Here is a 142,262-nt window from a genome sequence, read left to right as displayed (position 1 = left end):
ACAAGAACTTCGGTTGTTTTTGACAGTTGAAAGGAACTTCTATGCTGTGCTCTGTTTCCCGTGGTTTTGTATGTGTTTGAGTGTGTGCCTGAGCGATTGTGTGGATGATTTTGGTTCACATGCAATTTATTTCTTTTAAGCACCTCCACTTTCCTTTGTTTTTTTTTTTCTCTCCTCTCGAGTTAAGGACTCTTGATTTTGACTTTTTGTTAGACTTGGCCATGTTCCCGGGAGAGGGAAGATAAGGCATTTGTTTAAATTTTATCACATATCTAATTTTTAAATTCGATGCGATCGAAAAAATTTCACACCCACGAACTTATGATCTCAAACCAATTTATTTAATAAAATGAATAGAACCATTTATATTTATGTATAAAAAAGAAAAATGTGATTTGAGAGAAAATTATCGATATTGCATATAAAAAAGTATATGAATGAGGTAAAGTCTTGAGGGTCATGACTAGAAATTTTACTTATTGAAATACCAACAATCGAATTACACGCATTGTGTGTGTTATAAAATTTTATATAGTAATAATAATATTTTGTATATGGAACTGCAACCGGAGCTTTCGCGTTATGTGTATGATAAAATTCTAAATATTATAATTTTATACAGTGATATAATTTTATATAGTAAATCAAACCAAATTGAAGAAGGGGCAAGAGTTTAGGAGGAGGAGAAACTGAATAAATAGAGTATATTTTGCAACTTGAATTTGAATTTATGGGTGTAGCCGAAGAGATGGGAGTCGGGAGATGAGAACACGGATATGAGATTTTAGTGGATATAGTAGATGAAATTTTGTCGGTTTTGTCCAATAATCATATGAAGCAAATAGTATTATTCAAGGATAAATATATATAATGATATTTGTGTAATGTAATGAAATCGGACCAACGAAGTTTGTATATAGTGCACTATTTTTATGAGATAACATAGATGTTTATGTTACGAGTAGATGTCTTGTGAGATGATCTCACGAATCTTTATCTGTGAGACGAGTCAACTCTAACGATATTCACAATAAAAAGTAATAATTTTTTTATGGATGACCCAAATAAGTTGGTGTCCCTAGGTGGTTACTATCATATCTTCACCTTTAATAAAATATAATATATATAATATATATTTACTCACTATGCACTAAGGCTACGTTTGGTTGGAATGATAGGATAAACTAATGATTATTATGTAAATGATGAAGAAAATGATTGTGGTAGTATTGTAATATATGGTGTAAAATAATATTATATTTGGTAAGATTTTTAAGTGTAGGATAATTTTGAATTTTTTGATGAAAAGACAAAATTGCCCTTCCCTTTCGCGGCGGCGGCGACGGCGACAGTGGCGGCGGGGGCCGGCGGCCGGAAATGGTCGGCCGGAAACGGCCAGCCGGAAAAATCGGCCGGCGCCGGCGATCGGCCGTGGTAGGCCGGCGGCGCGCGGCGGCGGTCGGTGGCGGGAAGTGGTGGTGAGTTTGAATATAATAGAGGGGTAAAATTGAAAAAATATGAGGTATTAAGAGTTGGATAAATAATCCTAGGGGGTGAGGAGGTATTATTTTAACCTACCTAATATAACCTAATCATTCATAAGAGAGATTGACTTGGTTAAATAATCACGCGTACCAAACAGCTGACTAGGCAGGATAAAAAAAATAATACCGTCTAATCCTGACAACCAAACTCTCCCTGAGTGAATATAGTTCAAGAATATGGAGCAAAATCCGCTTGGCGGGGGTGTACCTGAATTACACCGCGGAAAATAGGAGAGCGAGCGTGTAGCATATATGTGCGCTACAGGCGTACGCTAGTACACCGTACTATACATAATAACTATTTTAAGACAAGGGCTAGCCTAGGCCCATTATATCGTAAACACGTGGGACCTGCCAGCTCCCTTTTTGCTTTTTATCTTTACTTTGGTTGCACGGGCCCAGCCCATTTACTCTCTTAACAAATAACAACTCTATTGTTCTTTTTTTCTTTTTCTTTTTTTCTGTTTTCATTTTCATTTTATGAATTTAAACATAAATAATATATACATGTATAATTTCTTAAAGGATTCCGACTAATAAGACTAAACGTTTGTCGATTAAAAAAAAAATTCTGTAACTGATAATAATAGTGCAACTCAAGTATTTTAGCATGCGTAACCATTTAAACACCAAATTTTAATTGGTCTACCTTATAAGGATTATTATTGCTTACCAACAATATTTCTCCAAATATTTTCACTCTTTGTAATAAATGAGAATCGAACTCGTGACATTGTTTTTGTTACTAATTATATGACCGACCGTTTTTTATTTACCAAGAGTTATAATTGGTGATAACTGTGTAACTCACATATTTTAAATCATATCATAGCTCAAACACCATAATTCGTGGAAGGGAAATTATTAAGGTTTTTAAAATGAAAAATCTAACAAAATTTTAGCATCTGTCACTGTTAAATCTACCTTCTTGTATTGGGTTCAATTGTTTTTCTAAAAAAAAAAATAAATTCTAAGCGTTTAGCCATCTTGGATTTTTCATTACAACCAGGAAGCCAAGATGATGGGGACACGAGCACAACATATTTATTATGCGTATGAATCTGACTAAAGTAAAAGTACAAATTGTTCTCTCATTTCAACAAAAGCAAATTATGCTGTTTATTACACTTGGAGAAGATGAGTCCTAGCCAATTTAAACGAACAAATTTCTTTTAAAGGTGCTACTTTGGATTGGGCTAATTGAAGGAGTTTACTTTGGATTGGGTTGATTGATAAAAAAAAAATAATAATAATAATAAAAAAAAAACTTACTGAAAATTTGGATGTTTCGACCATATTTTTATGGCTTATCCTTCTAAAAAAAGAATTTCAGATATCATTTAATATCAAAATAATAATAAAAAAAAATAAATGCGAGTATTCACAGGTAGAAGGAACGACCACAAACTTATGGACCAAAATTAATTCGGGTCCAGTGTCTTGTTTTCTTCCTACCACGCCCTCATTTGACATTTGTCAAAACCAAGAGAGTGAATTTTTTTTCAATGTCTTTTTCAAACATATATGATATGATTCTATAATATAATCATGACTAGGTAATATTAATTAAACAACAATAACAATGTTTAATTTCTATTAACATTGTTTTTTTTTTTTTTCCAGTATTCATCTCGTCAATTAAAATATATTAAATCTCGATATATAATTTATTGAGCATATGGGTTTTGTGTACATTTATTCATATATGTTTTAAATTTCTTAAATAAAAGTATTTGTTATCATATACATTTAATTAGTTAACACCAGCACATTTGAACGAACAGGGATGATATACCGTACTGTATTGTACTGAAAATTATATACCGTATATCGTACCGAAAATAACGTTATAAGAAAATTCATAACGATATCGTATTATCGTATCGAAATTTTTGGTATATCGAAAATTTCATTACGTATAACTAGCATACCGATTATACTGAAATTGTACGGTATACCGAAAATTTCGATACGGTATTGACATATACCGTTTTATACCGAAAAAACCTTATATTTTTAAAATTTTATAAATTTATTGTTTTAAAATATTATATATTTTAAATGTTTTATATATTTTTCGGTATTTTGACATTTCGGTATATATCGAAATTTTCAAATTGTATATCATTACCGTACCAAAAAATTCGATATTGTTAACGTACCGTACCGAAATCTTCGGTATATTAAAAATTCGATAAATTCGTTATTTTTCGATTCGATAATTTCGGTACATGGAAAAATCAAAATTTTTTTTTCTGATACATGTTCACTGATCAATGGAAAGTTATTGAAGTACACGAATGCCGCGTGAGTATTTTATAGCCACAATTTTTGTTCACTAAAAAGAAAAAACTTTGCACTCAAAATTCTTTGTACGAACATGCCGAGATATTAAAAATCCCAGCATTTTCCACGTGGCAGGGCCTCACACCGTGTCACCTTCTCAATAAAATCAATATAATCATCATGATGATGATGATGATTATTATTATTATATCATTTTTTTGTTATTGATGTTTTTGTTAAGACAAAAGAAATTAATTTCAGATAAATAATATTTTTTTCTGACGTGAAAGATAACATCCGATAAACAAGAACTGAATAAGAGCATAGGGTGTGTCGGGGAATTGGTTAATTTGAATTTATAAGTTTCAATCTCTAAAGTCTGCTGAATTCTAATAAAAAAATTATTATGAAGAATATAAAAATTATTGAACATAAAAAAATTGTTAAATCCAATAATTTATATATTTATATTTAAAATAATTGAAGTGTGCATTTAACAGAGGACTGAATTATTTAGATTGGTAAGCCGACATCAACTCTCTAATTGTCGGCTTTCTCAGGATTCCCACCAACAAATGTTGTATTCTTTTTCTGCCCCAATCAACGGCTGAGATCACTCCCACAGATTCAAATCCTCATCGAACCGTCTCGATAGTCAACGTGTCCCCACAAGTCAAAAGTATGAGGTGGTGCGCGTGCAGTGGAGCAGCCTCGCACGTGAGTTTGTGTGGGCGTGAGTTGAAAAAGCCAATGTGTGGACCCCATCCCTGTCAAGTAAGGGTAGATTGGACATTTGGCCGAGTAAGAAATCTAAGTTTTTTTTTTTAATAAAAAAAATAAGAAATTTGCAACCCTTTTGAATAAATATTTTTTAATAATTCACAGCAAATGTTGGATGCAAACGAGGGGATAAGGTTGGATGATTTGTTTTCAAGCTCATGTTTTCTCCAACTTTAGTTAACATACCAAGTGGTTAGTAGGCCTATTTACAATTTATTATTATTATTATTATTATTATTATTATTATTAAATGAAGTATTTTTTTAAAAAAATATTATTACTATTATTATTATTAAATGAAGTAGTTTTTTTTTAAAAAAAATTTATTTCAGATATTTAAAATATATAAAATGATCTCATACCCCGTGTCTCCAAATCATTTAATATTAGTTCCCATCATGACCTTTTTCATTCCAAGCATTTTTTTAATAAATTCATGCACTTTTTGAATGTATTGATATTGAATATTAAATTTACAACAGAAAACTGTATTTTATTAAATAAATTACATGGCATCAAAATTGTTGTTAGTTTGTTAGCAAAGAAAATTTTATTGTTTTTCCCATCAATCTTCACGATAATTATGCAAAATGTGATTTTTCATTTTAAATTTTATAATTGGAAAAATGGGTTTCGTCTATATTTGATCTACTTAAAAATTACTTGGATATATGTTATAAAAAATTTAAACTAGCGGGCCCAAAATCGATTAATTGGATAAATTATTATCGGTATATTGTACATATTTGTAGGGAATAAATATCTCGCGGCTAATGATTTGAAATTTAGTATGAGATCAATTGCGTTAGATTAAAATTTGAAATTTAGGATTATATATAATGTATTTTAAAGGGCATTACGATATGTAATAAACAAATGGTGACCGAAATGTGATCATTATCAAGTAATTTCAACTTTAAAAATATAATAATAATAATATTTTTTATTATTATTTAATCTATCAACGAAAATAATTCTTCCACCGACCTTTTGACTTAATTATACATTTAGAATCAATTACGATTTAGAATTTTTTAGGTATTTGTTTAAAAAACGATTACTATAAATTTTGTGTCCACTTGACTAATATCTACTACTTTCTCTTCTTTCGATGAAGCATCAAATCAAACGTTGGATTATTGGACTCTGGGACCTCACTACTGCTTCGGTTTGGGCTCACTAATTCGGGTTACGTGTAAATCAAAATTTTAGTTGAAAAAGGAGAAAACATTGTGAACTTGCTACATTGGCTAAATAGGAAGTAAATTTTCACCTAGTCAGAGACAGATCAAAGAAAAATCGATATACTTATAATCTATATCATTACAAAAAATTATAAAGACTTTTTTTTATAAATAAAATCAGAAGAAAAAAGTGAAATAAAGGGATTCACGAGTGAAGAGATCAACACTGATTGCTGATCGATTAGTGTTTTAAATGTTTTGAGAATTTTTTTTCAAGAGCTATAGGTGTTTTCAAATATGACTAAGTTAATCTGGTATTTAGATTGACTAAATAATCTAATATTCGTATATATGTCAAATTGATGTCATTAATATAAGATCAAATACTTTCACTTTACTAAAATCTAAAGTTGATGTCAACAATGAACTTTAATATTTTAAATATTACAACTCAAAGATCACACTTTGTTTTCCCAACAAAGCATATGTATATTTCAACAGTCTTCTTATCAATAATTACATTATTTACAACTCAACAGAATCAAACATGTGACAATGATTTTGATAAAAATTGTATGACCAAATTCTTACCACTTTAATGAAAATTGTTGTTGAGGAAGTCACAATGCAACATTAACATTTTAAAACGTACAACAACACAAACATCATGTTTCGATTACTCTCCCAACAAAGACAATTGTTACCACTCCACAATTAGATTAATCAAGTTTTCATCAAAGAAACAATATTAGTGGGCGGGGTAATAGTTAGGGTAGGATTTTATTCTCAACTTGGAAGCAACATCATTATTGATGCCGATAAATCATTCCAAGGACCAAACACGACATAATCATAGTTTGGATAGATTTAATCCTCCCTATTTTGGACAAGTATCCCCGTTTCTTGCATATGGTACATAAAACATTTATTTATTTTTCATATCAATGAAGATGAAACATTTAAGTCAAAATAAACCCTTTTATGCTACGTCATTGAACTGATCTTAAGAGATTTTATAATAATAAAGTCTCGATAATTAAGGTAAAATCAACTGATAATGAATATTTGTAGATTAAATATGAAATCTAACATTCTCAAAAACATAAACTCACTTTTGAAGAGCCCATGAGTCAAGAATATGAAATATAGTCCGATAATAATAAGCCCTATACTATACTATGCTACTGAACATATTTTATTAGTTATCATGAATATTACAACACATTAACCAAGATCTTCTAAATCTCATTTCAACCTTATAAAAGATCTAGGAATCAAAGCATGCCATTAAGTTCTAAGACATTGGCTTTCAAAGAGAGACGAGATATGGAATTCCATTCCCAGATTAGCTTTCTATTAAAAAAAATAGGACAAAGAACCCGAGTTAGCAAGGCTAGTAAAGTCCATTAATGCTCACATTTAGTTTTTCACTCCGTTCGAACTTACAGAAACGAGCTATGCCCACCACCCAAGGGTACCCTCGGATAGTATACAGCAGCAACCTTCATACGGGGACAACGTGCGAAGCCAAGGCTCTGGAAAAGACGGTTAAAAAGCTTTTAAATCCTCTGTAAAACCATGTTAATCACGTGAAGTTAAATCAATTATTAGACCAGTCAGGGGTGAACCCAATGAGAGATGATGGTCACCCCCTCAGTGGAGCACTGTAAATATCCTTATGAACTTGAACACCTCAAGAGCCGAAGAAAACATATCCTTTCACCACCAGAAGGAAAGAAAGACAGGTAACATATAGCTGCCTTAAAGATAACATGTCTATGCAAGAAAAAGAGTAATGAAAGTACATGACAATTTGAAACATTCAGTTTGACATGCTCTTTGGCCGTCAAGTAGCTGAAAATTATTAAATGATGTAAATTTGAAAGTAAAGATCGTGGCCCGGAATGCAGCATTCAATCACCATTTAACTCGCTTCAGACATTAAACAAAGTTAGCAAGTAGAAAGGACAAGTGACGTACCGGAATGCTTAGTAATACTCCTTGAGGACTGACTAGGACAGGAAGAGCTCTTCTTGCAGCAACAGGGATAGACTTTAAGGACACGAGAGCTCTTTGTGCTGATAATTTAGCATGATTCAGACACAAATTTGTTTTCCCTGCCATTTGCTTGCTGGAGTTTGAAGTTGATTGATTTTGTGGTCCGGTATCCCCAACATATGTCAGCTTGGACAAGTCAGAAAGATATATCCAATCAGCATCGATCATGTGACGCACATCAGCCACCATCTCATAATCAATTAAGCAAGAAGTGCAACAACATTGTTCTACATCCATATCCTCCTGGAAGAAAACCTCATCCGCATATGAAACTTCAGATGGAATTACATTGCCAATTCTCCAACTCAATATAAATCTATTCATGTAATACCCTACTTGCCCAGGAGAAAGAGACCGGCTTGGAGCCGCAACTGAAGATTCCACATCATCTAACTCAAAGTCAGAGATAATATCAGATTTGGATCTAAAATTTTCACTTTCTTTCTTCTGCAAGGAAGCAATGATCTCATGGGCAGAGTCGCTGAGAATACCAAGCCTTTTGGCTTCCAATAGAACAGAATCAGAGGAGTTTGCGTCTAAAAAAGGAACAGCCAGAGTGTCTGGGATAAATTTATATGAATATGTTTCATCTTTTTTCAAAATCTGCTCTATGTGGTTGGCAGGAAAGCTATTTTGTCCTTCATAAGTGTGTGTTGAAAACAACTTCAAGTCCAGAGGAAAAGGAGACATAATAGAACAGCATACCAGGACCTTAGTTCCTTTGGATCCTGGAGCTGGACAAAGGTAACAACCAGCCACAGTTAGACATGCCTGAAAAAAATGCAGAATGTAACATATTAGATAGCTAGAGCAAAGAGCAAAACTTTCTACAATATGTTCTGAACTCTCTCTCGCAACAAAATTCAATTCTTTGTATTAACCTGGCATGGGAAAGTACGAAGGTAGTTCGATAGCAATCTCAATGCTTTGCCCCGAACTGGCTTATGTCTTTGTGAAATGAACTGAAAAACATTCAAGACAAGCTTTAGTAATCCGATAATGCCAATGTAAAACCAGCTTAAGGGGACACCAACATGAGATAACAATATTAAAATAACATTACCTGCACCACCAAGGCAATAAACTTTGCAATGCACAAGTCCTTTACTTCAGTTGAATGGAGAGTTTGTAGATCAATAATAGCATATCCATGCTGGAAAAGAAGTTTCCAAATGAAGTCAGAGGTGGGAGAATCAAATCATGAAGATACGTAATGTTACTAATCATTACATTAATGTATTGACAATGAGTATGTCTCAGGATTGTAAAGCAGTAAACCTGTATCAAAACCAATTGCATCTCAAGTAATGAAGGAAACATACAGGCATGATGGTCACAGCCTGATTCAACAACCATCGACAAAGTTTGTCGACATATATTCGTGTTTTCCGACATGCTGATATGACTTCTAATAACTCAGCCTTGAATATAGCTGCAGCAAATCAGAGTGAAGTCTTTAAATGTGGCGATTTACTAATTCTAAATTCAGAAATATGGCAAAATTGTGTCAACCAAACTTAAAAAATATTATGATTATGAACAGGAGTATTTGTTATGACTCTCAAAATTAATATGCTAACTAATAACTGAATTCAACTCATCATGTCATTTATATTATCTGACTTAAAATGATTGAATCCACTCACTCGATTCAATTTAAGTAAGATTCTGCACCATCAACATATGGCAAACAATTCAGCCTCGAGAAAGATCATGCATTTTTACGTATGTCTTCGTGTAAACAGCTATATAGTCTTATAATTGAAAATTCTAGGACTTGTCATTCAAAAGAATTAGACCCGCTTAATACTAGTACTCATTACAGTTCTTTTAATCAGGCACGCTGGTCAACATATCAACTTACATGCTGGCAAGCCATTCAAGGACATTCTGATCCTATTTCGAGCATACAACGAACTCTGATTTGTTGGGTCCTCCACCCATAATCGATTAGCACCTCGACATATCTGAAATACTAACAAATATAACTGTACCTAGCTCTTAAGAAACTAGTAAGCAGAGGAAAATATCTAGCATCACTGAAAGTCAACGAAGACTAACATTATACATGTCTTCTTTTGAGAACTCCAGAAGTGGTCGAACTAATAAAATACCACGAGCTTTCAATGCTTCACCACTAAAATCAGGAAACACTGGGAACATTTGAGATGTAAATGCCATCCCAGCAAGCCCAAGCACACCGCTATTCCTAGATAATCTGAGAATGAATAGCTCTGCCTGCAATTTTCGCTGTCTTAGCAATCACAATTTGTTGTCTAATTTATAACTATAAATTTTATGTTAGAATTCATTCTTAACAATGATATTCAAATTATTCACAAAAAGCATCTTTACCAGCTAACATTCAAACTTTGTGAGCCAAAAAAAATATCAGTACAAAAAAAGAAAAAGCAGAGCGGGTATTGGAAAGCTGGACTTGGAAATTTTCCTAACAATTCAGCAGACACAAAACAGTCATTAGTTTCAGAGGCATCATACACCAATGAGAGCGGGCAGGGTAGCTCCACACAACAGGAGAAGCATACAAATTAAGTTTGTCAACGGAAGAAATAAAATAAACACAAAAGAGATTAACTGAAACAAAAAGGAGATGGAAACTAAACATGCTAAAAACCTGGTCATCCTCATGATGTGCAACCAACAATATACCAATCTGCTGCTGTACACAGATATTTTGTAAGATATCGTACCTGAAAATTTAGAGGTTCAGAGGTCGGAAATAACAAATTTATCAGGTATTTTTTCACTTCGAAGGTAGTATGGAAGGGTCGAGGAAGAAGATTTCAAACACAAGACAAATCACCTCTTATTGCGAGCTGCTTCTTGCAAGTTACCAGGCTTGGGCCTTCCATCCAACCATTCACAACGAGCAACTTCACATTTGATTCCTACAGAATGCCTACATTATATATATCCAACATCCAGTGAAATCCATAAAAGATTCAAGATGAAACTTCGTCCAAACCACCCAACAAAAGTAGCAAATATATGTACCCATATCGGTAATTCTATTGTAAACTAGTTTTGCTTCATCTGTACTTTCTGTTCGCAATCCATGATCCACGACGATGGCCAAAAGCCCATCAATCGACTTGCTTCTTTTGTCGATAGCAGCATCACATGTTTCAGTTTTCCAAGCAGCAGTTAATACACAGAGGGCCATGCTATCTGGGCCACCAGAAACGGCAATTGCTGAAGAAAACATCATCAGTTACAATTACATCATTGACAAGATGACAAACTATGAAACTAATTAAAGATAGCATAGGATTAAAACAGAAGAAAGACAAACGGAAGTTTAATTGTCAGATTTTTTTATTTCAAACCATATCATCACAAAAAGAACAAAACGAAAGTAAGTAGCCAGCAAAAGCAACCAACCAATTAACTATACAAAAGTTCAATGGCCAGCAAAAACAACAAGTCAGAACTTGTTGAGCTAACTTAGTTGCTTATAAACACTCCAGCATCACATAACAAAACAAAGGTTCAACTTTATACAACTAGAAAATCACATCATGTAAGAACAGTAGCCCAGAAATTCAGCCAAGATAATTTTCTCATCCCATCTACTTGCCTCTGACGCACAGAAGACAAAGCAGCAGGAGATAACAAGCTAAAATACACGTGTAGAGTACATTACGATTACTAACCAATGCGGTGATGGGGCTTTAGTCCAGCCATCTCCATTCTTTTAGTGAATCCGTCCATGTAAAGGGCCATGTCAATGGGGTGCTCCTGCTGGCAGCAGAAAATTCGAACGCCACCAGACCGATCAACGCTACATGATCGGTGGACTGCTGAGATTCGCGAAAGGGAGGGGAACCTGAATGTTGTCGTTTTTGCCTGGATGCAGAAAGGTAGACGAAGGCCTCGCGCCATGTATTGATTGAAAATCAATGGCGTGGTTCTATTTCACCCACACGACAAAAAAAAATGACAAGAGACTGAAGTCTATTAATAACTAGCAACCGAAGGACACACATTGTGTGTGTGATACAATACATAAATATACGCAAATTTTAAAAACATAATATTTGTGAATTACTACTAAATAATGCATTCAAACATAATATTTTAGAATTATGGAATAAACACATTATTTAGTAGTTGAAAATTGATATCTAATAAGAAAATACGAAATTCATAAGCCAAAATAAAGAACATGATATATATATATATATATAAATATAACATAAATAACAATATGGAAAACGTTTTGAATCTCTCCATTAATGACCAAATTGCAACATCTATTCACATATACAATTTCCCCAAAAAAAAAACCTTTGGTACAATTAGTATCAAAATTAAACTCGAATTATCTTCCAGAACCTAACATAGACATGACTATTAAATCCAATTATTTGGATCTGTCCAATAAGCACCCCGAGAAGTAACCATCAAGCCTCTCCTAATTTGTATGATCAAATAGTATAACATGTGTAGCCACAACCGCTAATCTGTAAATCAATGACATGCCCACATGAAAAATTTATCAAGAGATCTAAACAGTCAAATACACAATAAAAGTAACCACTTTTACTAAAACGTTCCTTACGCTTATGTGTTTCAAACAAGAAATATTCCATGAAAATCAAGCAAGGAAAAGAAAGAGGTAATTGCTAGCAAATAAAACATTGTAGAAATGGAGCAACTGTGTATACCCAATCGAAGCATATTATTAGCACAAAACACCTTTGTGTCAACATAAAATGCAGTCAATGAGAAGCAGTGGATTACATTCATAATTTTGATGTTTCCTATGAAATGTGCTATCAAACATTAAGAGACCATCTTGTAACATAGATAAATACTAGCCATCGGGGCATAAGCGATGTGTGTCTCCAAAGTATAGAATAGATACAAATGTAAAACAATAATAACCAAGACATATTCAAACCAAGTGACAACATGAACATAAATTTTAATGTAAAACAATAGCTTCAACATTTCTGCCATCGCCTTGTAGCTCAGTCACATGAAAAGAGATCCAGATTTGCATAGATTGTATTACTTTTGCCGTTGGTAACCATTGAGTGATTGAACGACTTGATCAGACATGATAGCTTTGACTAAATGAATAGTGATTGTAAATCCAAAATTCAGGGGGGAAAAGAAGAAAAAATAAAAAGAAATTTTAGTATGCAAATAAAATTACATAGATGAATTTATTAGCTTAAAAGTTTTTATACTTTAAAATCATGTAAATATGAAAGCATTCAGCTTAAAAGAGAGAAACTCGACATTTCATACTCAAAACATGAAAGGCGCTGGATTCTAAAGCTTATAAATCAATTGACCAAACACATTTTGTTTTCCACGCTATAATATAGGTTTTAATATCATAAAAAAAGAATCATTTGAAGCATATAATATCAAAAGTGGTAAATCCCTTGTAAAAAAGCGAACCAAAGACTTCAATGTGAAAGAAGTAAACTCTGTTGACCATAAAAACCTCAAATTTGTCTTCTAAATTCAGTCAATAACTTGATCAGAAAGCAATTAAAAAATATTTATCTGTAGGCATTTTTATCAAGCATGTTACATAAGCTAAATCATCGAATCTGCTCTAGCAATTAGCATAATGAGAAAAGTATTCATATTACCAGAGCACAACATCAAACATACAAAAAATAAAAAGATCAATCTATGAAGGCGTGGTATAAATAACGGATGTGTCCGAATAAAAGGTGAACCCACTGCAAGGATTTTACTAGATACATGGCAAATGTAGTAGGAATTGGCAATTTCTTCTTCGCAAAAGATCACTTTCTGAAGATAAAGCCTACAAATTCTACCTGTGGCAGATATAAAGTGACGACATTATGAAATTAACTTCATTAGATTTAAACTATTTCCGGAACACAGACTATATTTTGTTTTAATCCAAATAGAAATTATAAAAACTATTCCACATGTTTGTACTAATCTTTCAACATTTAGAACAATGAAAATAAAAAATTCGTAAATCCACGAACTTCTTATAAGCCCCGAAATCCACGAACTTCTTCCATAATCGTTCGATAAAAACATAAGAAATTACAGTAGAAGAATATGAAAAGGGATTGATTAAGCATAAATAGTTAAAACTTGGTTAATTTGAAAATAATTTATCTACATCAACTCTGAATTTATAACAAAGATAATTTGGCAAGATGTCATTACTCTTAGCCATGACGATGGAGGGAAAATATTTATGGAGCAATTACCAGAAATGCTTTTGATTGATCGAAGAACATGAAATAGAGATTCAAAAACACAAAGGTGGTTCTTTTATCACAACCTCAAGAGAGTAACACTGGACTATCGACGAACGAACGAACAAACAAACAAAATCGGGGCCTCTACGAAGATTGTTCTCCAAAAGAAAACTAGTGCAGAGTACTCCACTTTTTAAATAAAAATTGTACCTGAATAGGAGACAGTTTGTTCGTAAAACTACTTCTTATCCAACCTCAGTGCTTTGTGTCGGCAATTAATTGTTAGAAGGAGGTTGGCAGTTGATTGGTGATGGGTGATTGGCAGGCCATCATATTTGTGAGTTGTTCATCACAAAATATTATAGTGGAAATCTTTTCATCTTGCCTGTGGTTTTTACCCTAATAATTTTTAGGGATTTTCCACGTAAATCTCGGTGTCCAATTTATTCTTTATTTTCGGGTTTTATTATCTCAAATTCCGCATGTGGGACCAACAAGTGGTATCAAGCCTTGGTTTAAAATTTCTTAAAATTCTAAGTATGCTCTGTGGTTGCAGCCTAGACTGATCTTCCACATCAGAAAAGATTTTTTGAGATTTTTTATTTAAGGCGGGATTATTTTGTCCGGTCAACTAAAATTGTTGTAGAAATAATGGTGGGAATGTATGAGATAGCAAAGTTCAATGGAAGCAATTTTATGCTGTGGAAAATAAAGATACAAGCAGTTTTAAGAAATGAGAATTGCTTGGCGGCTATTAGAGATAGACCGGTGGAGATTACAGATGATCGAAAGTTGAACGAGATGAATGATAATGTTGTTGCCAATTTACACTTGGCTATAGCTGATGAAGTTTTGTCAAGTACCTATGAGATAAAAACAGCCAAAGTTATTTGGGATACTCTGACAAAGATGTACGAGGTCAAGTCGCTACACAACATGATTTTCCTAAAGAGAAGGCTTTATACTCTTCGGATGGCGGAATCCTCATCGATGACCGACCATATCAATACACTAAATACTCTATTTGCCCAACTTACTTCCATGAGGCATAAAATAGGGGAAAACTGAACGTGCGGAGCTTCTACTTCAAAGTCTATCAGATTCATATGATCAACTTATCATCAACATAACCAACAATATTCTGATGGGCTTTCTAAGATTCGACGATGTCTTAACAGCGGTTCTCGGAGAAGAAAGCCGACGCAAGAATAAGGAAGACAAATTGGTAACTTCGAAGCAGGCAGAGGCTTTGCCGATGATAAGAGGAAGATTTATGGACCGTGACTCCAGTGGGAGCCAAAGACGAGGTAGATCAAAGTCCAGAAGTAAGAAGAAAAATATTTACTGCTTCAAATGTGGCAGGTAAAGGGCACTTCAAGAAAGATTGTACGAGTATCGAGAAGAGTTCTCAAGGAAATGTGGCCAGTACTTCAGGCGGTGGTGAAATATTATTCAGCGAAGCGGCAACTGTTGCGGAAGGCAGGACACAAATTTTGTGACACATGGATTATGGATTCAGGTGCGACGTGGCACATGACGTCTCGGAGAGAATGGTTTGATCATTATGAACCAGTCTCGGGAGGATCTGTATTCATGGAAATGATCATGCCTTGGAAATCGCTGGGGTCGGTACTATCAAAATTAAAATGTTTGATGGCACCATTCACACCATACAGGAGGTACGACATGTGAAAGGACTGACGAAAAATCTTTTGTCCTTGGGGCAATTTGATGACATCGGATGCAAAACTCGTATCGAGAACGGGATCATGAAAATTGTGAAGGGCGCGCTTACGATTATGAAGGCGGAAAGGTTGCTGCAAATCTGTATGTACTTTTGGGAAAAACACACAAAGAGGCAGAACTAGCTGTTGCATCAATTGGTTCAGGAGAAAAATTAACAGTGTTATGGCATAGAAAGCTCGGGCATATGTCAGAACGAGGGTTAAAAATTCTCTCAGAACGGAAGCTGCTGCCAGGATCTTACAAAAGTGTCGACTACACTTTTGTGAGCACTGTGTTACCAGTAAACAACACAGATTAAAGTTTGGCACTTCTACTACCAGGAGCAAAAGCATATTGGAGCTGATTTATTCGGATGTTTGGCAAGCACCGGTTGTATCCCTAGGAGGAGCGAGATACTTTGTCTCGTTCATTGACGATTTCTCTAGGAGATGTTGGATGTATCCAATCAAGAAGAAATCAGACAGTTTTCCAAGTTTTCAAAGATTTCAAAGCGCGGGTTGAACTTGATTCTGAAAAGAAAATCAAGTGTCTGAGGACTGACAATGGAGGAGAATATACCAGTGACGAGTTTGATGTATTTTGTCAACATGAGGGCATCAAGAGACAGTTCACGACGGCTTACACACCTCAACAGGATGGAGTGGCGGAGCGGATGAATAGGACCTTGTTGGACAGAACAAGAGCTATGTTGAGGACTGCGGGTGTAGAAAAATCATTTTGGACGGAATTCAGTCAAAACCGCTTGTTATATTATCAATCGTTCTCCTTCAGTGGCGATTGATCTGAAGACTCCGATGGAGATGTGGATCGGGAAGCCGACATATTATTCTCATTTGCATACATTTGGAAGTCCTGTGTACGTTCTGTACAATGAGCAAGAAAGATCGACGTTGGATTCAAAATCCAGAAAATGTATCTTCTTGGGTTATGCTGATGGAGTAAAGGAGTTTCGCTTGTGGGATCCTATTGTTCACAAGCTTGTCATCAGCAGGGATGTTATCTTCGAGGAAGATAAAATAAAGGAAGACAAAGGCACATCGAATTCAGAAACTACTATTTTTCAGGTGGAAAATAAGACGGACGAAGGTCAAGTTTCTTGTGAAGCAGTACCAGAGCACGAAGAACAAGAACATGTTGAGTCTGAGGTTTCCAATGTGAGGCAGTCAACTCGAGACAGAAGACCACCAGGTTGGCTTTCAGATTATGTCACTGAAAGCAACATTGCATATTGTCTATTATCAGAGGATGGTGAGCCATCGAGTTTCCACGAAGCTACTCAAAGCTCGGATGTATCCTTGTGGATGATAGCAATGCAAGAAGAGTTGGAGGCATTAGACAGAAATAAAACTTGGGATCTTGTTACACTACCACAAGGGAGGAAAGCCATTGGAAACAGATGGGTCTATAAGATCAAGCGTGATGGCAATAACCAAGTGGAGCGGTATCGTGCTAGATTGGTGGTAAAAGGGTATGCTCAGAAAGAAGACATTGACTTCAATGAGATATTTTCTCCTGTGGTTCGGCTTACAACAGTCAGAGTGGTGCTGGAATTGTGTGCGGTGTTTGACCTACATCTAGAACAGCTAGATGTGAAAACAGCATTTCTTCATGGAGATCTTGAAGAAGAAATCTATATGCTCCAGCCAGAAGGTTTTGCAGAAATAGGCAAAGAGAACTTGGTTTGCAGGTTGAAGAAATCTCTGTACGGTCTCAAATAGGCGCCGAGGCGTTGGTACAAGAGATTTGATTCCTATATCATGAGCCTTGGATATAACAGACTGAGTGCAGACCCTTGCACGTATTTCAAGAGGTCTGGTGATGATTATATCATTTTGCTGTTGTATGTGGACGACATGTTGGTAGCAGGCCCCAACAAAAATCATGTCCAAGGATTGAAGGTACAGTTGGCTAGGGAATTTGATATGAAGGACTTGGGACCAGCAAACAAGATTCTAGGGATGCAAGTTCACCGAGACAGAAGTAACATAAAGATTTGGCTTTCCCAGAAAAATTATTTGAAGAAAGTCTTGCAACGCTTCAACATGCAAGATAGCAAGCCAATATCGACCCCACTTCCTGTTAACTTCAAGTTATCCTCTGAGATGTGTCCTAGCAGTGAAGCAGAGAGGATGGAGATGTCTCGAGTACCATATGCATCAGCAGTGGAAGTTTGATGTTCGCCATGATCTGTACAAAACCGAAAATTGCTCAAGCAGTGGGAGCAGTTAGTCGGTATATGGCGAATCCTGGACGAGAGCATTGGAGCACTGTTAAGAGGATCCTTAGATACATTAAGAGTACCTCGAATACTGCATTATGTTATGGAGGATCGGATTTTACACTCAGGGGTTATGTCGATTCAGATTATGCAGGTGATCCTGATAAGAGGAAATCTACTACTGGTTATGTATTTACACTTGCAGGGGGAGCTGTAAGCTGGGTTTCAAAACTGCAGACAGTTGTGGCGTTATCTACAACGGAGGCAGAATATATGGCAGCTACTCAAGCTTGTAAGGAGGCAATATGGATTAAAAGGTTATTGGAGGAGATCGGGCACAAACAAGAAAATGTTTCTTTGTTTTGTGACAGTCATAGTGCCTTGCACATCGCTAGGAATCCAGCCTTTCATTCCAGGACGAAACACATTGGAGTACAATTTCACTTTGTACGAGAAGTAGTAGAAGAAGGAAGCAGTGGATATGTAGAAGATCCATACAAATGACAACATAGCTGATTTTCTGACCAAGCCAGTGAACACTGATAAGTTTGATTGGTGTAGATCCTCAAGTGGTCTAGCAGAAACGTAAGCAAGCAGGGAATGGCAAGATTGAAAGGATGTGTGGAGATGTGTTTGATTCTCTATCAAATCTCCAAGTAGGAGAAAATGTCGGCAATTAATTGTTAGAAGGAGGTTGGCAGTTGATTGGTGATGGGTGATTGGTGATTGGTGGCTGTCTTTATGACAACCACGATACGCGTATGGAGGGAGCTCTATAAATAGAGCTCCTCTCCCCCTCATTCTATCATCCCAAAGTTCCTTCAGCTCTTTTCTTGAGCATCTCTTCTTCTTTGAGTGTATAATTCTATAATATTTGTGAGGTGTTTTGTTCTCCTGTATTAAGAGAGTGTGTGTTCTCTTTGGAAACACAGTGAGTGATTTGTACACCACAAAATATTATAGTGGAAATCTTTTCATCTTGCCCGTGGTTTTTACCTTAATAATTTTCAGGGGTTTTCCACGTAAATCTCGGTGTCCAGTTTATTCTTTATTTTTCGGATTTTATTATCTCAAATTCCGCACGTAGGACCAACACTTTGGCCCAATTGGTCACGGGGAAAAAAAGAATTTCAATTGAAGAAAAGAAAACAGAAGCGTCAGTGGGAGGAAGAAGAGGGGAAAATTGATGCACGTGAAATAGAGAAATTGGTGAAACCGCTGGAATGCGAGTTTGTGGCCGAAGCAATTGAAAACGAAATGGAACCGTGATAATAGAGAATGAGGTAAGCCCCGACCAAATATAAAGAAGATTTATATAGAATTACATTTATTAAGCATGTGCTTCAATTACTCGTTACTAATAAGTGACAAAAACCCGTGTGAGATGATCTAACGGGTCGTATTCTGTGAGATGAATATCTTATTTGGATCATCCATGAAAAAATATTATTTTTTATGCTAAAAATATTATTTTTATTGTGGATATCGGTAGAGTTGACTCGTCTCACATATAAAAATTCGTGAGACCGTTCCACAAGAGATATACTCATAATAAGTATATAAATAAAGTGAAAAATAACACTTATTACATACATGTAACAAATATACTCCGATCATTATTTTGATATTTAAAACCTAAATATAATGTAAATTATTAAAATATTTTATAATGTAAAAATAATTTTACAGAATAACGTTTATGAAGCACAACAAACAATGTGTGTTCGATTATTAAGTACATACAACAGAAAATAACACTTACTGTATACACATAACAAATATACTCCGATCACTAGTGTATATAATAAGAGAAGTAAGAAATACATTTGTATTTAAATTATCATTCTAAGTGAAAAAACTTGATTTTGTGAAAGTCGATTAGGAGAAACCATGAATTGAGATAATCTATTATACATTAAGATGAAAAAATTAGGATCATAATTAGAAGTACGTTTCTACATAAATTATGTATTCTTACTCTTGTAAATACTAACCAACCATACCACATAAATTTAGGGAAAACAACATGTACGTTATTTATCTGTTATAGATTTCATAAAATCATAAAAATTTAGAATTTTTTTTGTGAAAAGATTAATCTCTAAAAACCCGTGTTAACGTATCTATTGATGAATGGGCGTACTGAAGTTTGTTCCGAAATTTTGAGTTAAAGTCGCAATTATAACAATTTTATAGGTTAAATGTGGAGGGAAGAAATACCGTCACATTTCGCCATATGCAATCTCCGTACATCAACCTAATATATATGCAACAAAATAAAAACTAACAATGTAGGAAGGCTCGGGGGGCACTCTAAAACATATCGGGATGGTGTAACATTTATTGCGAGGGAATGGGCTCCCAAATTTGGAGAACAAATTTTACATGATTGTGGTATAACCAAATTTGGGATTTTCTTGAGCTCTAACAGTTTAAACGTGTGTGTATATATATATATTTGCGCAAATTTTTGAGAACACATACATGTCTGGTACTACAAATATCAACTTAGGTGATAATTTTATATATTAAAAATTGTATGTTATTGTTATTTTAATATAAGCTCCTAAAGAAATGGAAATAAAATATTTTTATGTGCTTTCATCTTTTAAAATAATATATTTTGGTACAGACCGTAAAGTAAATACCCAAGAGTTTTCGTGCCAGCTAGGTGTTTATTCCATAGACACTTTCCTAATCTTTTCACCCCTTTTTCTAAATGGAAACAAACGACGCGGCTTACTTTTAGCACGTACCCCTATGCTTTTTAAATTTGAATAATAAATAATAAGAACGCAGAGAATAGTCAGAATTAAACTTCGATCCCAGAATAGCCTGATCCAGTTTTTAACCGACGCCCCCACGTTTCAGTGCACCTTCCGTGTTCCTTGTAAATCTCGCAAAATTCTTGGAACTCTCAACTGAATTTCTGGCTGATATTCTGATTCTTGTTATTTTTCGTTATCGATAATTTTGCGTTGTCGGCGTATTCGTCTTGTGTAAAGGGGAGTTTCGTGGAAAATTAGGTTTGCTTAATCGATGGGGGGGAACTGATTGAGATGATGATGGCGAAAGCCGATGAGGGATCTTCGATGATAATGGACGGATTATTCTCCACGGACGATGTATGTGATGACGTTCTCATCGATCTCGATTCTCTTTGGGAAGTAATGGAAGGAGAACCGCCTGATCCTGAGCAGGTTGTTTTTTTTTTTTTGTTTGCTTTCAAGCTTTTGATTTATTTGGTTGTGAAATTTTGATCTTGTAGTTAGTATATCTAGCACCGAGTATATTCGCTAGTTTTTTCTCTATCTTTTTAGTTTTGTTGATCAGTAAATTAGTTTTATTCTCTTTCGATTTTCAGGGTAGGTTGGAAGATTTTTCTTTTAACAACTGTAATCAAGGTTGGTGAGAAGATTTTGGTTTGTATTTTTTTACTAATTGTTGTTTTGTGGTTCTCTTGTTCTCCTTACTATTCTCAAGTTACCATGACGCGTTACCAGATAATAATCAGTGGGTACTGATTTCATTATATTCACTTGAGTTGATTTATGTTATTATTTACTGTCATCACGATGCTAGAAATTAGCGATTTCTGTCAAGTTTGCCACCTTTTTTCCGCTTCATATCATCAGATATTTTTTTTTTCGTAGGATCACAGAATTCAATAGCCACCACTACCAGTTCAATGAGAGCTGAGTTTCCCGAAGTTGGTGTCCTGTCTCATTCTAACTATTCCGAGGCTTTGGATCATAGGAATGCGAGTTTAGATGGTTTATCAGAATCTGGTTGGACTTCTATAGCTCCAAACAATGAAAGGGTCCAACCTACATCACAGCTTAGTTCTGAAGAGAACATGTGCTCCAGAAGCATTAATGATCGTATACCTTTTCAGGGAAATGACCTTTTGTATACTTATTCTGATGGTGGTCATGGTTCTCAGATTGCAGCATCTTATTTCCAAAACGACGGTGAGAAAACTCCTACTAGAGAAACCCTGCTACAGTGGGATATTTAGTTTTCATATGCTGATAATGTTATATTTGAGTTCCTTAGATTAATGATACCTGAAACATGATCTGTTTGGGTGCTTGAGAGCTGATGGCTGTTTTTAAATAAATCTTGATCACGGGACTTGATTTTAGTGCTTTTGTCACATTCTATGATTTAACTATTGTTCATTGCACTTGATACTTATTATTTGGTTTGCAGATTTATACGACAAGAAATCAATGGAAGAAAGTGATATTGGGATTTCTTTTGCGCAAAAGCAAGATTTATCTATTATCGATAGGGAGATGTCTTCATATGACACATCTCACACCGACTCTAGTTCTTGTGAAGTTACTGGAGCGGATGTTCAAGATATTTTATCTGAAAATGGCGAATTGTGCTTTTTGAGCCCAGATAATCCATCATATTTTTCTCCAACAAATCAACACCTTCCGTACATCTCTGAAATCACCACAATAGCTAATGATGATGGTCGGATGGTGCACATGATGGATGAAGGAGATAACACAATGAAAGAACTCATTAGCTTGACTCCCTTTATGGATAACGTTGGAGGTGAGCTTGGGCAGCACCTTGCCAATTGTGGAAGTGTTAGCTCGATTTCTTTAAATAGGGGAATTCAGTTGAATGAATTTGGTGAGAATCTTGTGTTGGAGAATGAGTTGAGACAGCATTCTCCCAATAATTTGCCAAATGTACGAACGAAAATACAAGATCACATTAGGTTCGAAAAGCATATTGGAGCATTTACTTCTAGTGACAAATTTTCCAGAGGTTCTGAAGTAATTGATGTTTTCAGTAGGAAATACTATGGGAGTGCGGGTGAGCTGTCTGCTACTGAAGTTATGAAGAAGCCTTCATCAAACTCTTTGTCTTCTGTTTCTTTTGAGAACCATGTTTCACGTGCAAATAATGAAAAAGAAGACACACTTGTCAGATCAAAGAGAAAACCCCTTACTTGTAGCTCTATAAGTGAAACTCGCATAAACAACCCTACTAATGTTGCTCATGAATGGCTACAAGTTCTGCAGGAGTCAGAACAACATGCCACGCTGCAAAATCGTTCTATCAAGAGAGAGTTCAATTGCCTAAAGGTGGAAAATAGTGTAGCCAACTGCAATGGTTCTTATCTTCCAAAAACCCCTGACCAAAGATTGCAGAATAACTTGTATGAGCAAAACAATGCTGTCGACGACTGTGATTTGTATATTATCGAGGATATAAGTGCTCCAGCACGATCAAGTCCTGTTACCATGAATGCTAATTTGGTTGTTTCTTCACAATCTTTGACATCTAGGATCCCCATTAACCAGATCGTAACTGCGCATTCCAGGCTGAAACCAAATGCTGAACAAGTTATTTTTCGTGTTGCCCTGCAGGTGAACTTTTAAATCCGTCTTCCTTTTCCTGTTGGCTTTTAGTATATTTATTCACTGCTACTGTATAATCTAGCTACTTCAAAAAATACTTGATATTTTTTCGAAATTGTTAAAACTGGTGTAAAATTTTTGGTAGTTCCAATGTTCAGCCAAGCTCTTGTTCTTCTTATTTTTGTCTATTTTCTTCTCATTTTTGTTGAAAAATGATATTTAGGGATTTTCGAAGAATAATGAAATCACAAATGCTTAACAAAATTTTATTTGAGAAACATTCTGTTTAGTGTTGGTCTGAGTCTAGCAGTTTATGTCTAATTACTAGATGCTATGCTCATTTGTCCCCTCACTTGAAATTTCGATACTGATTTTAAAGATTGTTTGTCGAGACTCGAATGTTGATGTTGAAAATTTGTATCGCAACATGAATCTGTTAAAATTTCTTGTAGTGTCTTTAAGTCTTGCATTGCATGTTGATCATGTCCACTTTCCTTGAATGGAGAAGTCTATTGTATCACAGGTTTTCAATTCTTGCTTGTTTAGTTCTCTAAGTGAACCAGGGTCACTGTAGTTTAGCTTCTGTGATGCAAATTGTTTGAAAATGTAAATGATGATTTGAATACTTTGCAGAAAAATAAGTTTTGCTGCATGTTTCCTCCTTTCTGATTTTAATTATACTTACAGTGTTTGATTCACATGATCTTCTAGTATCATGTTTTCTAGTGCAGGTGAATGAATGGTTGGGCAATGTACTATTTAGACCATTAAGAACGCTTATTACTTGGGGAGCGAATATATTATATCAATTTATGGTGTCATTTTACTATGGTGTGAAGAATTATTGTCGCTGTGATAAATTTGTGACTACATGAGTATTTCTGAGAGTTTTAAAGTTTTCTTGTTCATTGATTGGAGAACTGTTTTACAAGAAGCGTTGTGTGATTGTCAGGATCTTTCACAGGCAAAATCAGAAGCCACTCCACCAGACGGTTTTTTGGCCGTGTCTCTACTGAAACACCAGGTACATTATTGTTTCTTTGAGAAGTACACATTTGTTATTGTTATAAGTTATAACTTATTTCCTTGATTCTTTAGTTTTCTGGTTTTTTTATGGGGCTTTATAAAAGATAGACTCAAGGTCACCATTTTATTCTTGAAATACAGTAGGATATTTTTTTATGTTCATTTACTGTTTCCTCTCTATATTCATTATTTATTTTTAAGTAATGTACATCTACACGCTTCTTTTAATTTGAATGATTAAAATTTTACGACGACCTGGGTTTTTGCTATCCTTACGACGTCAGATTTCCTGCATTGATTTGTTTTATCGATTTCTTGGATTATGGTAAAAAGTTCAATTGGCTTTTACAACCATTTGAATTATTTACCAAGTGTGACATGTGAAATAATACCAGATATGTGAAGAGTTCCATCATAACCTTTGATTACTATCACTGCATTTTGTCCCAAAAATGAGAGTGAGTGGGAGCTTTATTTTTCTGGAGCATCTCCCAATTAATATTGGCCGAGTTTGTGAACAGAGAATTGCTTTATCCTGGATGGTTAACAAGGAGACTAAAAGTGCATGCTGTTCTGGTGGGATTCTTGCGGATGATCAGGTAACAAGGGGGTTTCCTTGACCTTTTGAGAGTATACACACCGATAATTTCCGTGAAGCAATTCTCTTATGTTTTCGATATTCATTACTTCTGGCAGGGACTTGGGAAGACTATATCAACTATTGCTCTGATTCTAAAAGAAAGGTCTTCATCTTCTAAAGAACCTAAGACTATTGAAGAACAAAGTGAGGCAGAGACTTTAAATTTAGATGATGACGATGATAGAGAAGATGCCAAATCTCCTCAAGTTTATGGAAGCCACGTCAATAGGGGACAGGCACATTTGCAATCTAAGGGCAGGCCTGCTGCTGGCACCCTTATTGTATGTCCAACAAGTGTTCTCCGGCAGTGGTCTGATGAATTGCACAATAGAGTTACAACTGAAGCTGATCTATCTGTTCTAGTATATCATGGAAGTAACCGCACTAAGGATCCTCTTGAGGTGGCCAAGTATGATGTTGTTTTGACAACTTATGCTATTGTGAGCATGGAGGTGCCAAAGCAGCCTGTTGTTAATGAAAATGATGATCAGACAGGTGCCCCATTTAAAGGATTTTCATCTGGTAAAAAAAGGAAACTTCTCGAAACCATGTCTGACAAAAAACCCTCAAGAAGTAAGAAGAGAAATAGAGGAATTGACGAAGAATTATATGAAAGTATATCTGGCCCTCTTGCCAAGGTTGGATGGTTTAGAGTTGTGTTGGACGAGGCTCAGAGTATAAAGAACCACAGAACTCAAGTAGCTAGGGCTTGTTGGGGCCTTCGCGCGAAACGAAGATGGTGCTTATCTGGGACTCCAATGCAGAATGCGGTTGACGATCTATATAGTTATTTTAGATTTCTCAGGCACGATCCATATGCTGTTTTTAAGACCTTCTGCGAGCATCTAAAGACACCCATTCATAAGAATCCAAAGGATGGTTACAAAAAATTACAGGCTGTGCTGAAGACTATTATGTTACGTCGAACAAAAGGTCAGAAATTTGTTATCCTCATGTTTGCTGTTACTCAAAGTATTCATTAGTTTCTTGAAATCTTTTTGCCCATGAATTGGTCTTGGATCTTCTTCAACTTCTTTTCCCGTAGCCGCCAATGTTGTACCTTCAGTGTCAATTTGTGAACAACAGCTACTTTGATGCTATGTACCTCTTATAAATGTTAGAAGCAAGTGTTTTTTCCTCCATAAATCCCTTATGATTTTTCAAGACGTACATGACAGTAGATTATCCATGGCTGATTGGCCTTTAAGAGTGTCATTGAATATCTGTTGTATTGAAGTTTGGACATAAAAGAATCCAGGAGCTTGTGATTGTATATCTAGTCAGTCTTCAGCTGGACACCAACATGAGCATGTTTGCCTTATCAATGCTCGTAACTTGTCTTGTAAACCTGTTAGGTCTGTTTTGTGATCCAGGAATATGTACATGCATAGCATTAAGTATCTCATATGGACTATTGAATTGAAATAATTCTGTTCTTTTGTGGTCAATAATTTTTTTAATAAATTGGAAGTTAATTAACTGCTGTTACTTAACTTTAGTTTTTAATCACCACATGTAGTTATACAGATGTCATTGCCTTTTTAGTAGCTCGCAATTGAACCACCACTTTGATGTCATGTAAACCCTGTTGTAAATGTTAGCAGCAAGTATAGCTGTTCCCTATGAAAGTTGGGTGATGTCTCTTTAAATGTGTTGGGAGGTTTCAGTTGCTTGTTAGCCTTCAAGGATCATAAAATAATTGTGGTGTTGAAATTTGGATTTAGTCAAGGAGCAGATTTTGGAGTCTCTGATTTTGTATATCTCACTCAGTCTTCAGGGGAATATTAACATGGCCATGGTGGCCTATCCATTGGCTATATGTGTTTGTGAAGCTGTTAGACCTGTTTTGTGGTGTGGAGACATGCACATAACTAGCATGAGTAATCTATTCTGGTTTGTTGAACTCTAGAAAATATGATTCTGCTCTGGTCAATAAATTGCTTTGTCCATCATAAATTTGAAGTTCGTTCACTTTGTTGAGCTTTCCATGTTCCCTCCGCATTTTATTTTGCGCTTGTCACCACTCACGACGACGTTATAAACTAAAAGAATTCAGGAGATTTAATAATATCATCGTGGTTTGGTGATATAGGTACTCTTCTTGATGGAGAACCCATCATCGATCTCCCACCCAAAACAATAGAGATGAAAAAAGTTGATTTTTCCCACGAGGAGCGGGATTTTTACTGCAGGCTTGAGGCAGAGTCGCGTGCTCAGTTTGCTGTATGGTTTCTTTTGTTCACTCTTGATATCATTATATCTTTCATCGCTCTTCTGGTCTCAGGGTTATATATATATATATATATATATCTTTTAAATATATATATATCTTGACAGGTATATGCTGCAGCAGGAACTGTGAAACAAAATTATGTGAACATATTGTTAATGCTTCTGCGACTTCGGCAAGCTTGTGATCATCCTCTTCTTGTTAAGGGATTCGATTCTAATTCAAAAATGAATTCATCCATTGAGGTGGCTAAGAAACTTCCTCGGGAGAAACAGATTTTTCTTCTCAATTGTTTGGAAGCGTCTTTAGCTATATGTGGGATTTGTAAAGTAAGTAGTTATTTATGGACTATCTCATGATTGCTGACACTTATTTAGTGTTTTCAATCGTTAAATTAATTAATGTTTTTTTCTGTGTATTATGTCAATTGGTTTTTTAATTGGCTTTTGAGTTTCTCATATTGGTGTTAATGTTCTCGTTGAAGATATTTGTTTGTCCTCATCACCATTTGTGATCACGTAATTCTAAAGTGGATATAAGAAACACCAACAAAACGTAAAAAACATGCCAAAAGAAAATTTTGTTTCATAGATGCTCATGAACTTGTTTTAAATGTGCTTATGGTTATACATGTCACTTGTGTTTCATCTGTTTGATGGGTAAAAGCATTTTGGTGCGTAAGTTTTTACTTTTTTGTAATTACTATTTGTGCTCCCATTGATGATTCAAATTTGTTTTCAGTTTCTGTAGAATTACTGATATATACCTGAATGCTAATTTCCTTGTCAATGCTGTGAATCAATTGCCAAGGATACCCTGATGTATCAAATGAAAAAATTACACAAATTGAGGGTACACAGAAATACTCACTTTTCAACATCGTGTCTGCGCTGTTGACATATTTTTCATTTCGACTGGGACAACTGGTGTGTAACTATACAATTTGCATATGTTAAATATGTGGATGTTCGGTAAATATGCCATGGTGAATGCTTCAAGTTTAACTCCAGCTGCTCTGCTGATGTAAATCTGTCAATATTATTCCACAAAACCATGGGATTACATTTGTCTATGTTTGTCAAACAATGCCTTACAAGCTAGCTTTTACGTTTTAGGACCCACCTGATGATGCTGTTGTAACTGTCTGTGGACATGTTTATTGCAATCAGTGCATATGCCAGCATATAATAGGTGATGACGCTCTGTGTGTCTCCAAGAATTGCAAAACCCATCTTTCCTTATCCAATATATTCTCGATAACCTCTCTGCGCATTTCACTATCTGATCAGCTCGATATGGAAAATACTCCCATGTGTTCTGATTCTGTACTTGCTGAGGTTAACGAGCCTTGTTCTCTTAGTCGTCCAGAGGGTTCTTCCAAAATCAAGGCTGCCCTTGAGCTGTTGTCGTCTTTGTCTAAACCCTATGGGTGTCCCTCAAGAATACTTTCCTCGGATCCTTTGGAACAAGGTTGTGGTTCAGAAAAGTTACATGCTCGTGATTCAGGAGAAGATAACCAAAATTCAGACATAAATAGAAATTCAAACTTGGCAAAGTTTGTAGGAGAGAAAGCAATTGTGTTCTCCCAGTGGACTAGGATGCTGGACTTGCTCGAAGCTTGTTTGAAGAAGTCTTCCATTCAGTATCGTAGACTTGATGGAACAATGCCAGTTGTTGCCAGAGACAGAGCTGTGAAAGATTTTAATTCTCTTCCAGAGGTTTGTCTGACCTCTAGCTTTTGTTAAAAAATATCAACATTTCTTGTCTTAAAAAATGAAGTATGGAAGCTTTCTACCAGGTTTCTGTTATGATCATGTCTCTGAAAGCTGCAAGTCTTGGATTAAACATGGTGGCAGCATGTCATGTTCTCCTCCTTGATCTGTGGTGGAACCCAACAACTGAAGATCAGGCTATTGACAGAGCTCACCGCATTGGGCAGACGCGTCCCGTGTCAGTTTTTCGGCTGACTGTGAAGGATACCGTAGAAGATCGCATTTTGGCCCTACAGGTACCTTTGCTTTTACTGAATTTTTATTTTCGATCCCATGTATTCTTCCTCCCCAACCAAAATAAGTAGAATTGCAAGGTAAGAAAGTCATTTAAAGTTTTAAGAAATAAATTCAAAGCATGCATTTAACGTAGTTTGTATTTCTTTTGGTTTCATTGTGTTTCTCCTTGTTCAGCAAAGGAAGAGAGAAATGGTTGCAGCAGCGTTCGGAGAGGATGAGACCGGTGGCAGACAAACACGGCTTACCGTGGAAGATTTGAAGTATCTCTTTCGGGTTAATTAATTGTTTTCTATGATATCCGTGGTCATTCTTTTCATATTCTTCCAGAGCTATCAGGGGCAGCTGATTCTTTTACAAGGCAGATCTTTAGGGTTAACAGGAATTAGTAAAAAGCTTTAGCATACAGCATTATGGTTCTCCATGAAGAATCACCCGATCCATTTTTGGATAAAGTTATTCTTTCTTCTCACTTTCTGTATAGCATTAGAGACTCAACGCTGCGAAAGATAGAAACCTTGAGGTAACACTAGAAATTCTTTTGATTATATTGTATATGTTCCTCTGACCCTCACCCGACAGTTCTTGTCTTTATGAAGATAATTTCTAAGCAGTTTGTCTGGTTTGATTTATACTGTATATTTTTTTCCTGAGTATTGGCCAAAGATTTCTTTTTTATTCGTAAATTTGGTCTTTTGACTTCTGTAACACAGCAGCAGATAAATGTAGGGACAAAAAACGTGTTATTCGATTTTGTGTACAGATCTCTATAATGCATTTAGGCTCGACTTTCTTACCTTTTTTCCATGAGTTCTGAGTTTTTGTATTGGCAAGGTATTCTTTTTATTGAACAATTATGTTGTATAGACACTGCATCAAGATACATCTGTGGCCGTGCATTGTCAAAAGTAAATTAATATGTTGATCCAAACATATGGAGTGACTTTGAGCTTTTTGGTACTATCATTTGTTTGTGTGGTGTTACCACATCAAATTATATTGTTGATCTGTAATGCAGGTTTCTTATCAATCAACATAAGTGAACAATGCTTTGCACTTTTTGACTAAGAGCTTAAATTCATCGAAAATGATCTTATCTTTTAGTCGATTGATAAGAAAACTAATATAAATTTGTGTTTTAAAATGTGAGGATTATAAGAAAGAGGTGACAAGTTTGCTGCCTAAAAAGGTTTATTCACATGGTTCCAATATGCTTTTATTGAGTGGGAATATATTATCTTGGTTTTATCCACCATTGGTGGAAGTTTGATTAGAAATTTTCAATAATGGTCCTGGATGGATGGTATCCTCTATCTTGCAACCATAAATTCTTCATATCAGAACTATGAAATGATAGCTTAGGGCTGTCAATCAAATCCTGAGAATCCTTTGGCACATCGATGAAGGTAAAGTTTGATTAGAAATTTTCAATAATGGTCCTGGATGGGTGGTATCCTCTATCTTGCACCCATAAATTCTTCATATCAGAACTATGAAATGATAGCTTAGGGCTGTCAGTCAAATCCTGAGAATCCTTTAGCACATCGATGAAGGTAAATACGAACAAGAATTTCAAGGGTTTCGGATATGTCAGTGGAGCAGGTATAATTTTTTCTTCCAATTTTGGGTATCGGTTATTCGTCTTAGAACTACGAATTAGTTGAATGTGAGCTGTTCCAAAGTTGATAATTGGACAGGCTTATCTGAGACTTCCCCTATTAGGGGTCCCTGTGTTTGCACTCCAAATCTTTGTTAGAGAACGAGGCAATGTTGGTTTTTTCTTCTCTCTCAACTAGTTTTAGATTTCACTAGGAGAGAGTACTGAGCTATACTCGAGGTGCACCTGCTTTCCCTAGCTAATATTTTCCCGATTGTGTCATCGTACACGTATTTAGAGGATAAATTCTGTACGAAAATAATATGTTGGAGGGCTAATTTCTTTTCGACATTGAACAGTTGCACGTTATCCAGTACCGTTGAATATCAATATGATCCTAATTGGATTAAGACGGTATTAGTCACGGTCAGATTTCTGGTTCTGTATTGTGTTCTGAGCAAATGGCCACTCTTATCTTTGGATTTATCTTTATCTTATACATGATTTCCTTCTCATTTCTCAACTATATTAAAGTTGGATTCCATGTCATGTCTCACAAACTAGTTGCCTCTTACACGCCATAAGCCATAACACACCTTTTGTCATTATTCCTATACAGATACTGTACCCCAGTGGTGGAGCTAAGAGAGACTTGGAAACACGAAACTACAACACCAAAAGTATATTTATATTTATATTTATATTTATATAATATTTATAAAAATGCATTTTCGGTTACCAAAAATCCAAAATTTAAAGAGAACTACCATTTATCTGAAAAGTGTGTCCTAGCAAGTCGTGGCCACAACACGTTAGGTTCGCTACAAATCTTTTCTTTTCTTTTCTTTTCTTTTCTGTTCTTCCATTGGATGATGATTCCAAAAGAGTAGGTCAACTTCTTAGTAGCCACCACCATAGTGGAATCTGTACTCGTTGATGCTGGGGTAGTCGATGTCATTAACACGTTATCTCATGCAAGAGCTGCGGGTGTCTTAACTGGGAGGGGTTGGTCTCAATTTCTCCTCACACGACACCCCGAGAGTGGTTTTTTTTCGAGGATGATCTGAGTTTCAGAGGATCCCTTTTAGCATAAAACATATTCTGAAAATCAAGTGATTAGTAGATGGAGCACACTACTCATTCACGGTAATCTGATCTCTAGAGTATAAATCAAGAATAAAATCAAGAATAAAATGAAGAAATAGAGGAAAATCTAATGAATTAAGAAAAACACACTCGTATCTATCATCGATTTTATCATAAAAAAATGTTTTTTTTCCGTTTATACACACACACATGTTTTCATGCATACGCACACTCCTTTCCAAGCTAGGTCCTTGAGCAGCATCCTATCGGAAATGGCAAGATTTTCGCAGCGTTACTACCGTTGATAATTTTGCCACTGATCATTTTACGTGATGAAATTATTGTTTCTACCTTACCATCATAATCGATTATATAATCACACAAAATAGTTTTTAACACAAAAATAACATTACAATTTTCATTCCATCGAATTCTGGTAACACACAAGTCAATGCGGTAAAGTGAGAGATGATGCAAAAAAAGTGATTCCTGGATTCAAATCTCAGCGTAGGTCGATCGACGTCACGGCAAAGTCAGCACCTTGGATTTGAATGGTGATGTCACGGTCCAATGACATGAAACCTTTCTTTTGATTCTTTACCATTTCATCACGTTGGAAAGTAACCAAATGATGCGACCTACTATTACTTTGGCGACGATGGACCCAAATTAAGATGTGGTTATGTGTATTATTAAAACTTCAAAGAGGCGAGATCGGGTTTGTAGCCCAGTGGTCTCAACCGCCAGATTTGCTGGCTCCCCTCCCCGGATTCGATCCCCTCCCCGCGTGTGTTGAAATTAAAAAAAAAAAAACTTAAAAGAAGCCATAATGAGAATATGGTAAGATTATGTATGTTAAGATAGATTATGCATATGATAGACAATGTAAGAGGACAAGATCCATAAAATGTCATACAATTTGATGACAATCTTGAAAATATGTTACTCTAATTTATAAATATTCCCGCGAGGTTTTGATTGAACAACCCGCATAGAAAATCAATGCTCCGTTCTGAATCACGCTTGTTTATCTTGTCTCTATAATATTCTTAACTTTTACAACGTGCCATGCAGTTGCCAAACATCCACCAAAATAAACGCCAATTTTCTGTTGGATCTCGGTTTTCTCGTGCCCAAAACGCAGCGGAAGTTTAAAAATTTTATTTCATTTTGACAATCAAAATAATTATTTTGAACACTCGTATGATTTTAATATAAATAAACATACATAGGTTGTTTAAAACTTTTACCTTCGTGAATAATTTTCACTTGACACCAACTAATCTGGTATTAGCAGACGTAGCTCTTATTGTAAATTCCTACGAACATTCTTCGATCTACTTCTTTAATCTTCGAATCAGGTCTACGACCAGATTACTTGTTCATCTTCTAACTGACAATATAAAATTAGAAGATATTTTGCGTAGAGATGGAACATGAAAAATCGACTTAATAGCATAAGACGAATTTTTTCTTGCAAGATAAATAAGGATTGCGAGAGCATCACCCAAAAATTGGGAAGAGCCGAAAAGAATGAATTCACTGAATCTCTCGAAAATTCATTCTATGCAATAAGAATAAAGAATTCTAATTATTTATTTAATTCATCATTTACTTAATTAATGTAATTAATTAAGTAGAGTATATATTCCAAAACCTATGCCCTTGTGTCCACCGAATAATCTTGCATTATAATAATAAAATCGTTATTATATTTTCTAATCTTTTCTTTACTTAATCAATCTTATTAATTAAGTCAACAAAAGATTCTAAAATGCATGTCAACTATAGTCAATCTCGATTTCTTTTAATGCATATATTTATGAGAATATCATGCATTAATTTTCTTTGCGTGCAAAGATTTTAAAATCATGGTATCATGAATATTTTCATATTACATAAATCAATACCATATTTTATAAAAATTTAATGAGCTATATTTTAACTCAATTAAAATATAGTTAATTATTAAAGCTCATTTGAACTCTAATAAATTTGCATGATGAGCTTATACTCTTACAAGCCCATGATTCATGCTCTTATTACATTATTCTCATCATAATCCCGATCGACGATCCAACATCATCGATGTGACAATTTCAACTTATTGTTATTATGATGCACACTTTAATTTCGAGATCACCAATGTCTATATAAGGCGGGTGCTTTCCATTTGACTGCTTTAACAGTCGTGCTCTCAAAATTTCTATAAGCTTTAAAATTTTATAAACTTTATTTACAAGTTTATCGATTGATCATATCAAACTTATTTCTTATAAATTCAACTCATTGAATTTATTATCTCAACGGGAACAAGCAAACCAGTGTTTATGTGACCCTCAATGGTTCAGGGATACAGCTAGCCGTGGGTTCACAACTCTTTGTGATTCATGACATAATCTTTTATTCGGGCTTACTCTAATTTGCCTCATTCCATGCACCAACATTTGATCATGAGAATGTCAAAAACTATTTTCTGATTAAACCCATCGAATCATGGTAAGAGCGTCTAGTAGCATCGCCCCATGATTTCCTAGGTATCACTGATAGTGCCTGCAAGAACCAGTCGATTACAATTAGCGTACATTACGGTCCCTTCATCTCATATATCCTAATCGAATCTGCAACCATTGGTTCATCGAGGGTTGCATAATAATTCGATAACTATATGATACATATAATAGTGGCATCGCATGTACCATTTGAGAACTCCTTCTCCAACGTACAAATTATATTCTTGCCAGAGATTTCACGCACTATTATTTCATCAGATCACATAGGATATCCACACCCATAGGTGAGCGGTGAATCCCCGACTACAATGCACTAGCTCCTATATGTGTTGCAACTGTACCCAATCTCGCCACCTGATGACTCTCCTGGAGTCGGTAAACGAGTCAAAGCACAGCCCTAGCATATAGAGCCTCAGTGTTGTCCTGGGTCGTAAGGACTAATGGTGTACAATCATAACCACGGACTTATCCTCTCGATGAATGATAACCACTTGAAAAGTCCGAGGAAGGGTACTTCGGTATAATCATCATATGACTACTCATCGGTATGTTTGGACATCTCTATGCCCTTACCAAGAAACGCGGTACACAACATCACATATGCTAGTCTCGAGCTCAAGCGACCTTTATCAATGTTTTACGCGGCTGAATCGACTAGGAACAAATTTAGATTATACAGTGTTAACAAATGAGTTTCAGCATCGAATTACGATTCATTTGTATTAAAGTATAATCAAGGACTTTATCTATGCTGATTGCATGGGTATACAGATAAAATAAAACAAAACCATGAAAAATTAAATTATATTAAAATAAAGATTGTTTATTGCATTTGAGTCAATAAATTCCCTAACCAACCGTTGGCTTGCAGCTGTCCACAAGTATAAATAGAGATGTTGGTCTTAGCATATTTTCACCTTCAGCAACCGTATTCGGAATTTCAATGAGTCTTGTACTAATACAAGTGTTTTCCCTTTTACTGCTCATGGTTTCTCTTGAACCATTTGCAGATTGTAGACAGTGGCACTGGTATAATGAAACAAAACCCAATCTTGAGGCCGTTGAGGATCGTGTGACGACACTTCTGGGGCAACCTAGTGTAAACTTTCGACATTATGCCGGTTATGTCACGGTTAATGAAACCAATGGAAGAGCACTCTTCTATTGGTTTTATGAGGCCGCGGCCCTTTCTAACGAAAAACCTTTAGTCCTCTGGCTTAACGGAGGTAAGACTGATAAAAGGTTGTGTATGCATGCTATCCTGACAAGTTATTGTTATTGTTTTCAGTTGGTTGTTCTTATTTGATGGGGGCAACCTTTTCTCTTGCCGTCCTCTTCACCAAGACATTCAAAATGCGATATCTGGATTTCTGCATAGCGTACAAGATTTTAACAGCGTGGTTACCTGTTCCCGAAAGAGACGAATATTTAGTTCTACATCTTTTTAAGCAGTTCTGGGTGGCTCTTAATTCTTTTATTCTTTATACAATTTCATTGTCAAACAGCATCGAGTACTTTTACACTTTTGGTGAAGTGTAAACATAACTTTCCATTTTCCAACTCAACCCCGTTGCACCATTTTTATAGGACCTGCTTAATTTATTTGGCTGCTTTGTTTCCTGTATTCCTGTAAGGTGACAAGCTATTCTGTCTTCTAGGTCCTGGTTGTTCTTCGGTAGGCTATGGTGCAACACAAGAGATAGGACCTTTCCTAGTCAATGCAGATGGAAGTGGCTTAAAATTAAACTCTTTTGCATGGAACACAGGTTTGATTTTGGGTTATACCAGATGCCTTGTGAAACATAAGAAGTAATTGAAGGGAATTTGAAATATGATACCCTTTTTTATGCTACAGAAGCAAACTTATTGTTCCTAGAATCTCCAATTGGTGTCGGGTTTTCGTACTCGAACACAAGTGCCGATTATGATAATCTTGGAGATGACTTTACGGGTAACTCATACATCGATCACCTAACACTAATCTTGTACCATGGGTTTCATTAAAATATCACGTGACTTCTATGCATACCCTTTTACCAGCAAATGATGCTTATGCTTTCCTGCACAAGTGGTTCGTCAAGTTTCCCTCATATCGAAACCAAATATTTTATATTGCTGGAGAGAGCTACGCAGGTATATTTTTCACCCTTTCACCGGTGTTCTTTGTACAGTTTCACTTGCTAATATATCTTTGTCATGTTTAATTAGGGAAATACATCCCCGAATTGGCTGAACTCATTCATGACAAAAATAAAATAGATCGCTCCTCATTCATAGATCTTAGAGGCATACTGGTATTTTACTTCTCCCTCAAGCTTATGCAAGCAACTAATGATTGTTGGTAACTCTTTCAATAAAACCAAGAATTTTTTCGAGAAGAAGTAACTATTACAATCATCATAGCTAGGTAATCCGGAAACTTCTGATGCCGAGGACTGGAAAGGCATGGTGGATTATGCCTGGAGCCATGCCGTTATCTCCGATGAAACCCACAAAACGATTGTGAAATCTTGCAACTTTTACAGTGATAACCCGTGGAATGACACGGAATGTGCTGATGCCGTGGACGAATTGCTTAACCAATATAGAGCCATAGATATCTATAGCCTTTACACATCAGTCTGCATCGGCAACAAATCACCTCTAGTCACAGCCAGGAGCTCACTGAAGATGGTAAAAATTCATCTAAGATAATCGTGGAACGATTAAATTCGTTCCTTGTTTTTACATAAAAAAAACTGACCCTTTTTCTGATTAGATGCCAAGGGTGATGGGTGGTTACGACCCTTGCCTGGATGACTACGCGAAATCATACTACAACCGTCCTGAAGTTCAGAGAGCTCTCCATGTTTACGACGGAAGTAACCTCAAGAACTGGAGCATCTGCAAGTAATTCAAATTCGAACTTCTCTGCTTTGAATTCGCAGTTCATGTCGATGGATACATTATTATTTTTTTCCTGAATACTATATTTTATGCAGTATGACAGTTTTTGACAGTTGGTCGGATTCAAAAGGATCCGTTCTCCCCGTATATAGGAAGCTTATAGCCGCCGGACTCAGAATATGGGTGTACAGGTGAACGCTGCTAGAACTTATAAATGGCCGCATGCTTTTATATTTGTCTTAGTTTACATTGAACTTTGATGGCAGTGGAGATACTGATGGCAGAGTTCCTGTTCTGTCGACGAGGTACAGTTTAAGCATGTTGGGTCTTCCGATCAAGAATCCGTGGAGGCCTTGGTACCATCAGAAACAGGTTAAACTCCGTTTTATCTTAACCTGGTTATCCATCACATCAGGGCCTGGCTTGCAAACTCTGTTCAACTTTCTGTGAAAAGAAGAAGCAAAAATTATATTGAAAATGTACAAGAAAGAGAGATCAATTTGATTATTTTTGTACCCACTTAAGATAAAGACCCAACCTGAATAAATAAAGAGAATGCTTGGAGCAAACATGCCAGACAAGACACTTTTAGGTTATCAAAATTTTCAAGTTTCAACTCGTAGTCATAGACTTGGAGTGGATCGACTTAGCGCCAAACAGGGTGGCTCGAAGCTAGCTAGACCCTTTTTTCAATTGACATGACCTGGCTGAAATTAAACAGTTTGATTTTCATGATCTTCAAAGTAATTTAGTATAGATTTGAATCAAACAAATTGAAGTTGGTGCAGGTTGGTGGGTGGATTCAAGAGTATCATGGGCTAACATTTGCAACTTTCAGAGGAGCAGGCCATGCAGTGCCCATATTCAAACCTAGCGAGTCCCTTGCCTTATTTTCGTCATTTCTTTACGGGGAATCCCTACCTTCCCACAGATGAAGGAATTCAACCTGCCCACCCAACAATTATACCGACATTACACCCATTAATATACCGGAATGTATGTCTGTGAAACTAAGTATGATTGATAGACAATGTAATACTAACTGTACTGTATTATATATATAAAGAAATTATAAATGTTATATATTATTATTTTAAAAGAAATAACCCACAGAGAATAATATCATAACTTATTAATGTTCATACATATTCATTACATCGTTAAAACATGTCTCATGTTGATGTCAACGTTGATAACTTCATTGTATGTTACTACAATAAAGATGATGTCACAGAGTTGTATTTATAGACAATTATTTAATAAAATATAGTAGTTGGATTAAAAATATTTTTAAAGCTAGATGACATTATTTTTCTCTCCGCGTGTGGAGCGATCTCTATGTCACTCACTCGCTTGCCTCTTTCCTGAGAATAAGACCAAGAATGAAGTCTAATACTAGGAATAAACAGAAATTTGGGGCTAGTAGAAGTTGGTCTTACATTATTCCACGATTTTGTTGTTGTTTCAAGAAACTTTAGTTAATGTTTTAAAAAACTGTAGTTATTATCATTTAACTTATTCTTATTTGTAGGTTTCTTTCCGATGTTGTACTCACTTTTGAGTTGTAACAAAACATTTGGATTTGGTAAAAGATTGGTTATAATAAATTTTTTACCTCTGAGGATGTTGCTGATGCGGTGTCTTGGGTTCGGGCCATGACAATGGGTCTCTTGATATTTAGCCCACTTTCTTACAACTTCTTGGGCCCTTGTATTATTAATTGATAGGTTCAATAGACTATCAAATATTTATTCACAAAAATACAACTATACAAGCACGTAAAACGTGTACAACGATATTTCTTTATATTACGGGAAACATGTACTCTAATGTGACCTATTTTTTTTATCTTTACAAACCACGTATTAAAGTTGAATCACTTATTGATATGTTAAGTCTTCCATAAATTAAATTTCCCTATAAATTTTTCATTTTTTTTATTTTTGTCTAAGATAAAACAACTTGCAACACTAAAATTGTAATTTTTCCGCAAAGGTCGGATTTTGGTTCGGACTTGGGCTCCAGCTTTGTTTCTGGTTCACGAATGAACCGAGTGGGTAGGTAAATGGCTTTCTTGATGTCGTTAACAAGTGCAGTCTCGCTATCAAATTGGTTGGCCGAGTTGAAAAACACACGAAACACATTCAAAAAATTTAATTTATTAACGAAAATAATCTGATAAATTGAAAAGAACTGTCGGTTTTTTTGAAGAATAAAGGACAGTCGTCGGTATTAGATTCTCGAAAGTGAGTCCATTATTAATTCCAAAAATAAAAAAGAAGAAGTTGAAGGAGTTTGGAATATGTCTACAGTATAATATATTCTAATAATAGAGAAAGAAATGTAATAAATGTCAAATCTGGCTGCTTCGACGACCCGATGAATTAGGTGAGAACACCGGCTGGTAGTTCATCTTTAATATAAATTTATATATCCATTGAAGGTTCAGTGGATATACTACACTCAAAAATTTAAGACCAATGCAAACCTTTGATGAAATATTATTACTAAATTTGATTTCTTCTATTTTCTGTTAAACATATTATATTATAAAGTTTAAGATAATAATTAGAATAACTACATTTGTACGACTTATCGTAAAAAAAATATTTTCAATTTTACCTCATCAAAATAGATATTTTATTTTATGTACTTATTATTACCTTTAACAGATATCACCGATCTTTTCTACATTTCTCTCAATTAATTTCTGAAGATTTAGTAACGTGTAGCATTGATTATACTCGGTTGGTCGGTGTGTCAATAGTTCTGAAAGAATCCAAATCGTAGTGTGTATACTCGAGTTAATCTTACAGGAAGAAGATTTATTTAAAGAAATTTCAGTCTTCTCTATTTACAATTTTTTCACACGTCATAACAGATTTCATTTTTAGTACGTCATCTTTGATTATTTTTTTTCAATTTTAGTATTTTTAACGTGACGTTTATATTGTGCCGACATACTGACGTATATAGTGTCATGTCAGCGCTCGTGCTTTAAAAAAAATGATAATATTGTCTTTACAATAAAACTACTTCAACAGAAACTACAAAATACATGACACACGTGTGAGTTTATTACAAATTGGAATTGCAAACTAACAACATTTCTCTATTCATTCCTTCCATCGTAGATATATCAGCCCCAAAATCAACCAATTATTGCTCCTCTAATTCGTTCTGATTCTTAATGGGTAATTGGAATGGGTGAGTTACTGGGCAATCACTCAATAAGCAGGTGATAATCCTCCTAGTTCTTTAAACACTTTTCAAATAGAAATGCATAAATCCCACAGCCGGGGATCCGTTCCCATGTTTTCATACATACACGGTTGGTGCCGTGGATACATAAATTTTGAGTAAGTTGTTAAAGAAATAAGGAGTATGTCTTTTGTGAGACGGTCAACCCTACCGATATTCACAATAAAAAGTAATACTCTTAGCATAAAAAGTATTAATTTTTCATGGATGACCCAAATAAGATATTCGTCTCACAAAATACGACATGTGAGACCATATCACACAATTTTTTGTCAAAAGTAAGTGTTATAAAGAAATTTTAAAGTTTATTATCATGTGATGAATGTTTTTTAAATTAATAAATAAATTTGTTGAAAGTAGTTAATGTCTTTAATGATAAAAGTTAATAGGTAAAATAATATTAAATATAAAAAATAGACCATACAAAAAATATGTGGCTTTTGTATTTGGAATTGAGCGACTATACGTGTGAAGTGGATAAGTATTGACCATGTGATATTTGCAAGATTTCTTCAATTATCGAATCTCGGAAAATAACGTTCCTCGTCTTTTTAGCTGACCCAACATGCGATCTGTACAAGCTGCTTTAAAGAAATATTAATGTATTAGACCCACATGCAGAAGATAAGTAAATATATGAAATAAAAAGAAAGGTGTAGACTGACACGAGTTGAATTATTATTTATTCTTTCGGGAAATACATACCTAGGATGAATTTATGAGTCACCACATCACACGTGTTTTTATTCAATTCATCACTTAGCACTGAAAAATTATTTAAAGTCTAAATATCTTTTTGTTTTTGTTTTTGGAAAGATTAAATGAAGAACAAACACTCGAAATAAATCGGGAGCGACCAACGATATGATCAAATCGTTGAAAAAGAGCTCGAATCATCAGTCGAATTCGATCTTCATGCTGTGAATGGTCATAGATTCACCGGAACTCGTCGGAACCAAAGTCACCAAAACATGATCATCATCCTCCGCATCCAAATCCTCCAAGATATCGGTGATTGACAACTTTAATTGTGTCTTAATCTTCTTCGACTCCTTGTGTTTATGCGGTACATTCACAAAACTCCCCGCGAATTCTGTATTTTCAGGCGTGGTCACAACGTCGTCTTCATCATTGATGTAAACATCGAATTTGGCATAAACATCTCTGTCCAATTCGATCCCTTTTATGACCAGAATCTCTTCCTGCTCATCCTTGTCTTTTCTGCTTCTTCTTTTCTTCGGCCTTTTCACCAGGACTTTCAAAACTTTGTCAAGTTTTGCGGGTAATACTTCTTTCGGTCCTGGCGCATCTGCGGCCTTTGCTTTGGCGAGTTTCTTCAGTTTCCTTAAAACAGAAGAGACCCTAGGTTTTGGCCGAGATTCCAGCCATGGAATCTCCACGTCCTGATAAACGTACCCGAGTTTCGTGGAATCCAAACAGTCCCGGACCTTGACCCGAACCATTTGCGCATTTTCATCGTAAAACAAAAGCGAAGCATCAAGATAATCAGGGTCTTTTATATCCTGGCGCCTCCCTCCAAGGGTTTTCCATATACTCCACATCCTGTCGATATTGGAATGATGAGCGAAGAAAATAGGGTCCCGACCAGCGGAGTAGAAGTTTCCCATGTCCTCAAAATTTGGTTGCGTCGAATCACCGGTCCATAGATGAACCGGGCCGTGGGGGACATTTTCGATCGAGCCCACTTCCTGGATTCGGGTCATCACCAGCTTTATAACTGCTGCCGAAGAAAAGCTGCGGGTTTTTTGCGTTTGACACCATTTGCCTGTACATGACCGTCAGGTTCCTTGAAGTTTGCTGATTAGGATTGATGGGGGAACCCGACCCGCTAAAATTCAGATCAACTACAGTTGGTGGCTGGTGACTTTTGTCCCGCAAACTGTCGAATGGTGCAGAATTCGGATTCGTGTAAATGGCAGGAATAGTCATTCCTCCGGGAGCATCCCAGTTCCAATATGGCATTACAAAAGTGGGATCGTCGATCATTTTTCCCAAGATTCTTTCAAAGAAATAGAGGTAGTATCTATGGAATGGAAAGAACAACCAAGAGCCGTGGACTTGAAGCTCCAGATTTGGAAATCCGGCTTGATCATACGCGCCGTCGCAGTAAGCACAGTGGACGTTAGCTTGCTGCTTGAAGCTGCGAGGATCATCTTCGGGGAGGGCTCTCATTGCCTCCACAGCTTTGTTGAATTTAGCTATGTACGCTTCATCGGCTAGATGAGCAGCGGGGCGGACACGCAAGGTGGATGGCGGTGGAGGGAGCTGGAAATCGATTATTTTTCCTGTAAGTGGGGGGCAGCAGTTTGTGGGGGCTGCGCCTGGTGGGAGGTCTGCGGGGCCACATTTTGTGATATCCGGGCCAGGGACAGGAGCAGCAAAGGCCAGCGGAGAGGCAGTGAGAGCCGTAGCCCCATACAGTCCTCCTAGTCCGATTAGCACGTCCCGCCTTTCAAACTTGGTAGGTGATGAAGATTCTTGGTCATTGATGTCTTTGGATCTGCAGGAAATTTTATGCCTCTGTTTGAATTTTTGGACAGGGGAACATCGTGTTGGTTTGGTGAAGGGAAGAGCGTAGGGGAATGTGGTGGTGGTGGAGGAGCCGCCACGAATCTTGGCGGCGTAAAGGGTGGTGGCAGGATGTGGAGTGATGGATGACATGTTTCTTGGCTATGACATATTGAAGGTTCTTGGTACATTTTATAGGAGAATGATGCTTGTTGCGATGATAAAATTTAAAAAAATCGTACTATTCATAGCAAGTAGATTAAGTAAAATATTAAAGTGTTAGTCCCACATGCGGAATTTGAGATAATAAAACCCGAAAATAAAGAATAAAATAGACACCGAGATTTACGTGGAAAACCCCTAAAAATTATTAGGTTAAAAAACCACGGGCAAGATGAAAAGAATTCCACTATAATATTTTGTGGTGTACAACTCACTCACTGTGTTTCCAAAGAGAACACACACTCTCTTAATACAGGAGAACAAAACACCTCACAAATATTATAGAACCAAGCACTCAAATGCTTATAAGATGAGAGAAAAACTCGAAGAAGGGATGATTTCAGAATGAAGGGGGGAGCTCTATTTATAGAGCCTTCTGTCAGTGTGAAGACGCGTTAAAAACGCGTCTTCTGAAAACAAAACGAAATTTCCTTCTGCATCACCCTCGTTTTTTTTTTCATTCTTTTAATTGGTCCCCCCAACTTAAATGATTGCCGACATTTCTCACACTTGGAGATTTGATTGAAAATCAAACACATCTCCACACATCCTATCAATCTTGCCATTCCCTGCTGCTTACGTTTCCGCTAGACCACTTGAGGATCTACACCACTCAAACTTATCAGTGTTCACTGGCTTGGTCAGAAATCCTCTCTGCTTCACTGCTAGGACACATCTCGGAGGATAACTTGAAGTTAACAGGAAGAGGGGTCGATATTGGCTTACTATCTTGCATGTTGAAGCGTTGCAAGACTTTCTTCAAATAATTTTTCTGGGAAAGCCAAATCTTTCTGTTACTTCTGTCTCGGTGAACTTGCATCCCTAGAATCTTGTTTGCTGGTCCCAAGTCCTTCATATCAAATTCCCTAGCCAACTGTGCCTTCAATCATTGGACCTGATCTTTGTTGGGGCCTGCCACCAACATGTCGTCCACATACAACAGCAAAATAATATAATCATCACCAGACCTCTTGAAATATGTACAATGGTCTGCACTCAGTCTGTTGTATCCAAGGCTCATGATATAGGAATCAAATCTCTTGTACCAACACCTCGGCTCCTGTTTGAGACCGTACAGAGATTTGTTCAACCTGCAAACCAAGTTCTCTTTGCCTTTTTCCGCAAAACCTTCTGGCTGGAGGATATAGATTTCTTCTTCAAGATCTCCATGAAGAAACGCCGTTTTCACATCTAGCTGTTCTAGATGTAGGTCAAACATCGCACACAATGCCAGCACCACTCTGACTGTTGTAAGCCGAACCACAGGAGAAAATATCTCATTGAAGTCAATGCCTTCTTTCTGAGCATACCCTTTTACCACCAATCTAGCACGATACCGCTCCACTTGGTTATTGCCATCACGCTTGATCTTATAGACCCATCTGTTTCCAATGGCTTTCCTTCCTCGTGGTAGTGTAACAAGATCCCAAGTTTTATTCCTGTCTAATGCCTCCAACTCTTCTTGCATTGCTATCATCCACAGGGATACATCCGAGCTTTGAGGAGCCTCGTGGAAACTCGATGGCTCACCATCCTCTAATAATAGACAATATGCAATATTGCTTTCAGTGACATAATCTGAAAGCCAACCTGGTGGTCTTCTGTCTCGAGTTGACTGCCTTACATTGGAAACCTCAGACTCAACATGTTCTTGTTCTTCGTGCTCTGGTACTGTTTCACAAGAAACTTGACCTTCGTCCGTCTTATTTTCCACCTGAAAAATAGTAGTTTCTGAATTCAGTGTGCCTTTGTCTCCCTTTACTTTATCTTCCTCGAAGATAACATCCCTGCTGATGACAAGCTTGTGAACAGTAGGATCCCACAAGCGAAACCCCTTTACTCCATCAGCATAACCCAAGAAGATACATTTTCTGGATTTTGAATCCAACGTCGATATTTCTTGCTCATTGTACAGAACGTACACATGACTTCCAAATGTATGCAAATGAGAATAATCTGTCGGCTTATCGGTCCACATCTCCATCGGAGTCTTCAGATCAATCGCCACTGAAGGAGAACGATTGATAATATAACAAGTGGTTTTGACTGCTTCTGCCCAAAATGACTTTTCTAGACCTGCAGTCCTCAACATAGCTCTTGTTCTGTCTAACAAGGTTCTGTTCATCCGCTCCGCCACTCCATTCTGTTGAGGTGTGTAAGCCGTCGTGAATTGTCTCTTGATGCCCTCATGTTGACAATATGCATCAAACTCGTCACTGGTATATTCTCCTCCATTGTCAGTCCTCAGACACTTGATTTTCTTTTCAGAATCAAGTTCAACCCGCGCTTTGAAATCTTTGAAGATCTGGAAAACATTTGATTTCTTCTTGATTGGATACACCCAACATCTCCTAGAGAAATCATCAATGAACGAGACAAAGTATCTCGCTCTTCCTATGGATACAACCGGTGCTTGCCAAACATCCGAATGAATCAGCTCCAATATGCTTTTGCTCCTGGCAGTAGAAGTGTCAAACTTTAATCTGTGTTGTTTACTGGTAGCACAGTGCTCACAAAAGGGTAGTGACACTTTTGTAAGTCCCGGCAGCAGCTTCCATTCTGAGAGAATTTTCAACCCTCGTTCTGACATATGCCCGAGCTTTCTATGCCATAACACTGTTAATTCTTCTCCTGAACCAATTGATGCAACAGCTAGTTCTGCCTCTTTGTGTGTTTCTCCCAAAAGTACATACAGATTTGCAGCAACCCTTTCCGCCTTCATAACCACAAGCGCTCCCTTCACAATTTTCATGATCCCGTTCTCGATCCGAGTTTTGCACCCGATATCATCCAATTGCCCCAAGGACAAAAGATTTTTTGTCAGTCCCTTCACATGTCGTACCTCCTGTATGGTGCGAATGGTGCCATCAAACATTTTAATTTTGATAGTACCGACCCCAGCGATTTCCAAGGCATGATCATTTCCCATGAATACAGATCCTCCTGAGACTGGTTCATAATGATCAAACCATTCTCTCCGAGACGTCATGTGCCACGTCGCTCCTGAATCCATAATCCATGTGTCACAAAATTTGTGCATGCCTTCTGCAACAGTTGTTGCTTCGCTGAATAATATTTCACCACTGCCTGAAGTACTGGCCACATTTCCTTGAGAGCTTTTATCGATACTCGTACACTCTTTCTTGAAGTGTCATTTACCGTCACATTTAAAGCAATAAATATTTTTCTTCTTACTTCTCGACTTTGATCCACCTCGCCTTTGGCTCCCACTGGAGTCACGGTCCATAAATCTTCCTCTTATCATCGGCAAAGCCTCTGCCTGCTTCGATGTTATCAATCTATCTTCCTTATTCTTGCGCCGGCTTTCTTCTCCGAGAACCGCAGTTAAGACATCGTCGAATCTTAGAAAGCCCATAAGAATATTGTTGGTAATGTTGATGATAAATTGATCATATGAATCTGGTAGACTTTGAAGTAGAAGCTCCGCACGTTCATTTTCCCCTATTTTATGCCCCATGGAAGTGAGTTGGGCAAATAGAGTATTTAGTGTGTTGATATGGTCGGTCATCGATGAAGATTCCGCCATCCGAAGAGTATAAAGCGTTCTCTTTAGGAAAATCATGTTGTGTAGCGACTTGACCTCGTACATCTTTGTCAGAGTATCCCAGATAACTTTGCTGTTTTTATCTCAGAGATACTTGACAAAACTTCGTCTGCTATAGCAAAGTGTAAATTGGCAACATCATTATCATTCATCTCATTCCACTTTCCATCATCTGTAATCTCCACCGGTATATCTCCAATAGCCGCCAAGCAATTTTCCTTTCTTAAAACTGCTTGTATCTTTATTTTCCACAGCATAAAATTGCTTCCATTGAACTTTGCTATCTCGTACCTTCCCACCATTATGTCTACAACAATTTAGTAAACTAGACAAAATAATCCCGCCTTAATAAAAAATTTTCAAAAAATCTTTTCTGATGTGGAAGATCAGTCTAGGCTGCAACCACAGAGCATACTCAGAATTTAAACAAATTTTAAACCAAGGCTCTGATACCACTTGTTGGTCCCACGTGCGGAATTTGAGATAATAAAATTCCGAAAATAAAGAATAAACTAGACACCGAGATTTACGTGGAAAACCCCGAAAAATTATTAGGGTAAAAAAACCACGGGCAAGATGAAAAAAATTCCACTATAATATTTTGTGGTGTACAACTCACTCACTGTGTTTCCAAAGCACCTCAAAAATATTATAGAACTAAGCACTCAGTGCTTATAAGATGAGAGAAAAACTCGAAGAAGGGATGATTTCAGAATGAAGGGGGAGCTCTATTTATAGAGCCTTCTGTCAGTGTGAAGACGCGTTTTTACGCGTCTTCTGAAAACAAAACGAAATTTCCTTCTTCATCACCCACGTTTTTTTTTCATTCTTTTAATTGGTCCCCCAACTTAAATGATTGCCGACATAAAGAACATGTTGGAATAGATCGAAAGAAGAAATTTCACGACTTCCAAAAGAATTGAGTTTGAAATTTATATAATAATTTAAATGAGTCTAGTCCAGGCATTCACTTAAAAACATTTTAAAAAACCTCACTCGAAAAATCTGGCATTCTATACACAAATTCAATTTGCATGTGTCTGGTTATAAATTTGGGCTTGAATCGTGATTTGCAATTTAATTATGTTGATGTTTGTATGTCCATTCCTTGTAAATATTCTTTTTTAGAGTAGGTCTTATGTGAGACTCTCTCACGAATCTTTATTTGTGAGACAGATCAACCTTACCGATATTCACAATAAAAAGTAATATTCTTAGCATAAAAAGTAACATTTTTTCATGGAATGACTTAAATAAGAGATCTGTCTCACAAAATACGATCCATAAGACGACTCACACAAGTTTTTGCCTCTCTTTTATTATATATTTGTGTATATTGTAACATCTATCTATATACGTATAATATAGTTGATCACATATATATATATATATATATATATATATATATATATATATATATATATGCTAATGAAAATAAACCACTTTAATCTATTTATATGATTAAAAGTTTCGAGGGGCAGGTAAGATGCTTAGAAAATTAGTTCGATGACAGCAAAGATTGGCGCATTTATTTAAATATTAAAAAATTATATATGCAGGTTGGTTGATAACCCCGCACGATCTTATATCGTGGAAAAATGAAAGTTCACTGTAATTTTTTTGTAAAATGAGAAGTAATTGATTCTATAATTGATATTAGAGTCAATGTCATTAGGTTGATGTACGATTTAAAATATTAGAATTATATTGTTATCATCAATTATAGCTTTTTGAAAAAATGACAAGCGTTCGATATTTAATAGGTATTAAATTCAAATTCATATATTCAATTATCATATATTGCAAGGTTTCTTGTGAGACGGTCTCACGAATCTTTATCTGTGAGATGGTCTCACGAATCTTTATCTGTGAGACGGGTCAATCCTACCGATATTCACAATAAAAAGTAATACTCTTAGCATAAAAAGTAATATTTTTCATGGATGACCCAAATAAAAGATCTGTCTCACAAAATACGACCCGTAAGACTATCTCGCACAAGTTTTTGCCGGAATATAATTATTGAGTTGGAAGATTGTTATAGTACAATAATTCATTGTTTTTATAACCTGATTGGACTGATCGGTTCGACCAATAATTGGTTACGGGTCCGGTCGAAACCGATCCTATAAATTGTTTTAGCAGTCGAAACAGATCAAGAACCCGTTGACTGATCTTGAACGGTGAACCTATTAAAAAACGGTCCGATCGATTCGTCTTCTCTTAAAAATTTCTTTAATTTTTATAAAAAAATCGATTATTTCTTATATTCCTTAGAAAAAAATTATTTTTTTATTTAAAATATTATTTTTATTATATATATATATATTTGGAATTTGAACTTTGTTAAAAATATTATTTTGATAGTATTATAGCTTATTTTGATTTATTGTTTTGTTTAAAAATATATAATTATATTTGATTATATATAAAATATATATGTTTTATATATATATATATATATTAAATTTTGTACATTATATATATATATATATATATATAATTTATATACATATTTAAAAAAATTAAAATTTAAAATATATTATTTTATATAATATAAAAAAATTAAATTCAAAAAATTTAATTCCGAACGGTTGAACCATTTTTGAGAAGTATGCAGAGCAGTTCGATTACCGATCCGGTCATGACAATATTGTAATAATGGATATACTGATAGAACAATCAAAATTTTTAATATAATTAATTGTTGGGAATAATAATCACAATGGAGAGGAATGATCAAAATATAATATTTAGATATTGGTGAGATATAAAATATTTAATTTATATCTTTCAATAAAACTAAAAGTGTTTCATCTTGCATAGTTAAAATCATGTTTCGGATTGTGATGAGTTACAGGTAGTGCAATTGTTTGGACTGAGGTTATTATAAACAATAATTATATTACTAAGAGAGCGGAATGACATCTAAACTACAATACAAATTAAATAATTTGAGTTTTATGTCATGCAACCGTATGTTGTTTTTCTAAAAACAACACATGATCGATCATATATTTAATTTGAAAATTTTCATGGAAAAACGACAATCTTTTTATCTCAAAATTGACATTAAAATCAGGTTCATATGTTCGATTCTTATGAATTGCAAGAAGTGCAATTATTGAGTGAATTATTGTAGGGGTTCAATAATTGCTATATTGAAAGATCAATTGAAACTTAATATTCGAGCTATTGTGCGGTTTAAAAAACATTTACCAGCAACTATAACTTTTGATAAGTCGACAAAATATCTATGTTTATAAATATTTTTTAAAACAAATGGTCAAAATATTTATCACGAAAAACATGTGTATTTATAAATACTTTTAAAACAGATTCTCAAGATATTTACTGCACTCACATAATGTGGCATGAAATATAGATATAATTTGGTTACGATATTAAATGGTTTGATTGCTGAGCTTCAACAATTTGCGAAAGACATAGTTTACAAATTCTAGGTGTGGGAAAGAACTTTGCGTCCTCCGACGGAGTTCTTTGCTGCATTAATATTTCATTTGGTATGCATTCTCTCGCAATAAATGGTCCAGTCCTTTGAATATTGGTTTTGAATATTGGTTTCAATATAGGATAAATCTTTTAAAATAACCCTGACGTGGAAAAGTTCGAAGATACAAAGTCTTACAATTAATTAAAGAGTGAAAACAAAAATTTGTGTTTTAGCTATACTAACCGTTTGTGATGCTCCTAAAATTGTCACATCTAGGCAGACCCAAGCTCATATCTAAAATTGGTCTAGCCTGCTAAGAGCCAGACCTCCTTGTTAACCAGGGTCGGAAAGACCGAGCCCACGATCTCTTCCAAAAAAGACCGAGTCCACGGATTATTTCATAATAGCAAAGCCTATTAGCGTGCTGAGAAATCCGAGCCTAATGACATATAATGAATGTGAAGATATCTTAGTTAGTAGATAAAAACCCCGACAAACATGAGATCTAATAGAATCTCATTGAGATAAGGAGAAAGTCCTAGCTGTCATTAAGAGTCATAGCCGCCATGATTATGGAGTATTTTTCGCATGATGTTTCATATCTCAAGTATGATTATACCCTAGCAAGAACCATATTACAACAAGGTAAATAGCATATTTTGTTTTTATAAATATCAGATATTGGTCACGATTTTACAATATGTTGGTAGATGGGATAATTAAAAAGAAGTATAAAAAAAGAAATTAAGGATAATAAATAATGATGTGAGAAAATGTACGATGGAATGGTCCACAGACCACAAATTCCATAAACATGAAGAAAACAACATATTAACTAACCTACTTGCCCTGTATTTCCTTCAGTATTAATCTTCTATAGCTGAAATGCATTGAAAAGGACTGAAAGAACGAAAATGAAGTAAATGAGCGGTAGTTTTTCAATGAAGTGGTGGCAGAGAGCAATGACCAAAGAAATTTAGTTTTTCGAGATTAATTCAGGGCACATCAGTAAACAACAAGAATCAAAATGGAAGACATGATTAATTTATATTTGTTGAGTATAACAATTATTCGTGTTGGATACATAGTCAAAACATGACACTTGAGCTCCTATAGAATTTAAGATATTTGAGTTTTATTTTTAACACAAGTTATAAGTGTGGATAAAACGACAAATATTCGATCTTACAATTGGTATCAATGTCACGAGTTCGATTTAATTTCACTGCAAGAAATAAAATTATTGAGAAGAATAATTGGGGTGCAATAATTAACCATGTTGAGGGCAAAAATATAAATATGGCACTTCGACTATTATACAATTTAAATTATTTGAGTTACACCGTCACCACATATGATAATATTTTATAAAACGATAATCGCTCGATCTTGCAATATCTCTATGAATTAATAAAATTTCATGGATCCAACATTATTTAAGTTATATAGATTATACTGTGTATAAACATAATATAAAATTCTTTCTTCAAAATAAACTATCATTAACCTGTGCTATCGCAAATTGGCAAATTCTAACTAAGCTGGACAATTTATTTCAGTAATTTTTCATACAAAGTTAAAAACCAGCCTGTGTTTCTTAGTTTTTTTTCCCTTTCTAGTCCACGTGGCCAAGTTTTCCAATTAAAATTATTATTGTTTTAAATAAATTTTACCAATTAAGAGTACAATAACGCACCACAATAATCCTTAAAAATTTCACAACAAAATTCAAAAACCAAATTTAAAGTGATGGCCCTCACATCTTTGGGTGAGGTGGGATGATGGTCTTGATTCCTTCCAATACTAGGTTCGCAAATTTAAATCCGAACAAGATTCAGCTGGAATGTTTCCTCGTATTCTTCGACAATGTTATGAACAAGTATAATTAAGAACAGGTCTCCTCTGACTTATCTAAATTTGTGCGATGAACCGATCTGATCTACATTTAAATGAAAGGCAATATTTTTGACAAAAAAATGATATTTTTCATAGATCGAGTCGGACAAGAGACTCATTTTATAAAATTGAAATGAGACAGTTTCATATGCGTTTTGTGTATAATTATAACTAGTACGATTGACACGCAATGTGTGAATGCACATAAAATATTATTGTATAAAAATTTAATTAAAATAAAAATCTTATAGATTATTTTTATATAATTTTAATATTTTATGTCATTCAACTCTCATAATTTTGGTTTTTAAGATGCTAATAAAGAATTTTGATATGCTCGTAGATCTGAGTACAATATCCTATCTGTTGATATTGACAGAAGAGTTTTCTAGCTAGAGGAGGTTGTTATATTTCAATTTATAAATTATTTAAAATATTTAGCCATCAATCAATTGAATTAATTGGTGGAAGGTTCTCTTTTTGAATTATTTATCTTTATTTTCAAATTCTCATATACAATAATAAAAAAAAAAAATTGCCCAAAAAAATCACCAAGACTCACTTGTGATTGAAATAAAAACCAAATTTTTTTCTTTTGTCGATCTTAGTATTATACAACTTAATAGGACTATTAAAATGAGATATCGTAACTATTTGTCATCTTTCGTATAAGACGATGAAAAATTATATATAAAACAAGGAGAACGATATTTAGTTATTTACACTCCAAAAAAGAAGAAGTTAAATACACTTCATTTCAATTTGATCAATTTTTCTGGACAATATTTCCCTTAATTGTCTTTGTTTATATTTTAAAATTTATATTTAAAACGTATATATCAACGGTTAGATCGTAATAATATTGTACAAATTTTTTGTTGAAGTTTTGAATATTAATATGATCGTATTTATAATAAAACTAATTAAAAATTACAAAATATAATTCATATATGAATTAATAATAAAAATAAATATATCATCTCATATTTAACCTATTTTTATAATTGAAATAATTAAAAATTATAAAATATAATCGATATGTGAGTTAATAATAAAATAAAATCTACCATCTCATATTTAACCTATTTTTTATAGTTCATCCAGACTTTTCAAACAAGATTAGTTTTGATCCCGATATTCATAATCTATAATGTATTTAAAAATACAATTTTAATAAAAATAATTGTCAATAATGTACTATGTTATTTTTATTATTTATAATATTATATTTCCTATATAACCTTAGAGAAACTATATTTAATAATAAAATTGCAAAAAAAAGATAGTCCACTTAAAAACTTCCAACATTCTTTTTCCACCATCCCATTATCCTAATTATCACTATTTCCCACAATCTCACTAATCTTTTCCAATTATATTTTTTCCCTAAAATTGAAATTGATTATCATAAATTGCTTTGCTGACGATTAGGCGTATTGAGTTTAAAAATTAATTTAGAGATTTTGATTTTTGGTAGGAAGTAGTCTATGTATCTTTTTTATATATATAAAAAAATTTACATAAGAAAATGAAATAAAAAGGAAAAGCCAAAGTCCACCGAGAAGATGATGTATTTTAAGCTTTGGTTATTGAATGTAAATATTTTTATTATTTGTTTGTTATTTTATTTAGAAGATGGTGGATTTTAAACTTGTCAAAAATTTGTGTTTGACGGTCCTACATGTCATATTTTGTGAGACAGATTTCTTATTTGGGTCATCAATGAAAAATATTATTTTTTATGCTAAGAGTATTACTTTTTATTGTGAATATCGGTAGGGTTGACTGTCTCACAGATAAAGATTCGTGAGATCGTCTCACAAGAGAGATACTCTTTAAACTTTGATTACTTAATGTGAATGTTTTTATTATTTGTTTGTTAATTTTATTTTTAATATCGCACGGACTTTGGTTTTTTATTTTATTTGTTTAGGTGATTTATTTTAAAAAAAAATCACATGGGCTATTTTCTTACCAAAAACCAAAATTTAATTCTCAACTCAGCATATCCGAGATTGTCAATTGAGAAATTTGTGATCGCTAATTTCAATTTTTGGAAAAAAGGCCGAAATTAAAACTATAACTTAGCTCATAACAAAAACAAATTTTTTAAAAATATAAATGATTACTTTATAAAAATATAAATGATTTTCCGAACATATTTTGAAATTCAAATGCTTTTTTTAAACATGAATTGGTGCTGTCACCAACTTCTAAAAGGAAAAACAACGGACATTAATAATTTTCTCCCATCCTATATAAGACCGTTCGATCTACTTAAGTTTCATCAACAATAACGATCGATGGTTCACAGCACATAAAAGTTTACACCCATCTCACACAGGAATGTTTCTTACTCGCGTTGGGCCTGACCTCTCTTCAAATTACACCGCTCAACAGTAACGGTGAATACACTCATCCACGCGCTTTCCGAAGCTCTATTTGTACGCCGCTGTGCAATAGGCTTAGTGCTTCGGTGAACTTCACGCGCTGATGGTCTCTCTTTATTTTCAAAACGTAAAAAGAATAAATAAAATGCGCTCCTGTTCTCTCTCTCATTTCGAAATCATACCGCTCCCCTCTTTATACACCTCCACACCCGACCTCATCCGAGAAATTGCCGGCGCACGGCGGAGTAAGGGAGGTATTTATCGGCGTAATTCGATTAGTAGGATTTTCTGTGGATTAACATCTCAGGGTGTATCTAAAAAGTAGGAAATGTCGGAGGATGAGAAGTTGTTGAAGGAGGCAAAGAAATTGCCATGGGAGGATAGATTAACCCACAAGAATTGGAAAGTGAGGAACGATGCGAATATCGATTTAGCCGCTGTTTGCGACTCCATCTCGGATCCCAAGGACCCGCGCCTTCGTGAATTTGGTGAGGATATCGATTGATTCTTGCTATAGATCTGATTTTGTGATGTTTAGTCTACATATGACTGCTCTTTCCAATGAACGGGTGAATGTGGAGGTTTAATGCCAGGGATCCCGGTGTTTAAATATTTTTAAAAAATTTCGACTTCCCTTTTTTTTGTTTAGGGCCATTTTTCAAGAAGTTGTTGGCGGATTCTAATGCTCCGGTGCAGGAGAAGGCTCTCGATGCACTCATTGCTTTTTTGAGAGCAGCGGATGCCGACGTTGGAAGGTGGTTTTGTCAGAAATTATTGCCGCGTTCTTTTATGTGTTGAATTTACTTGTTTTAAAATTGGGGTTTTGGAATGTTGACGTTGCTGAGTTTGTTAACTTTTCTCATTGGGCCAAGGTATGCGAAAGAGGTATGCGATGCAATTGTGGCCAAATGTCTAACAGGAAGACCGAAAACAGTGGAGAAGTCACAAATGGCGTTTATGCTATGGGTTGAGTTGGAGGCTGTAGACACTTTCCTTGTATGTCTCAAATTTACAGTGACAACTGCTTGGGGGTTTTTGGGACTAGATTTTAGTTTAATGTTTCAAACTCTCTGCAATATTGTCTTGTGGTTATATAATTAAAGTGGAAATCTTAGTGTCTTCGTTTATTCCGTAATCTATTCAAATTTGCTTGTTGTAAAAGGGTTCAGAACGTCAGATGAAGGTGAGTGCATGTAATATGCATGTAAATGTAAGAGGTAAGAACAAAATGGATTAGTTGCTGAAAGAGTTGATATGTGTTAGTTTACGGGTATTAGTTTTCCGTTTGATGTTTAGGACAAGCAATTCAGCTATTACAATATGATTGAGTATTGTTAAGGACTACAATACGCAGGGAAGAACTGATATTGACCATTAGTATTTTTTAGAAAAATCAGGAGCTTGGCTGGAGATTTTCCACATGTCTCTAGTTGCTTATGATTGCTTTTAGATAAAAGAATGGCCTATTAAGCTTGGTTCTTATCTTCCATGAGGTTTCTATGTTTGTATTGCAATCGAACTATGTTGTCTCTCGTATGTATATACTTTTACACATTCATTGTCTGAGTCATGAATCGAATCTTATTATAAGGAAACCAGGTTTTGAACGAGGTCAAATCTATTTAATAGAGCGGTATGTGTGATCCTATCAGAATCCTTCCTTAGTTAACCTTGAACACTTGATTTGCTTGACCTTTAGCAAGCGTCTACGACTCTACGATCAACCTACCTTTAACTTTTTTTTTCCTGTGGCTTCGTTAAGAGTTAGTTGTTATTTTTAGAAAGTATAGTTGGTAACAGGGTATTTTAATTGGATGAACTTGGTGTATTTGTAGGATGCCATGGAGAAAGCGATAAAAAATAAAGTTGCGAAGGCAGTTGTGCCTGCAATAGATGTAATGTTTCAAGCTTTAAGGTGTGCACGTGATATCTGTTGTCATGTTTTTTTAAATATTTCATGTGTTTGGTTTTCTTCATTACATTGACACATGGTTGGGTGAATCAGTGAATTTGGGACAAAGATAGTGCCACCCAAAAAATTATTGAAAATGCTTCCCGAACTTTTTGATCACCAAGATCAGAATGTTCGTGCTTCTTCCAAGGGGCTAACACTAGAGCTTTGTCGTTGGATTGGAAAGGAACCTGTCAAATCGATATTGTTTGAAAAGATGCGAGATACTATGGTATGCTTTTGTAAAGTTGGTTTAGATTATTCTCTCGTATTTATCCCTTGTTTAAGAGAAATACTCATATCTTTATATTCTCTTGTAATATTAAGAAAAAAGAGTTGGAGGCTGAGCTTGCTAATGTACTTGGAACTGCAAAACCGACGCGTAAGATAAGGTGATATTTGTTTTCCTCTCCATGACAATGAAATTTATGTCATTTCACTTGTATTGGAATTTCTCCTCTTTTAAGTCTGTTATTGTTTGGTGGTCGTTCTTGTTGTCTTTTTTTCTGCGAATATTTATTTATATTTGCAAAGTCTGTCATGCTAATTCTACATAAAAGCAAATGGATCTTAGATTAATCTGGAACATCATGTGGCACCTCGTGGTTTCTGGTATAAGTATGTGTTTGTTTATGAATTGGATGTTGTTTATGGGTCAGCTAAGATCCCCCTTGTTTGATCTTGGTTCTCATGTCTTTGGTTCTTTTCTACTTTTTCATTTTTGTTCCTCGCTTCCTCTCAGCTGAATTAGTTATGGCTATTATAGTGTTATTTTCTTGTATTTTGTGACAGGCATATCCAACTTGTGTCTGCTTTCTATTTTCTTATCTCTCACTTGGTTAGATTAAAGTTGACTGTTAGATTGGAGTATTTTTTTTATTTATAACTGTAATTATTCTTTGCTCTCGGCTTGATTTTAGGACTTTGAGGTGTAGAACGTTCTTTGATTTTTTCTTCAAAGTATTTTATTCTTCATTTCTTTGTTATTTATCAGATCTGAGCAAGACAAGGAGCCAGAAGTAGAAACTGCTTCTGAGGTTGTGGGAGCTGGCCCTGCTGAAGGAACCGTAGATGATAGTATGTGCACATCAAGCTGAATTATGAAACCCTTTTGCTGTGCTTGATCTGATGTATGTGTTTTCTGTTAGCTCCTCTGGAGATAGATGAATATGAACTTATTGATCCAGTTGAAATACTGACACCTTTGGATAAGTCTGGATTCTGGGAAGGAGTGGTAAGTGGCCCACTTGTAAATCATTTGTTATTGAGCAACATATCTTGTCACTGGTTCTGTTTTTGCCATTTTTTTATTTAAATGTACTGGTTGCTATTTATTTTTCAGAAAGCTGCCAAATGGTCTGAGAGAAAAGAGGCTGTTGCTGAATTGACCAAACTTGCATCCACGAAACGGATTGCCCCTGGAGATTTTTCGGAAGTTTGTCGAACATTAAAAAAGGTCGTTACCCCACTTTGTTCAAGTATTTTTCTGGAAATTTTTTATATTCATTTTTTTCAGATATAATTTTTTTGGTGATGATGTGTCAAGCAATTGGGTCTTTGTTGTTTGTTGCTGATTTGTGCTTCAAAAGATGTGAACCAGATTCAAAATCTTCTAAGTAACACTTTGTGTTCAAACCTTCCAAAATCATTCTGTCTTCCAATTTTCATATTGTGTTATAACTAACTGCAACAGCTAAAAATTTTCTCTGATATTGTGTGGTGGATAAGCGGTGATTACGTAATGGATCATGTAGGTTTTCTAGAAGACAATAAACTTCCTCTTTCTAAGTTTATTTTCTTAATGTAGGTTCTGAGAAAACCACAGCTGTTGTAAACATAATTGGTTGTTGAGGATGTCTACAATAATTAAGAAGTTGATGCTGAAGGGAGAGCATAAGATATTTCTGATTGAGTCTTGCCTCTCATTGTGTTGGCTTTTCGATAAAAAGAAATGTGAAATGGAGGCCACCTCAGATAAAAAACGCATTGCATTAGTATAGTGGCACATTTTGCTCACCTTGTGTCAAATTGTCCCTGAAATTGGTTTGTTTATACAAAATGGGTGAAAATTAATTTATGAGATCGTGTCTAAACCAAAACGTTTGGGAAAATGATTTTGAACCATCTGCCATCAAGTTAGTTTTATTTAGGTGCAGTGGCATGTATTATCATTGATCCAAATATTCAGCTATGGGGTCAACAGAAGCACCTTTAATGATGGCAAGGGTATGAATCTTTCCCATTGGTAATGCGATCTCACCTCTACCAATTCTTAAGTTCCGGGATCGGTCTTTTCTGTTTCATATGAACCATATAAGATCTCTATGTTTTCTGAAAACACTTTATATCAAGTCATTTTAGTATTTTGACATGCTTTATCTCTCTTTTTCACTGCAACATTCTTTTGCTGTAACATATTTTTTTGGACTGGCCATCCAAGGATGTTTGATGTGTCTATTGAATAAAAAACTTTTTGGACTTTGCAGATTATTACGGATGTAAATATTGCTGTTGCAGTCGAAGCAGTACAAGCACTTGGAAATCTTTCAAGGGGTCTAAGAACCCATTTCTCAAGCAATTCTCGTGTCTTATTGCCCATATTGCTGGTTAGAATTATTCCTCTGCGTTTATTTGATTTCAAAGTTATGTAGTGCAATGATGGACATGGGTAGAGGGATGTCACAGAAAGTATTACTCAAAATGCTGCCAATGAACTTTTAATTTGCTATTTAGTCATGAGAGGTGAATGATTGTATTATGGAGAAAATAATTCTGAATTGCCCAGCAATGATTGTCGTCGTTGATTTACCCAACTCCATGTGTCCTTGACATGCATTCTCTGAGCAGCAATCCTTTTTTTTTTAAAATGATATAGAAGTAAAAATTTATAAATCTGCATTTGAGTGCCAACATCAGAACTTTCTTAGGTGAGGGTACTTGTGCCTTTAGACTGCAAGCAAAATTCTGAAACACTCATTCAATGATGAAATTATGATTCTATAACTGTTGTGCTGGTTTAGTCGAGCTTTGCTTTTGTTTATGTATAGGAAAAACTGAAGGAGAAGAAACCAACTTTGGTGGAGGCACTTACACTAACTCTTCAAGCAATGCACCAGTCTGGATGCTTAAATCTTACGGACATTGTTGAAGGCATGCCTTATGTTTTTAATATGTTCTTACACTAAATGTTTTCTGTAAAATTTTCATGACGCTTCCGTATTTTGCATTTTACATCACCTTTGTTAGATTGGTTGACCTTGCTTTGCTTTTATGAGCACTAATAATGTCAGTTTTCTTTCTTTTCACTCTTTTCCTTGTTTCTGCTATTTATAGTGTTCCCATATTTCTCACATCATTGTGGGGCTGTTGTTTTCCATCTTTGTCACATCTTTTTGTAGTCCTTTCTGAAAATTCCATTTTTTTCATTTGTTGTGAAACATGGTTTTATTGATTTCATGTCAAATTGTGTTTCTTATTTCTAACCGAGCCTTTAGTGAGTCTGATTTGGCAACTTAAAATTGGTTCTTTAGACAAGTTTTTGATTTTTATCTTGAATATAAGAGCCTCAGAAGTTTCGGTAGCTGCTTCTAAAGATAGTAGCATTGCAGAGAGTTACTGCCAAGAAAATGCTGGCAAGGATGAAGGGAGATATTTTAAGAGCGAGGGAATAAAGCCTTCCAACTCCTGTTGAAATTTGTACTTTTTGTAGCTTTTCCATATCACTCATTTGTCACAGTAATAAAGGACCTTGATCCATCTATCAAGTGGGTCTTGGAGAATGAGCCATCCTATTCTATCTACTCTCATTATGCCAGTTTCATTCTTGGGTACCCTACATACCAACCTTTGACCATTTTGTAGATGGTTTTTAAAGTGAATTGATTTTGGGAAAAAACACATCTTACCTAAAAATAGTGCAAAACTGATTCTCGTTTAAGGTCACTCTGTACTCTGTAGTTACGTGTTCAAATATTTCTCACATTTTTGTCTGGATGTTCCGTAAATTAAGTATTGTCTTGGTGAAAGTGTGGTTTTCATGTTGATAGTCGATGTAATTTTATGGACTTTTCAATTGATTGGCGTGAAATCCATTGTGAGTTACTCTTTCTTGTACATTCTTAACTTTTCTGTTCTTTTAATTTGCTCAGCATGACATTTTATCTTGGGTTAGCATTAAAACAAAGACTGGTGTGAGTTTTGGATGTCTGGTTCTTAAATGTTTTTAGAAATTGAGAAGGCGCTGACCACAACTTGTTTTATTACAGATGTTAAGACAGCAGTTAAAAATAAAGTTCCTCATGTTAGATCATTGACGTTGAACTGGGTTACCTATTGTATCGAAACAAGTAACAGGGCTGCTATTCTTAAAGCGCACAAGGAATATGTTCCAATCTGCATGGAGGTTAGTAAATAGCAGCACAACTTGACTGCAACACATGCTGACTAATCTGTTTTAAATTGGGTTCTATTATTGCTTTGCTCTTGCTCAATTTGAAATCGAGTTGTCTTACAAGCATGGGTGTGAAATTTGTTTGCCTAAATAATGGTCTGTAGACCTATTATCATATTACTGCTCATGAACTTGATTTTTGACATCCATGAAGCTGCACACCTACATATTATGAAGAATGGTCTCAATATTCAAATTTCATAATTTCGATATTGTGAAAATGATTTCTAACTGCAGTGCCTAAATGATGGAACACCTGAAGTGAGGGATGCAGCATTCTCTGCTTTGGCATCTATTGCTAAGGTATTTCTTCAGGGTTTCTATCTCGATCTATCAATTTGTTTAATCTCACATGCTCAGTTTCTTTTCTTTAGATGGTTGGTATGAGACCTTTAGAAAAGTCGCTGGAAAAGCTCGATGATGTTAGGAAAAAGAAATTAGCTGAAATGATTGGAGGATCGACGGCGGACCCATCCACTGTTTCAAGCTCAGGTTTAGAATTTAATGTTTGTTATCTGCATGAGTGGGATAATAGTTCCTTTTTTTATTTGATTGCATTTTCTTAACATTTATATGGATTCAAAAATAATTCCAGCTGCCAACCTATCTTCTGGGAGAAGTTTGTCTTCCACCGAGGTTAGTATATGTTGTACTTACTGGAGATTTCAGTGTGGTTTTTAGATTAGTTCCATAACTGATACATCTGAAATACTTGCAATTTTACTTGTTTCCTTACATATTTATTGCTGCTCACAAATTGCTCATCAGTTATTTGCTCTATGGTATACATTTTCATGAATGCTGGAAAGTCAAATGGACTCCCGTGTTATAAAACAATAGCATGTATAAAAGATAAATTGAGGTGGCATTTGAGTTGTGCATCTTTTCGCTTATCACAGAACAGCCTATGGCCTTGTCTATTCTGTCGTATGTGCTTTTAATAATTGTGGGTTCATGATGTTTGTTACTAAGGTGGTTGTTGGATCCTACATCGTGTCTATTTTATGGTCACAGGCTTCTGATGTATCATTTGTTAGAAGATCAGCGGCCAGTATGCTTAGTGGGAAGAAACCTATTCATACAGCTGTAAGTTTTTTCTTAACCAGATTTTCACTTCCTATTGACTGTTTTTAGTGGGTTATCAATAAAAATTGCAAAAGGAAATTAGGGAGCGCAGGACCTCACTGTCTTTCTTCATTCTGTACTTGGTTGATGATTCTTTGATCTCCCTTTTCATTGCCATGGTTCTGAGATTTCAGCCTGTTGCTTAATTATTGATTGTTTGCTCTTCCTTTTCGTTGCATCGCTTCCAAATTTTCAGCCAGTTATCAAGAAAGGTTCCTCCAGTAAATCGGTTTCCACCAAGAAAGGTGATGGAGGAGGACAATCAAAAGTTTCAAAACCTGCAGAACCTGACGATGTAGAGGTAATTAATGGACATGTCCTGATCTGATTATAGATTTTTTGTAATGCTAGCCGGTATATGATAATACAAGTTCATTTATTTGATGTGTGGCTCTCTTGATTTACAGCCAGCTGAAATGAGTTTGGAAGAGATTGAAAGCAGATTAGGATCCCTTATACAGTCAGATACAATTTCTCAGTTGAAGAGTGCTGTTTGGAAAGAGAGACTTGAAGGTCTGTATCATTGAGTTACTGTTTCGACATTTCTCTTTACAACTTTATCTCTCTAAGTTTGCAGGAATTTCTTCTATAGTTATGTCATTGGCTTTGGCAGTTAATGCTGAAGGTTTCTGGGCAATTTTTTGTTAATTTTGCTTCCAATGTTTTCCCATTTGTATTTGTAGTGCTCTTTTCTTTTTTGAGAAACTCTGTTTTTGTGTTTCAATCAATTTACATTTGAACGTCGACAAAAGAAGCTCTCTAAATGACAAGTTTTTACCTCTTTTTAAGTACTGCGGTGACTTCTTGAATGTTGAATCATATTTATGTGCATTAGGCATTAGTTTTGTTAAAAAAGTTTTCCATTGTAATTTCCAATGCCTAGATTATTCCGTATTGTGATTGATTGTTTAAGACAACTTTGGTTTCTCTGAGAAATGATCCCACCCTTAACTGTATACTAAACATGCTGATTTTTAATGATTTTTTTTTGCTGTGTTTTAGTGTTTGGTTGCTGTTCTATGTTGGGGTATTCTTTTATGCTAATGTAATTCTATTTGTCAAAATCTATATTTTAACTGCTTAGCTAATGTGGTGGTTGATTTGATTTCTGATAGTTAGTGTTTTTCAACTCCTGGTCTCGTGAGCATCATATAGCTTTGTTGAGTTTATGTGAATCCTTGTCCAATACATGTAATTTCTTAAAAAATGGTGAATTTTTTAAGCTCGGAGAGTTACTAACATCGAACTCGGTGTATTTGTCTTTTCTTTGAGATTCACAGTTTTGACTATCATGATATCTTGAAGTGATTAACCAAGTAGATTGCTTCATTGTCTAAGTAAAGCATGGTATTGATATTTACTTTATAAATTGTTGCTTGCAGCTATTGTGTCTTTCAAAGAGCAGACGGAAGCAATAATCGACATCAACCCATCAGTTGAGGTTTTGATCCGTTTACTTTGTGTAGTTCCTGGTTGGAATGAGAAAAATGTTCAGGTATGTCTGGATCCTTACGCTAATGTTCTTAATATAGCTGCAATATTGTCACTTGAATGAATGAGCTTATCTCTGGTGGGATGTTGATGAGCAGGTTCAGCAACAGATTGTCGATATCATCACTCACATTGCCTCAACTGCATCAAAGTTTCCAAAAAAATGTGTTGTTCTTTGCCTTTTAGGTCAGCTATTTTTTAATCCTTTATCCTACTGATGTTGTTACCTTGCCACTATAGTTCCTTTGCCTTTCCCTCGATATCAATCTTTATTGCTGTCACTTGTGTAGTTCGATCTTCTTTTTCATCCCATTGACAGCTACTAGAATTGGTTTTCCTGTGTTATTTACAGAATCAAACATTCTTATTTTCTTTGTTATCAAATGATTGACTCTGTTCTTTGCTCATATATAAGTTGAAATAACTGTAGGCTTTCACCAATTTCTGAATTTTGCAGTGGATTTAACTTGTTGATAGGTATCAGTGAAAGAGTTGCTGACATCAAGACTCGTGCTCAGGCCATGAAGTGTCTTACTACATTTTGTGAAGCTGTAGGTCCTGGTTTCATATTTGAGAGGGTACGTTCTTCGAAATGCTGCTGTTTAGGATGTTTTGGCCTAATCCCTCTCTCTCTCTCTCGTTTATTGTTTTATATTTAATCTGTGTTACTGTTGAGGATCCTCGCTAAAATTCTACTTTGGTACTGGACTACTGGTGGTGTTCTTTGTTCATCTAGTGAGAAGATTGTTGGGGTGTGTTTCGACTATTAATATTTAAACACTATAACAAGAATGAACTGGAAATAACTCAACCCTCAACCGCACACTGCAAAAAATAGATAAGCTTCATATTTAACTTTGTTGAATCTCCTGAAATTGCAGTAATTTCAAAGGGTAAAAGGAAAATCAAGAACTTTCGCCCCCGGATAACTAACTATTTGCTACCCTGACTTAGGCCTTGGATCTTATTCATTAACCTTGCAACGTGGACTTACTTCTTGGGTTGTTGGGGTTGCCCCAGCTGTGTGATTATTTGGGCTTGCCTCTGACCCTCTTCTTCTAACAGAGTGCATCAGTACACAGATTGCGCCTCCCTATTCTGTGGAACGTCTTGCGATACGAGGACTATTATTGCAGTAATTTAGTAATTAGTTGCCTGCACTTTTAAGAAGAAAAACCTAATGCACTGTTATATTCATATTTCTTGAATCTTCTCTTCTTGTCACTCTTCAGAAGCACAGAGACAACCACCGCTGATAACAGCCTTAGACTTTGACACCTCTGCTAGCTGACCAGCTACACCTTTTGTTTCCTGCTATTCACCAGAGGAAAGAAAGCGTTAAAAACTCCTGTATTTCTTAATTACTGTTTTGTAGCTCATTCAGTGACTTTCTCGTAATGACGCAACCACTACTGATACCAACCTTTTACTTTGTCTCTGGCCTTCTACTAGCTGACCAGTTTTAAATTTTTGCTATTCGCCAAAATAAAGTGGTAAAAACTCCTTATCCTTATTATTGTTTTCTAGCTCATCAATGACTTTCTGGTCACAATTATAGGAATCAATGAAGTTAGCACCAGTTTTATAGGGTGTAATACACTGAGTGGTAAAACTGAGAGGTGTTGAAGTTTGAATATTTAGATGGATACGATAAATCAATATTTGTATCTTAAAGTTTATTTTGATTAGGTCTCTAGTAGGATAAGACTACTTGTTCAAGTGATCTAGGAATATAGAACTCTATAAATAAGTGCTTCGTATCCTTTATTTTTATCCTGATAAAATCGGCTCTTCCCAGCCCATATGTTTTCTTCTTTAATTACAAAAGGTAATATGAATATAGGTACCCAAGTATTTAATACCCCTGGATGATATACGTTGACCCTTGGTTGATTATAGCTTCTATCTTTTTATTCTGGGGGCTGAGGGTAGAAACTCAACAAAGGTGATGATAATTGTTCTTAAGGTGAAATACCAGAAATAGTTTATCCGAACATCTCAATTCAAAAATAGATTTTTGTGGAAGATACATAAAGAAGAGTTGACAATGAAAGAAAAATGAAGCTTATTTGCTTCATTTTATAAATGATATCGAGACCTTGATAATTTCTGTACTCAATTTTCTTAAGTGAGATGGTAGAACTGTTGATTCATTTTTGAATAATGCATGTACGGCAGTTATTTGTTGCAATTTGATTGTTTTAGTTCCTTTAACAACAACTCTTCTGGACATTTTTCTTTTGTGTCAGCTTTATAAAATTATGAAAGAGCACAAGAATCCCAAGGTTCTGAGTGAAGGACTATTGTGGTTGGTTTCTGCCGTTGAGGATTTTGGTATTTCATGCATTAAACTGAAGGTTCGTCAATCTCTTATACACTAATTATTACTTCTGATTTTATTTTCTTCAGATTTGTGCACAAGACATGTTTAATATCTGGTGTTATTTGTTTTTACAGGATTTAATCGACTTCTGCAAGGATATTGGTTTGCAATCTAGTGCTGCTGCCACTAGAAATGCTACTATCAAACTTATTGGTGTTTTACACAAGTTTGTTGGTCCAGGTGATACATGATTTTTCTGATCTTATTCATGGTATTGAAATGTTTACAGGACTGACCGGATACTTTCCTTGCAGACATTAAGGGATTTCTCTCAGATGTAAAACCTGCTCTTTTAAGCGCGCTTGATGCTGAGTGTGAAAAAAATCCTTATGAGGCAATATTTAGTTGCTGAATGATCTTCCTTACCTCCCTTGAATCAATCTACTTTATGCTTCACATTTTTTATTTTGTTAGCTGCAGGGGACATCAGCAGTTCCGAAGAAGACTGTGAAAGTAACCGATGCTGCATCATCCTTGGCTTCTGGTGGGCTAGATGGCCTACCACGCGAAGACATAAGCGAAAAGATTACCCCTACCTTGTTGAAAGGCCTTGAATGTTCTGACTGGAAGGTATAATGTTGTGAAGATGTGATTGCTGTGAAGTTTGTAAGCCATTTAAAGTGCCATATAGTTACTGATTGTAGTTTGCCCTAGATCCGTTTCGAGTCAATTGAAAGTGTTAACAAAATTGTAGAAGAGGCCAACAGACGTATTCAACCTACTGGAACTGGTATAACTAATGGTTATATTAAATAAACTATCACATGTCCTTTGTATAATGTGTTGAATTGTTCTTCTTTCAGGGGAGCTTTTTGGAGCTCTAAGAAGCCGTCTGCATGACAGCAATAAAAACTTGATCATGACAACTTTGTCCACTATTGGTGTTCTTGCATCTGCCATGGGACAGGCAATCGAGAAGTCCAGCAAGGTTCATTTCTCTGAATTCTGCTGTCATCTGTTATCAATTTTCTCAGAACAATTTTGTTTTGATTCTCATTCTATTTTAATGTGGTCACTAGCAGGGTATTCTATCAGATATTTTGAAATGCCTTGGTGACAATAAGAAACAAATGAGAGAGTGCACTCTGAGCACCTTAGACGCTTGGCTTGCTGCTGTTCATCTTGATAAAATGGTTGACACTAAAGAACTTCTCTCGTTTCCTTCTCGCCTCTCGCTTTTTCTAATATTTATAATGTGGAAGTTTTTTCTTTAGGTCCCTTATGTTTCAGCTGCTCTTACTGACACTAAGCTTGGTGCGGAAGGGCGCAAGGATCTCTTTGACTGGTTATCTAGACAACTTAGTGAATCGACTAATTTTCCTGATGCTATACATATGCTAAAACCTTCTGCGACTTCTATGACAGTATTTATTTCTTCATCAATTTTTTTTTTGTTTTTTTTGAAAGTTTTCATTGTTAGCATTTGTCTGTTTCAGTTTTACTTGACATATTACTTGGTTAATCGCCAGGATAAATCAGCAGATGTTCGTAAAGCTGCTGAAACATTGTTTGGTGAAATATTGAGAATTTGTGGACAAGAAATGGTATGTGGATTGCAACTGCTTTACTGGAAGATCTTTGATTTCCCACAGAGATAATTGTTTGGTCCCATCTATTCTTCTCGCAGGTGACCAAAAATTTGAGAGATATTCAAGGGTCTGCTTTAGCTATTGTCATTGAGCGATTAAAGCCACACGGGGCTTTTCAAGGTATATCGTTTATCTTCTTGAGAAGGAAAAAGTTGTTTTGTATCTTGTAGTTGCTTTTTCAGTGCTTAGCTTTTTGCTGGCATGCAGAAAGTTTTGAGCCTGGCCGGGCAGCTTCTTCTGGCTTGACATCCAAAAACAGCTCGAAAGTCGGAAAAGCCAATGTTCATGGCGATCGTGCATCACGACATGGAAACAAGGCCGCTCCTACAGTATGTTTTGAATTTAAGTGCTATTTTTTGAACTATTAACATGCTGTTTGAGCCCAATTTGGTCGTTGTAGAGAACTCTTTCTACGAAGGGCTCAAGACAAGAGTTAATTATGTCCGTTCAAGATATCAACTTGCAGTCACAGGCTTTGCTTAATGTTAAAGATTCAAATAAGGTATAAGTGGTGAAAATTGATTCACAGGAGCTTTGGTGCTCTGTGTGCATGCTACATATATGAATTGTCTGATTCTCGTGCAGGATGATAGAGAGAGAATGGTTGTTCGCAGATTTAAGTTTGAAGAATTACGTTTAGAGCAAATTCAAGATCTCGAGGTAATTTTTTTCTTTATGTTTATTTATTGCTTGGTTTTGGTTCTTTATGCTGTAAACTTTCTGAAGTTTGATTTTATTTTTCGACCAATAATCATTGTGAACCAAAAATTCCAAACTAATTGCTAATAGCATGATTACTGAAGTGAAATAAAATATATTGCTTTCAAAACCTAAGTTTTGATCCGCAATCTTTAAGTTTGCAACTCCTTGTAGTCTCAGTGGACGAGACAGCTTGTGATCATGTCTTTCATGGAGGGATAGGATATCACTGCCTAATGAAATTTGTTACTAGTTGTCATATTATATTTCTACTGAAATGATCATTAACTTCTTCTTATGTTTCATTAGAGTGATGTCACGAAGTACTTCCGAGAGGATTTGCATAGGCGGTTGTTAAGCGCGGACTTTAAGAAGCAAGTTGATGGAATTGAGATGCTGCAGAAGGTATTTTTAGTGTCAGTTTGTGGTTTTGCTTACATTTCTACTTATTGGGCCACTTGACATTGTATTCTTTCTGCGTTGCAGCCCCTTCCGGCCATGAGAATGGAGGTAATTGAAGTCTTGGATATACTCTTGAAGTGGTTTGTGATGAGGTTCTGTGAATCCAATACATCATGCCTATTAAAGGTAAAACCTAGTTACAGAAAAAGCTATCAGTAATGATTAGGGCATCAACATGACTGGTGGTCTGTGCATTAAGTTTTATTTATGTTGTTCTGGGTAATGTACCAGCTGGACTACGAGCCATAAAAAAAAACAGTTTATTTGTTTTTTAAATTTACTAAATTATAATAAGAGGAAATCTGTCCAAAAAATTAGAAATTTTAATCAAAGAAGATAAGTCAAAACATAATTTTGTTTTTGAAAGGGTCAAATTTAATTACTATCAGGATTTTAAATTTTTAGCTCTCCAGTTTTGTCGCACACCAATAATTTTTACGAATTCTAACTTCTCTCTCTCACATGGCACACTGATGTGTGGAGAATTTGATTTACTTAGATCGACGAATTGTTGTTTTTAGTATTGATAAAAGTAAATCTTATTTAACTTTTCTGTTAGGAATAAAATTGTTCATGCCTAGTTTTTAGAAGTTTGAATATTTTGAATTATTAATGAGTGATCAAATCCTTGTGTCGTTGAACATACTAATATATAGATCAAATGCTAGAGTATCTTTAACTATTCTGATTTTTCATTCCCTTTTGGAACTGATTGGATGTCACTCACGTTCATTGAAAATGTTGACAAGGTTCTGGAATTTCTACCTGAACTTCTGGACATGTTGAAGAATGAGGGCTACACAATGACTGAAGCAGAGGCAGCCATTTTTCTTCCTTGCTTGGTTGAGAAGGTAGCAATTATTTTGGTTGTCTGTGGAAGATGCTTTCATTAGGCATTATCTTCAATACTTTATTTTCAGGGCTGTCAATACTTATGATTGCTTCCAAAAAATTAAGTTGCCTTTTTATTTAAAATCCTTTGATTTGTATTTAGTTTTTTGATTGTAATTCTTGTTTATAATATCTAGTTTTTATGCATTTCATTTTCCTTCCGATCTTAACCACAATAGCTCGTGGGTTGCAGTCTGGGCATAACATTGAAAAAGTAAGAGAGAAAATGCGAGAGTTGATGAAGCAAATGATCCACATGTATTCGGCGACAAAAACTTTTCCTTATGTTTTGGAAGGTTTGCGTTCTAGAAACAATAGGACACGGATCGAATGTGCTGACCTTGTCGGATTCTTACTCGATAATTATGGAGCTGAGGTAATTTTTTAACAAGACATGTTATTTTGAGTTTTGATTCATTGCTAGTTTGACATTCTACAAGTTCTTTATTTATTTCATGTTCAGATAAGCGGGCAGTTAAAATCCTTGCAAATTGTTGCAAGTTTAACTGCTGAACGAGACGGTGATGCTAGGAAGGCTGCTTTAAATACTTTGGCCATCGGATATAAGATTCTTGGTGAGTTTTATTTGCAAATAGAAAGACAAATTTCATTAGTAACAATGTACTATAGTGTGTAGTCGTGTCTTAATCTTTTGAGATGAATGTAGAAGAATGTGATTGATCATTTAAGACAGGACCAAGTGTGGGGCCTCGGAACCGACACTATTAGGTGATAAAAATATGGGCAAATTTAAAATTTATTTATTGTTTTAAACTCATGTTCATCATTTTTTTAAAAAAATCTGGCAGCATTTCCTCTTAAAGATGAACATATAAAGACACATAATACATGTCAACTATTAATCCAAACAGCGCGAACATACTTATCCCAAAATACAATTCCTATCAGGGAAAAAAAAGGTGTTCTCCAGAAAATAATCACATAAATAAATATATCAACAGCATGTCAACAAAATATTTGTAACATCTACATAACAAATCCTAGGCATGCTTATAATCCATAAAAGATAATTATATTAACACGTATGACAAAATCCTAGTATCCAATCTCACTCTTAACATTTCTCTTTTCCTTTCCACGAACCGCTCTCTGGAAAATTCGATCCCGTATTATCTATTGTCAAGCAACATACAAATAAGACAGTAGCCTGAAAATCGTTTAGTGCAACCCCGTATGAACAACAATAATGAATACGAGCAGTAAAGCATAGAAACGTAAACTGAAAATTGAAGTTAGAATAGAGAGAGAATTGGTGAAAACCGTATATTTCTTATTCTGAAATGTTGAGTCTACAAAGATTAAATAAACAACTAAGGAGACACGATAGCCTAATCCTAGGAATTTAAAATACAAAGATACAAATAAAGATGGATATAAAATGATAGATAAGTTCCTATCCAACTAAGTAAATAAGATATGATAAACACTCCCCCCTCAAGGTGGGTCGTATAGATTTATCATTCCCAACTTGGAACACAATTTAGCAAATGTCGGATGGAACGTAGCCTGTCAATATGTTTGCCACCTGTAGTTGAGTAGGAATGTAATAATCCCATCCTCAATCTTCTCACTAATGAAGCGACGGTATACCTCAACATGTTTCTTCCGATCATGGTATACCGGATTCTTTAATATGATGGTAGCTGTTTGATTATCTCACATCAACTCAATTGGGGAATTTTCTTCCATTTTTAACTCGATTAGCAATCTTCTGAGCCACATCCCCTGACATATCCCATGGGCCAATGCTCTAAATTCAGTTTAATGACAGAGTTGCTTCTTACTTCGCCATGTCACTAGGTTCCCCATACGAATGTATAATACCCTGATGTGGAACGTTGGTGTGTAAGGGATCCAGCCCAATCAACATCATTGTACACCTTAATTCTTCGGTCTGCAGTCTTCTTGAATAGAATTCCTTTACCAGGAGGCTCTTTGAGGTGCCTCAACACACGATATGTAGCAGTCATATGTTCCTCGGTCAGGTTGTTCATGAATTGACTGATAACACTTCCCACAAATCCAATATCTGGTCGTGTATGTGCCAGATATATTAGTTTTCCCACTAAGGGACAGTCACCTGTGTCACTGATGTTCGGATCCATTGGAGTGTCTGCAAGTTTACACCTTAACATTCATGTTTCTTTCAGAAGGTCACTAACATATTACATTGAGAAATAAATTTACCACCAGAGGATCTTGGTACTTCCATTCCCAGAAAATATTTTAGATGCCTGCGGTCTTTCATCTAAAATTCTCCATTGAGGCATGATCTATTTCTTCTTTGTGATTCCCTGTGAGTACAATGTCAGCCACATAAACAATAAGAATTGCACTTTTACCTTCCCCGGAGTGTTTCACAAATAATTGTGGTCGGTCTAACATTGAGAGTAACCAACTTTCTTTAACACATTCATGAATCGATAAAACCAAGCTCTAGGAGATTGTTTAAGCCCATACAGAGACATTCGGAATCTGCACACCTTTTTTACTGTCAGTTGAGATTCAAAACCAGGTGGTATTTTCATGAAGACTTCTTCCTCAAGATCACCGTTAAGAAATGCATTCTTGACATCGAGGTGGTACAGTGGCCAATCAGAGTTAACTCCAATTGATAGGAGAACTCAGATAGTGTTGAGACGAGTAGTTAACTCCAATTGATAGGAGAACTCAGATAGTGTTGAGACGAGTAGTTAACTCCAATTGATAGGAGAACTCAGATAGTGTTGAGACGATCAACATGAGCAAATGTTTCTTGATAGTCAGTGTCGTATGACTGAGTGTATCCCTTGGCTACAAGTCCCGCTTTTAGTCGTTCTATACTCCCATCAGATTTATGTTTGACTGTGAAGATCCTTTTGCACCCAACCGGTTTCTTTCCTAATGGAAGATCAGTGACGTTCCATGTGTTGTTATTTTCCCATGCCTTTATTTCATCAAAGACAACAATTTCCAATTTGGATCATTTAAGGCATCAGCTATGGTGGTGGGAATCTGGACCTGAACTAAATTGGGTGTCCACACATGAGCTTTGGTGAATAATCCCATGTGATTACATTAACTCCCCAACACAGAGTTGAAATAATCATGGGCCCTATCAATAAGTAGCACACGAATATGAAAAGAAAATTGTGTTTTGATCATTGGATGGAAATGTTTAAAGATATGAGCATTTTGTGATTTATTTTTCATGAGGAAGACTCAAGATAGACGTGTGTGATAATCGATAAATAAGATAAACCAACTAGTCCCGCTAAGGTTGGGTGTATTTGATGGTCCCCAAATATCATTATGGACAAGGGAGAAAGACGAAGATGGTTTATAACAATTGAGTCTAAAAGTTGCACGTGTATATTTGGAAAACTGACGGACATCACAATGAAAAGAATAGACATTTTATTACGAAATAAGTTGGGAAACAACTTCTGAAGATACAATGGATTTGGATTACCTAAACGGTAATGCCATTATAAAATATCCTTGATCTTATTCAAACTTAAAGCAGAAACAAATGAGGTAATGATGGTGGGGCAGAAAGTTTGTCCAAGGGAGCATCTGTCTTGAAAATGTACAATCTCGCAAAAAGTTCAGCACTTCCGATCGTCTTCCCCGATGCCACATCCCGGAAAACACACAAATTACCCAAAAACTTAGTCGAGCAGCCAAGTTCATGATCGTAAATAGTCAACGAGTTGTGTTATCAATACCAACATCTTAGTTACTGTGTAAAATATATATGTGCTCAATCTTGGCTCAAATATCTTAATAAAATCTGAATACATTAACATGATGCCCAAAAGCCAAGACAAGAACCAAATATAGCTAGAATCTATAAAATTTCGGCATACAATTAAACAGACTTCTAAACTTCATAACCAATGATTCTAGCATGTCAAGACCTCAATTTCAAACTCAAAACATTGCTAAAATATGCCGTACACGATCAGTTTTCAATTCGTGCCCCAAGCCGACATGAACTCGGAAATAGCTCAGCCTCTTGCCAAAGATTTACATATTCTTGTTCCAATTCATTTCTAAACATCTCAAGCTATTTAAAATCATCCCAAGGAGCTCATATACTACTGGAATTTCGAAATCATGGCAGCCAACGCAAAACCCTTAAAGATTCAAGCCAAAATCAACATATGAGCAAAAGATAATTCTGTTTTTCACTTTAAATATGACTTCATTAACATAATATCATCCTTCAAACACTTAATCTCAAGGCTGGAGAAATTACCAAAATTTCAAACTCGAAATGCCAACAATTTACTTATGTCAATGCGTAGCCCACGACTGAAACCAAAGTTTGGATTGTTCAAGAATCAGGTTCTTAAGTCATGTCCATCCTAGAGAGAATGAAGTCTCAAAAATGGAGGAAATGAGCGAATTTTTCGTGGGTATTGTCTTATTTAATGACCAAGTCAAACTGTGAATGGTAATCTTTTAAAAAAAATGCTTATTCTTGCTTCCTGCACAGACTGCTTATAGCTCTTTTTCTGAAAAATCCGCAAGGAATTCGGGAAAATCTAAAACATGAATGTTGTAGCCACTCAAAAGAGCTTTCCATAGACACCGAGATCATTCAATTTTGGAGTTGAAATGAGAAAGTTGTGTCGTTTCTACTAAAACGTGTCACTGATAGTTTTCATATTGAAATTCTCAACTTCATGCCAATTTTTCTATATTTTCCACTTCGAGTTAGCTTTCCCCCTAAAAATACGACTTGTAGACAATGCAAGCTTTGCAAAACATCAAGAATTATACCATTTGGACTTGAATTCGTGGAGTTATGCTCAATCTAACACAACTTAGTCTAGCACTACGAAATCCGGTTTACAAATCCATCTTTTCCAACTTTGTTTTCTTCAGTCTAATGCCTTGAGAATATATACAATTATATTATGGTTTATAAATTTCTAATATTAAACCAGGCTTAGAGAAATTATTTCATTCATTGTTTTTTATGCTGTGAAAAAGTCTTTGGCACTGGGTAACATAAAGATGACGTCTGTACATGTGCTTTCAGAGTACTCAATATACACTTGAGCTCATATATCATCATGAAACTGCAGTTACACCCAGAAAGGAAGCTATCTTTGATGTTTACTGTCCGCGAAATTTTATGCTCCTGGAGCCTGGACCTAAACTATTTTTTTTTTAAAAAAAACTGTTGACAATTCTCACGTGAATATGTCAAAATATGTGCTTCAGTTTAATTCACAACCCAATTAATATAGTTTTTCCAAAATAAAAATTTTTAAGAGGATTTTCTGTAGCGAGTGCTTTAACTTGGAAATATCCGTCATGCTTTCATAAATATTGTTTGGAAAATCCATTTAATAACACCATGATGTCTCTGATTCAGATAAGTATCGATTAGTATATCTAGCAACTAGCAATCCAGATATGCACGCCAATGCACTCCCAGTTTCTCTGGCTTACTGAAAAAAACTATTCTATAATAGGTCCCTACTCCTTTGGACGCATTTGATAGATCTTGTTCAAGCACACACCCGAAACAAAAAAGGGCCTAATTCCTGGTGGCCTACAAAATATATAGGCATTTATGTGTGTTTTACAAAATATATATCCAGATGTGCATGCCAATCCAGATACAGTTGTTACTGCAAATAGATAATATTCATTTCCGACCACACCTTTTGAAAATAGAAAGGAAACTCATGAATATGAAACATCTTTGCTTTTTTCCTTGTAATGAACTGCTTTGGCTCTTTCCTTACCCAGTTTTTGTCTAATTTTTTCTTAACTATTTGTCCATCAGGTGAAGACATTTGGAGATACGTTGGTAAGCTTACTGAAGCACAACGAAGTATGTTAGATGATCGATTTAAGTGGAAGGTTAGTATATTATTATGCTAACCGTTACCCAATCTACTATTATTTATTCCTTCCCAGTCAATAAAGTTAATTCATTTACTTGCAATTGCAAGGCTCGGGAGATGGATAAAAGGAAAGAAGGAAGACCAGGGGAAGCCAGGGCTGCTATAAGGCGTTCAGTGAGAGATAATGGGTATGTTTTATTCATAAAGATGGCGTATAAAAAGCATGTTGCTTGTATTTATTTGGATTTTTGTGTTATTATGTTTTCATATCAAGTTAAGTAGTTACATCAACTCTCTAGATGTGGCAGGACCTTATTGGTGAGGAAATTGATATGACGGAAGAAAACTACAAATCATTTGAAATATTTAAGTTCATATTTCCTAGAATGATTAAAGATTTGTTTTAAAAAAAGTTTACTAAATAAAAATAGCAGTACCCCCATGCTCATTGGATGGCTATTGGTTACACCTTTGGTTGCATAATATCAAACTTTAGTCGCATCTTATATAATAAGCCATTTATATCTTTCATTTCTGAAGTTTTTTCCCACTTTCCAGTATTTGGTTATTGGAATAAAAAAAATCATCGTTCTTATGATCGAGGGGTTAGTAATGCTTTTGCAATCCACTTAACTAGAGGAAGAAGATTTTGGTTTTGTTTGGTTTTGTTTTGGGAATTTTCCCCAAGAGTTTTGCAGAAATAAAATATATGCTTAATTTTGTTTCTAGGAAATAGACTACAACTGTAAATGTCAAATCATATAAGAATTTATTGAATAAAATTATTTTAAATGATAGATTATAATACGACTGTATTTTTTGGAATGATGAGAAATTTGGTTAAAAGATATGCTAGGAGATGTGAGGAATTGATATTTGTTTGGGGAAAGAGAATGAAAATAAGGATTGTGTTTGTTTACTTTTGGGTGATGGAAAATTGTTTCCCTAAAATGAAATAAAACTATTCCATAATCATCATCGTTTTACTCTTTGATGTTGCAACTTCGTTATTGTATGATGACCTCCAGGTCTGATCTAGCTGAGCAAAGTGGGGTAGTTGCTCGCTCTGTGGCTGTCCCAATGTTCAACAGGTGTCTGATGTTATTTATCTTGTTCAATCTGAAGGAGGATATGCATAACCACTCACTTCCCCTTGAGCACTTCATATTCTTATAAACACCTGCTTCTCTTCTTTCTATTTACTTTTTTTTTATCCTAGGGAGAGTTATGGTCATCTTGAAGTTCAAACAGACAAACTTCCAATTCTTCAAGCATATTCCAGTATGGGTCCCACAGACTGGAATGAAGCTTTGGATATCATAGCTTATGGTTCACCTGATCAGGTTGGTTTTGAGTTCCTATGTTGGAGTATCATGAACGTTAATCTAGATTAAATGACTCTACAATCTTAATTTTGACAGCATTAGGAAATAGTATTTGTCTTACTCATGAATTGCAATTTTGTCAACAGTCTGTTGAAGGAATGAAAGTTGTGTGCCATGAATTGGCACATGCAACTGCTGATCCTGAAGGCAGCAGTATGGGCGATGTAGTGAAAGATGCTGATAGACTGGTCTCATGTTTAGCTAAAAAGGCAATCACCTTGTTTATTTCCTTTTTTTGGCAGCACATCCTATTTTATTCCATGTGAACAACTCATATATTTTGTTTCAGATAGTAAAGACTTTTGACTTTAGTCTCAGTGGTGCTTCATCAAGGTCTTGTAAATATGTCCTGAACACTCTCATGCAGGTAGAGGCTCTCCTTTGTCTTTCATAATTTTTCATGCGGTTCCTGCTCTTGTCTTGGTTGAGTGTGTAAACGTGAACGATTTAATTTAGAAAGCTGAAAATTGGGACAAAAGATGGAGATTCAGTCAATTTTGCATAAATTACAATTTCGAAATCACCCTTGTTGATGCAGATTTTTCAGACCAAGACACTTGCTCACGCTGTGAAGGAAAGCACGCTTGATAGTCTCATTACAGAACTATTGCTTTGGCTTTTGGACGAAAGGGTTCCACAGATGGATGACGGCAGTCAACTTTTGAGAGCTTTGAATATTCTGATGTTCAAGATTCTGGTAAAGCTTGATAATAAAGTTCGTCTACAAGGCAATAGCGGGGTTTTTTAAAATATGTAATATTTGATCTTCAGGATAATGCCGACCGTACTTCATCCTTTGTCGTGCTTATAAATCTCTTGCTACCACTTGATCCATCAAGATGGCCATCTCCAGCAGCAAATGAGTCACTTGTTATTAGAAATCAGAAATTTTCTGATTTGGTTGTTAAATGTTTAATCAAACTTACAAAGGTGACAGTTATTGTTTAATTTGGTTATTTTAGTATCTGTAATGAGAACTGCTCTCTTGCATTAAATATTTTATGAAATGTGCAAAGCTAATAATGTTCTTGATCATCAGAAAGCATAGTTTTATTTACTTATTCGTTTGAAACCTGATGATTTATCTACACCACTTTAATATGGATATAGGTTTTGCAAAGTACAATATATGACATAGACCTTGATCGCATTCTTCAAAGTATCCATATATATCTACAAGAACTAGGAATGGATGAAATACGGAAGAGGTACTAACTTCTCTCTCAAATTAAAAACTTTTCTCCTAGCTTGATGATTATGTTATGGGTGACTGAATGTATAACGTTTACATACTCTCACATTCATACTACTCTTTGCTTTATGAATTTACTGTAGAGCGGGGGCTGATGACAAACCACTTCGAATGGTTAAAACTGTAATGCATGAGCTTGTTAAGCTTCGAGGAACTGCCATAAAGGGTCACCTTTCCCTGGTACCAATAGATATGCTACCTCAACCTATTATTCTAGCCTATATCGATCTGAATCTTCAGGTATATATGGAATACTTCTTGATAATATGGTAGCTTAACATTTCAACTAATTTGCAAGTTACCTCTGCAGACCTTGGCGGCTGCTAGAATGTTGACACCATCTGGGCCTGTTGGGCAAACTCACTGGACTGATTCAACAGCCAATAACTCAGCACCTGCAACTCACTCCGCAGATGCTCAATTGAAGGTACCTGTTTTTGAGACCTGATCTCGAGCCATGTATTTTTCTTGTCAGTTTCTCCTTTATGTTGCACATGTATTTTCCAATATAACTCTTGATGTGTGTGACAGCAAGAATTGGCTGCAATCTTTAAGAAAATTGGTGACAAACAAACTAGCTCAATCGGGTTGTATGAACTATATCGCATTACACAACTATATCCTCAGGTAAATTGTTTGCAACACAAGAAAAAAAATTTACTCTGTCTTACATTAGTTACATAGAGACGTCCCACCTATTATCTTTATCGTTTATTTCAACCTTTATTTAACTACAATCTCAACTCTGGTCGCAGGTTGACATTTTCGCTCAACTGCAAAATGCCAGCAACGCGTTTCGAACTTACATTAGAGATGGTTTAGCACAGGTCTGCATCATTTTTTCTAAAAGAAGGTATTTAAAAATATTTCTTGAACTTGGTTGCGTGATGTTTAGTTTCATTATCTGGCAGATGGAGAGAAATGCCGCTGCAGGAAGGACGCCTTCGAGTGTACCCCTGTCCACTCCGCCCCCAGTGACACTCAACCCTTCTCCAAGATTTGGAGCTCTATCTCCCGTAAATACAAATTCATTAAGTGATTCAACGAATACAAATACAAGAATCGAACCCACAAACTTCACTTTACCACCATCATATGCTGAAGATCATCGACCTGTTAATACCGTCTCACCAAGAGGTCCCACTTCCGATCAATCAGTATTCCAGCATTTAGACGAGTCAAGAACTGACATACTACCATCAGGTATTATAGCTTTTCTTAAATTTCTCATGACTGAATGAAATTCTGCTCATTTTCTCAAATTCAAGCTTGAACTTGAAATTTTTTTAGCCTGCTCAAAGCTCAAAAAATGAAAGCTAAAAAAATGAGCTGTTTTGCCTGAAGTGAAATCGAGATCAGTTTGGAATTCGAATTCAAACTTGATTCATGTGGTTTTAATTTAACTATGGAATTTTATGAATCAGATGTTTAAATATGGGCCGAAGTCAATTTATCATTTATTTGTTCATTACTAAATTTGAATAAAGTAATTCAGGCATGAAAGTGTGTTTGAACTTGTTAGAGCTCGGATTGTGTTCAATAGTATCGGGAAATCAAAATAAAATTCTAAATGGCTTGAAAAGTGGATGAGCTATACGGTTCTAGTTATGAGTGTTGCCAACTCGTGCTTCAGTGTGAATAAGATCACCTTATAATTTACTTTATCTGCAGTTACAAACGGTACATTGGATGCAATTAGGGAAAGAATGAAGAGTATCCAATTGGCAGCAGCTCAAGTGAATCCTGAGCCAAGGAACCGACCACTGGTACAAGTAAATGGAAATATTAGCCATCCATATGGGGCAGAAGGGCTCAGTGCCAATAATCCTACGCAGAGCGGTATCCTTCCTATGGATGAGAAGGCGTTGTCCGGCCTACAGGCTCGTATGGAGCGATTAAAGAGTGGATCATTCGACTTTATGTAATAAAGCTTACTCTGAGCTTCCTTGGTGATTATTTCTTGTCAGCAGTGATGATAATCTTAAATGGCAATTCGAAGTGGCGAGTCCTCTTCATTGATTATATATTCAGGTTCTAGGCACATGAATGTGACATACAGAACTCTAAATTTTGTGTAGTTTTGATGCGGTAGCATTGATCTTAGATGGAGGGCAATATCCTATGCTATCATACATGATACGTGTGTTTTGATGTTTGTGATTTCTTGTTTCTTGGTTTTTTCCCTTTGGGAAGGGGATAATAATATAGTTAAGTCTCGATTTGATCGCATATTTTTTCAAATCTGCGTACGTTGGATATTTGTGTGTAAAGGTTTTTCGATGTTTTGATATACGATTTTTAACTGTTTGATAAGAAAAATAAATGAGAGAGACAAAGGGTAATATACCGACAAACCTAATGAGCATAACCTTAAAAAAACGAAATAAATCTTCAGTTGTGTTTTCTAGCTTTAAAATATATAATTTTTTAAAAGGCGCCTTGAACTAATACTTGTTTGTTGAAAAAAATTAATTTTTTCCTTTGTGAGAAACACTTCGCTTGAATGATCAGGAATTAGGCACCTAGAATTTCTCGGTTTCGAGTTTTGTGAGGGAAAAATTAAGTGGGAAGAAAGTTTTCTTTGTAGGATTCTTTCACCTTGATTTTGGTTCGGTTTGGCGATAGTGTAATTTGAGTTTTTGAGGCTCTATAAGAAATATATAATTTATGCCTTAATTTTATATTTAATCTTCTTGCGTGTAATAGTTTAGAGTAGGTCTCTTGTGAAACGGTCTTACAAATCTTTATCTGTGAGACGGGTCAATCCTACCGATATTTACAATAAAAAGTAATACTCTTAAAATAAAAGGTGATACTTTTTCATAAATGACCCAAATAAGAGACTCGTCTCACAAAATACGACCCGCACACAAGTTTTTGCCAATAGTTTAATGACAAAAGATAGTAATGGTTGATTTATATGAACAAAAAATCTCTACTGCTATAGAACCTCACTAATTTCCATTTCAGAAAATATCTTGGCAAGGTTTACTAATACTGTTAAATAAAATCACCTACGACACTTCAATATAAAAAACTCTATTTTTTAATGTATATTATTAGTAACCGTAGAAAAGAACTTCTTGAATGTGAAGCGCAACCTGTATTCCATAAACCCACGCTTTACCCGTGTTTGTGCATAGAAACTGAAGCAATTCAGGAAGCTTAAGGAGGAATACACTTCTCTCTCTGGTGTCGCCGCTTTTGCATAATTTGTGGAAATTTCGAATCTTTTCTTCTTCCTGCCCCTGTTGTTGTTGATCTGGCGCTTCCCTGCACTATTTTGCTTCTGTAGGAAGTGGGAGAAGTTGGGATTACAGGAAAGAGTTCCATTTTTGTGATGGCTTCGACGTTGGTGTTGGTGGTTGTTTTTGTTCTTGATTTGATTGCTTTTGCACTTGCTGTTGCCGCTGAGCAACGCAGGTCTTCTGTGAGTACTGATTATCTTTTCTTTTTCCTTTATCTCGCTTCGTCTTTTATTTTGTTTTAGATCATGCATGTGGGTGCGGATTTGATGTGTTACTGTGGGAGATTTATGTGGATTTTATGCAGATTTGCTGTTTTTTTTTTGCTGGGCATGATTTGGTCGGTGACTCAGTGAAACTTTAGCTCTTGTTTATTTTTATTTTTTATTTTTAAAAATGATGTTCAGATGCTTGCAGAGAAACGCTAATTTGTGGTCGGATTTTCGAAGTTGTAAAGTACAATTGAGTGTATAGTTATCATATGTTAATTTGGAAATTACCTATATAGCATTGTTAGGATAATATAAAGCGTAGGTTGGTTTGGGATTCTTAGGATAATCAGAGTGGCATGTTCTTGAATTTTTGACATCCTTTAAAAATGGGGGAATTCACTTTGTCTGGATTACCCTTCAAGATAGTTTCAATTCATTGTGGAATGTTTCCGCTCAACAACTTTGGAAGTAATTGATTTTGTGTCTAATCATCCTTTGAAACACGGGGATTTCACTATGTTTTTTCCTGCACTTCCTAATTTTTGTTAATCCCAGTGGGATGTGGCTACTCACAAAATTTTTAAGTACTTTATCATAGTTATTCATTCTTTCAAGGAACACATGTAGTCTATAATTCACTTTGAAAAAGTTTTTATTTATATTTGGATGTTTCCTTGCTCAAAATTCTTGAGCTGGTGATTATATTTAATAATTCTTTGTAAAAATTTCACTCCAATAGAATTTATTTCACAGGCCAGCACTAACACAGTTTTTCATCATCTTGACAGGCCAAGATTGAAACAAATGCAAATTCTAAATATTGTGTCTATGATTCAGACATAGCAACTGGTTTGGGTGTGGGATCACTTTTGCTCCTAATGGCTAGTCAGGTACTGATTATGGCCATAAGTAGATGCTTGTGTTGTGGGAGAGCTCTTCGTCCTAGTCGTTCAAGGGCACAAGCAATCGCCTTTTTCATCATCTGCTGGTATATTGATCATTTAAATCAAACGGCATTCAGCATGTAGCTCAAGAAGATGAAGTTGTTTTATTGTCATGTTTATGTCCTAAATAACTTTCGGGAGGACATTTACTAATCCACCCAATACGGAGTCTAGTTCAAGGCACAATGAGACTCAGCCTTTGTGCTTAGGTGCATGCCGAGCGCATGCCTTTGCCTTGAAAACAAGTGTTGTGTGCTCTTAAGACTTAATGCATCTTTTAAGCATGTTTTAAATGTAGAGATGGTTAATTGATATGAATCTGGCATGCAAATAATTGGAAGGAAGTTCAAGGATAACTCCAAAACATCACACATAATTGAGGCCAGAGACATCCGCGCCCAGGCGGTCAAATATTACCGCCCGAGCGCCGTACTTACTGCTTTTCGTGGTTTGAAGAATCGCATCATTAATTGCGGTGAAATACAAAGTGACACCAATTTATTATTTCATCTAAACTAATGAAGAAGTTCAATAGTTTGGAACCATACATATGGGTAAGGTTACATATATTGAAATATTTTTAAGATCTTACATGCTAATGAGCCTTGTCTAAGTGTCTAAACTTTGACAGGAGGTGTGTCTTGCTTTGCATCTTGCACCTTAGCTCTACGATATCCATTGTTTTCATGCACCTTGCCGCTCTAATAACTATGACCCCAAATGCATTCACAGAGTTGGTCTCCCATCAATTTATATGGTGTTATTGTTGATAATGCAGGGCGACATTTTTCATTGCGGAGGTGTGCTTGTTAGCTGGTTCAGTGAGAAATGCGTACCATACTAAGTATCGGACCTTGTTGTCTGACAATCCTCCGTCGTGTGAAACCTTGAGAAAGGGAGTCTTTGGAGCAGGAGCAGCCTTCATCATCTTTACTGGCATATTTTCTGAGCTGTTTTACGTGAGCTATTCTAAAGCTAATGATGGATCCCTGCCTCAAAGTCGGGATACTGGCATAAGGATGGGATCCATATAGACAATCCCCGCTCAAGGAACATTTTTTGGTAATTATCTACTTGCACTCTTTAAACAAACTGGCAAAATATAGCGCCACATACACACCAGACGTTGAAGAATATACAATTTTCCAGTTTTATATTTTATTGAAAAACCTTAACCAATCGTTTTTATTTTATCGACCAGGAACTAAATATATGTCCTACTTCTGGATTTAATCGAGGATCAAGTCAAATTACGTGAAAATAGTTAGATGTATGTTGCGTGGTTCGATCTAATAATCTCCGAGCTCCCACCACATGTGAAAAAGTAGTGGTGTGTGTGCACAGATTCTCTTTACATATCTCGGTTTCTAATATTCATTGTATTTCAGTTTGAGTGAATTTGCTATTCTTCTGTTGGTCTGTATTTTTTACTACGTTTTTTGGACTTGGCTTTAAGAATCTAGTCATGCATTTGATTTCATTTTGTATGTTGAATACAATTCAATGTTCGAGTGTAAAAATAAGTATATAACCAAAAAAAAAAAGAGCATGTGTTGATTGAAAATAGGTTCCTTCGTGATTATCTTGTTTTGATCAGTCGAGTTTGAACATTTCCTACTCGAGATTCTACAGTCCCATATTCGCCACCTGATCATTTAATCGGAACAGTTCCATGTATCACTAGTTTACGATGGATAATGCGAAACTATGAACATACGAAAGATACACTTAATTAGTCCATTTCCCAACCCTGTGTAGACTAATTTTTTTAGCAGATCTTACCTTCTGGTACCCTCAGAGCACATGTTTGCTGGAACACAAAAACGTTATTAAAAAAATTCAAGAGAAACCATACACTAATCTTGCAAGAAAAACAAAATACAATCTATGTACCAGAAATACATACATACACCAGGATTAATTCTCGATCACACATCTCGTTTACCCCACGAAGTTGGTGGCTTGTACCCTCATGCCACCCTCGTTAAAATCCCCCTTTAGTCGTACATAAAAATATATTTGTCAATGATTCTTTAGTCTTCGAGAAACTGAGTAGAACAAGACCAACTTAAATAGGAAACACATCATTAACGAAAACAAATTGAATCCTTCTACTAAAAATTATAGTCCGTCGAAATATAGTAGCTGGAATCTTTTAGCTTCCCAGATATCATATTTGGATCTCTATGCGATGTAACCAGCCACGCTACCCACACAAATATAGGCCTGAAACTGATACTAAACAATTAGCATGTATCTACTTTAATAACCCAAAGTTTGACAGCACACACTACCCAAATTAATTAAATGCAAATAAATGAATATTTACATATAACTTACTTAAGATTATAGCAACCACATTTAGATCAAACGTTGCTGGATTTATTTCAGACAAGATTCTTGAAAAATGGCTTTAGGGTTTGATCTCTATCTCATTGTTGTCCCATGCTATATTGATATCAGATGTAGTAGACAACTCAATCTCATTTTTCCAAATACAATTCCAATAGTTTGGAAAGTCTTCTATACCAGTAGTTCTGGTATCCGAGCCAGGCCATGGGATACTGCTAGTGGATGGAATATTGACTGTGGTAATGGTTGATTCTTCCATGGATACAAAACTGCTGGGATAGTACTGATCATATGAATTTAAGAATTGATAGGAAGTAGGATTCATAATCGAAGAAGAATTCATTTCAAATGTATTAAAACTCGAGAATGAAAATTCAGTGTTCAGATTCTGAGGCTCCGAGACATTCAAACCAGTCGTATTGTCTGTCTCATCTCTTCCCACTAAAAGCTCCGTGCTAATGCCATTTGTTGAATTATACGATAAGGGAGACGAGGAGGGGATCAAGGAATGATAGAGAGAATTATAGGTGATTTTACGGTCATTAATATTGGCAACTGAAGAAAATTTTCCGCAAGTTTGAACTCGTGACGTGGTGGTGGTGGTGGTGGTGGTGGAGGTGGAGGTGTTTGAAATCTTGGGCCGCTTGTGTTTCCGGCCACCACCAACTGGAATGTTACGAAGAGTGCCTCCTTTGGTCCAGTGCCTTTTGCAAGATTTGCACAAATGGCGAGGCTGAGATTTGTTATAGTTGTTGAAGTAACAAAACTTAGTATTTGTTGAACTACACCTCGGACACGTTAAGGATGCTGATCGTGGCTCCAAAATAACTGACTGCAGTAAAGACTGATCCCAGTCCTCATCTTGATGATCATCGCAAACCTGTTTAGTACCCAATCCCATGCCTCGATATCAGATCTTACAAGAACTCAAATAGCAAATTAGATCAAGATTTATGAAATAATCTTCTAGCACGCTCTTTTATTGACAGGAAAATGACCATTAGATTTGAGGTTTGTGTAGGGCAGGGTGGAAGGATGGATACGTAGAACTAATCAAGAAAGGGTACGAGGAGGAATAAATTCTTGATATCTGAGGAGCGACACGGCCGGTTGGTTGTGAGGATGTTATAACAAGGGATTGAATGATTCAGTTCAATGGGAATCGATAGGAAGAAGGTGATGAGAAATGGGCATACTTGGCACAGTGAATTTCAAATCCACATATTAGACAAGTTAATATGATTTATATGCATAAATTAACTATACTTACATGTTATATTATTTTTAACACACACACACACACAAGAAATGAAGTTGATTCATGTGGACCATTGATGATATGGAAGATAGATGGGAGGGGAGGAGGGGGGGGGGGGGGGGGGGGGGGGGGGGGGGGGGTGCTGCCGTCCAGCAACCGGATCTATATATCTAGTGATGGAAACTAATCGAATCCATTAAATCTAACGTTTAGATATTTGAAAACGATTTCAGATTTGAGACAATTCCCACAAATTTCAACAATTATTACTGTCATCTCGGCATAAAATTGAAAACTAGTGATAAATTTAAAGAAAGTTAATCCAAGTAAATGAGAACACGGTTTGTAATTCGTATATCTTCAATCTTGTGTTGGGAATAATAAATTTAAAGTTGAGAAAAATCAGTTTCAAACCCGGGGACAATAGGGGACTTAGCTCTTCCATAGCCGTTTGAAAGTTTTCGGTCGAACTTTATCCGCCGCGGGTAGAAAACTTCGCGCTCTCTCTACTAAGCATCGAGTCTAGCTTAGCCGGGAGTGATTCCGCGGGAGTTTGGTCCAATTCACGTTGGAGGGATTGGATATAGGCCGCTTCTATGGTCCCCCGAAAAAAAAAAGAAAGAAAACATATCATTTCATAATATAATTATTGATCTCAGCAATCATACTTTCTTGAAGTTGATCACAATCACGGAAAACTCCAAATACATGTGAAATAACAACGACAATCTTAATTCTTAACATTTTTACATATCTAACATATTACCCCATCTATTAAAAAAGTAATAAAAAACTTTTATAATTCAAAAATCCTTACATCATTCCAAATTTTTTCTTTATTAATATTACTTATACAAATTATAGTTTTTAAAGTTTTTATAATTATTTTCTTGAGATGTTTTCATAATTTTTAATATTAAATAGAAATTTTATTGTAAAAAATTATTAAATAGAAATTTTAATATTCGAAAAATGTGATTACACCTTAATTATTTTTATTTGTGTGATAATAGTGTCAATTAAATTATTTATATAATAAAAACCATTTTATATTTAAAAATAAAAATAAATTAATTAAGATGCAATAAAATTTGATAGTGATTTTAAATTGTCAAATGTTAAAAATTTATGTTTAATCTGGATAGTTATAATCAAAATATAGAAAACAATTAATTTTTCATATTTAAAATAAAATATTATACGAATAAAATAGTTAAAGTGAAACTTCTAAAAAAATTGAAAATATTAAAATTAAAATATATATAGTTATATTAATAAAATGGTATATTTTGAATGTTTTAGAGTTTTTTTGGGTTACATATATTTTCGAACAAATCAAATTTGTCAAATATGAAAATACGAAAACTTCTCAAGAAAATAAAAATGAAAACATTAAAAATTATAATTTTTAAGTATTATTAATAAGCGGTAAATTTCGAATGTTTTAGAGATTTTTGGTTTATATTTTTTTTATTATAGAGGCAATATGTAAGATATATAAAAATGTTAGGGGTAGTTATTATTCTCAAGTCAAGAAACTTAAAATCCATTATTTCAAATTCATCGATCCGAACACAACTTAAATACGATTAATCTTTCAATCAAATTTCACGAAAAAAAATTGGTGTTAATTGAAGCTAATATTTACTTGAAATATGCATAGCCATGTAAAAATTAGGTATTTCACTTTTCAAGATATTTGGCAAAGATCCGAACACCAAGTGACGGGCAATTTTTGTCAATTGTCATTTCTTGAAAAAAGTTTTATCATATAATAAGTAACACAACGTTACTGCTAAAAAAAATTAATATTAATATTAATATTAATAATAAGTAGCACAAAAATTTGAAGAGCCCCTAGGTGTAGAGTCCGTAGGGTGCTACAAAAGTCGGCATTGTGGTCACAAAAAGAATGATCGTCCATCAAATAAAATCGTCGGTCAAGAAAAACACGATTTCTTGATTTGATTGAGATCAAAGCTAGAGCACCGTGATAATTTGGCGTATTGGAAACTTATATATCAACAAACTAATTATTTAAAAAAATCTAACGATCTTCCTCTTGATATCGTTTGATTGAAGATATGATAAAAGTAAATATATACGATGGTGATATCTCCGAAAGAGTACGGGTCATGGATGACTCAGAATATTAGATGGATAGGCCAAATCAGGATAAGTTTGCAGGAGGAGCTCGTCAGTAGTCAGGCAGGTGAGTACCTGAGACATCTTCATCCCGGGCTACCAGAAGCCCGGGCTTTATAAAAGCTCTCGGGAGGATTTTTACCCGGGTTACCTCGAAAGTAGTACATCACTCGAGTACACCAGTATAAGATACTTTATGTTTGGCAATCATTACTGTCGAAATCATAGAGGGTTGGCACGTCAGAAAAATTGTCAGAAGTAAGGTATGTCCAGCCACATGTCATAATTAGTAGGTGGACACTGAAAAATAAGGTTCATTGATTTACTTCCTATAAATAACATATTTGATCTCTATTAAGTAGATCTTTGGTATAGTCACATATTCATATATACTTATACACCAACACGCACAACTGTTTTCATCATCTTTAGCTGCTGACTTAAGTATCGGAGTGGCCACGTCGGACACCCCTCCGACGCTCATTCACGAATTCTTTTTCTTGTTTGTAGGACACGGATGCAGCCATAAGATACATATATATCTTCGTCCTAAGATAAATTTCATTGCTCATTTTTCCTTAACAAAACTCTTATCCGATTTGGTGGATTATCTTGACCCAAGTCATCCAATTCACTCGGATTATATCATATGATAAATGTGATAAGAATATAGAATATAAAGATAAATTATATTATTTGCCCGCGAAAACTTAATTTTTTTATAAAATGAAATTTAAAAAAATGTGGTGTAATAAATTATATGATATGTGATATGATTTAAAAAGGAAAAATTGGTTTTGTGAAATTATTAGTAATTACTTAAATATCTCAGTTAATTAATAATATATCTTAAACTTATTGGATAAATTATTAAATATTAATGAAAGAAAATTTAATTTTAATAAGTTGAATAAATAAATTTTTAAAAATCATAGCGATCATTACATGACAACAAATTAAAATTTGTAAATAATACTTTTGTCATTGGATTAATTAACCAAAAGACAAATTTAAAAAAAAAATTAGTTTCATAATATATTTACTTCATACTATTTATTTTAGTGATGTTAAATAAAATATAATTATTAATGTAGATGTGCACAAATATTGAGGTTTATCTTTTTCCTTGATTTTTTTTTGTTTATGAAGAGGACAAGGAAGATGCTTACCTTCAATTCCGGGATACTCCGTTCTTCCTCAATATCACGGCCGACAGCCTCGTTAAAATTTTGCTTCATGAGGGAATATATGTGGATGATACCTCCCATAAGAGCCCGGGTAATAGATTACTCGAGAAATTAAATGGATATCCCAAATCATAGTCAGTATGCAAACCACCTTCTTCAGCAGCCGGACATGGGGATACCCGAGATATTTTCTTCCCGGACAATTGAGTTCCCGGGCTCTCATGCAAGCTCCCGGGAACTTCTACTCGGGCTATCTCGAGAAGCGCACTGCACTCGAGTGTATCGATATGAGCTATTTTATCGGTCAGAACCACATGTGTTTGGTGTGTTAAAGAAGCCATCAGAAGCACAGGGTATGGGCAGCCGCCTTATCATACTTAGCAGGTGAACACTGAAAACAAAGTAATCATGCGATTTCTTCTATAAATAGCAGGTACATTTCTCATTTACAGGGGCTGGAATTCTGAATACTTAAGCACTCACGTATATTCACACATATACAAGCTATTTCATCCTTTCTTCTTCACCTGCTGACTTAAGCATCAGAGTGAATACGCCGGACACTCCTCCGACATCCATTCACGAGTTCATTTCATTATTTGCAGGTCACGATAGAAGCCCAAGTCGCATAGATATATTTTTCTCACAAGATATATCATTTCCTTACTCATTTTCCTTGAACCTTATATCACCATCCGGTGGATCGCCCCGACTTTCGTTCACCATATTTACCCGGATAACATCAGTGGAAATTTACAGACTCGAACGATGAAAGGATCAATGCTGCAAGTACGCTAATTGATCAGGGATAACAATGAATTCGAATCAAATGGATACACAACGGTATACCCGGTGAGTATAGGTCGGGTAATGAATCTTGTAGGATTCGACTCATGACCAACTCGTCAAATTAAATTATTAACTTGAACACGTACAATTAAGGATCAATCAAATCATCATTCCAAATGAACTTTAATCATAATTAAAGAGCAACCAAATTATCATTAATAACATGTGTTCGTTGCAACTTATAATGATGACTTATTAATTATATGTAACTTTAAACGGAATAGACATAACATTAATTACCACTCGCAAGTGGGGTAATCACTAATTAAGAATTATTATTACAAAAATAATAATAATAATAATAATATTTGGATTGGTGGGTCAGTTCGGTAAAGCCCACTTTTGTAAATCGTTCCATCCCAAGTTGTCCGGAAACGAATATATTAGTCGGAAATGGGTTGGGGACTCGGTGCAACCCACTCGTAGATTAATAATTAAGAATCGGTAATAATTAATTATATATCCATCTTTACCAGTCCTGTTTGTACGAAAAACTGAAATCATGAAAAAAAAAATTATTTTATATAAAAATACCACTTTTTAATGTAGTTATGGATCAGATCAACATGTCTCACATATATAATTCATAAAATCATCTCATTTTATTGTGAGCAAGATGGGGACAAGAGGTTGTCAGACAACCTCACGGCCGATTCTAGCATCCTTCCTGAAAGGATTGAGGCTAACGGAGGGCGACGTAGAGCACCGCATCGGGGCTCGAAGGCGGAGTCCGTAGGACGAACTCCCCCGTTGGTAAAAGCTAGAACATCCCTGCGGTCCTTTAGACCATCTCCAACCCAAAATTCTATTTTAAAGCAACTCTACTTTAAAATAATGCAATTTCTGAACCAAATATTATATTCATATCCAATTCATCTACTTCAAAGCTTACTCTAAAAAAAATATTCTCAGAATATTCATTTTTAAAAATATATTTAAATTATTTCTTATTAATTATTAAATATATATTTTTAATTTTATTAATATAATTATAAGTATCGTTTAATATTTATTTAAATTGTTTAATTTAAATTGTTTAATGATTATTAAAATTATTTAATAATTATTGTTTAAAATTATTAAAAATTATTAAAAATTTATTTAATTGTTTAATATTATACGAATTGAAACATAAAGTATTTAAATTGATAAAATATAATAATACATGACATTGAATTAAAAAAACATAGTACAAATACATGACATTGAATTAAAAAATACAATACAAATACAATTTCAAATATTTGAATGACCATATTCATCCCATAAATGATCAATCAAAGCATTTCGTAATGCAAAGTGGGCGTCTTTGTCTTTTATTTTTTTATATCGAGCGAGAAATTCTTGAAATCTGATATGTTCATTGACAACAATTTCTACCACTGGAGTCGGTGCTTCCCTCGCATCTTGAATTGGTGCACTAAGATCACGTTCATCTTCGATTATCATATTGTGCATTATAATGCATGCATTCATTATATCATGCAAATGATTTTTCTTCCAACCACGGGCGGGAGATGCCACAATTGCAAATCGTGATTGAAGAACGCCAAATGCACGCTCCACATCTTTCCTGCATGATTCTTGTTTCATCGCAAAATAATGCTTCTTTGGATCACGCGGATCATGGATAGTCTGCACAATAGTCGACCATTTCGGATAAATACTATCAGCTAGATAATATCCCGTATCATATTCTTTGCTTCCAATATTGTAATGAGCTGGATGAGCAATTCCTTGTGCAAGATTGGAAAATAGACTGGACGACTCTAAAATATTTATATCATTATTGGTTTCGGGCATACCAAAATATGCATGCACTTAAATATAATCTGATTTTCCAGATTATTGATAATTTAGTTTGATTCTCTTTTATTATCCTTGCACTTAAATTAAATGTATTTGATTTCGTTTTTTTATTTTAATCGTGTGTTTGAATGTTTAAATATTATTCAATAAATTTGTGTATTCGATTACGTTATTTACAGTAATGATTTACATTAACCTTTCAATTTTATAGATTAATATGTTAATCAAATAAATTTTAATTATTAATACTAACAAAATATTTTTTTAAATCTGAATATATTAATTAAATGCTTTTAAATCATTTAAAATATATTAAAGAATTCATATATTATTAAATATATTATTTATTAAATTAATCATAATTTAAAAATAATAAAAAAGTAAATAAAAAATTCTAAAAAAAATAAAAAAAATACAACACCCTGCGTCAAATTTTGACGCAGGGCGCTGGAAATAGCGCCCCGGTTGAAGGACATAGTACAGCAAAATAGTGTGAAATGCTATTTTCAAGTCTCGATTGGAGATATCCTTACTAGCGGTTTCCTGCATTCGCTCTCGTTCTCTTCGTTCACTCCCGCTTATCTGGGGAGCCCAGCCACCGAGCGCACATGGGAGGGACTAAATATTGTGAGATTTAAAGATTGAATTATATATATAATTACAACTTCTTTCTAGTTTTATATCACTTCTCATCTAAGTGTATAAAAGGGTATATCTCTAATTAGTAAAAAAAATTCGTAAACATGATTAACTCTATAAGATACTTGTGGTAATTTTCTTGTTTTATTTATACTAATCTGTTTAGATTAAATTTCAATTTAAATAAACTGATTAAATTACTAAATATTGAAATTTGGACTTTATAATAAGAAGTATTTATGATAGAAAGCTATTATGACATACACACACAGCTATCTTGTGGCTACACGTGCAAATAATTCAAGTGCCTTTTGTTTTTGTACGATACTCACGAGAAATTTAGGGTCCGATTCCAGCAAGTGTCACTAGTTCAGACGCAGGTTTCAAAATTGTCCCGAGCTTGAAATCACGAATAAGACTGTTAGAAGGTGGCCAGGAGGGTGTCCTGGCGTAGCCCCTCCGACGCTCAAGTAATAGACTGATGATATAAGTGGAGAGCAGCTAAGGATGCTGTAGAAAAACAATATATTGAATGAATAAATTAGACACCTAAACCTCGTATTTATAGGAGAATATATGAGCCTGTGATGGACCTTCTATCTTGGTTGGGGATGGGTCAGGGATCCAAAATCTGGTTTGAACCTGATCTTAATGGACTCACACATGAGGTATCAATGTATGTATCCGATGGTCATGGTTGGTTGAAAGTGACAATGAGAATTCATGATGGGGTCTTCAAGAATTGTAATTCGGTGAGAAAAAGGGATTTGAATTTGATATTGAGACAAACAAGAGGGGGACAAATGCCTTGGATCTAGGACACTCGATATGCATTTTGGACGCTTCCCCATTTTACCTGGTGAAGATTGCACAAAACTTTCAAAGTTGGGTAATATAATCTCTATATGGATTTACAATTGTTTGATGCTTCAATATATATACACACACACACATAGATATATATATATATACTTTGATGATGATTTATAATTCATTTGACACCAAGTCTCAAGTTTTGGGCAAAATTTCAAGTTCGAGAATCGATTATAACAATCTCATCCTACTCAAGTATCTATAATGGAATACCTCGTAACATATGACCAATTTGAACTATTGTGAAGTTTTTTTTTCCGTAATGATGGCAAAAAACTCATCTGTCCGAGTCAAACGGGTGAGTGAACTGAAAGGAAAAAATAAAAAATAGCAGAGTCGCAAAGAGGAAAATGAGGCAAAAGGGACAAAATTAGGGCCATGAAATGAATAGTTGTTTGGGAGAATTTAATTGGGCTATTGTACCTGAAACCCAATGGGCTATGAGTTGGTTTTATTTTAAATTATTTTTCCTACTCTAAATCGTAGCAGCAACATCCTCCATTAAGTAGTGTGAACGAATTTAATTATCAAAAATTATTTTTGCTTAATAAATTATAGTAAATTGTGAAAATATATTAATGACAATTAAGAGAAGCAGATGGATAAGTGGGATGGAAATTATAATCAAACAATAAATCAAATCTTAATATTGTAATTTAAATTCAATTATTTGATTTATGTAAGATAAATAACTAATAAATGAATAAATATTATGACAAAATGAACATAAAATAAGATAAAATAAATTATGAACAGATTAATTATATATTCCTAAAGAGTTTACATATGCTGGACAAGTGATTTTGAGTGGAAAACATGAACGATTGGAGCAGTATTTTTTTTATCACATGCGTGAGGAAACTATCTTTCCCCACATATATCACAAGACAAGTCTACTGAATGGACTGAGTTGGTCCAAGATACAATTACACACTATCAAAACACGGATGCGATTCGATTTAGCGAACTCAACCTACTGTGGTTGAAGAAGAATTGCAGAAGACGCAAGAACTGCTCATTATATGCTGGATAATGCTTCCCTTTTCAACCTTGAAACCTCTGCTCTGCTTATTCCACAGATGAACTGTAAAACTTTGGCTGCGAATTTGCCTTAGCTTAGCAAGCAACCATTTTGAGTGACTCAAACCATTAGGCCCCTGAAACAAGCTCCCTATTTTACTCCAGTCCACAGGATAAAACGCGATAGGCGGCATCACGGTGAAATTGTATCCAGGCCTCCCATTCACCCTCGAAACAACCCTTGAAACCAAATAAGGACCGTTGTGTCCCCATTTATTCCCATCAAATGTGTGAGCAAATTCTTGAATGAACTTGAACAGCAACGGATGACCCTCGTCAAATATCAACACAGCATTATTCAACCTGCTCCATTTCCCAGTTTCATGATCAATAGTCTGAGCACCGATTATATTTCTCAAATCCCCGAAACTTTTCAAAACTACAATATCCGTGTCTAAATAAATTCCACCAAATCTGTACAATAACCCCAACCTAAGCAAATTCGAGAGGTTCTGACCGAGAGAAACCTCTCCAGGACTTACATTTCCTTGCATCAACTGGTTGTACCAACCTTGAGCAGGAGTGTCCTTGAACAAATAATTGAAATCAGGGGAAATTGCAGTCACTTTAAACCCTTTAGCTGAAAAGGGTGTCAAGATTTGCTCCCCATTTTTTGAATCCAAGGAATCAGACACAATAATTAGGCAGCCATTTGGGTGTGCTTTAAATAAACTCTCCAAAGAAAACAACTCTCTGCCCCCATAAGACTCCACTGAAGAAATCCAAGTCATAAAAAATCGAAACTTGCAAGAAGAATTAGAAGAGTTGACATCAAAAAACTCGGTTACCCTTTGTTCGAAATGCTTTGCTTTAACTTCAGAGTCAAGAATCTTTACTGAAGGCCCCATCCTTTTCCTCCTATGAGGATGATACACTGTGGTTCCGTTCATAAACCCCACCAAGTTTTGATTTTTATGCAAAAGAGGCAAACGTGTTATAAATCTTTTGTCGGTATTTTGCTCTTTCACTGAATATTTCACAGAAGATGATGGTTTTAGTGAAAGCGAATCAGATAAGCACTTTCCTGATGTAGTGATTAGTCCCGGCCACAAAATCCCCGGTTCAGGTGGAATTTTCGCCGGAACTGGGACGCGGGTGTAGAAAATAGAGGCACCATTATAAGCTAAAAGGCAGAGAAAAATAAGAGAAGTCAAAGCACAGAAAGACTTCTTGGTTCTTTGCCAATGAAAAAGGTAAGCCAATGAAAAAGGTAAAAAGACGGTAGAACATGGATATTTCCCATAATTATCTCCGGGAGATACAGTATTGCTTGTAGTTTTCATATCTCAAGATGGAAACTTCCCCCACTCCAACACAGGTAAAGATCACGAAATTGCTAGAAAACCGGCGGCAAAAGGGGGGAGAAGAAATTATTGAAGTGCATTTTTCACAGCTTTTTCGACGAGAAGGCGGCAAGCAAAAGCAAAAATTGAAATGGTTGTGGATTTTTTTCAAAGAAGATAATTTCTAACGATGGAATTGAATGTCTTGTTTGTACTTATTTGATGATTGCTCACAAGCATTAAGTGTGGAAATATGAGCTGTCGGGAAGTGGCGGCAGTCGCCTCACTTAAGTCACAAATGCTTTAACAAGAATAACTATAGATAGTCCTAGTTTGTAAGGGACTGCTAATTCTATGAATATCAGTTGATTTTTTAAATTCAAATAAAAATATTGTAAAATACAAAATAATATAAACTAATATTTTTAATATATCCGACATAGTATAGACTGAGCTTTAGTTTGTGTTGTTGACTACTTCTCCACATAAACAAATAAATATTAAACTTATTTTATAATTTTTTACAAAACATTTTTTTCCATTTTACATTTTTTAAATAAAATCTTAAAAACATTTCCTTCTCGGATTTCCATCCAGCCTAAAATATAATATATTAAAATTTTCAATTTTTCGTTACAAACCAAATATTTATTTTTTCACCAAAACCAAAATCCGAAAACAGAACGACGATCCATTCTTTTAACTGTATTAGGTTGATGTGATTTAGAAGTTTATGATAATAATATATACAATGAGAAGTATTTATGAAAAGTAGAAGAAAATCAAGTTAAAAATCAAGTTAAAGTACAAGTAATTATGATTTTATACAAGAAATGAACATGGTATGGTATGAAAATGTGAGTATTAAACGAGAGTGGACAGTTTTTTCAGACTAATCTTACTCACTTTCACAAGTTAATAATTGCAATCAATCTAGATTAGACGGAAAATTATTGAACTTCAGCAACATTTTGTACAGAAAGAAAGCGGGGAAAAGAAAAGGAAAGTAAAAGAGAACGATTGGGCCATTTCAATTAAAGAAAGGCAGCAAAAAAAAAACAGAAAAGAAAAGTTACAAAAAAGTAGTCCATGAGCATCAAATGTTGGGAAATGCAACTTTATATTCAAAAAGAGTGCACTCTGCACGTGCTTAGCTTATATAATATGTACAGCAAAAATGTCACTCTCTGTGACTGTGAGCTTAGTAACAGAAATCTCGTTGAATAATTTCCCAAACCCATTGATCATATAAAAAAGAGAGGAAATTATAGTTAATGGACAGACTCATCGAGTGTTTTATTAAAAAAAAGTCATTTCTATGTATCGAAATACATGAGAGAACCATTTTTTAAAACAAAAACAAAAACTCACAGTACGACTTTTTAAAAATCTACCCCAGAAAATAACCACGTGAAATTTCAATAATATCTGGGGTAGTATGGCACAGATTATGATTAGATTACAACTGCACCCCCCATTTTAGCTCAAAACCAATGTCAAGAAATATATCACCACCATCACCTGGTCAAACAAGAGGGTGATGGCCGCAGTAAACGAGGAATTCACAACATGGGCTGCTGAGCGTGTATAGTTAAATGAGGAGCGAGTGTGTAAAGGAAATAGAGATCCATTCAAAATCCTCAACTGTCAATGTCTCCTTCCCATGTTGCTAATTCAACTCCCCCGCACCGACTGTATTTAGAAAAATCATATGTACCTAGAAGGCTAAAACACAAGAACTACTGGCCGAAGGTAAAATTCAACAAGCCGATCTTGAGTATTTCATCAAACAAGTAGACATAATAAACCAAGTAAAAACAATTTAAAAAAAAAAAAACAGAAAATGAGATAAACAGATCAACATAGTTCATAGGTTTAACCTCTAAACCACAAGAAGCATCACAAAATTATGTAGTACAGGAAAGGAAAGGTAAAAATAAGTATGTAGGTTAGGTTAAGGTAAATCTCCAACCCTACTGTATCAACAACAAAAAATGTAGTTCAGAAAGTTTCAAACTTCAAGTGCGTACATTGGACAACAGAGAAAAAAAGAAAACAGAGTCAGACCTCATAGCAACCCCCTTCGCCTTTTGTAGTCACTGACTGTCAATGTTAATGCATGCCTCTTCCCATCATTGTCTGGAACTTTACAACCAACAGTAGCTTCAATCCACTGTTTCCTTGCCATAAATCCACCTTGGGCTCCTTGAGGCCCACCAAATTTCTGAAGCACAGTTAATGATATCTGCAGGTCAAAATTGTGTAGCATGTTTGATTCAGTACCTTGATCTACTGGAGCATTCGTATCCACCAACTTCCCTGCACCAGCTGCAGCTTCGAGGGCTGCTGCAGTAGCTACCATTCCAGCCTTACTATCAGCTAACACAGCACTTTCATCAACTTTCATTCCATCCACAGCTTCTCCTCCACTGGAATTTGCCACATAATAATTTCTCGATCTAGTCCACCTCCTAGAAAAAGGATCATACCCAGCCTCGCCAGCTTTTAAGCCTGTATTCACTGGCTTCAGTTCGGATGCATTTTTGAAATTCTCAACCCTGTTCTTTCTGTTCATTTCTGCCAACTTAAATGCCTTTGTATCTTTATCTTGGGCTTGCCGAGCTGCATCTAATTCTCGCAGTCTTGCATTGATCTTCTCCACCTCTGTCGCATCATCTTTCTCTTTGGCGATTTCCAAATCCCTCCTCAAACGATCTTTCTCAGCTGCAACATTCAGTGGCCTCCATGTGGCAGATTTTTTCTCCTGCAACATCTGTTTCACGGTGGCAGCAGAGTACACAAATGAATTTGTTTTCTTTATGGCCTCTTTCTTTTCCATGACCTCTTGTTTTGAGGGCATGTGCCCACCACTGCGCTCTACCTCCCTAAGCCATTGATCAAACTCTGTCTTGGCGGGTGGAGAATCAGAAACCATCGCCATCTGCCACCTAGCAGCAGAGCTTTCATTGCCCCAAACAACATTCAAGAATTTATGAGTGGTTTTGTTGTCAAGCTTATACTGTCGATCAGGGTCCGTCGCATCAACATTACGTACCATACAAAGCCTATAAATAGGACCGGACCGTGACTTCCCAATCCCAACTCGTACAAAGCAGCCAACAATCAGTTCGTCAAAAAACGGTTCCATGAACCATTTAGTCAATTTTGACCTTCGAATTGTAATGTCTTTGATATCCTCATACGTTGGCAACTTGGACTCGACGGACATTTTGTCTTCATCGCTATCAGCCATACCACCGTCACCAGTTGATTCTTCCTCATCACTCCGAGACTCACTTCCACTCCTACTAGGGCTACTGAGAGTTGCTGCAGTGAAAGTTCTCCTCTTGACGGGTGAATATCTCCTTCCAGAACTCCCCTTGGCAGCATCTCTTCTTCGTTTTACTAATTCATCAAGTGCACCGGCCCTTTCAGCTTTGGAGCGCATGCCACGAGTATGTGCATCAGGAGGGATTCCTTTTCTATCTTGGCTTTTCCTTTTCTTGAATTTTTCAGTCAAATCTCGATCGCTTCTCTTTGTTGCACGGGCTTCTAATATCATCTCTCGTTCGAGCTCTGTCAGCTTTGAGAGCTTTTCCCGATCATCTTCATCCTTGTACAGATCACTCCCAAGAGAATCATTGTCGCTGTCATGCTCATTATCAGAATCATCATCTCCATCACCTTCTTCTTGAATGCTACGATCAACCCTTTCTATGGGATCCAACCTCTTCTTTAGAGGCACCTGCGAACCAGAAGGTTTTCTATTTGAGTAAGGGCGATCATCATCTGAATCATCATTCTTCGAATCACTTCCGTCATCCGAATATGCACCCTTCCCCCTTCTTCTAGACGGAGGAGGTGAATGGCGGCTCCTCTTGGTTGTCCTTCCAGCTGCTTCGAGAAGCAATTTTTCTAAGTCTGCCATTGACACTTACCCCAAATTCTGAACAGAAAGCTGCATTGAATAATAACAGTGCATAATCAGTTGCATCAATTGTGTATTATGTTAAGATCCATGGATCGATTTGGATACAGAAGCACTTGGCTTCAAGGATGCTAGAAATAGTTGACCATATTTAAGTGCTTTTTTAAAAATCTAAAGAATGGGTGTGTGTTTGGATAAAGTAGTGAAAGGAGATAGAAGATGAAGCATAAGCCAAAACAAATTTTCTAACTTCTGGCTTTGTAAGTGCCTTTTTGCCCTAAAAATGGCCCATCCAAGTATTATGTTTCTTAACAAATGCTGATTTTTTAAAAAGGAAAGAAAACACATTTACCCAAAAGCTTCTGTATCAAATCGCACTCCAGGACCCAGGTAATGTGCAACACAATCACCTCATACAGAAAACATTTCAAGAAGAAATATGATTTTTAAGTGTATCTGCAGAGAATCCGGATCATTCAAATCATTTATCTGATCAACCAGATATCAAAAGTTGGTGTAATATTTAACAAATAACACATACATACTCATGGCATCCTTGTCATTTTTAAGAAAAAGATTGTTTTACAAAAAAGAGAGGAAGAAAATCGCTAATATCCATTTCCTGCGGCAGAAAAGGTAATCAAATGGTGCCCAGATCCTTCCATTTCAAACTATGCACATAAAAAATGATATCCACACTGATTGCAAGTTAATCAAAAAATTTAAAGCATTCCATTAAAACAAGTGTTCCCAGATACATTACATGCCAAAAAAAAAAAGATACCAATCCATCGACCTAAAACTAGAAGTTTTAACGCTCTTTCACGGAGCTTATTACGGATAACACCATAACGGTTTTTCAAGTTAAATCAGAGCCGCGAGGCACTACTGTAACACATGCCAGCCAACAAAGCAACTACTAGGCCGCAATAGACAGCAAAAAGTGTCAACATTAGACAGACATCGGGAATTAAAAAACTGCAGCAAAGTCCTAAAAATTTTCCGTTGCAAACTCACACTCAATTGTGAGTTTCAATTGGATTGCTCTCCATATACACAAACTTCATTTTGGTAAAGAGCACCAACAAATGCAATCTCAGCCACAAGTATCCTAATCTCAATTCTCATCTCCCATGAGTTATCTGTAAATTGCTGCAATTCTACCACTTGATATTCCAATTTACCAAAACAACGTAATTTAGCCTTATCGTAAAGGGTAAAACTTGGTTCGAAATATTAAAATTTAGGCTACCGAAAACCCAGATAAAGATCCAAATTTCAACTGAAAGAAGAAGAGGAGAAATACAAAAGAACTCCTTCTCGACGGATTCTAGAAAAATTAAAAATAAATTACAATCGACCCGTGACTCGAAATTACACAGTTCTTTGTGTGAGTAAAAGATTTCAAAAATCAAATACATAATAAATAAACGTAAGCAGTTAAAACATATCATGTAAGTGTAAATCAACATCAAAGTGTGCAAACCCTAAAATCCAGCAACGGCTTCCTTCCCGACCCAAACACATTCGATCTTCAGGATCCAAATAAATTAAGCATCAATTTCATTTGACTGACTCTTAAGATTTGTATACGATCATGAGAATCAGGGAAAGGAACTTACGATGTATGTAGGAATAAGAGAAAGTAATTGGCTATTTGCAAACCCTTTATTCACAGTGAGAAAATTTGTGATTCTCTGAACCTCAGCCGTGATATATATACTCAGGCCCTCCAAATTTTCCTGGAAGCCCGACAACATAAATGTATAATTATAATTAAAAAAAATGGTTATTTTTTTTAAAAAAAAATTGTGTGAATAATATGTTGGTTTGTGCTTAACAATGCATATGTTTTCATTCTTCTTTGTTGTCTGTAATTTTTTTCCCGATAACTCGGGTGTTCAGGTTCGTCCGACTGCTTATGGAATAAGATGACATGTCTCGTTTCTCATATAAATTCGGATGTGATCACAATTTATACACTAGTGTTCGAATAAATCAATCATAGAACAAAAAGTTCAAATTTTTTGAGGTTAGAATGGAGCTCGAATATATATTTTTCGAATCGAATTCGACCATTAAAATTTTCATTATATTCGATTTGATTTGGTTCATTTACATCTCTATAATCATCGATTATATAATATAGAAAAAATTACTATAGCAAAATAACTTTAAATCAATCGAAGGGCACGCTGACGCAGTTCAAGAAGTCATTCAGACGTATTACACGAGTTAAGAAGGCTTTGATTTTGGCGATGTCTTGTACAAATTGTTATTTTTGGTTTGCAAGGGATATAATGTTTTTTTTTAATGGTTGATCTCCTTTAATTCTTCTCTCTTTGTTAAAATTAAGAGTATAAATAACTTATTATTGTTGGTTCCACGTGAGACAACTTGAGATAAAAATATGAAAATAGAATTTAAATTGGACACACAGATTTACGTAGAAAATCCCTAAAAATTATTAGGGTAAAAACCGCAGACAAGATGAAAAGAATTTCACTATAATATTTTACGGTGTAAAACAACTCACTGTGTTTCCAAAAAGAATACACACTCTCTTAATACATGAGAACAAATATCTCACAAATATTATATAACTAAGCACTCAAATGTTATAAAATAAGAGAAAACTCGATGAATGAATGATTTCAGAATAAGTGGAGGATGCTCTAAAGCTATTTGTCCGTGTGAAGATACGCTATAAAACACGTCGTCTTAAAATTCCGTCAGATTTGCCAACTTCAACATTAAATGCTACATGTCATAAATTCTTTCTTCCACCTACATTTAATTGCCTACAATGATCTCATATCTTTGAGGCATGAATATGTTCAATACATAGTTGTGAAAGGCATTCAAGGCGATAAGTGCCACCATGCGAACCTACTGCGCCTAGGTATGCACCTAGGCTCCTCAGATGATCCTAGGTGCTGGGAAGCTTTCCTTGAGCGCACCCGAGTGAAGGCTGCTATTTTATTTTCTCAAGGAAAACTTCTCTGTTTTTTTATAACAAAAAAGGGCTGCAAAACTCATAGCCCAAAATTGATTTAAAGAAAAGAAAACCCAAAGCGTAAACCCCAAGAAGTCAGAGACAGGACAACAACGAACAACGGCAAGCATTCCCTGAGCAAGAAGCAGCACAACAACCGCCGAAGGTCTCCAAATAATCAAACAAACAACCATTTTTATTGATTGCACAGCTTAATTATTTCAATAAGAACATTTTTGTCAGTATAATGATAAAATAGATAATATATTTACAAAAATTAATAGTGCTTCTTGCTTGAGCTAGATGCACGTCTCATTTTTGTACTTGTTCCACGTCTGTCCGATGTATTTTATTTATATTATTAATAAAACAAGAGTCGCGTTTCATAACTACTTTGTGAAACATTTTATACATTTCAATAAATGTCCTTTTCCTTCTTGGTAAATTAATATTATAAAATACACGTTTGTCCTTCCTCTCCTCACGCACCATAGAAGCTTTACATCAGATGAATTAAGTTTTTAGGAGTTGTGGATATGAACTTAGACAATCTTCTATTGAACTAGAATTTGTACGGAGTTAAACACAAATTCATTGTCTTGACACTTGTTTCCATCGTAACTTTATTGTATACTCTCTTCCTCTCAATCTATATTAATTCATTGTTTTATTACACATAATTGCATTATCATGACTGGATAGCTGAATAGTTATATTATTGTAGGTAAATTAATACCATAAAGCATTTTCACTAATGAAGTTTCTCAAAACACTGTCTCGAGCATAATTATTTTGTACATTGAGATATTGATTGGTCATAATATAGGTCTAGGATAAATTGGTATTTTGAAAAATCAAAGTTTGTGAGTTGTATCTATTTCATTTACCCTTTTTGATTTTGAATGATTTGTTTTATTATTTTGTAATTAAAATATTAATTTTTGAAGAACTTTTACCCATATTTTACAAATTATATGAGCAGTTTGTTACTTGCACAGTTGCACTTAATTTTAATATGTAAAAATTTGTGTGAGACGGTCTCACGGATCATATTTGTGAGACGTATCTCTTATTTGGATTTTTCACTGAAAAAACATTACTTTTTACACTAAAAATATTACTTTTTATTATAAATATCGGTAGAGTTGACCCGTCTCACAGATAAATATTCGTGAGATCGTATCACAAGAGATTTACTCATTTTAATATATATTGTATTAAAAATCTTGGACTGATTTTCAAAATTATTTTACCCATATTATCAAAAATTAATAACACATTTAATTAAAAAGATAATAATTACACAAATAGGATTGGGGGGCCCACTTTAGATTAATAAATGTATGTATAAATAAATATGGATGTGAAAACATCTGCACACCACTTTTTCCTTACAGAACAAGGAAGTTTCTAGAGAGAGAAATGGCATCGTTCGACGCCTTCAGCATGGACGGAGATGCGTCGGCGCGTACTTTCGACGACGGCGGAGAAGTTTATAACACGGCCTATGGAGATTCCTACACTGCCTTCTCAGCCGACACTCCACCATACTCAGCTGCTCCTTATCCTCCAAGTGACGGCGATGCTGAGGAGGTTACGGTGGATCACGTCCACAGTCCCGATCCGTTCGGTTCGAATCCTGAGCCCTTTGTGCAGTCCGGTCCGGTTCCGATCTCTAATGGCAACGGGAAATCGCCTTACGACTTGGGGCAAGATTCGGAGGGAATATTCAGCTCGGATGGCCCACTGCTTCCACCTCCTAATCAGATGCAAGAAGAAGGACTAGCTCTTCGGGAGTGGCGGAGGTCATTATTTTTTTTACCTTGTTTCTGTCTACTTCGGTTAGATCTAGTTTTGGGTACTTGATTGGGGTATAATCTATGCTAAGTCGAGGTTTTGTTAATTGATTTGTTAGTTATGCCGTAAGTTCATCTACGATCTGATCAAATAGAACTACGAGCGAGTTGGGAATTTCGATGGAAACTGTAAAAACGTGTAGTTTAAATCCTATTGCAAGATGGGTTTTCGAAAGGCTGATTGGGTCTTCAATGAATCTTAGCGATCGCTCAGGAATATTTAAACTCGTTGCTATATAACTTATAGATCGGCCGTTGGAATAGGCTTTGACTTGAATAGTCACAGCTGCTTCTTGAAGTTATAGCTTGAATCTATTTTCAAGGACTACGGTTATATTGTTTCCACCATGGCTAATTGTTGGGCCGAGCTGGATTTGAATCTCAGTTCCTTTCAAAACTCTAAATTGGTGATTATTTATAGGTTTAGTCATTAAGACTAGCAATGAATTAAGAGAGAATTTATGGTATTTGATTATCTTAAGAACTTGACTAAAAAGACGAAAATTAACAAATGAAATGGATATATTCATCTATTAGTCGATATAATAGCTGGAGAGGAAAATCCCAAGACAGTTACTACTGTGTTTTGGCCGTATTCATTGTGAAGCGGTTGTATGACCTAGTCAGAAGATTATGTGGAAATGATATTTATGGTTAACTTAGATGGATCGAAGTAATTAAAACCAATTGTTTGATCAGATTTGATGTGAATCGGACATGACTTAGATATACCTCAATGGGGTGGAATATAAAAATGGGATTCCTGTGGTCACTTTGGATTCCATATCCATCGTTCATGTAGTGTATTATACATCATTTTCGCAGAATTGCTTAAAAGAAAGATCATGTGCCATACCAATATTCTTACGGTTTCTTGATACAGGCAAAATGCCATTCGACTTGGGGAGAAGGAAAAGAGGGAGAAGGAAATGAGAAACCAAATCATAGAAGAAGCTGATGCGTATACGAAATCATTCTATGAGAAAAGAAAGCTTAATGTGGAGACCAACAAGAATATTAACAGGGAGAAAGAAAAGGTTCAGTTTTCAGTATTATCACCTTGATTTACTATTGTCTTTTTGTTTCTTTGCCTCAAAAAATAGAAGATAATGAGTGAATCATTTCCTCGGCATTCTATATTGAACAGTTATACCTAGCCGGTCAGGAAAAATTCCACAAAGAGGCTGATAAACAGTATTGGAAAGCCATTGCGGAGCTAGTACCTAATGAGGTTCCCAATATCGAAACGAGGGGTAAAAAGAAGGATCAAGACAAGAAACCATCAATCACGGTCGTTCAAGGGCCCAAGCCTGGAAAACCAACTGAGCTTTCAAGAATGCGAGGAATATTAGTGAAGCTTAAACACAATCCGCCGCCTCATATGTTACCACCTCCACCTCCCCCGCCTACTCCTGCCAAGGATGGAAAAGATGGAAAAAATGCTAAAGACACTAAAGAGCCCGGTTTACCTGCAAAAGATCCTGTTTCAAATGGTGTTCCACAAACATCAGAACCTGTTGCACCAGCCAAAGAAAGTCCTGATAGTTAATTTTTTTCCAAGAATTTTTCATATACTCTTTACCAGCATGTTTTAAATATTCTAACTTTTCATTCACGAATTTCCATTTCACCGTGCGTGCCGTTTGAATTGTTTGCCATTTTGATACGTAGCAAGGCAAGTTTCATACCTTTTGTGTAGTAATTGTTTGTTGAACAGATATTGATGTTGTAATGATATTTTCACGTTCTTACCCGATTTGAGAAGCCAGCTGAAGATGATATCCACGCCCCTTACTTTTGGAGTGTAACCCTGATCAGAATCAGGTTGACTGCCATTCTTGATTTTCATACAGCAGGATAACCATATCAACTAGAAGTTCTGAGGATGTTCGATTAAATGGAAAAGTACAACAGTTCCATTAACAAAAAATTCTCGATCTTTTGAAGAGAGACCACAGCACCTGCATAATATGGGCACCAAAACTGTCAAAACTCAAAAGCCATTGCTATCAGAGAATGGGCACGATCACATTATAAAAATTGCATGAAATCAATTAGCCATTACTTGTAGGTAATATGAAAATGTGGAACGCAAACGATGGATGCTAGAGTTCAGATTCGGTTTGTGGACTTTTTCTGCCCGATGAGTTGGGATTCGAAATATACATAGCGATGGGATAGAGGCGTAGGAGGATGGCCTTGCTTGTGATATCCAGTGTTCTTTCCGTATTCGCCCCTTTCCTATCGTTGTTGGATTTGCTCACCACATTGATCCTGCGCGCTTCAGAGAGAACATGAACTTGAAGAGACGTCCATTAATTTGGAAAATCGAACAGGGTTGTGTCTTACTTCATTTCAGATTTAATTTGTTGTAAATACTGTGCTAGCTAGTGCCAAAAGACGTGAGAATTGGGTGAATGGGTCTACATAAAAATTTTATAATAAAAATTGATTCTATGTGCTAAAAATAACATAAAACAATGGGTCGAATTATATATGTATATATACTTTCTAAACTCCGGCTATTTCTACCACAGATTCACTCAATGTCATTGAATTCAACATCGCCAATCGCTGTGACCATGCATTCTTGTATGATAAGGTTGTGTTTGCATTCACCTAAATCAATTTCTTTTTACTGGTATGAACTATCAATCAATATATCTCTTTTACGTCGACAGCAAACACTATGAGCATAAATCCTGGCTTCACTACTCAGTCAGTCACATCCGGCGATGAGTTCAAGGGCGTCTCCTGCTGTCTGAGGAGTTCTTTGAAGGCCGTGAGTGTAAAATATACCAACATGGCAAAATCTTCAAATTACAATGTCTACCAAAAATGCCAAGAACGTCAGTTTGTCATCGTCACAGAAATTTATGACGTTCTTTTATCGGATTTTTACAGCAGAACTACCAAGACTTATTTCACGGCATTATTATTATAGAAACATCCGTTCCGTCCACTGTGTTTCTTAACTATTATCTGATGTAAATTGGTTTCAAAAAATGAGGAAAATGGCAAAAAGAGAAGTTTAGAACAAAATTTAGATGAGGACCATATGAATTGCCTTGATCTTATTCAATCCACATTAACCATACCAATGGTCTATCTCAGATAAACAGGTAGATAAGGCCTCTTCTAGTTGGAGATTTCCTGAATCCAAGTGAAGTGCATCTTCAAATAAGCGTTGAGCCTGCTGCAGCAATCTCACCTTCTCTCTACTATTCCGCGGTCTCAACCGAGACCTATGCAGCAATACTGAGCCCCATTTGAAAAGCGCTGCAGGAAATAGGTTTTTACCAATAAACACGGACAGCTAACCATCAAAACAAGATTTTTGTCCTACATTTTTGGACATAATATTATGTATCGTAAATAAAACATTGAACAGGAAGGTAAAATGTGTTGGACATTTTAGTTGTAACAGAAGCTTGAGTGAACTAAAACTAGACCAGCGAATTCGAGTTTCTGACCAGATTGATGATTATTACAGTGTTGGAAATGGTAAACTTCTTTAGCAAAACAAAAAATTTCCATGAATATTTTATTTTTCATGTGAAGATTTATCCAATCAATCTTTGATTGTTCATTCAAAGAAACAGATCAGAGCCTTGAATAAAGCAGCCAGGTATGGTAGAGGTGGACTTATCACGTACCATCAGGTGCATAATTGTTGCCTTTGTTCATTATGGCATCAAATTTATCTATGGCAGCCATGAAGATTTTGTCGGCATCACGAGCAGTACTCTGAAAGGTGAAGAAATAGTTCACGTATTGGGTGAAATAAAAAATTCATAGAAGATTATAATAATAAGCTTCAACTTTGAAGACATTCCAGTCCAATGCAAAATACTTACTGGTCCAATATCTGCAATCAACTGTGCACGGAAAGAAAGGGCCAGGCCCCAGTTATACAAGGCTCTCGTATCATTCCCGTCGATTGACAAGGCCACTCTGTACTTTCTTCCTGCCTTAACTAGTAGCCCTTCACATTCTTCACAAACATCAGCAAGAACCAACTTAATTTTTTCTTTATCAGAAAGCTGGTCTCCAAAACTACCGAGTACACTACCGACCTCAACTGAAAAGGAATCGCTTCTTGCGAGTAGGGATCTCAGCTCTCGGCTCATCTTCAGCTTTAGTTCTCCGTGAAGAAGATATGTATTTCCCAACTGGCCCACAGCCAATAAACTCATAGGCCTCATCTCAATTGCTTTTGAGAGTAATGCTGCAGATTCATATAGTGTATTCTCCGAGAAACCATCAACAACTTGATTCCTTAAACATCTCTTAGCTTCCTTCAAAATATTATTAGCTTCTTCGAGGCACCTATTGAATTCTAAGTCAATATCAAGCATTGGAGGAGGAGGAGAACCAAAGATGTTCGCATGTGCAGGCTCTTGATTAACAAAGGAAGTTGGCTTTCCGGGACCGAATGGCTTCTGTTTCACAGAATATCTATGAGACTCTATGTGGTCATCTTCCGTGCTTTCAGAATACCAATAATTTCCATCTGGGACTTCACGCATCTGTTGGTTACCAAATGAAGATGTGTTTTTTGTATGTTTCATGGTGAAACTAAAATCGACAGACGCACACATACCACTACGAGAGGCCATTGCTTCAGTTTCATCCTGATAATCTTTGAAATAATATTGTTGGTTGGTGACAAATCTAGACTTGTTATTCTGATAGCTAAAGGCTGGCCTTTCAGAAAAAGATTCAACGGATCCATTTTTGTCATCAAAATTTTTCTTCCAATGCTTAAAAACTTCATTTTTCGCCACAGTCCCATTCACTTGATTTTCGGATACATTTTTGCTTCTAGAATTGCTGTCAAAAGGTTCAGAATAAATACCAGCTTTTTGGTTTCCCAAATTTCCATTCAGAACAGAATCCAGATTTATATCTTCGACAAAATCAACAAGAATATTATGCCGCTTCTGATTATCAACATCTGCATCCATCAATTCTCCCTTACCTGAATCTTTCACTTTACCAGGTTTTAAGTGACCAAACTTTTCTTGAAATAAACCTCCAAAAACTTGAGAGAAATTAAACCCATTCTCACCCAATTTCTTTCTTTTCCTGATTGTCTCATGATCAAAATCTCCCTCGAAATGTAAACAACTGTCTACAACGTTCAACGCATTCTGCAATGCCTCATCATTGGATTCTATAACATCAATATAGCCTTCTAGATCATTCACAGTAATTTTATTGCCCTTGATACTTCTCTTAACCTCATTTTTTAAGCTCAAAACTTTCGCATTATACCCATTTAATACATCCTTTAAATTCCTCAATTTCTCAACGAAACCACTAAAATTTTCGTCCGGAAGCTTTCGTCTATTCCCATTTGATTTCAACTCCTTTCCATCACCCTTTTTAACCAATCCGATCGAGAATCCAATTGCAAACACAACAGTACAAGCTGGAAATACAACAATGGAGGAAACCTTAACTCTAGAGATGGCCAAAGCACAAACAAACCCAAAGAGATAAACAAACAAATATTTTTTATCACCAATTCCAAGATAACTCAGAAAATTGTTCAGCTGAGTTGAATCACCAGAGTGATTGGAGTCACCCTTGAGCCGGAAATCATCCCAACCACCATAACTAAGCGAATTAGAAGTGACGGAGCATAACAGCAGGGTCTGTGAGCTGTTCGGGCAATTTTTGGGGTGAATTATAAGAAAATTCTTGTTTTTTAGGTTCTGCGAAAAGCAAAAACTTGATCGTAAGTGTTGAGGAAGCACACTTAAAAAGGGTTTCCTGTAAATTAGGGTTTGCATTTTTGGGAATTCGAGTTAGCAGATAGAACCTCTGTTTAAACATGTGTTGAAGCAATTGAACTCAAACATCCCAAATTTAGTCAAAATTAATATGGCTTAGAAGAATTCTTAATTCTTGGTTGCCTCTCAAGAATGAAGAAACCTTTGTGTTGGAGTCCAATTAACTTTATTATAATTTTATTTAAATTTGTTATTTTTTTAGCATATATATACCAATATTTTGTGACATTATCTCGTGACGTATTACATATTTGTACAATTTTGTATATAAAATTTCTTATGAGTTATGTCAATTTTTATGAGAAAAATATTATTTACACTTAATATCAGATATATCACAGCATTTATTAAATAAATATTTTAATATAAAATATAGACAACATACAGTTCTTGATTTCATTTGATTATTTCGATTTGTTTGTAGGGCATTAGTTTAAAGATTGATTTATTCATCTAAAAATTGATCTAATGATAATGAGAAGTCACGTATATTTTTTTTATGTGATGTAAAATTTGTCACTTTTTTATAATTATTAGATCAATACTTTGGATATTACCAAAAGTAAGGATCTCGGAAAGATTCACCAAATTAGTTATGTTTATTTCATTAAAGTCATGACAAAAATTATTATAATTATAAATGATAAGTGCAAAACATCAATAATAATAAATATATATCATATTTTAAAAAAGCTAGGCAGCCAGTCAACCGTGCTTGTGTTTCAGTAAGATCTGACCTATCATGCCTTCCTTTCGAAAACTTTTGGTGTTCCTAAGGGCCCAATGACATATTTCAAACTTAGAACTAATAACGAGGATAAGACTTAGTTTGACTTCCAACGTGGGACAGCTCCAAATCTCGTCTCATTCAATATGTTCCAACAATAGCATCCTACTATGTTTCCACATTCCATACTCTTTTCTCTCGTCTTCGCGACCCTGTTCATCCCCAATGTGTAATTCCATGCCCATATATACACATACTGCTATATTATCCAAAGTGTTGATTGATAAATTCTCCACTATTTTTTATCTCTCTCGGTCTCTTCTGTTTTATACATTTGCACGACAAGCCTTCAATCAAAATGAATCTAATAATAAACATAATTTTGTGGGATAAACTTAGATTTTTAAAAAATAGAGTTTAAATTTATATTGGATCCCTTGCCCCTTGTATGTATTATAGCACTCATGTATTTTTTATTTATTTTTATTTAATGTTTTTTTTAAAAAGAGTTCATAACATTATTCTTATCATGTATAATGTTTGTCTTCCAGTTCTCTTGCTTACTCGACGTCTTCTGTATTTTCTTGTCTCCCCTATAGGCGACTACAACGGGGACAACCACGTTGCAGTGGATGGGAAAATCTATGCGGAGAAGCTGGTGAATACAAATGTCGGGGTGGAAGAAGTGAAGGGCGAGAAAATAAATATCAGTCTGTGCTATTAAACATATCACGTGGTATTCACGGTCAGTGCTGGTGTTGTATTTTTGGAGAAATATGTTACATTAACGAGCCAATGTGTAAATCAGAGTGTCCACTACCTAAAAGTAGAGTACAGTTTATTTCACAATTTCGACTTACAGTTTATGATCTTTGACACCTTCCGACCCTCACTTTTCAGTCTCATTTTTGCTACTTGAACCTGTCACAGAGCATGAACGAAATCAGGAAGAAGAATCTTATGATCGCAGTCACGAAATTGTATGAACGAAAATGAAAAATCAATTCCAACAGAAATGATTCGGTTCCATTACCATCATGCATCAACTTTGAGCCCTCGTACGAGAAAAGACGTACTGCGTTTTGATAACTTATTTCGGCAAGCTCTTTTTCCTCGACTTCCAATAAATGTGCAACATAAGCAAGTACGTGACGAATGTTAGCAGGATGATTAAGGGTTCTCTCTGGTTGTGACGATGTATTTCTTTTTTCATCCGAACCATCATCACCATTCTCATCAGTAAGCTGTTTCTTCTCAGAAACATCACTTTCAACCAAGAACAGCGAATCTTGATTACTTAATGTTGGACGAGCATCAGGTGCATCTGTCTCCAACAAAATCCTCTCACGAGGGATGGACTTCACCATTTTCCTCGCCTTACTTTCTTTCATCGTCATGATAAACCCAGAAAAGGAAAAGTACGCACCCAGTTCAGAGAATTCAGGGACCATCTCTGACGAACCTAGATAAGAATGCAGCACCAGGCCGGCAGGAAATGGACCAGTAGATTTCAATATGTCAAGAAGATCGCCAAAAGCACGGACACAATGGACTGATGCTGGTCTTTTTAACTCTTTAGCGAGTTGAAGCTGCTGGCGGAAAATTTCTGTTTGATCAGTAAAATCAATCTGCTTCCCTACAGAACCTTTGTCTAAGCCGATCTCCCCAACTGCAGCTGAGGGAGTACTAGCAAGATACTCCTTCAGTGTAGCAAGCCAAGAAGGAGTTCTCTCACGAATAAACCAAGGATGAAGGCCAAAGTTTGGAATGACACAAGGATAGCTGTCATTCATCTCCTTAACCAAATGCCAATCTTCCTCAGAGACTCCATTTACAGCAAAATGAACAACACCATTATCAAGGGCCTCTTTGATTAGTTTAGAGGACAAGTTCAAAATTCTTGAATCTTGAAGGTGACAGTGAGAATCAAATAGTTTAATCATGGATTAACTTCTCTTTTGCCAACTTTCTAATCTTCAAAGATTAATTAATATAGCTTCAAAATCAGGAGGCTGAAGCTGCCAATGCAATACCAAAGGATTGACGTCAGGTTATAGCCATGCAAGAGGATGGATAGCCAAAATTATTCTTTTCTATGAAAAAAAATTATGAAGTTTACGAGCTCAAATTCAACAAAAGAAAATTAAAATAGAGCTCTTCGAGCTCAAATGATAGATGCTCGAGCTTGGGTTAATGAGCTTAGAGCTCGCACACGAGCTCAGTTTGGCTCACAAACTTTTTAGGATACTGTTCACGGGCTTAGACCTGTTTGCCCCACGTGCGACAACTTGAGATAATAATATGAAAATAAAGAATAAATTGGGCACCAAGATTTAGGCGGAAACCCCAAAAAATAATTACGGTAAATACCAAGGGCAAGATGAAATATTTTTTACTATAATATTTTATGATATACAACCACTCAAAGTGTTTCCAAAGTGAATACACAATCTCTTAATGCAGGAGAACAAACACATCACAAATATTATAGAACTAATCACTCAAATACTATAAGAGATGAGAGAGAATTCGATGAATGAATAATTTCAGAATAAGGGAACGAACTTCCCGTTAGTGTGAAAACGTGTATGAACCATCTGAACGCTTCCGTCAAATTTGATACACAATGCATTTAATGCATTTCATTTGCCGACCCCATCTCCATTATTTTGCTGACATTTCTCCCACTTGGAGATTTGATTGAGAATCAAACACATCTCCACACATTCTTTCAATCTTGTCATTCTCTGTTGCTTACGTTTCCGCTAGGCCATTTAAGGATCTACACCACTCAAACTTATCAATGTTCACTGGCTTGGTCAAAAAATCAGCTATGTCATCTTTGTATAAATCTTCTCCATATTCACGCTTCCTTCTTCTACTACTTCTCGAATAAATTGAAATGAAATCCAATGTGTTTAGTCCTGGAATGAAAGGCTTGATTCCTTGCGATGTGCAAAGCACTCTGACTGTCACAAAACAAAGGAACATTCTCTTGTTTGTGCCCGATTTCTATATTGCCTCCTTGCAAGCTTGAGTTGGTGTCATATATTCCTGCCTCCGTTGTAGATAACGTCATAACTGTCTACAGTTTTGAAACCCAGCCTACAGCTTCCTCTGCAAGCGTAAACACATAACCAATAGTAAATTTCCTCTTATGAGGATCTCCCGCATATTTTGAATCGACATAGCCCCTGAGTGTAAAATCTGATCCTCCATAACATAATGCAGCATTTGAGGTACCCTTAATGTATCTAAGGATCATCTTAACATTACTCCAATGCCCTCGTCTAGGATTCCCCATATACCAACTAACTTCTCCCACTGCTCCAGCAATGTCCGATCTTGTATACATCATGGCGAACATCAAACTTCCCACTGCTGATGCATATGGTACTTGAGACATCTTCATCTTCTCTGCTTCACTACTAGGACACATCTCGTAGAATAACTTGAAGTTAATAGGAAGAGGGGTCGAAATTGACTTACTATCTTGCATGTTGAATCATTGCAAGACTTTCTTCAAATAATTTTTCTGGAAAAGCCAAATCTTTCTGTTAATTTTGTCTCGATAAACTTGCATCCCTAGAATCTTGTTTGTTGGTCTCAAGTCCTTCATATCAAATTCACTAGCCAACTATGCCTTCAATCCTTGGACGTGTTCTTTATTGGGGCCTGCTACCAACATTTCGTCCATATACAACAGCAAAATGATATAATCGTCATTAGACCTCTTGAAATATGTACAAGGGTCTGCAATCAATCTGTTGTATCCAAAGCCCATGATATATGAATCAAATTTCTTGTACCAACACCTTAGTGCCTGTTTGAGACCGTACAAAGATTTGTTCAACCTGCAAATCAAGTTCTCTTTGCTTTTCTCCACAAAACATTCTGGCTGAAGCATATAGATTTCTTCTTCAAGATCTCCATGAAGAAATGCAGTTTTCACCTCTAGAAGTTCTAGATGTAGGTCAAACACTGCACACAATGCCAAAACTACTTTGACTGTTGTGAGTCGAACCACAAGAGAAAATATCTCATTGAAGTCAATTCATTCTTTCTGAGCATACCCTTTTACCATCAATCTAGCACGATACCGCTCAACTTGGTTATTGACATCACGCTTAATCTTATAGACTCATCTGTTATCAATGACTTTCCTCCCTCGTGGTAGTGTAACAAGATCCCAAGTTTTATTTTTGTCCCTCCAATTCTTCCTGCATTAATATCATCCACAAGGACACATTCAAGCTTTGAGTAACCTCGTAAAAACTTCATGGCTCATCATCCTCTGATAATAGACAATTTGCAACATTACTTTCAGTGACATAATCTGAAAGCCAACCTGGTGGTCTTCTATCTCGAGTTGTCTGCCTCACGTTTGAAACCTCAGGACTCAACACGTTCTTGTTCTTCATGCTCTGGTACTGCTTCACAAGAAATTTGACATTCATCCACCTTATTTTCCACCTGAAATATAGTAGTTTCTGAATTTAGCGTGCCTTTTTCTCCCTTTACTTTATCTTTCTCGAAGATAACATCTCTGCTGTTGACAAACTTGTGGACAGTAGAATCTCACAAACGAAACTCCTTTACTCCGTCAGCATAACCCAAGAAGATACATTTTCTGGATTTTGAATCCAACTTCAATCTTTCTTGCTCATTGTACAGAACATACACAAGACTTCCAAATGTATGCAAATGAGAATAATCAGCTAACTTCCCAGTCCACATCTTTATCAGAGTCTTCAGATCAATCACCACCGAAGGAGAACGATTGATAATATAACAAGCGGTTTAACTGCTTCCGCCCAAAATGACTTGTTTAGTTCTCAAAATAGCTCTTGTTCTGTCCAACAAGCATCTGTTCATCCGCTCTGCCACTCCATTCTATTGAGGTGTGTAAGCCGTCGTTAACTGTCTTTTGATGCCCTCATGTTGACAAAATGCATCAAATTCATCACTGGTACATTTTCCTCTATTGTCAGTTCTCAAACACTTGATTTTCCTTTTAGAATCAAATTCAATCCGCGGTTTGAAATCTTTGAAAATCTGGAGAACATCTGATTTCTTTTTTATTGGATAAACCAAAATGTCGACAAAACAATGGAGATGGGGTCGGCCAATGAAATGCATGAAATGCATTGTGTATCAATGCATTGTGTATCAAATTTGACGGAAGCGTTCAGATGTGAACACACGTTTTCACACTGACGGAGAGCTCTCCCCTCATTCTGAAATCATCCCTTCATCGAGTTCTCTCATCTTATAGTATTTAAGTGCTTAGTTCTATAATATTTGTAAGCTATTTGTTCTCTTATATTAAGAGAGAGTGTGTTCTCTTTGGAAACACAGTGAGTGGTTGTAAATCATAAAATATTATAGTGAAATTCTTTTCATCTTACACGTAATTTTCATCCAAATAATTTTGAGAGTTTTTCATGTAATAATTTTTTAGGGTTTTCCACGTAAATCTCGGTGTCTAATTTATCCTTTATTTTCATATTATTATCTCAAGTTGCCACACGTGGGACCATCAAGTGGTATCAGAGCCTTGGTTTAAAATTTCTTAAAATTTTGAGTATGCTATGTGGTTGCAGCCTAGACTGATCTTCCATATCAAAAAGATTTTACTAAATTTTTGTATACATAATAACGAGCAGGGACGAGATAACAAAGTTCAATGGAAGCAATTTTATGTTGTAGAAAATAAATATACAAACAGTTTAAGAAAATAAAATTGTTTGGCGGCTATTGGAGATAGATCGACAGAAATGACAGATGATGGAAGGTGGAATGAGATGAATGATAATGATGTTGCTAATTTACAATTGGCTATAGCAGACAAAGTACTATCAAGGATAAAAATAGCAAAAGTTATATGTAATACTGTGAAAAAGATGTACGAGGTCAAGTCACTACACAAAACGATTTTCCTAAAGAAAAGGCTTTATACTCTTCGGATGGCGGAATCCACATCGATGACCGACCATATCAACATACTAAATACTCTATTGCCCAACTCACTTCAGTGGGGCATAAAATAGAGGAAAATAAATGATCGGAGCTTCTACTTCAAAGTCTATCAGATTCATATGATTAACTTATCATCAACATAACCAACAATATTCTTATAGGCTTTCTAAAATTTGACGATGTCTTAACTGCGATTCTCAGAGAAGAAAGCCGGCGCAAGAATAATGAAGATAGGTTGGTAACTTCGAGGCAGACGGAGATTTTACCGATGATAAGAGGAAGATTTATGGACCGTGACTCCAGTGGGAGCCAAAGATGTGAGGGCCCGTTATCCTAATAACGGTTTATTAACATGCAATCATAATTAATCAGTAAACAGCGGAAAAGTGAGTTAAAAATTTGCGTTTGGGCCTATAAAAATTTTGACATGACATTTTCATAAATAGGACATACAGGAAATCAAATACTCAAAATATTCAACATATACCCTCAAACCAACATAAACATGTGCCAGCCGAGCACAATCATGACATATACAAACCAAAATATCATGGAGCCGACAAGGCTCGATAACTAGACAGTGTGTCCATACCAATTATACAATCAAAATCATGCATTGGTAATACAATGAAGTTTGTGATCATAATGCTATCATCGAATTGCAACACACAATCTAGCACAATTCGCCCAGATGGAATAAATCGACCAGCTGGCGTAGACACTATGCCCCAGACTCTTGGTTTTCCTTTCCCTTTATTTCTTCTGGTCATTGTGCCCCAGACTTTTGGTTTTCCTTTCCCTTTATTTCCTCTAGTCACTATGCCCCAGACTCGCTCAGGAGTCTGGGGCACAGAATATCGGAGGAAATGACGGAGTTCCTCGATGTAGACGCGGGCGTCCTGCTGCAGAGGTAGCCGATAAAGCTGATGCAGAGGTAGAACAGTTGGTGTACAGAGTTGATGAAATAGAATTGGATGTAGCTCGATTTCAGAACATGCATCCTGCAAAATTCTTTGGGAATGAAGTAAGTGGTCGAGCAGAAGAATGCCTGAAACACATGGAATTCCTGTTTAACACAGTACATTATGATTCTGATAGAAGGTTGACTATGGCAGTTCTCCAACTACAGGATCGTGCACAACGTTGGTGGAAGGCTACTACCAATGTACTGTAGCAAACAGGTAGTCAGATCACTTGGGAGGTGTTTCGTGCTAAATTTCTCCAAGAATATGCTCCACCATCCTATTATTCAGTCAGAGAATCGGAATTTCATCGAATAAGTTCAGGGCAACATGTCTGTTGAAGAATATGCTCGACAACTTTCTGCTTTTCTCACTTATGTACCACATGTGGCTGTCAGTGAAAAAAGAAAAATTTCAAAATTTTTGGAAGGACTGGACTATCAAATACATGCTATGGTTATGGCTGGGTCGCCTACAACTTGTGCAGAAGCTGTGGACAAGGCGATTGGAATTGAGGCAGGATTGAGACGAGGAAAACAACCACAGGCTCCACCGATACCTAGTGGTGGTTCATATTTTTCAGCAAGTACATCATCCATTCCACCTCAACAGTCATACCAGCAGCAAAAGCAGAGACATTTCAAACCAAAAGAAAAACAATTTAAAAAGAAATATCAGTCCAGCTCCTCTAGTTCTGGCAGTTCACAGAATGTGACAGGTGGACAGTACCCCGTGATTTTTTGTGATCGATGTGGGGGTAGACATCCTACTGCACATTGTAGTGGAGTGCAGGGATCATGTCACAGTTGTGGTCAGCCAGGGCATTATGACAGAGCTTGTCCGAGCCATGCACACGAACAAATGCAACCACAACAGTTGCCTTACGTCAGATGTAGTTTTCCATGTGGCTCATCTCAGCAACCATTTGATCCTGCACCGTCATACTAGCATTCTAGTTACCCACAGGTCAGGGGTAATGTGCCACAGTCTTTTTAGGGCCCCCAACAAGCCCGAGTATATGCTTTGACTGAGGATCAGGCTAGAGAGGCTCCAAACGGGGTGATCGCAGGTACTTGCCTTATTAACGATCATATTACACGAGTTTTATTTGATACTGGAGCATCTCATTCATTAATTGTATCTGATTATCTTGATGAATATGAACTTTGGACTACACCATCTCATGAAACTGTATCTGTGTCTACACCAGCTGGTCGACTTATTTCATCTAGGCAAATTGTGTTAGATTGTGTGTTGCATTTCGATGATACCATTATGATCACAAACTTGATTGTATTACTGATGCATGATTTGATTGTATCATTGGTATAGGACACAATGTCTAGTTATCGAGCCTTGTCGGCTCTATGATATTTTGGTTTGTATATGCCATGATTGTGTCTGGCTGGCACATGTTTATGTTGTTCTGTTGATTGAGGGCATATGTTGTGTATTTTGAATATTTGATTTCCTATATGTCCTATTTATGAAAAGGTCGTGTCAAAATTTTTATAGGCTCAAATGCAAATTTTAACTCACTTTTCCGCTGTTTACTGATTAATCATGATTGTATGTTAATAAACCGTGATTAGGATAACGGGCCCTCACAGTTGGTATCAGAGCCAGTGTGTGTGAACACCGCACGTTGTGACGCGTTTTAAAGCCGTGAGACCTCGAGTCAAAGCGGACAATATCACAAGTGGACTAGGGCCATGACATTTGGTATCAGAGCCAGTGTGTGTGGACGTCGTACGTTGTGACGCGTTTTAAAGCCGTTAGGCCTCGGGCCAAAGCGGACAATATCACAAGTGGACTGGGCCGTGACATTTGGTATCAGAGTCTGTGTGTGTGGACGCCGCACGTTGTGACGCTTTTTAAAGCCGTGAGGCCTCGGCCAAAGAGGACAATATCACAAGTGGGCCGGGCCGTGACAAAATACGAGGTAGATCAAAGTCGAGAGGTACTGGTTTAAATGTGGCGGTAAAGGGCACTTCAAGAAAAAGTGTACTATCGAGAAAAGTTCTCAAGAAAATATGGCCAGTACTTCGGGCGGTGGTGAGATATTATTCAACGAAGCAGCAACAGTTGCAGAAGGCATACACAAATTTTGTGACACGTGGAATATAGCTTCAGGAGCGATGTGGCACATGACGTCTCGGAGCGAATGGTTTGATCATTATGAACCAGTCTCAAGAGAATCTGTATTCATCGGAAATAATCGTGCCTTGGAAATCGTTGGGGTCGGTACTATCAAAATAAAAATATTTGATGGCATCATTCGCACAATACAGGAGGGACGACATGTGAATGGACTGACGAAAAATGTTTTGCCCTTGGAGCAATTGGATGATATCGGATGTAAAACCCGTATCGAGAACGGGATAATGAAAATTGTGAAAGGTGCGCTTATGGTTATGAAGGTGGAAAAATTTTCTACGAATCTGTATGTACTTTTAAGAGAAATACACAAAGAGTCAGAACTAGTTGTTTCATCAATTGATTTACGAGAAGAATTAACACTGTTATAGCATAGAGAGCTCGGACATATGTCAGAACGAAGGTTGAAAATTCTCTCAGAACCGAAATTGCTGCCGGGACTTACAAAAGTGTCATTACTTTTTTGTGAGCATTTTGTTATCAGTAAACAACACAAATTAAAGTTTGACACTTCTACTGACAGAAGCAAAAGTCTACTAGAACTGATTCATTCGGATGTTTGGCAAGCACCGATTGTATCCCTAGGAGAAGCGATATAATTTGTCTCGTTTATTGATGATTTCTTTAGGAAGACCATCAAGTTGGCTCCCAAGATCGATAATATTTTCATATACGGATAATGACAATACTGAAAATATGAACTTCTATTTCATATTTTTACTATAAAATTATTTAAAAATTAACTTTGGGCTCGTGACCTTCATAAAATCATAGCTCGGAAAGTCTAAAATTTCATTCAGCTCAAATCAAGCTGGGTTGACATCTAGTGAGTCCGGCGGACTCACCTTCGCACCTACTCGGCGCTTCACTAAATTGAAATAATTCCTTCGCCCGTCAATTAAGCAGCCCTCTTTCATACATGAAGGTGATTTAAAATCATATCGAAAAAAATCCATACTCCACTTGCGTAAAATAAAATCCGTTCCCGATGCTATTTTGGCATCTATTACAGCAATCAACGGATTAAAAAATGAATTCAAAAATCAAAATATCGATGTAGAAGGTCAAAAGATAATTTTCCTAACTCAGAAAAAATCTAGCAAGTACGAAATTTTCAGACCCAAACCTTAAACTACAAGCTCCTACATAATCTCACCCCTTCCTTCCGTCCGCTGTCGTGATCAACATCGCACTAAATTTCAGAAACCATACCACAACTATTACAATACCACGAAGCAGAGTAAAAAAATTCGATTCCGCAACTGAAAAGATGTTCAGAAAAATAGGAATTTTGCTAAGACGGAAAAGATAAATTGGATGGGAGAAAATTATTAGCACCTGAGCAGCTTCCAGACGATCAGAGGGGTGACGGTGGGGATTGGTGACCGATAACTACAAATGAATCGATTTATATGCCTTAGCCCAATAACTTTGGGCCAGGCTTATTAATTAATTTTTTTAACTGGCTCAACATTTTTTCCTTGTTTCATATACTAGTAAAAGAAACACACGAGTATATAAATTTTAATATTTAATATTTTGTAAAAAAAATTAGGCGATTATGTACTATCTGAGATGAGAATCATTGGAAGATTTCATCCTACCTTGTGGAACACTGCCCCATGAAAAGATCAAAGGTCCAGATTTATACCCACATACATAGGGTCCACCAGTTCTTTAAAATCAATGGCCCAGATCCTATGGAGACATTGCTCCCACAGATAGTGTCGAACCTTCTAGAATCATTTTGAAAAAATAAGGTAGATACCTACAAGTCGTCGAAGAAACAAATGCTACGAAATAAAATGTGGGTAGGAGATACGTGGTTAGAACTACTCCTGACACCATCTAGCTTATTTGTTTTGTGTATGAATGTCATACATTGATCAAATATTTTTAAAATCTCAAATACATTTAAAGAGAGTTATTTAAATATAAAAAAATTGCTCTAGTTATTCTCCAAAATTTTCCCCATTTCCTATATTGGTGGAGACAAAAACTTGTGGGAGATGATCTCACGGGTCATATTTCGTGAGACGAATCTCTTATTTGAGTCATCCATGAAAAATATTATTTTTTATGTTAAGAGTATTACTTTATATTATGAATATTGGTAGGGTTGACCCGTCTCACAGATAAGATTCGTGACACCTTCTTACAAGAGACCTACTCATTGGTAGAAATCTATCAGGGGAGTACTTGAGCTCACTAATGGTATGAGGAACGGTTTTTGCATGGAAGTGACACTTGACCACATTTAGGTTGCATGATAAAAATTGATTTACATTCGGATTTAAAATGTCCTTCCAGTAGTTCTTTATTTTTTAGTTTGTTGAGTATCACGTTTTTCTTTATTAAGATTATGATACGATAAATAAAGATTGTAATGTCATTGATTAATTTACTGGAGGTTAGAAGTTAGAAAATTCTTGAATAGAAATATATACTGGTATTTATCTAATTATTTTAATAATATGTCTCTACCATACACACACACACACACATATATATATATATATATATCTTCTGTTATATTAAGGTTGAGCACATGATAGTAACTATCTAAGAGGACACCAATTTTTTCTTCCAATTTTACCCTTATATGATATTAATATTACATTTTTGTTTTTTGTTTTTGTTTTATTTTTTAAATTTCAACACACACTTTTATTTTTATTTTTTTATTTCAACAATTCAAATATCAATTTAGTCACTCTATAGATTGTCAAATTACACTTTAGTCCATCAATAATAATAAAAAAATTTGTACACACACGCATCGCGTGTGCATAATAACTATTATATATTGATCTTTTAGACACGCATTCTAGTCATTTATGTCAGCTCAACGGCGCTCATGAGCTTAGTGAAGTACAAATTAGTCATGAGCCTAATGTGTACATATATAGCCATGTATTTTTGGAATTCTAGTCATCTCACTTAATTATTTTATATACATGTATATCTATGAGTTTTAAATAATTTAATTGAGCTTATTTTATTAAGCTTAATCTATATTACGTGTATGATTATCTTAATTTATATATTTATCTGGTATAGCTATACACTTTATATATATCTAAGTATAAACATATATTTACATAAAATATCCTCGATAGACTAAAAGTATACCAATATTAAATAATAAAATTAAGCGAAATGTTATATATTAGAATAAAAAAAATTTGTATGACTAAAAGTCATGAGCATAATGTGTACATAAAATATCCACGATTCGAGTAGGGATGTAATCGAGTCGAGTCGAGCCAAACTCTTGAATGTTTGAGCTTGACTTGTTTATAATCGAGCCGAGTTCGAGCTTTATTTAATAAATATATTCATGGCTCACGAGCTTATTCAAGCTTTTATCGAACCTAAACGAGCTCAATAAATATGAATTGTACATTTAAATATTCATTAAATTCATTAAAAGATAAATTATACATTTAGAAAAAATATAATTCTTATTAAAATTTGTCAATTTATTATAATAAATAAATTTAATAGATTTTTCTATATACTTAATAATTAATGTGTTAAATCAATAAATTAAATATCAAAATTATTATTTTTCATCTAAGATATTACTTATGAATTTACTAACGAATATGTTCACGGGCCGAATATTGTAGAGCTTGAACTTGGTTCGTTTATCTTAACGAGCCTCATTAAACGAGCTCAAACGAGCTTTTATCGAATCGAGCTTCGAATAGCTCACGAACAGATTGGTTCATTTACATCCCTAGATTCGATACACTCATACACAACATTGTTAGAATACACAAAAGGCAAACCAACGAGTGGCAAGTAAAATCTTGTTCAACTAACCCTAAAAACAAAACAAGTGCACGAAATATTTATGAGACCTAAATATACATATTCCAACAAATGATGTGATTCTACTGAATGAGCTACCAAAACTTAACTAATACCTATAGAAAAAAAAAAAGTTCAACCTCATATATAAATCAATGCGACTCCGAGTCCTTTCGAATGAAACCTCATATATTTCATCTAGAATTTTTTTTTCGAAGTAATTTTTAATCTAGATTTCGAATAAACTAAATCAAGTTCTAATATTCACAGTTCAAGAAAACAAACTATTTTCCGCAAGAGATAAATCTCGATGTAAATTGGAAATGCTTAAATTTGATATAGCTGCTTGGAATTCATCTAATTCTATCCAATCACGCATCATCCATTTCGTCCCAGAAAATTCCCAACAGGGAGACCACCATCTACATGAAATGGATGAGGAGTGTGTGGATAGGCTTGGACGATATGATCCCACCAAATTTGATATCTAAGGTAAGACATTACATCATTATTATCTTTTTCGATGGTACCGATAATAATGAAATTAATTATTAAACAAGGTTTCCCAGCATGCATGTCAATCCTGGTTTAAGGGGATAAATGATACAAATTACAATTTTTTTTTTTGAAGATAAGAATTTGGGGACAAATTAATTTTTTTTTTTCTTGTTGTAAGTCAATTCACTAAGTCGTTAGTCTACTGATTTGCATTTTTTTTCAATTTTAACCCATTTTTTACCGGGCATTGACGTGGCGCTGGAAAATGATGATGTGTAACCGAAAATTAATAACGTAGACACGTGCATTGTTTGATTTATTTCATAACACGCCAGCGCTCCGTGAAAATGACTAAAAAAATAAAAATTAGTGTACCGATATGTTTAATTAATTAATAGCAATAACAATAATGAAAAACATACAAATTATATAACCAAAAATATAATTTGCACTGAACATAAATTCGTTGCGGATAATGGTGAAGGGGCCGGCTGTAAGACTAATTAGTTAGGCAAATTTTGCTCCCAACTAGCGCAATTGTCTTCCACCGCCAGATTTGATGTGTTCTTCTGGCTTAAAAACAGAAATAGCGTCTCTTTTTAGAACAATACTTATATATATATATATATTTTTCAAATTTGCCATATTTTCTTTTTCATTATCACGTAATGATTAGACGTATACTTTTTTGTCGAAATTTTTTTATATAAAATTTAAACTTATTTAAGTGACGTTTGCAATTCAGTTAAAAAATTGATTAAGAATTTGCGATCATCTGCAATTTTTAAAAAAATATTTGCAAATACTTCCTTAATGATATACAAATAGTTTAAGAATTAGTAAAATCGATGGACATATATTGAGCATAATAAGGTAGATTTTGAAATAGGGAAATGTGGAATATATCTATACTTATGTTATATTAAGACAAATCTCCTTAACATAATTTCGTGTGGCTTTGTGACACCAATTTATTTTTTACCAAAATACCCATATCAATAAATTTAAATATTGCCAATTATATAATTAATATAATTGCATCACTGTCATCCAAATAATACATAAAATATAACATAATAATCACAAATCTTTATATATATATATATATATATATATACAAACGTGCACAAAACACTAACGATTCATAAACCCAGTAAACCCCGTACACTATTATCAACTTAATTAATCTTCAAATGAAGTCGTCACACGCCAAAATGGTTTCGACGAATTTGTTAAGACTTTCCAACCGTACAATTTACCTCATCGCCAGAGTATGTATTTATAGATTAGTGGATCATATATATTTTTTATTTTAAAAAATTTCAAAAAATATCGTCTCGTCTCCATTCCATTCCTCTGTCCTTTGGAGGCACATGCGGTCCTTTATGGACAGAATAATTGTAATAAGCTGTTGAAGCCGCCAAACTGCTGTTCAAGCTGCCAAACTCCTGTCAAATTTTCCATGTCACACTTTTGTTCTCCTGTGCACTTAATATGGCACGGCATGGCATGTCACATCTCGAGTACACATTCTCGGCTAAGGATGGGACAGTAAACTCCACTAAAAATTATCTCGTATATGTATTCATTTCATAAAAATTATTGAATCAAATAATTATAAGAATCTATTATAATTTATACAAAATATTTTAAACTTTTATTTTCAATCAAGGTAAGATATAAGTATCAGACGACATTAGATTTTTCTCAAGTGCTTCTTTCTATTTCTCGATATATTTATTGAGTATGTCAAAATTTTATGTAAATTTTATTTTCAGTTGCACTCATGATTAGAAACAAAACTTATAAACTTAAGTTACGTTTGGTTTGAAGGATAAAATAATGAAATTATTAAGAGAAAAATGATAAAAAAGTATAAAATAATATTATGTTTGATATGATTTTTAAAAATGAGATAAATAATAATATTTTGATGAATTGACAAAATTGTCCTTCCAATTTTGTGGCGGTGGTCGGTGGCGGCGGTGGGTGGCCGGCCGGAAGCGGAGGCGACGGCGACGGCGGTACGACGACCGGCCGACAGAAGGAGGGGGTGGTCGTCGGCGACGGTCGGCGGCGGCGGCGGCGGCGGTGGTCGATGTAGGCTGCGTTCGGTTGGCGGCGGCGGTGGTCGACCGACGGTCGGTATAGGGAAATGGTGGTGAGTTTGAATTTAAGATAATGTTAAAATTGAAAAAATATGATGAATTAAGAGTGAGATAAATAATCCTAGTGGGTGAGGAGTGATTATTTATCACACCTAATATAACCTAATCATTCATAGGAGGGATAACCTTGGTTAAATAATCATCCCTAGCAAACATGTGATTAGGTGGGTTAAAAAAAATAAATACACCTAATCATCCCTACCAAACGCATCGTTATTGTTTTATTTTATAAACCATGTGCATGTCTAACTTATTATAATTCAATAATAATAAATAATAAAATTAAATACCAAACACGAAGAAAACTATATATGTAATGATAATTTTACATTAATTTGAAATTAAAAAAATGGTGCTTAAAATTTGATCATGCAATTGGCTTAAAACAAAATTAAAGTCAGTCACGATCACAATTATTTTCTTGTGGACCACATTATTTGATACGACATCAACATATGGTCAACATTAGCTAGAGTACAAAGTCCCAATAAATTTGTATACGGAAACAATTAGTTCATATTAACTAATTAGAAATTATATAAAACAATATTCATTTTCAAAAAAAATATAAAAAAAAAAAGACTCACACACAACACATTGTGTACTACAGTTTACACCAAAATGAGCAAAGACATAAAAGGAAACAAGAATAAATAAAAAGAGTCATGTGGAATTTATAAACAAAAAGGAACAACCTTTAATTTCCTCAGTCCTTAAGTCTGCCATAATTTATTATTATTATTATTATTATTATTATTATTATTATTATTTTGGGGGAAAAAATTCCAATTGCTCTGACGACTTGTACAAGAAAAGTGACTGCTTTGGTCAAAGAAGGGGATATGGTCGGTGCAAGTGGAGGGATGACCTAAGTTAAATCTGCCAACCTTTCCTCAATCATTTTCTATTTCGATATATACATATATATAGGTTAAATCTGCCAACCTTCCCTCAGTCATTTTCCATTTCGATATATATATATATATATATATATATATATATATATATATATAATTTCACTGCGATGTTCATTAACCATATTAATAGTTGTGTTTATTAAGGCCATCACAATGAGAAAAATATTTCTTTCAAATATTTGTGAACCCCATCATCCACATCATTAATCAAATATTTCTCTACTCAAATATCTCATATTTCACAGGTCGACCAATTGCAGCAAATGGTCGACCATTTGGTCGACAATTGGTCCACCAAATGGTCGACCAATTGTTGGTCGACCAATGTTTTTGTTCGACCAGTGTTTTCGTCGATCCAAGCTTGGTCGATCTCGGATTCCATTTAATTGTCCACTACAGGTTTTAACGCGCGAGTGCAATGCACGCACATGTCTCAAGTCAGCGTGAAACTCACGCTGGCTTGAAGAAATAAAAAAAATTGCAATACCCGGTTAATAATTTGTAACCGAGTATTGCTCTGACACACAAATCAATGGTGTGCAGTGGTGAATATTTAGATTGAGAGAATATTTGGATGACGTGTGTAATGCCTGAAATAACTATCACATTTTGTTGATTTAGTAATGTGAGATTACTAAATAATTAATGATTTTTAAAGAATAAATTATGACATATTTTGGTCATATGAAGTCCAAATGATTTGAATTTGGATATAATGTAGAGAACTCAAAGATATAGAAGTTTCATGTTTTGAGTTTTGAAAAATTTGATCATTTGACTGGTCCAAAGAGATATACCAGTGTTAAAATGTTAAATATTATATATTATATTATATTATAATATAATATAATATTTTAAAAAAAATTTCAAAAAAAAAGAAAACATTGAATCGGTGGAATTCAATATGAATTCCACCGAACTGTTCCAAATAAAGGAACATAGATAGCAACGAAGCGAGAGAAATAATAACAGAGGGTTTTGAGATTTTCTTTTCAATCTTGTGACTTATCGGTTTATCCAATCGACGAACCGACTTCAGTTCTGGAATCGTTGACACGAGGTCTTCGATTTGAAGTATAAATTTTATAGTTTTGGTGGTATTTGAAATTTGTCGATTTCTGGAATAAATCCGATAAATTGTGAAATCATACAGAAATTGAAGATTGTTGAGTAGTGTATGATTTTAACGAAGTAGAAAAGATTATTGTGTTGTTGTTTTGAATTATTCCTAATTTATTATAATTAGGGATTTTAATCGTTGAATTGAGATTGGAGAGTTGTTTGTTAGTTGTTATTAAATCTGATTGTATATTCGGAGTCTACGAAGTATAGGCTACACGTTGATATAAAGTTTTCACAATTTGACGGATGTTGTAAAATAGCCTATTATTTGATGTTAAATTAATTATGGTGTATTTGATGGTAGTATTGTGAATTAAATACACCAGAATATTAAATTGTTGAACAATACAAATTTATAATCGAGTTTTATATTTTGTTGAATTAATTGTTGTTGGACTATTTGATGTTATATATTGAGGCTGTTATAACCGTGTTGATACGGTGACAATGATCTGATAATTGTTGTTGAATTATTTAGATACATCACACGCCTCAGGATCAAAGAAATAGCCAGATTGTATATATACTCGATTATCAGGTACGTGTTGACGTACGAGCATATGTTGTTATTGTTTAGTATTGATGAATACTATTGCGTTGAACAATGATAAATCACCGGAATTGGGTGATTTGATATTATATTTGTTGTTTATTATTGTTGATGTTGTTGGTTATCGTTGTTGGGAGACGTCTCGTTGATGTTGTCACGTTGATGTTGTTCGTTCAACGATATTGCTGTCGCCGGAGTTGGGGTGCGACGTATCGTGGATGTTGTTATTCGTTCGACGATATTGCTGTCGCCGGTGTTGGGGTGCGACGTATCGTCGATGTTGTTGTTCGTTCGACGATATTGCTGTCGCCGGTGTTGGGGTGCGACGTACCGTCGATGTTGTTGCATTGTGATGTTGTTGAGATTGTTGTTGGCTGATTGTCCAGAAACGGCAAAGGGGGTATTTCTATTATGATTTCAGTTATATTTTATGTTGTTAATATAACTGTTATGTATTACGATGATGATTGTTGTATATGCTCACCCTTTGAGGGCTGTTTCTGTTGGGCAGGTTACAGGACTATGCGTGAGACATGATAGTGGTGAAGGACTAGGTGTGTCTAGTCAAACAGTCATGTAGTTGATAGTAGATAGAGACAATATAGCTTATTGTCTAATTTGAGTTGTTGTGTATGTATTTATTGTACTGTTTCTGCTACACTGACGTAGATGGTGTGGTGATGACATTATTTTGTCGTATATGCATTATATTATTACGTCGTCGAAAAGAAAAAATTTTATGCATATGACGTCACATGTTGCATGATTACGTGGCGAGGTTTGGGGCGCCACATTTGGTGGTATCAGAGCATATGTTAGATGTCTGGGATGGTTAAGAGTTGGGTTTGTGATGAGGGAGTTGGATGACGATATTATCTGCATGTGTCTGTGCATTTGACTTGTTATTGATGATTTCTCGATATGATTGATTGTTCTTTAGTTGCTGTACTTTCGTGCGAAAGATGTGATGATGATTACTGGATTGTAATTGTTAAATGTTATGATTAACAATTTGATTTCCAGTGATGGCAGCTAGAGAACAGGTACATCCACACGAGGAAACAGACGAGGTCGACAGTGGATTTGGACAGATAAATCCATTGCCACCTCCTCCTATTGGACAGGCACCAGCAGATCATACTTTATTGCCTGGTGAGTTGACTCTGGCACAGTTCAGCAGTTATCTTCCGCCGAGATTTGATAGTTCTGAGACCGGTGAGCGAGCAGAGGAGTGGATTGAGAGGATAGAGCAGATATTTGTGACTGCACCGTGTGCTAGATCTGCTTGGTTACGATTGGCTACATTTCAGCTTTCGCGGAATGTACTATTGTGGTGGCAAACGACTGAGGCCGGATTGAGAGCTCAGGGCCGTACTGTTGATTGGGATGTGTTTCGGTCTCGTTTTCTTGATAAATATTTTTCTATAGCAGCCAGACAAAAAAAAGAGAAAGAATTTGAGGATTTGAGACAGGGTAGTATGTCTGTTGTTGAGTATGAGACTCGATATTCTGCATTGTTGAAATATGTGCCACATATTGCTACGAATGTTCATGCTAAGATGATGCATTTTTTGAAAGGGTTGAAGTTAGAGTTATTTGATTGTGTGCAATCAAACAACCCGGTATCATTTGAGGATGCAGTGATGGGGGCTGAGATGGCTGAGTTAGTTATGCATGAGTATGGGGCTCAGGGACGATTATCAGAGTCGACTAGGGAGTCATTGCGACCTCAGGGACAGTCTTTTAAATATCAGAAGGGTTCATCTTCTTCTTCAGCATCATCTGGGAAGCGTCGATTTGATTCACGACGTGTCGAGAGTCGTGGGGGCAGTTCTCAGTCTGTTCAGGGGCAGAGAGGAGAGTCCAGAGCAGTGAGATGTTATCGTTGTGGGGGACCTCATCTGATCAGAGAGTGTACACAGACCGAGATCACCTGTTTTGAGTGTGGCGGTGTTGGTCATCTGGCGAGACAGTGTCCTAGTCGTGAGGGACAGCGAGAGCCTAGGAGTGCTCGAGGTAGATCCTCAGAGAGAGGAGGACGACAGCCTCAGCAGTTTACACCACGACCTTCTGGAGGACAGTCACGTATGCAGGGAGCTGGTCCGCCTCAGGCACATGTGTATGCTTTGACACGAGAGCATGCAGAGGTGGCACGAGAGGAGATGATAGCGGGTAAGTGTTATTTATGTTCTTATCCTGCTTATATTCTTGTTGATACTGGTGCCTCACATACTTTTATATCGAAGAGGTTTGTGGTTGAGCATCATATGCACTCGTCTCCATTGTCTATGCCTCTTTCTGTTTCGACACCTTCTGGAGTTGATATATCAGTTGTGTCTATGATATCAGATGGTATTATTTATTATGAGGGCTATGAGCTGAGATCTGATATGATTATTCTAGAGATGACTGATTTTGATTGTATTGTGGGAATTAATGTGCTGAGGAGATATTGTGCGACAGTTGATTGTTATCAGCGGGTGGTATATTTTTATACAGATGAGAAAGAGCGTTGGACATTTTATGGGAAGGGTTCTCGTCCCCGTGTTCCGTTGGTATCTGCCATCCGGATGTCGCGGTTATTGGAGCATGGGCATGAGGGTTATCTTATTTATGCTGTAGATGTGACAGAGAAGAAGGAGGAGGTGGGAATAAAGGAGATACCTATAGTTGCTGAGTTTGCCGATGTATTTCCTGATGAGATTCCAGGCTTCCCACCAGTTCGTGAGGTGGAGTTTGGGATTGAGTTGATGCCAGGTACTTCCCCTATTTCTCGTACTCCTTACAGAATGGCACCAGCAGAGTTGAGAGAGTTGAAAGCCCAGTTGCAGGACTTGCTGGACAAGGGATACATTCGCCCTAGTGTATCGCCTTGGGGTGCACCAGTCTTATTTGTGAGAAAGAAAGATGGAACTATGCGGCTTTGTATCGACTATCGACAGCTGAATAAGGTAACGATTAAGAATAAATATCCCCTCCCTCGTATTGATGATTTGTTTGATCAGTTACAGGGAACCTCAGTATATTCGAAGATTGATTTGAGGTCAGGATATCATCAGACACGAGTTAGAGAGGAGGATATTCAGAAGATAGCATTCAGGACCAGATATGGGCATTACGAGTTTTTAGTTATGCCGTTTGGATTGACGAATGCTCCAGCTGTGTTCATGAGTTTGATGAATAGGGTATTTCAGCCTTATCTCGATCGATTTGTTATTGTGTTTATTGATGATATATTGATATATTCCAGGAGTGAGGCTGAGCATGCAGGGCACTTGCGTTCAGTGTTACAGGTGTTGCGAGATAGACAGTTGTATGCCAAACTCAGTAAGTGTGAGTTTTGGTTGGATCGAGTGGTCTTCTTGGGTCATGTTATATCGAGAGATGGGATTTCTGTTGATCCAACGAAGGTCGAAGCCGTGTTACAGTGGTCTGCACCTACATCTGTACCTGAGATTCGTAGTTTCTTGGGTTTAGCAGGTTATTATCGTCGATTTATCGAGGGATTTTCAAAGATTGCTAGGCCTTTGACACAGTTGACTCAGAAAGGTGTGCGATTTCAGTGGTCTGAAGCATGTGAGAGGAGTTTTCAGGAGTTGAAGCACCGACTGACGACTGCACCGGTGTTATCAATTCCTACAGAAAATGAGAGGTTTGTTGTTTATACTGATGCATCATTACATGGTTTGGGATGTGTTTTGATGCAGGATCGACATGTTGTGGCATATGCCTCGAGACAGCTGAAACCACACGAAACAAGGTACTCTGTGCATGACTTGGAGTTGGCAGCCATTATCTTTTCCTTGAAGATATGGCGACACTATTTATATGGTACCTCGTTTACGATTTATACTGATCATAAGAGCTTGAGATGTTTGTTTACCCAGACAGAGTTGAATATGAGACAGAGACGATGGTTAGATTTGCTGAAGGATTATGATTGTGAGATTGAATATCATCCTGGTCGAGCCAATCTTACAGCTGATGCATTGAGCCGTAAAATGAGTTGTACTGCAGAGGATGTGAGTCGTTTATCAGCTATGATGATGTCTTGTTGTTCCTTGGGATATGATTTTGATATCTCGACGACTCCTATCCAGGTATCTACCTTATTAGCTGAACCTGATATATATGGTTGTATTCGTGATGCACAGATGACAGACGAGAGAGTTCAGCGATGGAGGGAGTTAGTTTCTCAGAAACAAGATACTCGTTTTAGAGTGGCTGATGATGGCAATTTGAGGATGAATGATAGATGGGTAGTTCCTGATATATCTGAGTTGCGCCAGGGCCTGTTGCGGCGTGCACATTGTAGTTGATATTCTATCCACCCTGGTGGCAAGAAGATGTATAAGGATCTACGCTCTCAGTTTTGGTGGAAGGGAATGAAACGTGATGTGATTGATTTTGTACGTCGATGTCTTAATTGTCAACAGATCAAAGCTGAGAGGAGAAGGCCGGGAGGTGAATTGAGGAGTTTAGAAGTGCCGACTTGGAAATGGGAGCACATATCGATGGATTTACTGACTCATTTGCCAAGAAGCACTGGAACTATTGATGCTATTTGGGTGATTGTTGATCGATTGACGAAAGTTGCACATTTTATACCTTATAGCATGAGTAGTACGTACTTGACGATGGCACAGTTGTATATACGAGAGATTGTACGGTTGCATGGGATTCCGGTGTCTATTATTTCTGATAGAGATCCTCGATTTACTTCTCATTTTTGGGAAGGATTGCAGACTGCGATGGGGACAGAGTTGAGATTGAGTACGGCTTATCATCCCCAGACAGATGGTCAGACTGAGCGTACTATTCAGACGCTGGAGGATATGTTGCGTGCTTATGTTATGGATTTTAAATCTGGTTGGCAGTCATCTATTCCATTGGTAGAGTTTGCGTATAACAATAGTTATCAGAGTAGTATTCAGATGGCTCCATTTGAGGCATTGTACGGGAGACGTTGTAGATCTCCGTTATACTGGGATGGTGTTGATCGAGCTGCAATTACCGGTCCTGATATGATTCATGAGATGGAACAGAAAGTAAAGTTGATACAGCAACGATTGAAAGCAGCTCAAGATAGACAGGCCGCCTATGCCAATAAAAGACGAAGACCTTTAGAGTTTCAGCAGGGCGATCGAGTATTTTTGAAAGTTTCTCCTTTTCGTGGCACAATGCGATTTGGTATGAAAGGAAAGTTAGCACCGAGATATGTTGGCCCGTATGAGATATTGCAGCGGATAGGCACTTTGGCTTACCGATTGGCTCTACATCCATCTTTATCTGGTATTCATGATGTGTTCCATGTGTCGATGTTGCGGAAGTATGAGCCGGATCCTTCACATGTGTTGGATATTTCTGATGTTCAGTTAGATCCTGACGTGTCTTATGTTGAGAGACCAGTTTGTATTTTGGATCGATCTGAACGGAAGCTTCGTAGTAAGATTATACCGATGGTGAATGTTCAGTGAGAGCATAGAGGTGTCGAAGAGGCCACTTGGGAGACAGAGCGGCATATGAGGGAGCTCTACCCCTACTTGTTCTGATGGTATGACGTATCTTTCTTTATGCATGTTATTACTGTTGTTGATTAATTTCGGGGTCGAAATTCATTTAAGGGGGGTAGAAATGTAATGCCTGAAATAAATATCACATTTTGTTGATTTAGTAATGTGAGATTACTAAATAATTAATGATTTTTAAAGAATAAATTATGACATATTTTGGTCATATGAAGTCCAAATGATTTGAATTTGGATATAATGTAGAGAACTCGAAGATATAGAAGTTTCATGTTTTGAGTTTTAGAAAATTTGATCATTTGACTGGTCCAAAGAGATATAACAATGTTAAAATGCTAAATATTATATATTATATTATATTATATTATATTATATTATTAATATAATATTATAATATAATATTTTATAAAAAAATTTTAAAAAAAAAGAAAACATTGAATCGGTGGAATTCAATATGAATTCCACCGAACTGTTCCAAATAAAGGAACATAGATAGCAACGAAGCGAGAGAAATAATAACAAAGGGTTTTGAGATTTTCTTTTCGATCTTGTGACTTATCGGTTTATCCAATCGACGAACCGACTTCAGTTCTGGAATCGTTGACACGAGGTCTTCGATTTGAAGTATAAATTTTATAGTTTTGGTGGTATTTGAAATTCGTCGATTTCTGGAATAAATCCGATAAATTGTGAAATCATACAGAAATTGAAGATTGTTGAGTAGTGTATGATTTTAACGAAGTAGAAAAGATTATTGTGTTGTTGTTTTGAATTATTCCTAATTTATTATAATTAGGGATTTTAATCGTTGAATTGAGATTGGAGAGTTGTTTGTTAGTTGTTATTAAATCTGATTGTATATTCGGAGTCTACGAAGTATAGGCTACACGTTGATATAAAGTTTTCACAATTTGACGGATGTTGTAAAATAGCCTATTATTTGATGTTAAATTAATTATGGTGTATTTGATGGTAGTATTGTGAATTAAATACACCAGAATATTAAATTGTTGAACAATACAAATTTATAATCGAGTTTTATATTTTGTTGAATTAATTGTTGTTGGATTATTTGATGTTATATATTGAGGCTGTTATAACTGTGTTGATACGGTGACAATGATCTGATAATTGTTGTTGAATTATTTAGATACATCACACGCCTCAGGATCAAAGAAATAGCCAGATTGTATATATACTCGATTATCAGGTACGTGTTGACGTACGAGCATATGTTGTTATTGTTTAGTATTGATGAATACTATTGCGTTGAACAATGATAAATCACCGGAATTGGGTGATTTGATATTATATTTGTTGTTTATTATTGTTGATGTTGTTGGTTATCGTTTTTGGGAGACGTCTCGTTGATGTTGTCACGTTGATGTTATTCGTTCGGAGTTGGAGTGCAACGTATCGTGGATGTTGTTATTCGTTCGACGATATTGCTGTCGCCGGTGTTGGGGTGCGACGTATCGTCGATGTTGTTGTTCGTTCGACGATATTGCTGTCGTCGGTGTTGGGGTGCGACGTATCGTCGATGTTGTTGTTCGTTCGACGATATTGCTGTCGTCGGTGTTGGGATGCGACGTATCGTCGATGTTGTTGCATTGTGATGTTGTTGAGATTGTTGTTGGCTGATTGTCCAGAAACGGCAAAGGGGGTATTTCTATTATGATTTCAGTTATATTTTATGTTGTTAATATAACTGTTATGTATTACGATGATGATTGTTGTATATGCTCACCCTTTGAGGGCTGTTTCTGTTGGGCAGGTTACAGGACTATGCGTGAGACATGATAGTGGTGAAGGACTAGGTGTGTCTAGTCAAACAGTCCTGTAGTTGATAGTAGATAGAGACAATATAGCTTATTGTCTTATTTGAGTTGTTGTGTATGTATTTATTGTACTGTTTCTGCTACACTGACGTAGATGGTGTGGTGATGGCATTATTTTGTCGTATATGCATTATATTATTACGTCGTCGAAAAGAAAATTTTTTATGCATATGACGTCACATGTTGCATGATTACATGGCGAGGTTTGGGGCGCCACAACGTGGCATGTATTATATCCACCCTTGTGGATGCCCTAATGAGATGATATTCACTTATCAGATACAATGAAATATATCAAAACTGTATTGAGTATTCACTCATTAATGTGGTTTGTGAACAACAAAATAGAACTATACACATAAATATTGGCTTAACGTAAATTATACACAAAGTTTGCGTTTTGATTCCATTTTACAGTCATTTATTGTAAAAAAAAAATCTAAATAAACCCTAAAATTTTGTATAAAATGCGTGCGACATGACGTCGGAAATAGTTAATACTAGTCCTAATTATACAACTTGAAGCTTTTAAATCATTCCAATTAGGAGAATAATTTCACCCAAATAAATTTTTTTTGAAAGAAAATGTATAATATTTTTAAGGACGCCAAGTCCAGCGATGCACACCACAACTTGCAGTAGCATTTCCACACTGATTCAATGGTGCGTACGGCGTACCCCACACCAATCCCCCGATCCGACGGCCTAGATCTGACGCAGGCCCACAAACCGCGGCCCCGAACCCACGTTGCTATATACATTCCATTTGCGTTTGCATGCCCAATTTCATTTCCTCTCCCAGGCTTCACTTCCATCCGCTTCGGGGTACATTCAAGAAAAATAAAACAAGAAAACACAGTGAAGTGGAGCATAGTATTCCACTTTGTTCGATTAGCATGTCGATTTTATCATCGAAATTGTTCTTGATCTCAGCTGGAGTTGTTTCACTGGCTGTGGGATTCAAATTCTATGTTCCATTCACCGTCGGCGAGATTCCGGTGATATTGTCCGTCGTCCTGTCTTGGTTGAAGCCGCCGTATTTGTACGTTATCATCAACGCTATCATCGTCGTAATCATCGTTTCGTCACGCTTCCACTGGAGTCCATCTGATCAATCGTCGTCAGTTAGATCTGAGCATTTGATTTCAGTCAAGACTCCTCCGCCATCGTATTACGAGTCATTGTCAGCTCAGCCGGAGATTGCGTCTGTAGTTCAGGAATCCATGGCGGCCGCGGCCGCGGTGGTTTACGACAGTGAAGATAGGGTTGTTGAAGTGAAACATGTGGTGGTGAACGGTTCGAAAGTCGTTTTTGAAACCGAAGAAGCTGTGGCCGAAGCTAAGGATGCATTGGTTGACTCGATGCTGACGTACGATCCTCCGCCGCATGAGATGCTAGTTTCTCCGGAGCTTCCTCTGGAATTTCTCTTGCCGGTGAGGGAGAAACCTCTGTTGTCTTCCAGATTCGGCCATAGAAAACCTATCAGAACAACTCCTGAAGGTAATTTAGAAAGTTTACAACTAAAATTCGTAAGTTTCTTGATATTCGAGATTAAATTTGAATCGGGAGCTATATTATTTAGCTGTTTCTGAGATAGGAAAATCTACAGGAATGGGAGCTCTGAAGGTGGCTAAACAGAAGAGGCTGGAAACGCTGGATAGCACTTGGAAGATGATAACGGAGGGGCGTCACGTGCCTCTCACGCGGCACACCCAGAAATCCGAGGCGTCCACTTCCGCCCCTTCGGGTCACGTGGCCACATCAGAGAACTTCCAGGATCGGACCAGTTACCCTCCGCCACGGCCACCGCCACCGGCTGCGGCGGAACGGATGCGCAAAGAACCGTCGCTGGGTCAGGACGAGTTGAATCGCCGAATTGAAGCCTTCATCGATAAAATCAATGAAGAAATGAGGATTCAGAGGCAAGAATCATTGAACAAGTACAAAGATGTGGTGCATCGTGGGCTATGATTTTAGTCGATTATTATATAAATTTGGTTACTTGGTTTATTAGTTCGAATAATATTTAAAAAAAATTACATCCCATAAATTATAAATATATTTTAGATTTTATGGTTTTATTTTATTTTCCCATAAATATTTATAATTTTTTTAAATAAAATACTAATAATATTAAACCAAATCTTGAAGAATCACATCCTGAAATACAATGAGCTGAATGTAAACTCGACATGAAGATCAGACAAAGAAACATCAGCCCTATTTAAAGCATGAGCAGTAATGAATCGTTTATCTCCTAAAAAAACAAATGATAGATATTCGAAATCTAACACTTGTATTTTGCAATCTTCCAAAATAAGTCCAACCGAAGAAAATGCGGAATTGAATAATGACAAAAATTTGTGTGAGACGGTCTCACGGGTCGTATTTTGTGAGACGAATATCTTATTTGAATCATCCATAAAAAAATATTACTTTTTATGCTAAGAATATTATTTTTTATTGTGAATATCGGTACGATTGATCCGTCTCACATACAAAAATTCATGAAACTGTCTCACAAAAACTTGCTGTCGCAGAATTTTATCCATGAACAATTGACAGAGCATCGGATACAATTATGACTGATAGTGAGCCAATCTTTGACCTAGCTCAAAGGCTTTCCCAATTTCTAGTGCCTCGTAGTCTAATTATTATCTTTTAAAGCTTCGAGATAAGGTATGAGTGGCGTTATTTTTATTGTTCGGAATGCATATAGTAATTTGGGCAAGGAACACAAAATCTACTGTTCTTTTTATCATATATTGACCATAAATGTGAACTTCTATTATATTTTGTCCATACACGAATTGCTTTTAGTTTTTATCATTTAAGCCCAATTTGGTTGCAAAAGCCATTGATTTAGAAACTATTATATCAGCATAAATTTTTTTATTTTTTAAAAATTTTTTATTACTATATATATGAGGTAGGGAGGCAGATTCTTCAACTAACGATCAAGTTTATGCAACATCAGATATGGGAATGATCCAAAAAATGAAGTTGTGGACATGGGCGGAGTGTTAGAGTAGATGCCCTGCAAGCCAACGGTTGGCTAGGGAATTTATTGACTCAATTGTAATAAACAATCTTTATTTTAATATAATTTAACTTTTTATGGTATTGTTATACTTTATCTGTATACCCATGCACACAGCATAGATAAAGTCCTTGATTATGCTTTAATACAAATGAATCGTAATTCGATGTTGAAACTCATTTGTAAACACTGCATATTCTAAATTCGTTCCTAGTCGATTCAGCCGCCTAAAACAGGGATAAATGCCGCTTGAGCTCGAGACTAGCATCTGTGATGTTGTGTACTGCGTTTTTTGGTAAGGGCATAGAGATGTCCAAACATGCAGATGGGTAGTCATATGATGATTATACCGAACAACCCTCCCTCGGACTTTCCAAGTGGTTATCATTCATCGAGAGGATAAGTCCGTGGTTATGATTGTACACCATTAGTCCTAACGACCCGGGACAACACTGAGGCTCTATATGCTAGGGTTGTGCTTTGACTCGTTTACCGGCTCCAGGAGAGTCATCAGGTGGCGAGGTTGGGTACAGTTGCGACACATATAGGAGCCAGTGCATTGTAGTCGGGGATTCACCGCTCACCTACGGATGTGGATATCCTATGTGATCTAATGTAATAATAGTGCATGGAATCTCTGGCCAGAGTATGAGATGTACGTTGGAGAAGGAGTTCTCCAATAGTACACGTGATGCCACTATTATAGTTATCACATAGTTATCGAATTAATATGCAACCCTCGATGAACCAATGGTTGCAGATTCGATCGGGATATATGAGATGAAGGGACCGTACTGTACGCTAATCATAATCGACTGGTTCTTGCAGGCACTATCAGTGATACCTAGGGGATCATGGGGCGATGCTACTAGACGCTCTTACCATGATCCGATGGGTGCAATCAGAAATGAGTTCTGACATTCTTGATCAAGGTGTTGATGAAAAGAATGGGGCTAAGTAGGGTAAGCCCGAATAAAGGATTATGTCCTGAATCACAAAGAGTTGTGAACCCACGGCTAGCTGTATCCCTGAACCATTGAAGGTCACAAAAAGTACTGGATTGTTTGTTCTCGTTGAGAGAATAAATTCAAGGAGTTGAATTTATATTATAATATAGTAAATTCAAGGAGTTGAATTTATGATAATTAAATTTTGAGAAAATAAATTCAAGGAATTGAATTTATGATATAGTAAATTCAAGAAGTTGAATTTATGAAATTTGGAGAGAATAAATTCAAGGAGTTGAATTTATAAAAAAAATTTGAGAATTTAATTTATTAAACTCAAATGTTGGGTTTATTAAATATTAAGTTTTGGAGGTGATAAAAATTCAAGGAGTTGAATTTATCATTTAAATAATAAATTCAAATGTTGAATTTATAATGTATTTAATTTATTAAGCTCAAGAGTTGAGTTGATTAATTAATAAATTAAATATGGTTGGTAATATGTTTAATAGGCTTGTAGGAGTACAAGTCCAACATATTAAATAATTAAAGTTTTAATGGGCATTGATTAATGGATTAAACTAGTGTGACTAGCTCAATTAATTAATCATGCCAATTAATGTTAATTAATGGGTCCAATTATTATATTATGGTAATTAGGCCACCTAGCCTCCAAAAAGATGTGCATCGAGATTGCATTTGATAAGGCATGATTTTTGAATCTTAAATTTACTTAATTAATTTGATTATTTAAGTAAATAAAGGATTAGAAAGATAATTAGAATATTTTATTCTAATGGCATGCATTTTGATAAGGTTGTTCGGTGATTTTGAAAGGGGATTGACAATTCTTTCGGCTCTTTCAATTTTCAAAGAAGCTCTCGAAAATTCTTCTCAAAAAGCAAGAAAACTCGGCCACTCTTATTTTGAGGCAGTGTCGTTTTTGGTGTTATATTTCTACGCAAAAACATCTTCTAATTTTCTAGTGCAAATTAGAAGAGGAACAAATATTTCAGTCGTTGACCGGATTAGGAGACCGAAGAAAGTTCGTAGGGATTCATCAAGAGCTATCTCCGCTAAACCCGGAATAGTTGGAGCCGTGTGATTTATTCACCAAAGGTATAAATTTTAACATCCTATGAATGTCTTTGTTAAAATCATACGAGCGCCCAAGAGCAAAACATATTTTGATTGTCAAAATAAACAAAAATTTTTAAACTTCCGCTGCGTTTGGGCGTGTAGAAAACCGAGATCCAACAGTGGTATCAGAGCCAAGGTTTTTCTAAATCG

The 142,262-nt window shown here is 35.6% G+C and overlaps 15 protein-coding genes and 1 long non-coding RNA gene across 31 annotated transcripts in view; 7 read left to right on the top strand and 9 right to left on the bottom strand.

Annotated features, from left to right (window-relative positions):
- LOC142523451 (uncharacterized) overlaps nt 1–131 on the bottom strand; it is a 2,964-nt gene extending 2,833 nt beyond the window's left edge. Inside the window, exon 1 of the mRNA XM_075627259.1 lies at nt 1–131. This exon is cut by the window's left edge and continues 581 nt beyond it. The gene's annotated coding sequence lies outside the window, so the exon portion shown is untranslated.
- A 6,988-nt stretch (nt 132–7,119) lies between these two features.
- On the bottom strand, nt 7,120–19,326 carry LOC142522236 (uncharacterized). Of its 3 annotated transcripts, none has more exons than XM_075625458.1 (13): nt 19,137–19,326; nt 14,287–14,337; nt 11,527–11,783; nt 10,868–11,065; nt 10,677–10,761; nt 10,488–10,563; nt 9,914–10,090; nt 9,717–9,819; nt 9,175–9,284; nt 8,916–9,005; nt 8,734–8,814; nt 7,775–8,623; nt 7,120–7,510 (listed from the first exon to the last, which is right to left on the bottom strand). In XM_075625458.1, exons 3-13 carry the CDS (start codon nt 11,753–11,755, stop codon nt 7,448–7,450), a joined length of 2,061 nt encoding a protein of 686 aa, XP_075481573.1. In that variant the 5' UTR covers nt 11,756–11,783; nt 14,287–14,337; nt 19,137–19,326; the 3' UTR covers nt 7,120–7,447. The 3 variants fall into 3 exon arrangements, with proteins under 3 accessions (XP_075481573.1, XP_075481571.1, XP_075481572.1); XM_075625456.1 differs by having other exon boundaries at nt 7,120–7,329; XM_075625457.1 differs by having other exon boundaries at nt 7,120–7,329; nt 14,287–14,342; nt 19,141–19,326.
- A 1,512-nt stretch (nt 19,327–20,838) lies between these two features.
- LOC142523213 (helicase-like transcription factor CHR28) lies at nt 20,839–29,958 on the top strand. 2 transcript variants are annotated; one of them, XM_075626889.1, is made up of 12 exons: nt 20,839–21,240; nt 21,405–21,444; nt 21,694–22,011; nt 22,253–23,433; nt 24,377–24,448; nt 24,972–25,049; nt 25,147–26,023; nt 27,183–27,313; nt 27,428–27,649; nt 28,436–29,038; nt 29,119–29,328; nt 29,504–29,958. In XM_075626889.1, exons 1-12 carry the CDS (start codon nt 21,100–21,102, stop codon nt 29,609–29,611), a joined length of 3,981 nt encoding a protein of 1,326 aa, XP_075483004.1. In that variant the 5' UTR covers nt 20,839–21,099; the 3' UTR covers nt 29,612–29,958. The 2 variants fall into 2 exon arrangements, with proteins under 2 accessions (XP_075483004.1, XP_075483005.1); XM_075626890.1 differs by lacking the exons at nt 20,839–21,240; nt 21,405–21,444 and adding an exon at nt 21,458–21,557.
- Nucleotides 29,959–35,398: 5,440 nt separating this feature from the next.
- LOC142523432 (serine carboxypeptidase-like 31) lies at nt 35,399–38,496 on the top strand. Of its 2 annotated transcripts, none has more exons than XM_075627224.1 (10): nt 35,399–35,748; nt 36,157–36,288; nt 36,378–36,473; nt 36,563–36,655; nt 36,731–36,816; nt 36,926–37,195; nt 37,281–37,411; nt 37,504–37,599; nt 37,675–37,780; nt 38,197–38,496. In XM_075627224.1, exons 1-10 carry the CDS (start codon nt 35,466–35,468, stop codon nt 38,341–38,343), a joined length of 1,440 nt encoding a protein of 479 aa, XP_075483339.1. In that variant the 5' UTR covers nt 35,399–35,465; the 3' UTR covers nt 38,344–38,496. The 2 variants fall into 2 exon arrangements, with proteins under 2 accessions (XP_075483339.1, XP_075483340.1); XM_075627225.1 differs by having other exon boundaries at nt 35,401–35,748; nt 36,181–36,288.
- A 2,900-nt stretch (nt 38,497–41,396) lies between these two features.
- On the bottom strand, nt 41,397–43,477 carry LOC142522532 (aureusidin synthase-like). The gene is given in 2 exon segments (XM_075625977.1): nt 41,397–42,372; nt 42,374–43,477. Coding segments are annotated over 2 exon segments (1,785 nt in total). The 5' UTR covers nt 43,352–43,477; the 3' UTR covers nt 41,397–41,565.
- An 11,402-nt stretch (nt 43,478–54,879) lies between these two features.
- Nucleotides 54,880–80,492, top strand: LOC142522594 (protein MOR1). Of its 4 annotated transcripts, none has more exons than XM_075626083.1 (54): nt 54,880–55,213; nt 55,375–55,480; nt 55,598–55,721; nt 56,561–56,640; nt 56,731–56,908; nt 57,004–57,068; nt 57,671–57,753; nt 57,825–57,910; nt 58,019–58,132; nt 59,163–59,282; nt 59,724–59,826; nt 60,942–61,078; nt 61,364–61,429; nt 61,501–61,618; nt 61,722–61,762; nt 62,141–62,212; nt 62,448–62,552; nt 62,659–62,764; nt 63,634–63,746; nt 63,841–63,928; nt 64,220–64,320; nt 65,992–66,099; nt 66,200–66,305; nt 66,380–66,459; nt 66,546–66,695; nt 66,780–66,855; nt 66,929–67,053; nt 67,148–67,258; nt 67,340–67,489; nt 67,595–67,669; nt 67,753–67,834; nt 67,922–68,043; nt 68,115–68,216; nt 68,300–68,374; nt 68,723–68,818; nt 68,900–69,001; nt 69,625–69,726; nt 69,960–70,142; nt 70,230–70,341; nt 75,573–75,649; nt 75,742–75,821; nt 76,662–76,724; nt 76,853–76,976; nt 77,105–77,227; nt 77,308–77,385; nt 77,557–77,715; nt 77,790–77,948; nt 78,129–78,226; nt 78,354–78,510; nt 78,581–78,697; nt 78,802–78,897; nt 79,026–79,097; nt 79,182–79,473; nt 79,942–80,492. In XM_075626083.1, exons 1-54 carry the CDS (start codon nt 55,054–55,056, stop codon nt 80,193–80,195), a joined length of 6,072 nt encoding a protein of 2,023 aa, XP_075482198.1. In that variant the 5' UTR covers nt 54,880–55,053; the 3' UTR covers nt 80,196–80,492. The 4 variants fall into 4 exon arrangements, with proteins under 4 accessions (XP_075482198.1, XP_075482199.1, XP_075482196.1 ...); XM_075626084.1 differs by having other exon boundaries at nt 67,145–67,258; nt 78,354–78,450; XM_075626081.1 differs by having other exon boundaries at nt 67,145–67,258.
- Nucleotides 80,493–81,336: 844 nt separating this feature from the next.
- On the top strand, nt 81,337–84,151 carry LOC142522516 (uncharacterized). Of its 2 annotated transcripts, XM_075625955.1 has the most exons (4): nt 81,337–81,700; nt 82,516–82,715; nt 83,450–83,733; nt 83,873–84,151. In XM_075625955.1, exons 1-3 carry the CDS (start codon nt 81,611–81,613, stop codon nt 83,703–83,705), a joined length of 546 nt encoding a protein of 181 aa, XP_075482070.1. In that variant the 5' UTR covers nt 81,337–81,610; the 3' UTR covers nt 83,706–83,733; nt 83,873–84,151. The 2 variants fall into 2 exon arrangements, with proteins under 2 accessions (XP_075482070.1, XP_075482069.1); XM_075625954.1 differs by having other exon boundaries at nt 83,450–84,151.
- Nucleotides 83,872–86,258, bottom strand: LOC142522514 (uncharacterized). 2 transcript variants are annotated; one of them, XM_075625953.1, is made up of 2 exons: nt 85,012–86,258; nt 83,872–84,897 (listed from the first exon to the last, which is right to left on the bottom strand). In XM_075625953.1, the coding sequence occupies exon 1, from the start codon at nt 85,922–85,924 to the stop codon at nt 85,085–85,087; it is 840 nt and encodes a 279-aa protein (XP_075482068.1). In that variant the 5' UTR covers nt 85,925–86,258; the 3' UTR covers nt 83,872–84,897; nt 85,012–85,084. The 2 variants fall into 2 exon arrangements, with proteins under 2 accessions (XP_075482068.1, XP_075482067.1); XM_075625952.1 differs by having other exon boundaries at nt 83,872–84,903; nt 85,012–86,257.
- Nucleotides 86,259–91,698: 5,440 nt separating this feature from the next.
- LOC142522048 (uncharacterized) lies at nt 91,699–92,265 on the bottom strand. The gene has a single exon (XM_075625218.1). The coding sequence runs from the start codon at nt 92,263–92,265 to the stop codon at nt 91,699–91,701; it is 567 nt and encodes a 188-aa protein (XP_075481333.1).
- Nucleotides 92,266–94,520: 2,255 nt separating this feature from the next.
- On the bottom strand, nt 94,521–96,427 carry LOC142522996 (uncharacterized protein At4g19900-like). Its single transcript, XM_075626626.1, has one exon. It carries the CDS (start codon nt 96,144–96,146, stop codon nt 94,752–94,754), a length of 1,395 nt encoding a protein of 464 aa, XP_075482741.1. The 5' UTR covers nt 96,147–96,427; the 3' UTR covers nt 94,521–94,751.
- A 1,650-nt stretch (nt 96,428–98,077) lies between these two features.
- Nucleotides 98,078–101,845, bottom strand: LOC142522995 (protein RTF1 homolog). 3 transcript variants are annotated; one of them, XM_075626623.1, is made up of 2 exons: nt 101,697–101,845; nt 98,078–100,104 (listed from the first exon to the last, which is right to left on the bottom strand). In XM_075626623.1, the coding sequence occupies exon 2, from the start codon at nt 100,072–100,074 to the stop codon at nt 98,215–98,217; it is 1,860 nt and encodes a 619-aa protein (XP_075482738.1). In that variant the 5' UTR covers nt 100,075–100,104; nt 101,697–101,845; the 3' UTR covers nt 98,078–98,214. The 3 variants fall into 3 exon arrangements, with proteins under 3 accessions (XP_075482738.1, XP_075482739.1, XP_075482740.1); XM_075626624.1 differs by lacking the exon at nt 101,697–101,845 and adding an exon at nt 100,427–101,678; XM_075626625.1 differs by lacking the exon at nt 101,697–101,845 and adding an exon at nt 101,561–101,579.
- Nucleotides 101,846–104,446: 2,601 nt separating this feature from the next.
- Nucleotides 104,447–106,681, top strand: LOC142522997 (clathrin light chain 2-like). Its single transcript, XM_075626627.1, has 3 exons — nt 104,447–104,874; nt 105,809–105,962; nt 106,073–106,681. The coding sequence occupies exons 1-3, from the start codon at nt 104,492–104,494 to the stop codon at nt 106,472–106,474; spliced, it is 939 nt and encodes a 312-aa protein (XP_075482742.1). The 5' UTR covers nt 104,447–104,491; the 3' UTR covers nt 106,475–106,681.
- On the bottom strand, nt 106,321–110,796 carry LOC142522994 (uncharacterized). Of its 2 annotated transcripts, XR_012814562.1 has the most exons (4): nt 108,783–110,796; nt 108,582–108,672; nt 106,991–108,204; nt 106,321–106,886 (listed from the first exon to the last, which is right to left on the bottom strand). XR_012814562.1 is itself a non-coding variant. In XM_075626622.1 (3 exons), exons 1-3 carry the CDS (start codon nt 110,721–110,723, stop codon nt 108,014–108,016), a joined length of 2,223 nt encoding a protein of 740 aa, XP_075482737.1. In that variant the 5' UTR covers nt 110,724–110,796; the 3' UTR covers nt 106,321–108,013. The 2 variants fall into 2 exon arrangements, 1 of the variants encoding a protein (XP_075482737.1); XM_075626622.1 differs by having other exon boundaries at nt 106,321–108,204.
- A 1,372-nt stretch (nt 110,797–112,168) lies between these two features.
- On the bottom strand, nt 112,169–122,008 carry LOC142522164 (uncharacterized). Of its 4 annotated transcripts, XM_075625314.1 has the most exons (4): nt 121,887–121,905; nt 121,675–121,740; nt 112,484–113,468; nt 112,169–112,371 (listed from the first exon to the last, which is right to left on the bottom strand). In XM_075625314.1, the coding sequence occupies exons 3-4, from the start codon at nt 113,391–113,393 to the stop codon at nt 112,340–112,342; spliced, it is 942 nt and encodes a 313-aa protein (XP_075481429.1). In that variant the 5' UTR covers nt 113,394–113,468; nt 121,675–121,740; nt 121,887–121,905; the 3' UTR covers nt 112,169–112,339. The 4 variants fall into 4 exon arrangements, with proteins under 4 accessions (XP_075481429.1, XP_075481428.1, XP_075481427.1 ...); XM_075625313.1 differs by lacking the exon at nt 121,675–121,740 and having other exon boundaries at nt 121,887–122,008; XM_075625312.1 differs by lacking the exon at nt 121,887–121,905 and having other exon boundaries at nt 121,394–121,871.
- Nucleotides 113,460–118,915, top strand: LOC142522165 (uncharacterized). The gene is made up of 2 exons (XR_012814398.1): nt 113,460–116,636; nt 116,673–118,915. It is a non-coding gene; the product is annotated as an uncharacterized LOC142522165 (long non-coding RNA).
- Nucleotides 122,009–137,771: 15,763 nt separating the features above from the next.
- On the top strand, nt 137,772–139,056 carry LOC142523323 (uncharacterized). Its single transcript, XM_075627076.1, has 2 exons — nt 137,772–138,485; nt 138,595–139,056. Exons 1-2 carry the CDS (start codon nt 137,882–137,884, stop codon nt 138,954–138,956), a joined length of 966 nt encoding a protein of 321 aa, XP_075483191.1. The 5' UTR covers nt 137,772–137,881; the 3' UTR covers nt 138,957–139,056.
- Nucleotides 139,057–142,262: the final 3,206 nt, after the last annotated feature.

The sequence above is a fragment of the Primulina tabacum genome, chromosome 13, assembly GCF_025594145.1.
Source record: "Primulina tabacum isolate GXHZ01 chromosome 13, ASM2559414v2, whole genome shotgun sequence".
NCBI classification, from domain to species: domain Eukaryota; kingdom Viridiplantae; phylum Streptophyta; class Magnoliopsida; order Lamiales; family Gesneriaceae; genus Primulina; species Primulina tabacum.
The sequence above is the reverse complement of the archived record's forward strand: the minus strand, read 5'-3'. Positions and strand labels throughout refer to the sequence as shown.

Bases quoted from the DNA above. Each gene is read 5' to 3' on its own strand.
- LOC142523213 (XM_075626889.1), top strand. From the start codon at position 21,100: ATGATGATGGCGAAAGCCGATGAGGGATCTTCGATGATAATGGACGGA. The intron at 22,012-22,252 runs GTGAGAAAACTC...TTTGGTTTGCAG, and splicing joins ATCTTATTTCCAAAACGACG to ATTTATACGACAAGAAATCA. The intron at 27,314-27,427 runs GTATGGTTTCTT...ATATCTTGACAG, and splicing joins AGTCGCGTGCTCAGTTTGCT to GTATATGCTGCAGCAGGAAC.
- LOC142522996 (XM_075626626.1), bottom strand. From the start codon at position 96,146: ATGAAAACTACAAGCAATACTGTATCTCCCGGAGATAATTATGGGAAA.
- LOC142522164 (XM_075625313.1), bottom strand. From the start codon at position 113,393: ATGATTAAACTATTTGATTCTCACTGTCACCTTCAAGATTCAAGAATT. The intron at 112,372-112,483 runs GTAATGGAACCG...GCTCTGTGACAG, and splicing joins CTCAAAGTTGATGCATGATG to GTTCAAGTAGCAAAAATGAG.
- LOC142522048 (XM_075625218.1), bottom strand. From the start codon at position 92,265: ATGCCCGAAACCAATAATGATATAAATATTTTAGAGTCGTCCAGTCTA.
- LOC142522994 (XM_075626622.1), bottom strand. From the start codon at position 110,723: ATGCAAACCCTAATTTACAGGAAACCCTTTTTAAGTGTGCTTCCTCAA. The intron at 108,673-108,782 runs GTAAGTATTTTG...TTCACCTTTCAG, and splicing joins TGATTGCAGATATTGGACCA to AGTACTGCTCGTGATGCCGA. The intron at 108,205-108,581 runs GTACGTGATAAG...TATTTCCTGCAG, and splicing joins CAACAATTATGCACCTGATG to CGCTTTTCAAATGGGGCTCA.
- LOC142523323 (XM_075627076.1), top strand. From the start codon at position 137,882: ATGTCGATTTTATCATCGAAATTGTTCTTGATCTCAGCTGGAGTTGTT. The intron at 138,486-138,594 runs GTAATTTAGAAA...GAAAATCTACAG, and splicing joins TATCAGAACAACTCCTGAAG to GAATGGGAGCTCTGAAGGTG.
- LOC142522997 (XM_075626627.1), top strand. From the start codon at position 104,492: ATGGCATCGTTCGACGCCTTCAGCATGGACGGAGATGCGTCGGCGCGT. The intron at 104,875-105,808 runs GTCATTATTTTT...TTCTTGATACAG, and splicing joins GCTCTTCGGGAGTGGCGGAG to GCAAAATGCCATTCGACTTG. The intron at 105,963-106,072 runs GTTCAGTTTTCA...TATATTGAACAG, and splicing joins TTAACAGGGAGAAAGAAAAG to TTATACCTAGCCGGTCAGGA.
- LOC142523432 (XM_075627224.1), top strand. From the start codon at position 35,466: ATGAGTCTTGTACTAATACAAGTGTTTTCCCTTTTACTGCTCATGGTT. The intron at 35,749-36,156 runs GTAAGACTGATA...TATTCCTGTAAG, and splicing joins AGTCCTCTGGCTTAACGGAG to GTGACAAGCTATTCTGTCTT. The intron at 36,656-36,730 runs GTATATTTTTCA...ATGTTTAATTAG, and splicing joins TGCTGGAGAGAGCTACGCAG to GGAAATACATCCCCGAATTG.
- LOC142522594 (XM_075626081.1), top strand. From the start codon at position 55,054: ATGTCGGAGGATGAGAAGTTGTTGAAGGAGGCAAAGAAATTGCCATGG. The intron at 61,079-61,363 runs GTTAGTAAATAG...TTCTAACTGCAG, and splicing joins ATGTTCCAATCTGCATGGAG to TGCCTAAATGATGGAACACC. The intron at 66,696-66,779 runs GTATAATGTTGT...AGTTTGCCCTAG, and splicing joins TTGAATGTTCTGACTGGAAG to ATCCGTTTCGAGTCAATTGA.
- LOC142522995 (XM_075626623.1), bottom strand. From the start codon at position 100,074: ATGGCAGACTTAGAAAAATTGCTTCTCGAAGCAGCTGGAAGGACAACC.
- LOC142522514 (XM_075625953.1), bottom strand. From the start codon at position 85,924: ATGGGATTGGGTACTAAACAGGTTTGCGATGATCATCAAGATGAGGAC.
- LOC142522516 (XM_075625955.1), top strand. From the start codon at position 81,611: ATGGCTTCGACGTTGGTGTTGGTGGTTGTTTTTGTTCTTGATTTGATT. The intron at 81,701-82,515 runs GTGAGTACTGAT...TCATCTTGACAG, and splicing joins CTGAGCAACGCAGGTCTTCT to GCCAAGATTGAAACAAATGC. The intron at 82,716-83,449 runs GTATATTGATCA...TTGATAATGCAG, and splicing joins GCCTTTTTCATCATCTGCTG to GGCGACATTTTTCATTGCGG.
- LOC142522236 (XM_075625456.1), bottom strand. From the start codon at position 11,755: ATGGCGCGAGGCCTTCGTCTACCTTTCTGCATCCAGGCAAAAACGACA. The intron at 11,066-11,526 runs GTTAGTAATCGT...TGTTTTCTTCAG, and splicing joins AAAGCCCCATCACCGCATTG to CAATTGCCGTTTCTGGTGGC. The intron at 7,330-7,774 runs GTACGTCACTTG...CGTCTTTTCCAG, and splicing joins GAGTATTACTAAGCATTCCG to AGCCTTGGCTTCGCACGTTG.